The sequence below is a fragment of the Odocoileus virginianus genome, chromosome 11 (genome assembly GCF_023699985.2).
Source record: "Odocoileus virginianus isolate 20LAN1187 ecotype Illinois chromosome 11, Ovbor_1.2, whole genome shotgun sequence".
Taxonomy (NCBI): Eukaryota; Metazoa; Chordata; class Mammalia; order Artiodactyla; family Cervidae; genus Odocoileus; species Odocoileus virginianus.
In genome coordinates this window covers 56517967-56637666 of record NC_069684.1, presented here as the reverse complement: position 1 = coordinate 56637666, position 119700 = coordinate 56517967, and the positions used below count along the sequence as shown (strand labels likewise).

The window sequence follows — 119700 nt, the reverse complement described above, 5'->3', positions numbered from 1 at the left end:
CAGAAATCAGTCATAAGAATCCTTGAACACATTGGGAAATAAAACCATGTCTGAGATAGGTGGCAAGATGTTTAGAATAATGACTGGTGGTTAATTAAGTCCTCAGAGTTGTAATGAATCTAACCAGAACTCTGTAGATTGAAAAGGTATCTTCCAGCAAGTCTTAAACAATTTTAGGTCCTCTAAAGGATGTTTTCTAGCTTAGAACCACACTTAACTATTCTTCATCTGGTCATCTTCATCTTCATCCTTCCAGGGAGTTATGACTTTGGGCTTTTTATGGAGGTGTGTGATGAGCCTTCTGTACTTAGATGAGGTGTACTAGGAGACAGAGTTACAAAGTATGTTTAGGTAACAATATCTGGCCCAGCATTGCTCACCTCACTTGCACCCGCCAACCCACCATAGCAGGTGTGTGTATGCTGTTTGGTTTTTCACTGAATCGTTGAACAAGGGTATATGCTGGAGAAGTGGGTTTAACTTCTTACAAGTGTAGTCCCTACATCAGTACTGCCCAGTAGCACTTTTTGTGATGATGGGAATGTATCTGCATTGCCCAGTGTGGGAGCCCAAGTGGCTGCCGAGCGCCTCCAATGTGGCCGAGGATACAAAGAAGGTATTTTTCATTTCACATAATTACTTTAAAACTTTTAAAAGCTGCATGTGGCTAGTGGTAGTATGTCTGTCTGTGAAGAGACTAAAGTTACAGAGCATATACTTAGTCTAATGAAACATCAGCCAATTTTGGAATCAGAATAAAGTTACAGAGCATATACTTAGTCTAATAAAACATCAGCCAATTTTGGAATCATCAGTCTACCTTCAATTCTCCCATAAACTGCGATAGATACAATTTATACATACAAATAGTGGTGTAATTTTATTGACTAAATTATGGTTGATGTTTTTTCACTACTTGTATTTTTTAAAGAGATGTTAAGTTGCTTTATAATTACTTCCTGAGGTGTAACTGTTATCCTTACCTGTTAGGCCACTGTGCGTAACGAATAGTACTTGAGTCTTTCGTACTATCACCTGCGGTTTTCAGAATGCACACACTGCACTCTAAGTCTCGTTGCTGTGTGCTGAAAGAATAGGTGTGAGGTGTGTGATGCCCAGAAAAGGACATACGGAGGACTGCAGGAGCAGTGGAGAGCAGGTACCATCTAAGCCAGTGCATCCCAGTGCTGGGGAGTTTGGTCAGGAGCCTCCTTATTCTGGGGGTTTCCGGAGGAAGTGCCTTTGGTGGCAGGGCTCCCGAGGTGTCCGGCAGCTCTGATCTGTCCCAGCGCACACTGGACATCCTGCCCGAGCAGATGTAGCTTGCAGATTGGGGCAAAAAAAAAAAAAAAAAACCCCAAAACAACAGAAAACAAACTGCACCATGAGCATTATTAACACAGCCAGCTTAAAATGATGAGGTGTTAACCGCATTTGTATAAATAACAGTTTCTCTAACCCCTGAATCAGTATCCTGCATCTTTAATATAATCGGTTCATAAACATCAAAGCAGGAACACCAGATTTGTATGGGGTCAGGACCAACTGGGGCTCTGAATGGAGAGACAGCTGAGAGCTGTGTCCTTTGCGTGGGTGGCCTTGCAGCTGTTGATTCACCCCGGAGCTACTAGACAGTTGCTTCTGCACACTCACAGAACCAGTCTTCAGTCTGAGGTAAAAATGGATCCCCTCCCCTGGGATGGACATAAACAATGGGTTGACATCAGCTCTCAAAACATCAGCGAGGCAGCCAGACAAAGCAGTTACCCTGAAATACTGAGTAGTACCAAGCATAACATCAGGGCTGTTTCTGCATAATATTTGTCTTTGTATAATAACACTGGGCTCTCTTTAAGTGTATTGTAAATAAGCTCAAGAGTCCAGAAAGTTCAAGGTGACATTGTCCTTCTTTACAAATGGTAGAAATGATAGGAATATCTATTGCACGACAGAACTGCCGTATTTTGTTCTTCATGAGGACTCCCAAGTATGCTTTTTAATGATAAATGAAGCTATATTTACATGGAATATTTTAAAAAATACCAGTATTCATTGTTAAAAATGACAAAAGGCAAAATTTTGGAATCGAAACTAAGTTCAGAATTCAGTTTGGACTGTTATTAAGCCATGTATCCTTGCAAAAATGTGAAAACTTTTTGAGGCTAGTTTGTAGCTCAGACTTCCCTGGTGGATCAGATGGTAAAGAATCCACCTGCAATGCTGGAGACCTGGGTTCAGTCCCTGGATTGGGAAGATCCCCTGGAGGAGGGCATGGCAACCCACTCTAGCATTCTTGCCTGGAGAATCCCCATGGACCGAGGACCCGGGTGGGCTACAGTCCATGGGGTCACAAAGAGACACAACTGAGCGAATAAGCACAGCACACATGTGGCTCAGGCATAGGGATCCATTTGTTTACATTGGAGGGAGTGGAATAATGCATGCACAGCAGCTGTCTAGCACAGTGCCTGCTCTATAGGAGGGAGAGTCTGAAGAAACAGTATTATATAGTTGGAGAACTAGGTGGTGTGCATGTAGATACAGTATTCATTTCTGATCTATGTAATCCTAAGTATTCCTCTTCTCGATAATGAGTTCCCCCCCCAAAAAAGTTTAAAGCCTTGCAGATAGTAGGTACTTGTGAACACCCAGTGATTCTATTTCTAAAAACCCTCCATAGGAAAAGATCTCAATTATAGAAAATACTGAGTGAACAATATAATATTTTTAACAGCAACAAATTATAGACAACAAGTTCAGTGAAAGGAGGACACATACAAATGTCAATCAACTATGGTAACTTCCACGTGTGTGCTACCATTTAGCATGAAGGCTGTGAAGACTGGTGAAATCACATGTCAAGAATGCATGTAGACTGAAACTGTAAGATTAAAAGCATTATGGCTAGCTTAAGTACATTTTTCAAATGCCAGAAATTCACTGGATGAATATAAGAACATAATGCATTCTCTTTTTAAGAAAATAACTTTTGATGGTCTAAAAAGACAAGTCTGAGACTGAGTACCAAGATTCTGACATTTAAATGAGAGCCTAAGACATATTTACTGCCCACTTCAGCTGTTCCAGAACCCAAACTCTAAATACTGTCTTAATACAACATTCTAAGGGTTGACAGTTGTTGTTTTAGTTGCTAAGTTTGCCTCCCCATGGACTGTACTGCGCCAGGCTTCTCTGTCCATGGGATTTCCCAGGCAAGAATATTGAACCGGTTGCCATTTCCTCCTCCACGGTATCTTCCCGATCCAGGGATCAAATCCATGTCTCCTGCTTGGCAGGCGGATTCTTCACCACTGGAGAGATGCAATTGGTGACTGCATGAAGACTGTCCCATCAACCCTTCCAATATGAGTTGGAAGAATAAGTGATAACAGCAAATGTTTATACAGTAATTACCATGTTCCAGATACTATCTAACATTTTATAATACCCTTAACTCACCCAGTCTGTATTCCTATAACCTTGTGAAGGAGGTGCTGTTATTATCCCCAACATACAATTAAGGGAACAGGCAGTAGGTTAAATAACTTGCCTCAGTATACAAAGCCAACTAATACAATCCAAGTTCCAGTCATAGACCCTGTTAAACACAACAATGATTTACTCACATTTTAGATGATATTAATGTCTTAAAGAAAGTGAGATTCTAGAAGTGTGTACTTTGTTCTGGGGGAAAAAGCAGATTATATTTTTTAGTCTCATGTACTCATGACATGAACCTATGGCTAGTGGAAGGTAGGGGTGGACAGCACATATCAAAAGGCATTTTCTTGGACGTTAAACAATTTCAAGATAGGCTTTATTTTGGTCAGTTTATTATGCAACATGCTATTGGAGAATTTATTATAGATCTTGTTTGAGTATGTCTAACTAAAACTTTACTACTATCTGATTATCTGGATGCTGCAGAAATGGAACCACCTTAACTATTGGAGTGGTATCTATTGGAACATGACTGTAGCTCCTTTTATACTAAAATATGATATAACTCTGGTTGTTATACTTCATAACATTAGATGGCTCATGAAAGTGTAAGGGCTGACATTTTTGCTATTAAGAATTTAGATATTCAAACTGCTTTCAGAGTAGATTTTAGTTTAGAATATTATTGGCCAGGGGATAACAGGTAACTAAAACTTTATAAGTTTTCCTCTGGAAAAGAAGTCAATGGAAAATATTCTTGAGTTGAAGCTTAATTGCAGTTTTTCTGTTTAAATTATAGCCCAATGACATCGTATGATTGTTTAATAGGCTGTGATGAAAACATCCAGGGAAATTGAGCATGTCAGTTTTCTCCACGAATAGAAAGTTGTGAGACATACCACTTTTCTCCTCTAGGTGGCATGAGTTAGGCTCTCATGGAATTAGCTGATTTTTTTTTTTCTTTTTTTCCCCCCTCAACAGCAGGAGTGTTGATTCCATTTAATTGTTATAACTGGTCACATAACCAGATTGATCTTATAACAATATGTAGTTTAGTGACTGTAAGTATAATTAACAAGGACTTCTTAAAAAACAAAAACTTGTTATCTCTATTAACTAGGTAACTAAAATCAGTTTTATGTATTGCTGAAGTCTCTCTGCCTCCTAGCATGCACTCTTTTCTGAATTTATTTCTTTGGTCTTTGGTAAACAGCTTTCCATTTGATAGGAACTGCCTTTGTACTTGGAAAGACACATAGATATAGCTGAAACAATCCAAAAAGAAACCAGAAGTATAGGTGGTGCAGTTCTCAGGCATACCTGGTTTTGTTGCAGCCTTTACTGTTTACTAAACTGGAAAGATCAACATGTAAAAAGTCAGTATGACATGACCCGGAAGCAGCAAATGACACAAACATTCTGTTCTTTTTTTCTGTACACTAAAATGGGAAGAGGACACTTTATTTTTACCTTGCAGATTCTTTCTCTGTTGCTCACTTTCCAGAATTTAAAAATGAGGTTGGCTGTACCCAGAATCTTGTTACAAGAAAAACTTGTTAATCCCCAGTCATTTTCATCTTCATCTTCTTCTTCCTGTCCATGTGGCAGATGGGCTTTCATTGAGCTCAGAAGAATCTTGACCAGGTACCTTTCAGGGGCTTCACCTTGGGGGTGATGCATGTTTATATAAAGGCTACAATCACAATTCAGCATTTTCAAATTATAGCTTTGATAGTGATTGCTAGAATCAGTAGCATAGGCAAAGAAAAAAAAAGGCTTTAAAATATGCAAAATACTGATATATCCCTCTTGTAACCGAGAAAAGGTGGAAATTTAACTGATGCATTGTTACAGGTTCCGATTTGAAGGTAGCTTTGTTTTAGGGCGACAGCCTGGGACGGTCCTGGTTTCTTCCTGTTGTCACACGTGTTGATGAAAAGCATCCTCCTCACTCTTGAAGGTATTCAGGTTTGTGTGATGAATTATACTGTTGCCCTCGATGTGAGGACTAACCTTCTTTTCTGAGACTTGAAACAAACATCAGAAGTTTGTGGCCCTTAGTCTCCATTTTTACAAACCATTACTACCGTATGGCTTTGCTTTTTACAATATTTATTAAAATACATTTACACTTTGCTTTTTAAAGGGCGTATTTGCTAGGTCTCCCTTCTAATGTTTAGAAAAACTATATCCAGGTTTTCTGTTCATGTGCAATTGCTGCTGCTTGTTGGTTCTTGTTTTACTTTCATTGTTTTAATTGCAGGATAATTGAAGCAGCAGAAAGGTAAGGTTGTTTGAAACATGGTTGGTACCTTTGCTTATGGAAATTTACACATTCAAATTTTTCCACAATCTGCGAAAGGATGAAACCCTACGAAACCCACTGAAAGGATCACAGATTCCTTTAAAGACTGTCTATGTTAAAAGATAAAAATTCCACTTGATGTTGTCCTACTCATTTTAATTGTGAGACTATCATTCTGTTTTCCTCTTATCCTTTGCCTTTTCTTTTCCTTCCTCATTTTTACATCTTTACTTTGTTCATACTGCTCTGTCACCCTTTTCCCCCAGCAGCCTCATTCCAGTCTTTTGCTTTGTGAAGAGTCTGGGGACTGCTGACCTAGTGCAGTCAGTGAAGTAGGAGCAGAGATTCTGTAAAGGCAAGTGTCAAACCCTGCCCTAAAAACGAAGGAAAACACTGCTGCTGGCTCCCTTTGATCAGCATTAGTGTTTCATCAAGCACATATCCATATTTTACTGTATGACCACTGTCCCCATGACATTCACTTATTTGTATCTATCACTCAATGCTATTCATTGATAGCAGTCACCAAGTGCTATTTCAATGACTGAGTTGCGCCTGGGGCAAGAACCAGAGTAACCAGCGTCTCTGGCTGATTTCTGTAAGCCCTGGCATTGACAGGATACAGGCCTCTGGAGGTTTGTTGGAAATCTGTTATTGGAAATCTCATGGAGCTGAAGAAAATGTACAGGTGGAAGGGCCCCAAAGCCACCAGAAGTAATCCATCAACTAATCACAGTCCCAAGGTGTGAGACCAGTGTCCCACAGTGCATCATCAAAGTGTGAAGAGTTTCTCTCTTTAAAACCTCACAACCTGCTGATATGCTCTGCTTGCCGTGTCCCTGTCCTGAGTTCACCCCTTTATCGTTTACCACCTGTGATCTTCTCTCTCAGCTTTTTTCCTCCCTATCCTTCATCCTATATCACTTCTTAAAATAAACCTGTAGATACAGAATGGAAATGATAATTGGATGATTTTTCTTGGGGAAAACTATATCATTTCATTATTTTGAGAGGAGAAACTTGCATAGACATGTATACAGAACATGAGACAAAACATGTATGGACCAAAAAATTGTTTTTGAATCATGTCACCAAAGATAATGGCAACCCATTCCAATATTCATGCTTGGGAAATCCCCTGGACAGAGGAAGCCTGGGAGGCTACAGTATTTGGGGTCTGTAGAGTCAGATTCTGCAGGGTCGGACACAAGTAAACAAGACAAAACCAAAGATATAAGTTAGAACTTAAAAAGGCTTTGGTATGTCTTCACATTAAAGGGTTACTTTTCATTTATCAAGTGTTAACTATTGAGAGTAAAATATAGTCAATTACATTAGCTCCATAATTTCTTTTCTGTATCTCCTGGTTTTTAAGGCTTGAAACCATTGGGGAAGCTTTCAGAATTGTTACAAATGAAGTTATTCTTCCACCAGACTTAGGAAGGACCTACTAGGTTATAAACTCTTGTTTGTGATCCTTAGGGGTAAAACTCCTCTGTAGGGGTGAGTAATTGTTTTGACATCAAGCATTTGTTTAGGGTCTTGTAGGAACTGCACGTCAGTTAAATGAATAGACCCATTAATGAGCAGAGAAGGGCTAGCGGTTGAAACAGCTGTACCCTCTACTGCTCTGATCTGGGAAACAAAGAATTCTATTTTAGGGTGTTAAATAATAAGAACTTAAACTGGAATTTGGACTTAATTGGATTTTGGTAATCACTTAGTGTTCTATTCACCTAAAGTGTATTTTCTTATCCTTTCCTTCTATAACTAGTAGGGGCAAAATATCATAACGTTTAAAATAACAGTAAGCATGTGCATTATAGGAACTGCATGGAAGCATTACCACGAAGCAAATTTTTATCAGCATCTTCCCTGGCTTTTTCATCCTATTTATATTGGAGAAAGATCTGACAAATTGAAGCCATGAGAGAATACAGAAATGGTCACTAACATTTAATGAACACGTATTAAGTGCCAGGTTGTGTTAGAAGCTCTCTTGGCACCTTGTGTAATTCACAATCATCTTATGTTCTTGGTAACTGTGTGTTATCCCCATTTCATAGATGAAGAAACTAACAGAAGGTGTCTGAGTAACTTGTCCAGGATCATAAAGCCAGAAGTGACAGATATTTGAATCCAAGAAAACTTGAATCTGGAACCTACCTTTTTTTTTTTTTTTTTTTTTTCAACCACAATGCTCACCTGCCTCCTTGAGGGAATCAAGATGGCCTGTGGAGGTTAAATACCCATATGGCTATGGTAAACTGGGGAGACGGCTCTTGAAGTCTTACCTGTTGCATCTTCGAGGGACTGCTCATCTGAGTGATAGAAAGGGCTCCTCCACACTGATCAACCACACTACGCTTACAAACCCCTCTACTGTCCTCCCTTAGGCAGTGTAAGTACTAAAAGTAGCCTCTTATGAATAGGCCAGGAGTCTAAGGATTTCTAAAGTAAGCAATATGTGTTCAACAAACTAAATATTATGGACAAAAGTGTGTGTATTTATATTGGGAAGGGGGTTGTCAGAAGGATTTACGGCTTAGCTTGTTTTCCTAGCAGTGATGGAGATGGACTTTTGCCGCTTTATCCACACTGGAATCTGAATCCACTTAACCTCAGGTGCGTTTACATTTATATCTTGAAGGTAGCCTCCCTAATTTGAGGGGAGGCTGAACTTATGTCCTTGGCAGAGTATGGTGCCTGAGGTAACCAGCGCCTTCCAAAGCCACATCTTCACTCAGTCACTCGTGCTTTATGTTCTGTCATTGCCCCCAGGGTAAGGATATTCAGTTTTCCTCATTTGTGTCTAGCTAGATTAGAGCAGTTCGCAAACTTAACTCAAAGGGATGACAACTTGATGAAACTGCTAGCCCCATGGTAGGGCCTCGTAATTTGCTTTGACTATTGGAATTGTAGCTGGTTGTCTTAACTCCTTTCAAGCTGCCTCAATTTGCAGCTGACTGAAAGGCACACACCTATGTTGATTTATATGTAATTTTCAGAATTATTCAGAGTGGTTTGGAACCATTCCTTTATGTCAGAGTTTTCCAATGTGTTTTAATAGGGAGAAATCCACAGGAGTTCAGAATATGCTGGGTTAAAAGAGTTAAACAGGTTTGTTTTCCATAAGAGTCTCAGCCTTTAACATGGTGGGAAATAGGAACCAGTGAGAGGGCAACAGTACCCAGTATCTCCTAAACTTAACTTCACCACAGAATCCTTGTTTATCAGACATGTTCTGGGACCAGTGCTTCTTAGAAATACATAATGGGTAAGAACATGGAAATGGATTCTGTTCACGAAATCCAGCTCTGCTTCTTACTTGAACAAGGTACATAGCCTTTCTATACCACAGTCTCTTCATCTGCAAAATAGAGATGATAATAAAAATACTTTAGGGTGTCATTGTGAAGATTAAATGAACATATATACATCTAAGGATCTACCAGCTTCCCTAGTAGATCAGACAGTAAAGAATCTGCCTGCAATGCAGGAGACCTGTGTTCAATCCTTGGGTAGGGAAGATCCCCTGGAGGAGGGCATGACAACCCACTCCAGTATTCTTGCCTGGAGAATCCCATGGACAGAGGAGCCTGGAGGGCTGTGGTCCATGGGGTCGCAAAGAGTAGGACACGACTGAGTGACTCAGCACAGCACAGCACATTACTAAGTGTAAAATGTGTCTGCCTCTGTTAACTACAGCTATTTAACTCTCTACTTACTAATATAGACCCCATACACATGGAAAGTTTAAATTCCAAAAGTTAGAGAAAGTTCCTTGTGACTTCTATAATAAAAGGAACATCTAAATACAGAATGATATAGTAGCTTTGAGTCGGGGGGAAACCTCAACAGTTGGCAGTTTAAATCATCTGTCTAGTTGGTATGGCTACAGTCATGATGAAAATGTTTTTTGAGTAAAAGTAAGAGAAAAAGAGAAGTGAACAGGAGCAAGCATTATTTTTATTCATCTCATTTGGACTAGGTTGAAACAGAAAATGTTATGAGTAGTGTGTAACAGCAGACATCAAACACTTAAAATCCCAGCTTCCTGGATATATAGGCTGTGGAAAAAATGAAGTTGGTCACTCAGGTCTAGCTGGGGAAGAAGGTGAAGAGAAAGCCTTTGGCAGCAACTTAAGATCCATTCATTCAAACAGCAAAATAAATGCAATTCATTCTCTGGGTGCACAAGATAAAGTTCTGTTTCAAGTGCAGAACCAGGCTGTGAACAACAAACCATAATAAGCTTTAGGTCAGAGGTGCCAGCACAGGTGCCGTGGAGTCTCAGAAAACGCCCACTAAAAGACCCTGAAGCTGGGAAAGACTGAAGGCAAGAGGAGGATAAGGTGGCAGAGGATGGGGAATTAGATAGCATCACCGACTCAGTGAACATGAATTTGGACAAACTCCGGGAGATAGAGGAGGACAGGGAAGCCTGGCAGCTGCAGTCCATGGGGTCGCAAAGAGTGGAACATGACTTAGTGACTGAACTACAAAGAAGGTGGAGCTTGGATGACCTATCTCAGGGGCTAGCCTGGCCCAGAGTCAACTGTTTGATGCTCATTTGCCTAAGTGTGCGGGTGTGTGTGTGTGTGTGTGTGTGTGTGTGTGTGTGTACAATATAGGAGGGAAGACTTGCTTCTCGAGCAAGTGATCCCATCTGGGAAGCCGTGAGCAAGCCACACGAAGTAAAAATGGGAGGCTTGATCGCCTGTCCTTCACCAGACGGGTCCAAAATGACTATATAAAGTAAATACCATAAATCACTGTTGTCAGGGCGCACACTGCACCTCCTCCCTCCCTGCCCCTCAGCCATCCTCATTTCCACACCCCCTCAACGGTTCAGGGAGAGCTCGTGGTCTAAGTAAACGAGAGGACTCCTGACTGTAATCCTAGCACGTCACTTTGTTGAAGGCAAACACGTGGTTCGGGGAGAACTTATAAATCTCTCCTCCCAGGCAGGATCGTGATGTTATCTGCTGCCAGCAGAAGGTTCGCTCTGAGGGGAGCTCCAGAAGCTCCCGACGAGAGAGAGAGACAGAGACAGGGAGAGAGAGAGAGGTCAGCCAGAGAGATACGGAGGGACCGAGAGAGCGGCAGAAAGGAAGAGGCACAGGGAAGGGCGAGAGCGCAAGTGAAGCAGGCCCGGGGAGAGGGATGGAGAGCTAGGATAACGGTCTAGGGAGCCATTCGGGCGCAAACCGAGGGGGCTGCCCGGCTGCTGGAAGCAAGCAGGAGAGGACCTACTGCGGGCTGCCAAGTGTCTGCTGCCCTAAGCGAGAAAAGCCCACGTGGGAGAGAAATCAGGCGAGGGTGGGACGGGGTGGGAGTCCGAGGGAACCCCTTCGCCACCCCCCTAGGAATAAAACTCCCCCGCCGGCGCGTCGCCCGGCTGCCGCTGCGGTCCGCGGGCGGCGAGAGCCACGGCGGCGGCCGCCGCTCGCCTGTTGCCGGGTTGGCGTTTGGAGCGAGAGCAGAAGGAGGAGCAGAAGGAGGGAGCTGGAGGCCGGACGCGTTCGCCAGCGGCGGCGGCGGCGGCAACGTGGAGTGAGCGGGCGGGTCGGCGCGCCGGCCGGGGTGTCGGCCCCCGCGCGCAGCTCCGGGAGCAGGATCCTCGCCGCCTCCCTGCGCGGCCTCCGCGGCCCGCGCCGGACCCGGCCGAGTCCCGGGCGCCGGGCGAAGCTCTCCCGCCTCCCCGCCGCGGGCCGGGCTCGCCCCCAGCGCGCGCACCCGGGCGCGCGCGCGCCCACACTCACACCACACACACTCACACGCACACTCACTCACACACTCACACACGTGTGCGCTCCTCCGCTCCGGAGCTGCTGCCGCTCCTGCTCTCAGCGCCGCAGTGGAAGGCAGGGCCGCGCCGCGCCGCTCCTTCTTGAAATATATAAATTGGAGCCGGCCGGCCTCGGCCGCCCCCCTGACAGCGCGGCCCGCGCCCCTCCCGCCGGCGCGCCCGCTGCCAGCCCCGGGACCTTTTCATCTCTTCCCTTTTGGCCGGAGGAGCCGAGTTCAGATTCGCCACTCCGCACCCGAAACTGACATACTGAACTCCGTTTCCTCCTGCTAAATTTATTTCTGCCTAATAGCCACTCGTCTCTTTTTTCCGCCCCCCCTCCCCTCCATCTCGTCGCTCCAAGAAAACTTTTGCCGACTCCCTCAAGTGCAGGTTCCCCCTGCCCGTCGTGTATTAATATTTCCACTTGGGGAACGACGTTGCCTTTTCTTTTGAAAGGAATTCAAGCAAGATACCTTTTTCTCTCGGACATTGACTCTCGATTGTTTGCAAAAGTTTCGCATTCAAAAAAAATCTACCTGATCTGTACTTTGAGAGTTGCTAGGTTTTTTTTTTCCTTACTTTTTTACTTAAAAGAAAAAAAAAATTTTTTTCCACCTTTAAAAAAATGCACTACTGTGTGCTGAGCGCGTTTCTGCTCCTGCATCTGGTCACGGTCGCGCTCAGCCTGTCTACCTGCAGCACGCTCGACATGGACCAGTTCATGCGCAAGAGGATCGAGGCGATCCGCGGGCAGATCCTGAGCAAGCTGAAGCTCACCAGCCCCCCAGAAGACTACCCCGAACCCGAGGAGGTCCCCCCGGAGGTGATCTCCATCTACAACAGCACCAGGGACTTGCTCCAGGAGAAGGCGAGCCGGAGGGCGGCCGCCTGCGAGCGCGAGCGGAGCGACGAGGAATACTACGCCAAGGAGGTTTACAAAATAGACATGCCGCCCTTCTTACCCTCGGAAAGTAAGTACCGCTCCTTGCTTTCATTCCCCGGGGCTTAGCGCTGCCCGAGGCTTCAAGAACCGCAGCCACTCCAGGGATCGCCCTGCCCTCTGGGGTCCCCGGCTCACTCCTTCCCCTTCTCTGGTCCTCCGTCCCACCCACCTCCTTGCCAGCTGTGTGCTTGAGAACATTAGGTTTTAAAACGTGGACTTGCGACTTTATTTTCTCCATTTCTCCCCCCCCACCCCCAACGCCCCCGTCCTTTATAAGGCGTTATTCTCTCTCTCTCTCCTTTTTTCTTCTCCCTGGAATTCTCGACTCGGCCACCGGCTAGGAGTCAGCCCTCCTCTGTCAAACTCCAGGCGCTCCCCGGGGCCGAGTTAAACCGGGAAACCTCGGTGGGTTTGTTTTCTTTGCTCCGATTGGCCTGGAGCCCGCCGAACTGGGGCGCGAAGGGTTAAAAAAAAAAAAAAAAAGAGTGGCTCAAAACGAGCCTCACCGGAAGGCGCCCCATTCCTTGCCGACCTATCAGCTGATTCCGCGAGGCTTCCCTATTGTCTGTAACTCCCCGAAAAATGTCAGCATCGCCAAGACGAAACCCGATCTGGCGACCCCTCCAAAAACCGACCTCCAGCCCCTCAATTCGTGAATCTCTGACCTCGACGGGGTGTTTACATCCCCCCGCCCCCGCCAAGGCGAGATCTTGTAACCACGTCCCCTTTTGATTTCACCTGGAATGGTAGAGAGGACAGCTTCGTTTCTGACTACGTTTAAAAGAGTTTTTCCTTCCTTTTTTTTTTTTTCCAGAATCCTCTCAAACCTGCCTTCTTAAAATCGCCGGTGTAGCAAATACTTTTTGTTAGGCGTTTTATCGTTAATCTTTCTCACTCTGGAGCCCGGTGTTCCCTGCCCTTTCATAGGCTTCCTGCAGTCACTTCGTTGCATTCCTGAATCTCAGCGTAGAAGACAGCCGATTTCTTTTTTTTTTTTTTTAAACTGGCTTCTCTGAGGGCAGTGTCCTCAAAACCAGCTGGCATACAGTAGCCGTGGAAGTGAAATGATTTATTGTTGGAGTTTCTTGGGGGGAAGGGAAGAGGGCAGTTAGCTTAGGATGATTTCCAAGTTCTTAAAAAAAGAAAAAGCAAAGAAGAAGCATATATTGATACCTGAGAGGGTTAAATACCAGGAAGAAGAAAAAGAAAGGAGAGAAGAAAAAAAAAAAAAAAAAAGCTCCAACTTTTGCGTATTCCAAGTCCCAAGTCTACACTTTTCATTGGTTGCCCACTTCTCTCCGCCCCTTTTCATGCCCTATATACTCTCTGGCTGCCTTCACAAAGTCTGTGTGTCTTGCCTACAGAGATAATATGGCCATCTTGGTAGTTTTATCCTAGAGGTTCTAATTGCAGGGTGGTGCTTCTCTTTTTGAATATTTATATTTAGTTTGACAAGTCGTAGTTCCGGGACTTGCCATGTCTTGTATCTGATGGTCTCAGAATATCGGCTGACGTATACAACCCCCGTCTTCCTGGCGACCTCTGTTTTGCTGCAGCAGCATCTCTTGTTTAAGAGCAGAGCTGAGATAGGAGATCCTGGCAAGGGGGTCGATTTTATTATTGTAATTATGACACCATTCACCACAGTGGTGATAATATACACTCCATCTTGGTGATGGGGGGTGGAGGGAGGCGGGTAAGGGGGGTGGGAGGAAGGAAAGCTTTCTACCTGGGACGGAGCCCTGGAGATATTAGGAAATAAAGTTCATTGTAATTTAGCGCAAAATCATTGAGACCCAACAGGGAGTTGAGTCAGTTTGCTTTCTCTAGCACGTGTGACGTTCTGTTGGAATTTGGGCAGGCAGGCAGTTATGTAGAATCAGAACAAGCCAACCCTTCAGTGTTTACCTGCAACAGCTTTAATGAACTGCTGGTATTTTTATATCACACAGGAGGTCTGATCTCTTCCTGAGATAGGTGTGGAGAGAGCAAGTTACCCAAGAGGGTGTTCATGCTTTCAAACCCTCTTCAATCTCAAGAATTGAGATGATCCCACTCGGGATCATAATCATCACCAAACTGGGAAAATTCTCAGATTATTAGGATTTCAGAGGTTGGCATTAAAGATGGGTGTGTGGATTCCCTTCTGTTTCCACTCCCAGCTACCAAAGAAATTGAAAACCTCTGATCAGCACAGGATAAAATATACACTATCAGTTTTCCTACAAAGAATGCAGGCTTCTTAAAGCCTGAAAGGAAGTTTAGGAGCAGAAAGTCTTATTAATAGCAGATTTGATACTACTGTGCTAGGACTGTGGATAATTTTATAGAAAGTAGGTTAACTGATTTTCCAGCACTTTCTAGTTATACTGGAATATACAGAACCCTTCCAAAGAAAGGGGGGGGGGGGGAGAAAAGAAAAAAAAATCACTCCACCATATTTTTTAAAGGGCAAATTGAAAGGACAGCATTGGCTTATATACCAAGTCTCCCTCTTTAGGACTGTTCCTCTTAACTTTTAACTCGGTCCTCTCTGAAGCTGCTGTGGGGAGGGAGTGTGCCTGTCATTTCTCAAAGGGAATCCGAGGACGGTCACGAGCCCCAGGGATGGAGGCATGGGAAAGATCACTGGTTCATTTTTTACCACCAACTTATTAGCGTTCAGGGAGTGACTTCAACTCAAATATTACAAATATGCTCTAATTATACTCAATGAGTTATATATCATTACAGATTCTTGATAGTCCTTTGCAGGACATTTTATACAGTTCAGACGAATATTTTTAGCAATGCAGAGTTTTAAAAGTAAAAATATAAGATATTGTATATGTCTTGAAGCATATTTTGTCTTAAATATTATCCTTGGACCAGTGTACTATATAAATACAGTAAATATGAATAGAACTGGCCAGGTGCCAATCTCCTAGGATAAATTTTAGTCAAGAAGGTATTTATGGGTTATAAATAATACTGTGTCAACATTTGAAGAAGGGGTCTGATTAGTTTTGAATTTATTTGTATTGATCTTTTCACGTGCTGTTAGTTTAAGGCTCAAAGTGGAGTTATGCTAAGGTTTATCCACACTTTACCCAGTGGGAATTAGCAGACTTCTCATCCTTTGACAATCCACTGGAATCTCAAGGCACATCTATTCCAAAGACACTGTACTAGGCTTTAGAAATTTAGAAAGAGTGATTCCACTTAATGGAGTAAGAATCCAAATGATTAACAATTGAAATATGTAGACACTTGGACAGTCAAAAAAGGAAAAAGGACGAGACAAAACTTTTTTTTCTTTCTTTCTCCTCTCTCTCCCATGTAACAAATTTCAGGCAGGTGTTTTGGTTCTTATTGTGGTGATGTTACCGCTTTTGCTATCCCCACCCTCAGGGAATGTTTGGCAATGTTTGGAGACATTTTTGGATGTCATGACTGGGGATGGAGAGGCCAGGGATTGCTGTTAACCACTCTAGAATGCACAGGACAGGTCCTCTTCCCACTTCCAACCCCCTTACATCAAAAAATTATGAAATTCCCATGTGGAGAAGCCCGGTGACCCTGGGATTTATTTGGGATTGCTAAATTCTGCAGTAGCACCACCTCCAAAGTAATAACCTAAAAGCAAAACATCTTTAGTTTTCTTAAGTAAGTTGGACTATGAATTTCACTCTTTTGTATGATATATAGTATATTATGATGATCTTAAAGGGCTTCAATGAGAGACATCAAAACTTCCCATTCATTTAGCCTAAGCAGTAGTGTCACTTTACCCGTCTGTAACTTCAGTTAGCAGCAGTATGATATTAGTCAGGACAGAGAAAAAAGAAGTGTGGGATTATCTTGGATTTTCCTTGCAAGGAAAATAAGCAGCTCATGTTCAGGAAGAGTGGAATCTCCAAGCTACGCAATGGAAGAAAGTAAATAATCATGTTGGTTTATTCTGTCATATTGAATTAGATAAACCAAACTGTACAGCAGGAGACATCATGATGAGGTTTCTTTTGTAACTGACTCACATAAATGCTAAACATTTAATACCAGGCAATCTTCTTTTCTATTTCCCCTGTAAATTGCCAAGTGAAATCATGGAACATAGAATGGACACAGTAGTAGCACTGTATGGTTTGGGGCAGGGGTGCAACTTACCATTCTATTCATGAATGTATCTTTTCTATGTACATACTGCTGGTGGTGGTGGTTTAGTCACTAGGTCATATCCGACTCTTGCGACACCATGGACTGTAGTCCGCCAGGCTCCTCTGTCCATGGGATTCTCCAAGCAAGAATACTGGAGTGGGTTACCATTTCCTTCTCCAATACATTGCTGGACTGTCAACCAATTGCCCAATGAAGGAAAATACTAGCAGTTGCTAGAATACAGTAGTATTTTTGCTGGACAGTCAGGGATTATTTTTCTTTTTCTTTTATTGAACTATAGTTGATTTATAATATTGTGTTATTTTCAGGTCTACAGCCAAGTGATAGGGATTTCATTTTTGAAGATTCTCTGTGTATGGATGTGTGAGTAAGAGAGACACAGAGATCAAAGACAGACTTGAACCTCTTCCCTAGACTTCCCCAATGACTGAGTTACTAATACACAGCAGACCAAGTTTTAATTCTCCCACTTGTATTGAATTGCATCATTGCTTGTACTAACTCTAGTGCCTAATTGTGGTCACATTTAACTTAGGCCACATTCTTCTCTTCCAGGGTTTCTTCTTTTCTTTCTTTTACTTTTCAAAGTCTGGAAAAAACCCTAAAAGAAATATAGTGGTTATAACTGAAGCAGTTGGGCGGTCTTTGTTGCCAAGGGAGGCCGCTCTCCTCTTCCGAGGAGTCTCTACAAACCGGATGGAGGCTGGGCTTTGTCAAGCTGGTGGAGTAGGTGGGGACCCGCTGACCTGGCAGAGGCTTCGGGAGCCGGCTGTGTCTCCACAGCGACCCCTGGGGTCGACTCAAGGAACTGCACTTTTTGAATGCTGCCTTCTCCCTAGTGAAAAGTTGATGTAACCCAGGCACAGCCTCTTTCATATAAAAAGATATGAAAGAATGACAGATCCTGTTTCCTAGCGGAAACTGAGATGTGAAAAAAGGGCCAATGACTCACTGTTGATCCCGTATCAAATCTGGGTTAGAATAGAGGAGATCACCGACTGCTAGGCCTTTGCCCAGAGATTACAACACACTTCAGGCTGCATTTTTAGAAGGTTAGGGAGAAGAGTGGAGACTGCCCCTGAGGGAGATGTGCAAACCGATCACCAAGGTGGGACTCTGGGGGTCCTTCTCCCTCCCTGGTCCCACCCACCCCTTTACAAGTTCAGTATTAAGGGGTGTGTGTGTGTGTGTGTGCACGCGCACGCACTCAGTCGTGTCTGACTCTTTGCAACCCCGTGGACTGTAACCCTCCAGGTTCTTCTGTCCATAGGGTTTCCCAGTCAAGAATACTGGAGTGGGTTGCCATTGCCTTCTCCAGGGAAATCTTCCTGACCCAGGAATCGAACCTTCACCTCGTATGTCTCCTGCATTGGCAGGGGATTCTTGGCCACTAGCGCCCCCTGGGAAGCCCAGTATTAAGGTGAGCAGGCCGGGGAAGAGCTCTGGAAGCAGCTCCCTCAGCCTTCCTCATGGACTACTTCCGGTCCTGCTCAGACTTCCTCGTGGAGCATTTCCGGTCCTCCTCAGCCTTCTTCATGGAGCACTTCCGGTCCTGCTCAGCCTTCCTCCTGCAGCACCTCCGGTCCTGAGGGACCCTGCAGAGAGGGTGTGGGTTTCCCAAAAGTGCTCATTCTCCCCGTCTGCCGAAGGGTGGGTCCATGCTGAAGAACTTGATGAAACGTGCCTCTGGCCGAGATAAACACAAGTTTCCATTGTCATTTTGAAACCATATGGTGAGCTTTGTCTTTTAATATTCTTTAAATAAGGATAGTTGTTAACCTAGGAATTCAGTGACCTCCAGGTAGTTTCACTTTAATCACATGCTACAGACTCTTTGATGGGTTTGTTTAGACTGCAAAGCTTGCTTCCATCCTGTGTTTGAGAGAAATTCGAGTTACGCTGCAACCACAAGTCGGTTTCGGTGGTTGTCACTGGTTTCGTTTCTTTTCTAACCTCCAGTAGGTTAGAACGGCTCTGCGCTGTGACCACCACCTTACTGCCAGATGGGCTTGGTGGCCTCAACTATTCATAAACTCTCCCTGTTGACCTCTTCCCCACAGGCTCTAGATTGCCTTCCTGTTCTTCTCTCTTCTGGAATAACCGTGTGTAGGGTGGGGAACATCACTGACCCATGCCTCTTGTTTCTTCACCTGTTAAGATGAAGAAGATGCTGGCTTCCTAGGGTTGCAAAGGACTGACCATGACCTGTGTAAAGAAGTCCCAAACCCTGCCTCTGACACTTGGTGGACCTTCCTTGCAGGGTACCTATTAATCACTGATTCCCAAACACCATTGATTTTTAAGGTGCATCACTGACAATTGACTATAACATGCCACTGGTTATGAGATATTAAAAAGATATTTTAGAGGTACTCCGATGTGGTTGAAAGTAACGCTCTGGGAACCATTCCCACCAGCCCAGATGTCTCAGGACCTCCATCTCATTCATTTCTTTGTAACTTTCCCTCAGAGGATCTGTTTCCGTGGCTCACTCGGATTGGTCCTTAGGTGAATTTTGCCACCCAAGAGGGTGGGAACAGAGACTGGCAGGGCTGGTAATCTAGCAGGCCCATCGCTGTCTAATCCTAACATAGGAAGGCCTTGAGAATTTTGGCTTTGTGGATAAGATCTCAGATATCTTAGATAACATCCAAGACCTTTTAGGGCCTGGTCCCTCCTTGCTTAGCATTCTGCCCCCAACTGAATCCTCTCATGAAAACTACACTCCAACCAGATTCCAAACCACACTCTTTGCCTTTACCCGAAGGGGCCATTTATTTTCCTGCCGTCAGGCCTTTGTTTATGTTGTTTCTTCCACTTAGAGAGCTATCTTTTAATACCTTTAAGGATCCTTCGAGGTTTAGTGAGAGCCATCCCCTTATGAAACCTTCTTTGATGTTCCTTGTCATATTTAATTAGCTCTTCCTCGGCACTCTCACAGTCCTGATACTCATCTCTATCTCAGCCTCTTTTCTTTTACTGTAGGTAAAATCTAGCTGTGTCCTGACCTGTCTTCTTCATCAGCTGGTGACCTACTTCAGAACAAGAACCCACTTGGACTTAGCTATATTCTTACAGCTTATTGTTTTTGCTCAACCAATACTTAATAAATGAATGAGGGTTTCCCTTTAGAGAATAAGACTAAGTCACCAGAAGAAAGATCTATGAATTGAAAGCATTAAGACTAGGAGATGTGGAGAGATGGAAATCTTACCTCCGTTATCAGGGAAACCATGCCTGATGGATCTTGTTCCTATGCTAAAGGCAATACCAGGCCTTTCAGAACCACCCAGTTCCTGTTTCAAGTTTTGCAGATAAGAGTGAAAATGATGGTGATAATGATGATGATGAAAGCTAACCCTCAGCAGGTACACACTATGTGCCAAGCATAGTTTTAAATATTTTACATGTGTGCACGTATTTCCTTCACACAAGTAACCCTGTATAGTTCATACGAGTATTTTCCCTGCAACATCTGAGGACATGGCTATAACTATTTCTATCAGCGATGTCTTATTGAAAGTCAGGCTTTTAGGTATAAGTAATAGAAGCCCTACACAGAGACCATTTAGGAAATGGAGAGCATGACTTTTCCTGCCCTCTTGAAAAGTGACATAGAACATCCCTGAAAGGGTGGTGACTTTCCTTTCTTGGCAGGAATTCTATTCCTAGAAGCTCTGCATTCTTTCCCTCCAGAAGGCACTATATTTATGAATCCTTTTCTACACAACCCTCGGTCTTTTTTCTTGTTTTTAACACATTCTGCTTTTATCTCTGCAGGTAGTTGATACAAATATTGTGATCTCTCAAGTCTCCTGGTCTTCATCTTGAACTGCCATCATTTCTTTGCAAAACTTTTCTAAATTTGATTGATAGGAGATTCATCTTGTCTCTTGAAAATTGATTGGGTAAGGCAGGATGGTGTTGTCTAATGAGCACAGGCTTGAGAGCCAGACAGATCCAATAAGTAAAAGAAAGAGAATAAGTAAAAGGGAATTGCACCAGAACAATCTCAGAGGCTGAAAGGGAAAAGGGAGCTTCAAAGGCAAGAAGGCCTACGCCAGGCCGATGGAAGTTGTTAAAATGTGGTCTTGTCTCAGTGAGCCGCCTGGCTGTCTCAGGGCTCGTTGCTCAAACTGCCTCATGGACATTTCAGCTGCTTCCTGCTGAGGGGCCTCCCAGGTGGCGCTAGTGGTAAAGAACCTGCCTGCAATGCAGGAGACATAGACTCGGGTTTGATCCCTGGGTCAGGAAGATCCCCTGGAGGAGGAAATGGCAACCTACTCCAGCATTCTTGCCTGGAGAATTCCATGGACAGGGGAGCCTGGCAGCCTACAGTCCATGGGGGTGCAAAGAGTCTGATACAACCCACACTGCTGAATTCAGATCTTGGCTCTGCCATCGTGGCTTAGTGGCTGGGCTACAGCCCCAGCACTTAAGCTGATCTGTTTGTTCACTTGTCATGAAGAAGATGAGCCCTGCCCCCTAGGGTCGTGGAGGATGGGTGATGATGTGCAAAGAAATTCCCAGTGTAGCTACTTCTGGCACTTAACAGGCTTGCTTTGCAGGCAGTTATTATGCATTGAATCTCAAGCACCACTGATTTCACAATGCACCGTAATTTCATATGGATCCCTGGGTTGAGAAGATCCCTGGAGTAGGAAATGGCAACCCACTCCAGTATTCTTGAGAATCCCTTGGACAGAGGAGCCTGGCAAGCTACAGTCCTTGGGGTCGCAGAGTCAGACACACCTGAAGCAGCAGTCCGTAATTTCATATGCCACTTAGAGCTCTCACTGCCAATTAATTAACTGTAACATGCCATTGTTTCTAAGAGGGCGTTGGGATTTCAGAGGTATTAGAATATGAAAAATACCTAGCAGCAGGGAAGTCACATTCATGTTTGTGGACTGGAAGAGTAGCGGTCCATGTGTATATAGCAGAGTGTTCTGTCCTAGAAACACATTGAAAATAAAATTAAGAGGGGGCGTGATATCTGCCCTCAGGAAACGTTTCTATTTAGTAAACTTTCAGAGCCTCTGACTGGTAATAGCCACCTCTGGCACCAGAAACAGGAGATCTGCATCCTGGATTCCTCCCAGCTGGAGTGTCTGGCTAGGCATGCTCAGTGCATTAATATCCGGTTTTCTTTTTCATTCTTTTTTTTTTTTTTTTGACATCTCAGGGTGTTGCTAGTTGTTTCAAAGGGCCTGTACATTTATAGGGAAATTTTTTTTTGAAATGATTTTAACTGATCTCTCTGAATATGCATATGAGTTACATAATACTCGCCTCTTTATCTTTCTGGGCCCTAAAGGCTGAAATCCAACAAAGGTTGGGGTGCGGATGGGGGAGGATATTGTTCATAAAAGGCTAACATGCCAAGGGGGCTTCTGGGAAGCTTGTCTCTGGGCCACGCTCGGCCCCTTCTCCCAGGTCCCTTGTCTCATTGCCTCCCCTGTTGAGAGGCTCTATTGAGAAGGTAGCCAGGATGTTTGGACCTCGTCTAACTTTCATGACCAGGAACCAGCCACAGTGGTTTCTTCACTGCCAGGCAATTTATTTATTTATTACTTATTATTTTCTAACATTTTTAAAGACTTTTTTTAAAAATGCAGACCATTTTTAAAGGTTTTATTGAATTGGTTACAGTATTCTTCTTCTTTTTCTTTTTTTCTAATTTCTGGATTTTTGGCCATGAGGCATGTGAGATCTTAGCTCTCTGACCAGGGACCCAACCCACAACCCCTGCATTAGAAGGGGAAGTCTTAACCACTGGACTGCTGGGGAAGTCCCAGGCAATTCATTTAGCAACAGACTTCAGCAACAAAATGCCATTACTGGGTAGAAGTCTCCCAGAGGAGGATGGGTGGGAAGAAGGGGAGAGGGTGGTGGGAAGTTACTGCAAAGGGTTTGAGGAGGAAATGAAAACGGAGGAGGTGTTGTCCGAGAGGACAGGCCGCACTTGGGCAGCAGCAGCTGTCAATAGAGGAAAGTTCTCTCTGTTTGACACAGCATCCTGGCTTTCCTGGAGCCACCGAGTCAAGCCACTTCACTGGCGTGAGAGGGCAGTGCTGTCCAAAGGGAATCGAGTTTACTGGGCTTAGGGTCTGTTAGGGGGCTTCCCTTGTGACTCACTGGTAAAGAATCTGCCAGCGATGCAGGAGACCCTAGGTTGGGAAGATCCCTGGGTTGGGAAGTTCCCCTGGAGGGCGGCATGGCAACCCACTCCAATATTCTTGCCTGGAGGAATCCATGGACAGAGGAGCCTGGTGGGCTGCAGTCCCCAGGGTCACACAGAGGTGGACATGACTGAGTGACTAGGCAGCAGCTGCAGGGGCTGTTGGAAGGAGGGGAATGCCTTCTGGTGCCCACAAAGCTCTTCTCCGTGGACCAGCCCCTTCCCTTCTTTCTCAGAAATGAGCCCTTGGATTTGGTTCTGCCTGATAAGCCAGAAATGTGGGGCTTAGATGTCCCCTTTAATCACAACAACTTGAGGAACTTAAAGCAAATGGAAAATGCTTTCTGGATGTTGCAAAGCCCAGACCTTCTGAAAATAGTTCGGATGCATTTCCAGCCTCCTCGGGCAGCTGTTTGCTCTCACACTGGCATGTGGCACGCATCTCTGTCCACGGAGGGAGCGTGGATCTTCCTTCAGGCCTTCCTCTCGGCCTCCACGTGACCCAGTAGAAAGCAGCATGTTCCTGAGGAAGAGACACGGTGTTTTGGAAAGGAGGGTCACGAGGCAACCATGAGCCCGAGTAACACTCGGGCTGCTTTTTTGGAGATGTTAGTTTCAGGAAGCCCTGTAGCATCTTTCCAGTCTCAAGGAGGAAAAAGAAAAATGTTGTGACTTTGACCTTGGCTCAGTTCATTTGGCTTTCCCTATCTAACCCACACCACACTGACAGATCCCACATCTGTCTTGACAAGCGTGTTCACAAATAACTGCTCATTCATAACTTCAGGCTGTTGTCACAGCCCTTGTCTGTTATTCCAGCATGTTAATGATGAGAAGGCAGAGTTTGGTTTTAAGAGAGACGTTGATCTCAGAGGAAAAACTGTCTACACGAGGAGACAGTAGTTTTTCATGCATTTTAAGGTCACTAAAATATATTATTGCCCATCAATGGGAATTTTCTAAGAACTATAACCTAATTTTTAAGCTTTGGACTCATTTCAGCATTGGGAATTCAGTACTTCTTAGATCAAATTCAACTAAGGTTATCCTCTCTAGATCATATGTAGCAATAACTTTATTATTCCTTCCATTTGTGGGGGGGTTTTCTTCTTATGGAATTATTTATTTCCCTTTCTGGGCTCCCCAGGTGGCTCAGTGGTAAAAAATCTGCTTGGCAGTGCAGGAGACCTAGGTTCAATCCCTGGGTTGGACGATCCCTTGGAGAAGAAAACGGCAGCCCACTCCAGTGTTCTTGCCTGGATAATCCCATGGACAGAGGAGTCTAGCGGGCTACACCCATGGAGTTGCACAGTCAGACACTACTTAGTGGCTGAGCACACAGCACATTTCCCTATCCATTGGCTTCATCTCGTTTTCACTACTGTTTTGACAGCTTATGACTATGCCATTGAAGTTGTTCTTTCCTTCTAATAAACTCCTATCATTAAGTTGCTAGCTGAGAAAGGCCAAAAAAAGAAAGAAAAATAGGTGAGTGACTTAACTCTGATTCAACTTTAGAAGGAGGGGAAAAAAAAAAAAGAAGAAAATCACAGACTGAGGACATGTCTTTACAGAAGATGGATGATCTGGTAAAGGAATTGCCTGCTTGGACGTCTGTCAGGGCTTTCTGGAAGAAGGGTTTCCACATCCAAGCTTGCATCTTAGCATCTGGCTCCGGAAGTTACGGAGAGAGAAACATCTTTTACCCAGAAGTAGCTGGGCAGAACCAAAGGAGAATGATGGCTATCACGTAAGGTTCTCAGGCAGCGGTTCTCACTCAAGCTTTAGGTTGTTAAGTGTGTTAGTGGAGTTTGCTGTTCATATGATGAACTCAGTCCCGAATGGCCACTATTTCACCTACTGTGCATTTCACCTCCGTGGAATGAGGTGGCAGCCGCTGGTTTGTCTTGGAGCAAGATATATTTCAGAGGAATTCTGCTGTCAGAAAGCATCAGCATCAACCATGAAACTGTGTATAGGGTCAGGTCTAGTTTCATTAATTCTTTGGCAGTTGTACCCGGATTCTAGAAAGAGAGTCTTGAGCCAAACTGACCCTGAGTCATTAGATGTTGGGGATCAGCAGTTTGTAAGAAACTTTTGCTGGGAATCCTCTGAGAGGAGTAGAAACTCCCTGTCATCTCGTGCTGGGAGAGATAACGGTGCCCACTTCTGGAACTGTTCTCATCATGAGAGAGATATCTGTGTAGAGAATGTTTGTGTGGAGGCCGGGGAGGGGTTGAGGCAGGGACTAATTTGATGTGGAGTTTACTGCAGCATTTTTGCTGCTCCTGCTAAGTCACTCAGATGTGACTCTTTGTGGCCCTATGGAGCCCGCCAGGCTCCTCTGTCCATGGGATTCTCCAGGCAAGAATACTGGGGTGGGTTGCCATGCCCTCCTCTAGGGGAGCTTCCTGACCCAGGAATGGAACCTGAGTCTCTTGCATCTTCTGCATTGGCAGGCAGGTTCTTAATCACTAGCACCACCTAGGAAGCCCATTTTTAGTGACATTTAATTCTGCTTGAGATGTCATCGCAGCAAGAATGTCTTTCTCTCTGGCTAAGAGACACTTTCATGCTACATAAAAAGACTAATTACCCAGAACAGACAACCCTTAGGAGAGGATCGTTTCTCTGTGATCCATCTGATTGGGTAGTTTTGAGGACAAATGAACTTTTTGTAAAAGGCCTTTCTAACCTCTAGGTCACAAAGGCTATGCTAGTGTTTCTTGAATTCTGCCAAGCAAAGGGATCGCCTGGAGTGCTAGGTGTGGATTCCCGGAACTTTGTCTCCTGCCCTCCATCCAAGTTATTATTCAATAGTTTTAATTTTTGTTTTTTTTTTCTTGGCCATATCTCGTGGTTTGAGGGATTTTAGTTCTCCACCAGGGATCTAACCGGGGTCCTCAGTCGTGAGCTCTCATTGTCCTAATCACTGGACCATCATGGAGTTACCAAGATGATGATTCTTTAATTTCAAGGTGAGCTCCAGGTAACTGCCTCTTGATAAGATAGCCAGGTGATCTTAAAGTAGGTAGCTCAGAAGCACACTTTGGAAACCCTGTGAGTTTAAGTTTGATTGCTTTATTTCTTAGTTGTGTCATCACAGGCAAAAAGGAGTCCTAGCACTTTTATAGTTAGTTTCATTGTCTTTTAGTTATTTTATAAATTACTCACACAAAATTTTAATTCCAAGACTGTTTCTATCTTTTGACTTACCTGAGCCATGCTCCCCCATTATCCATGAGTGAATATACCCAGGGACTTCTTAAAATGATCGTATCTCTTAAGACTATTCATGTCTCAGATTTTCCCTAGGGTTTCACATTTTAAAAAGCATTTCACATGGACCCCAAACCTTATCAATAGAAAAAGTTTACCTGTATTATAGTGTGACTTCAAACACATAGATCTTGAAAATTGATTAAAAAAAAAAAAAACTAACAGTTACTTTCTTTGGTGTAAATCACCCTTATTTGCATCACGTATATCTCCATCCGATTCATGGTCTTAACTTCTGAGGCCCTGGATCAGCACCAGAGCACCCTGTTCTTTATGGTGGTGGTTTAGTTGCTCAGTCGTGTCCGACTCTTTGCAGCCCCATAGTCTGTAGCCTGCCAGGCTCCTCTGTCCATGGGATTTTTTCAGGCAAGAATACTGGAGTGAGTTGCCATTTCCTTTCCCAGGGGGATCTTCCCAACCTAGGGATCGAACCCATGACTCTTGCATCACAGGCAGATTCTGTAACTACTGAGCCACTAGTGAAGCTCACCCTATTCTTTGGCCGTGCTTAAAAACAAAACAAAATAAACAAAACAAAACAAAAAGGGGAGGGAGGAAAGAAAGGATTTTAATGCTGTAGCTTGATAGCAGAGCGAGAGTAAACCAAAGGTGCATACTTGAGGACTGCTTGTTGGAAATGACAGATGACGACAGTTAGCTTGCCTGTTCTCTCATAGACTTCCTTTGACCCGGGTGATCAGGGTTGAGTTCAGGGATCTGGATTCCATTAACAGAATCAGTATCCCTCTGCAGTACCACACAGCCACTGGCCTGAAGAAGGTGCTATTTCCCAGGAAAAGGAGTGAAATCCCCCCAGAAATGCACAGGGCCCTCGTGTGAAGAGAATGTGCTGCTGACCCAGCCACACTCTGCATGCCCTGCCTGTCTCTGGTTCTGTTCTTTGAGATTTTTATCGCAGAGAGCTTTCAGCATCTCTTTTTAGAGGTCAGATCTGAATGAGAAGACATCGTGTGCCTTGCTGATCTTGTGACACAGTTTCTACCCCCGTCTGTAGCTTCCTATCTTTGCTGACGGGCGATGGGAGGGAATTTTCTCTTGGGGAGGCTGTTGAGAGGGCTCTGAAAATAAACACCGTGGTTGCTTGTGGGTGAAAACATGTGTGAGCAGATGTCAGCTGGTAGCAGTGTATGGTGGCGACGTGAGAGCAGCGTGTTTCCGAGGTCTGGGTTTTGGGCCTTCATCTTCTGGGCCATTCAGGCCGGGCACCTCCCACATCTCAATTAAAGAGGGTTTTGACTGGCAGGTGTAATCCCCACAAGTGTGAAAATTGTGTCCCTGGGATCTTGTTAGGGGGCTGAATGTTGGAGGTGGTAAATTATAGGGCATGGAAAAAAATTTTCTTAATCTGCTTTAGAATTGAGAGAGAAACATAAAAATCTGGCCAAAGAAAAGGGGAGGGGAGGGGGAAGTCACAAGATCTGTATGTTTTGTCCAAAGAAATCTTCAAGTCAGTTATGAATAGTGGTCATGCTACTTTTAGACGACACGCCCTAGGTGAATGGAAGGTGGAAATGCTTGTTGGACGGCTTTAAATTAATATAAGGAGCTGGGATAGAAGTCTGTTCATTCAAATCTGGAAGACCGTTGGGAATTCACCTATCAAATATGTTAGATAATTGATATTATGATATCCCAGAGGACTTTTTATTTGTCAGTTTCTTTTAAATATCTCATTTCAATCTTTCACAAACCCTCAGGAATAGCATGATATCAGTTTCATTTTATAGCAACAGTGGCTTAGGTGCATCGAGGCATTTGTTCAAAGATTCCAGGAGACTGATTACAGAGCAGGAGTGTCCATCTACATCATCTCAATCTAAAGTCTGACATTTAGTACGCATACAAGGTCTTTAAAGAAAGCAGAGTTCAGAATTTCAGGATGTCAAAAAGTATCATGGAAGATGCATGTAATCCATTCCAAGGAGGCCTGGATTTTTAAATTGTCACTAAGTAGCCCTAAACCAGTATATACTTGAATTTTTGATCCCTGATGTAGGATTTTCATGTGTGAATTAGAAATGGTAACAGGTGGTTTTAAGAAAACTGACATCAAGGCCAACCGAATGAAAATCAGAGTTTTACTCTTAAGAGGGAGGCTGTCTTTTGTTCAAAAGGTCAGGGCCTTTCCTATTCATCTTTAATGTAAGTCAAGGTATTTATGTGACTGTTTCAGTATATAAATTGTACACTGTTATTTTAACACTAGCATGTGTTAAGGGGAACGCTAAATTCAGGAGCCTGATTGCCAGTTACGCCAAAGTGCCTGGGGTGAGAATTCACAATCCCCCAGAGTGCCTACCCTGTGGTCCCCTGGCCCTGAGCAGCGGGGCCCTTCTGTTTCTGGGGGAATGATAAATACATGCATTGAGTCCCTCTTCTGCATTGAATCTTTGTATAGCTCTGTATAGGCATCTCCTCAGTAAAATAGCTAATGACTGTGCTTTTTAAAACTCCTAGCTGTCTGCCCAGTTGTTACAACACCCTCTGGCTCAGTGGGCAGCTTGTGCTCCAGACAGTCCCAGGTTTTCTGTGGGTACCTTGGTGAGTACACTCATCTGCTTTATATACCTCATTTGACGTAGTGATAGCCGGTCCATCTGTAGTGTTTGTCTCCTGGGTTGGGGGGAACTTGTCAGAGGCAAAAGAGAATTCTGAAGTGCAGCCTCGTAGCTGGACAGTCACACTGGTGCCCCCAATCTTGTAGTCAGAGTGTCTATCAGAAAAATATTCATGAATGCTTTGAAGTACTCTGATGACTTGATTGTAATATGGGGAAGGATGGATTGTGGGTCTATGAGATGTGTGATCCAGGGCTTCCCAAGTGATTTGATGGATTGATCTCTTGACTCCCTGGAAGGATACTCTGTGGGGGGGATTGTATGGCCAGAATGTCAAGGGTTCTTTTCTTTGTTCTCTTATTTGAGCCTGTGTTCTTATTTCTGACACACAGCAGTGGCTCAATGAATGTTTCTGGCACTGAACTGGAAGCAAAGAAGGAGATTTTTCTCTCCTTTGAAGTTCTAGAGGGAGGACAGTGGGAAATGTATTCTGATCTTTGTTTGTGGCCTTCATACGGTCATTAATGGGTTGCATGAGAGAAGGGGCTGATCACGGTCAAGGCTTCAGTTGGCTGAACCTGAGAGCTTGCCACTGCGTCCTGACCCTCAGGGCAAGTGCAGGCCCCTCAGAGCCTAACCCCGTGTGATAGGCTGGGGTGGGGGGGAGGTCACCAAAGCCGGAGGGCCCACCCCTTTCTGATTTGGAACATTAATAAATCAGCCAGCTTTTATTGAGTGCCATCTTTTATCATCTGCTGAGCCATGAGACCAGAGCAAAGAACAGGTCTTATGTGATCATGACACTCAAACACTGTGGCCCAGGTGGTATCCTGATCCATGCTCAGGAAGGCAGGAAGTGGACTTACTGTCCTGGCATTGGTTCCCTCTACACTTTTGAGGCCCCGAGGAAGCATGAATTATATGGATTCTAAATTCAAGTGGAGATCCCAAATAAGGACAGGAGAAATGTTTTTGTTTCCCAAATAGATGTCTGCACTCCCTGGGTTATCCTGATGTGCACTTTACCACGCCTAACCTTGAAAGTGTTAGTCACTCCATCATGCCCAACTCTTTGTAACCCCATGAACTGCAGCCCATCAGGCTCCTCTGTCCATGGGATTTTCCAGGCAAGAGTACTGGAGGGGATTGCCATTTCCTTCTCCAGGGGATCTTCCTGACCCAGGGGAAGATCTGGGTCTCCTGCACTGCAGGCAGATTCTTTACCAACTGAGCTACTAAGCTTGCTCTTTAGGAATCAAGGAATCAAGAAATGAAATAGTTTATTTACAGTGACCTAAGCTGGGCTTTCCTCAAAAACAAAACTAATTCCATTGAGAATGTATATTTATTTGCATACAGAATGCCTCAGAATGGCTAGAAGCTGCCATGTGAATAGAAAGAGTGAATGGCTTCACACATGCTTAAGTTCCCATTTGTAAGGCAGATTGTATTTGGTTTTCCATCTCTAAATTTGTATTTTATTGTACTGTCTAAACCAAGGAGTTAATTGTCTGATTTTTGTTTGTTTGTTTGTTTTGTCAGCTTGTTGGAAAAGACGAGGGAAAGGGATGAGAGAAGGAAAACATGTGTTGAATTCCAGTCTCCCCACCCCGCCCCCACGTCCCTGGTACTGAAGGCATGTCATCCTTATCCTCCCCACGTTGGTTGGGTGGCGAGGGTGGGATGAAGTCCCCATTTTTCAGGGAACTCTGGCTTGGAGAGGTGAATACCTTGTCCTCAGTCATCAAACTAGCAAAGGGAGGAGAGGCAAATTCTGAATTCAGGTCTGGCCCGCGTGCCCTCCACCACCCCACAGAGACCCCAAACTTCTTCTTTTTTTTTTTGCCTTCCTTTTGTTTCCCTTGGGAATCCCATCCCATTATTATTTTATAATTTCCTTACCTACCACTGTGGATTCATTTCCTTTTCATCTTTTCCTCATAGTCAACAAGTGGAGAGGTCTACCCTTCCACTTGGCCTCGGACACGCCTTCTCACTTGGGGTTATTTTCGGTCATTTAATGGGTGCAAGCTTCCCCCTTTCTTTGGTGGAAAAACATTGGAAACCCACCCTGCCCCTCCTGAGTCTGGGAAAATCAGGAGTGTCTCAGAGGGTGTGGCCGGGGAAAGAGATCCCTGTTCAGTGGGAGGCCCTCCTGCCCCACCCAGCTTCCCGCCTGGGAGTCAAGCCTGCAGACCCTTCCAGACCTTCCATGCAAGACTGCTGAGCAGTGGGGCTCTGCGATTTTTTTTTTTTTTTTTGGTCTCTGTTCTTAGAAATAGTAATTGAGTAAAAATGTAAGTGAGCCGATGCCAGGGGGCAGGCATCCAGGGTCAGGGTGAATTTCTCCATGCTGACTGTGATTCTGAACACTCGTTAAGTGGAGGCTGGCTAGTGCCAAGCGGCTCGAGGGTCATCCCTGTCACCTTGTGTGAACCGCCTCTCTATTCCAAGGAGATGCTGGGAGTGGCTGCAGGGAGTCGGGGCGGGGGGTGGTGGGGTGCCTCTGACTTTCCTCCCTCCCTCTCTAACCTGGGTGTAGTTATCACAACGTGTCCTGACACCTATGCTTGGACTGGCAGCGCTGATGCCTCCTCAGTTTTACATCAGATCCCCTGGAGGAAGACGTCGTCCTTGCTCCTCGAAGCCTATGTGGCTGCTCCATCATTTCCCGCCCCCCTTTAAGTTCACTCTCCTCCAAAATGTAGGTTGAGATGAGCTTAGCCTGCCTGAAGATTTTTCTGCTAAGATAGATGAGTCCAGGAGATAAACAGTCTAGAGGGTCTCTCCAGGAAGGAATGGGTTAAGAGTCATGAAGGCAAATCCAGCTTTGTTCTTTAAGTATTTGCTGAATGTGATGCCTTTTGTTAGCATGGTTCAGATTTAAAGGTGGGCTTCTCAGAGCGTGGCCTGCATTTTTTTGTACCTTCCGAAGGGTCACCAGAAGCAGATTCCCGGACCTGTCTTGAGTCAGAGTCCCCGGGGCGGGTGGAACCGAGTCTGTACCTTTAAAAGGCAGTGCAGGTGCGCCTGCCCCAACTAGGCTGAGGCAGTGGAGGCTCCTATTCTGCCGGTCTGTTTACTCCGAGTCCTTCAGCCTGAAGGATTCAGATCTAGCAGGGCCTCTGTTTGATCAGCTGGTCCCGCAAGTGTGAGACCCGAATCCATAGCATGATCATGTTTTCACCTTGTGCTCTCCATGTCCCCAAATGCATACAATGATTGAGTTAGGTCCGTGGTTAATCATGCTGGTCACACATCACCCCTGCTTACCACTCATCACAGAGGGGCTGTGAATGTGCAGGCAGATGACCACGTGGCAGCGGGTGGAGGCCTCCTTGGGAGGTTATGCATGTGAGTGAATGCCTCCCTGTGAGGCTGGATTGGGCAGCGCAGTTTCAAAATAAATGTATAATGTGCAAGTGATGTACAATTTATAATGCCGTAGCCAATGTATAATGTTTAATTCGCTGAGGTAGTGTTTGGTCAAAGCACCGCTGACCTCTTCATGGCCTGAAATCTGTTCTGAGACATTCCACGGGGTAAGGATCTCGCCAACAATGGAATGTAAACTCTACTCACTCAGCCCAACTCAGTTCCAAGTAACTGAAGTTTTCTCTTTCCAAATAGTGTTTTGGTCTTGTTTTTTTCAACCAGAGGTATTCGAGCAGGTGAAAATCTGACCCAGATATTAAACAGAAAAAGTTAATAATAAATGACTTGGTATTTTCTTTGTGCAACCTAGATCTCCTGTTATTTTGATGTTGTTTTAGAACCATCCAGTATTTTGAATCCAACCACACAGTATGGCTATTCTATAACTACTGTAGTGTTTTTGACGATCAAGATAGAGAAATAGCCAGTTCTTCTATGTGCTGTGTATCACTAAACAAACAAAAAAGCATTTTTAAAAATAAACATGCCCAGAAATTGTCTTTGTGCCCCAAGTGATTTCTCTGTTATTTCTACCAGTTTGAGAGCTAGGTTGTTTGCTATGTGGTGAAGAGTAAATATAACAGTGAACTAACACCAGAGGAAAAGGCACTAACTACAGTGGTTACTTTATAGCTGCCCTAGGATTATACTGGTCAGGCTTAATAACCACTGGAAAACAGGAAGTTTAAAGTCTTTAATATTATAAGAACGCTCATCACTTTGCAGATTTAAACAATGGGAGTAAGCATTTTTCTATTGAAGCAGGAAAAGAATGACTAGTCGTATTCATTCTACTTCCCAGCCAGCCTTCCACTAGAAAGGTCTCTACATGCACTACAAATATAAATCTAGTTGTAAGATAGATGTCTAATGCGTGCAAAGATCATAGGAAGATGAAGGTAAATACGAGACATTCTTACGATACAGTCATTCACTCCAGTGTTCATTGCCGCAATGTACTAGGCATCCATCTAGGCACTAGTGATGCCATCAATGAATAAAACAGAAAACTTTGCCCTTGGGGAACTTCACATTTTGGAGAAAGAAGATAGACAATTAAAAAGATGAGATGAGAATGGTAGAATGTGGTCAATGGGATAGGGCAGAAAATCAGCAACAGTGGGGAGGAGGCAGTGGGGAGGTGAGTTGCAATTTGATCAGAAGTATGCTAGGAGATGAGATTAGAGAGATAATGACAGATGGGTCAGGTGGGGCCTTGGAGGCCATTGCCAAGTCTGTGGTTTTTCCTCTGAATCAAATGGGGAGAAGGGTGGTTTTAGCCAAGGGGTTCTGTGGCAAAATTGAGGACAGTGACCAAGGCGGGAGCAGGAAGCCCAGTGAGCTGGTCTTGGCAATGCACTGGGAAGGCACTCAGCACAAGGAAGTTCCAACAACTAGGAACTTCAACAAGACCTCCCTTGTGCTGAGTTCATTCTGTAACAGATAATTTGATAGGCAGGTCACAAATGGGTTCTGTATATAGAATATGTTTTGTTTGTTTGTTTGTTTTAAATGGACACTCCTGAATTACTGGCAACCCACCCCCTTCCTTTCTGGAAAGAAGCTACCTTTGCACTTTCTGTGTATGAAAATAACCTCTTGGGTCTCCAGTCTTGTGCTGACAAGTGTGGAATGGCCGCTGCTGGAGGCTTACTTACTGGACTGCTTAGTCATGGCCATCCTTGATTCATGACCAGGAACACAAGACACTACACTCATAGGTGACCACAGCTGGCCTCTGAGAATGACAAGCTGTCTCTTCCTGTAGGAAGTGGAAAGTCAGACTTGGAAGGCTCTTTGGATCTGTCCAGCTGTGCCTTGTATGTTTGCCTAAACTTTGAAATGAGGTCATAAGCCAGGGAATGTGTAAAACTATGTCTCTTATCAGTCAAAAAGCATTTCTGTTGGACCAGAATTTGTGTTCCAAGTTTTAAGTTTTGAGCAGCAAGACTGTACTCTGGGATGTTGGTTCGATCCCTTCATCCGTCTGTATAAGACATGTCAATCGAGTCTACCGCATTCAGGTGCTCTGTGAGCTCTGCTAATGGATGAGTAACAGAGCCCAGATCCTGACTTCAGGAGCCTTTGCCTTAGTGAGAAGCTCAGGCAGACCAAACCAGCCCAACCAAACTGAGAAGCTGACACCATGTGGTTGATTATAAGTAAGGGTCTGAGAGGTCAGAAGAATTGATGGACTTGCTCTAGAGAGGTCAAGGATGCCTTCTCAGGGGGAGCTGGTATTTGCTGCTTGAAAAGATGACCTTTGGGAGGGTAGTTTGGCAGTCAATCAGCAGTACTAGGAAGTTTTCAGTTTTCTTGAAAGGGAAGATTTGCCCTTTCATATTTTCTCCCTCTTTGAGCTTGTATGACTCCTGTCTTGATGAATCATGAAACATCAGAGGCACTTAATGTCTTTGAAAAATTGAATGTATACTTACAGGAGACCCACTAAGAAGTAGTAAAGCTGGAGAACAGGGCAAGATCATTATATCAGGTATTTGTTATTCAGAAGACACAATGGACCCTTGGTGTATAAAATCCATTATACAAGTTCAGAGTCATTAGAACTTCTTTCCCCTTCTTCTTAAGGGCACATCACAAAGGTGGATCCCTCACTTATATTCTATGGATTTGTGGGTTGGCAGTAGCTCTGCTCCATGACATCTTTCGCTGTGGGATCCAGGCTGAGGGAGCAGCGTCTAACCTGGGCATGCTGACCTCCTGGCTGGACCACAGGAGATGTACAGTTATCCACAACTACATTCCAGTGGCCAAGCATGACTTCAGTAGGGCCAGAAGGGCTGCAAGAAAAAGATCTATTTGGCGGTGGGTCTAGATAAGAGGATTTTGACCAAATGGTATAGTCTACCACAGTGTAAGTGGAGGAGTTGGGGAAAAGAGAAGGATTTCACCCATGTTAAAAACTTTCCATGTTGATGGCATGGCATGGATGGATCCACACTTTTGCTTTCTCCATGGAATTATAAGGAGCTTTATGATGGGTATTTGCTGAATACTTAGTCAGTTGGCTTTGTAAGACAGACATCAAATTCCTTCTGCTCCACTTTTATTTTATTATTATTTTTAAAGTCTTTGTTGAATTTGTTACAATATTGCTTCTGCTTTATGTTTTGGTTTTTTGGCTATGGGACATGTGGGATCTTAACTCCCTGACCACGGATTGAACCCACATCCCTGCATTGGAAGGCAGTCTTAACCACTGGACCGCCAGGGAAGTTCCCTTCATTTTTATATACAACTTATTCCTCCAACCAAAACAAGTTTGTTTGGTGTCAGAGGCAGAGTTGGTAGTGCTAGGTTTAGGAAGCAAGTCCTGATATGTTATGTGAAATGTATGTGTGTCAGGGAAACTCAGGCTTACCTCCAAAACATGTTCTCACATCTCTTCGCCTTAGGGTCTCAGGTTGCCAATATGTTCCTGACGTGCCCAGCAGCATCTGGTAAGCATTCTTCGTAATCCAGGTTAAGTTTCTATGCGACTGTAGTCTGAAGATGCTTAGCTATAGCTAGAGGTACCATGACTCTCCTATTTCTTATCTCTTTTGTATGAGTTCCACACCAATTGAATGAATTAAACATTGAGTAGTACCGTGTGGCTCCCTCAAATTCTATGTTACCTGAGCCTTAGTCTCCTGACAGTGACTGATGAGGTCAAAGGGTTAGTATCAGGCTCCTTCCTGCTGTGTCCAGTGAGAATACTGCAGAATGACCCCGCCTGGCACAGGGCATCTCCTGTGCCCCTCTCAACCCAGGGGCAGCAGCCACCCGCTCTGAATGCCCCTGAGCACGCTGGGTAACTCCCTGCTTGCAAGTTCCCCATCATCTCAGCAGCCTATTCTTAGTAGTAGCAGATGCTGAGCATCTCCATCCTGCTTTTGGGGTCAGCAGTGGGAAAGAGCAGAAAAAAATGAAAGCATTGTTTTGCACATGGCTGGACATCTGTATTTCTGAATCGCCCTGTTGTGTGGATGATGCAACTGCTGGAGCTGTTTTGCTGAATGTGAACTTTGTCCACCGACTGGACTCTAAATTGGTTTTGGATCCTTGTGAAATCTAAACGGTCAGACCATATTTTTCTAATCTTCAGTTGGACTGTATCTTTGCTCTGAAGTGGCGCTGATTCGTTTGTGTTCACGTCCACGGCAGGGGTTGCTTCTTTGTTTTTCTGCTCTGAGTTGCTTGTTTTCTCAAGGCTGCTATTTACCTCGTCCATTGTGTGTTTTCAGGAGAGCAGGAGGGCAGCTCCCTGTGGTACCGCGGCCACTGTGGCTTCAGGGATGGTTGACTCGAGTGTTATTGTTAGGGAGAGAGCTGACTGGTTTTCAGAAACTGAACAGGGGAAGCGTCAGGACCAGCTCACCCACAGGTATGCTGGTACTGTGACAAAAGCTTGGACTTCAGATATCAGAGCGCTCGGATCCTCTCCTGCAAGGGCTGACCCTCAGGGCTATGGCCTCTGCTTGGCTGCTCTGCTACTGAGATGCTCAGCTTCACTGCGTACAATATAAAACTCATAAACTCAGACTGGGGTCCACCTCCAGAAATTCTGATTTGGTTGGTCTGGGGTGGGAGCTGGCACCTTTAGTTTTAAACAGCTGCCCAGGGCATTCTGACATGCAGCCAGATTTGAGAACCTCTGTTTTGGGAGTTTATGTAACATTTGCTACTGTGATTTTTGTCTAGCTAACTCATTTTTTTTTAAAATGAGTTTCTGCACGAATTTCTGCATGGAAAAAGGCAAAGATCTAGGTGGGCTGTTGATGAATGAAGAGGCTGGATCCTGGCTTTAGTAATAAGAAAATGAATAGTAATGATATTGATCATTGTTAGTTATTGCATACTTATATAGGCACTGTGCTAATCTTTGTATTAGCCCTATAGGATAAACAGGGCTTCCCTGTTAGATCATCTTGTAAAGAATCCACCTGTAATGCAGGAGACCCCAGTTCGATTCCTGGGTCGGGAAGTTCCCCTGGAGAAGAGATAGGCTGCCCACTCCAGTATTCTTGGGCTTCCCTGGTGGCTCAGATGGTAAAGAATCTGCCTGCAATGCGGGAGACCTGGGTTCGATCCCTGACTTGGGAAGATCCCCTGGAGGAGGGCATGACAACCCACTCCAGTGTTCTTGCCTGGAGAATCCCCATGAACAGAGGAGCCTGGTGGGCTACAGTCATGGGGTCACAAAGTGTGAGACATAACTGAGTGACTTAGCACAGCCCAGCACATCATAGGATAAACACTACTGTTATTTTCAGTTTTATAGATGAGGAAACTGAGGCTTACAGACATCACGTAATTTCCCTACAGTCACGTAGATAACCAGTGGCAGAGCCAGAACTTGAACTTGGTCTTTCTGGCTCCAAAGCTCATCGAACTCAGTCACTCCCCTAAGACGATAAAGTTAAATATGAACAAGAATATTTGGGGTGAAGGGATGTGATGTCAAGAAAGGAGAATTCACTGAGTGAAAATAATATATAACTATATTTAAGGGAGATCGTTCTTTTCTGAAGAAGGAAGAAAAAAAAAGATATATTTGGATGGCTTTCTTATTTTCTTTTGAAGCCATTATTTGTCTCCCCCAAACCTGTGGAAATTCAGAGTGAGCAGCAGAACCCAATGACTTAAATGACAGTGTTGGAATTAGGCAGTGGCTTCTGAGTTTAGCTCGTCTTTACCTCCTGTATTCCCCGTCTGAGGAACGACAATGGTTGCTTCTTATCCAAACTTGTACACTGTATGGTATCCTTAAGTGATTCTCTTATCCACACCAGGTAATTACTGGAGTGTGCAAGGTAAAATCCTGGCATTTTTCATTTTCTTCCTCCCTATATAAGAACAACTTTTTTTTATTTTCAGGCTAGTAAATCTGAGTTCTTAAACTACTCCATTAATCCTTCAATGCCCTTTAAAAGTTCAGAATGGGACCAGACCAAGGCCCTGGAAATTCCATCTCCAGCTCTTGGCCACCCTATGTATACCCATACATGTGAAAGAATGTTGCAGATTGAGGCATCCAGTAAATATTTGTTAAGTGAGGGAGTGAATGAACGTTGCAAATATGGACCATAATAGAAATAGCATATTGCTAAGGATTTCTTGGGAAATGAGCGAGGTCTTAGTCCACTGGTCTGTTCCCAGTTTCTCCATGGGGCCACTTGGTCAGTTAGCCAACTCCTAATTCCTTCCTGGGGTAACTTTTTGTATACTACACACAGCAATATTAGTAGGGTTAAAACAATCTTATTATCACTGACCTCTGTTTGTATCTCTCAGCCTGGATGAAAGGACACTGCCTTTTTCTTCAGTCTCAGCAGCATTTTTCATGTTATAAGTTGGTAAAATTCAGAGTCCCTAGGAGTGGAGAGAGAAAGAGGCAAGTTACTTGTCAGCCCATGGGAAAGCCAAGCCCAACGTTGATGCATTCTTGTCGTGGATGGTCCCATGGGAACACCTAGATTAGCCCCCGCTCCTGCTGTGGGTTCAAACTGCTGTCCCTGGAGTTATAAAGGGGCAGTTGGGTCCTCAGCCAGACAGTACAAGTATTTTTAGGGCTCTTTGCCTCTCAATCTAATTTCTGCTTGAAACTTTAACACATGCAGGCTGCACAGAAATGACTTTTAAACTACTCTCTGGGTCGTGTAGGAGGGCTTGGATTAGTACCACAGCCTTTGAGCAATTTTTTTTTTTTTTATTGCTAACTATCCAACAGGCTGAACAGAGGAAATTCAAGTCTAACCCTGGAGGGACCCCTATTTAGTCATCTGTCTAGACAGACGAGTTCATATAATGGGCCTCTCTGTTTCTTTTGCTTTGTTATAACAGACGGTGGTCCCTTCCTTTCAACTCTATGAGGATGTCAACCTTTAGTTTTTTAATCCCAGCCTACTGTTGATAAGCCAAGAAAGTGACTCACACATGAGCCAAAGATGACTCTCGAGTGTGACACAGTCTGTGATATAATAGAAAGAAAACATAGATTTTGCATAAAGGAGAATTCTGGGTAAAAATCCTGACTGTGAAATATTAGGCGAGTCACTTACCCTCTCTGAACCTCATTTTTCTCTTCTTTAAAATGAGAATTTTTTAAAATACTCTTTTTAATGGTACTTAGATTAAAATTAAAAATGCCTTGCATATGGCAGGGAGTGAATATATTTTTTATTCATTCATTCATTCAAGGTGATCAGTAAAGACTTAACTTTTCCTGCTTTTTGTATTCTGAGAATTCTAAGAAAACCAGAAATTCCAGCCCATATTTTTAATACCAAGTCATACATTGAGCAAAGCAAGTGATAGATATTTTTTAAGCCTAGGAGAAAATTGATAGTACCAATTTCTGTTAGACAAAAGTAATATTGGAGCTATCACTTAAACATTGGTAGAGGTAAATAAGGTAGAATGATATTCTCTGTTGTATCAGAAGGACTCAAAATTCTCAGAACCTGCCTAAAAGAACTCTCTTTGTTAGTAACTATTTCTGCAACTAAGTGGTACATCTCTCTCCCTTGTTATTTCACTTTATTTTTAAGCATTTTGCAGGTTTTCATTATATATGGACAATATTATACATGATATACATGCATACTTATATACATATTAACCTTTGAGATATATTCCAGTTCACTCTTGTTTGCCAAATTAGGCTGCTATGAAATGAACAAAATATTAGAAAATACACCATGTAGGCTCCTGATCATACTTTTGTTTTCAGTTTACATTTTTGTGTGTGTTATTTTACTGTAATCTCTTCCTGGACTGTCCCTGAAAACAGTAATGTGGAAAATATTGTTTGATTCAATTTAATTCAGTAAATATTCACTGAGCATGTATTGCCTCCAGGGCTTGCTGCCTGAATCACAGAGGTGGATAAAAATGGGGAGAGTAGAGGAGGACCCCCCGCCCCTCCCCAGAGGAGGCAGTACAGCTAGCCCAGGGGAAGGCACGGTGATCACAAGACACAGATATGAGTGGAGACATCAGATTTATTTTTATAGAATAATGATTGGGCATGCTCCTTCTTTAAGCCTCAGTTTCTTAGCTCACACCAGAATGCAATAATCATGGTGGGTACATGACAGAGGGTGTGTGCCTCAAAACGTGTGATGTTGCTTTTGTCAATGTTCTTCTTATTCTTTTTATTGTTATTCTTCTATTATACCTGCCCCCAAGTAGCGTATACCCTATTTGTGAAAACAAGTTGATATACCCACCACCCTACACAAAGCAGCAGAACCATTCAAAAGTTGCTGAATGATATCTACAAGCCAAGGCCAGTGATATCAATGGTAACACAAAGGCAAAATGATTGAGGCATAAAAACAGCTTTAAAAAAAAATTTGATGCGTATCGTATGCAGATTGCTACGTGTACCAGAGCGGTGAATAGCCACAACCTCCGTATTGAAAGGGAAATAGGAAAATCGGTGTCTCCTTCAGCTGTTAAAGGACAGAAGCAAATGATGTCTGTGTTGATAGCAAAGCTTTTCACATCTCAGAGTACAGTTCTTGACATTTCCATACATTGAAATTCCATTAGAATCCACTGCTTTACGTGGCTTCAGATACGGTATGTCTGAGTCATGTCTCTTTCAATACAACTGCAATCAATAAAAAGCCCAGTAAAATGTGGTTAACCACAAGGACATCCCTCCCCGCCAGCCCCACCCCCCAATCAGCACTGTGATTCATTCAGTTTAGTGCCTCTCCCTGTCGTAGCCTCTGTATGGAGAAAGGCAGGCTTCTTTGAATACCGAGAACAGCAAGTCCCCCTCTTGGGCTGGTCTGCCCGCTCCTGTGTTGTCTCACATGTCCCATCCTGACCCCTGGGAAGCCCCGTCCTGTTCTGGGGTGTCTGTGGCCTCAGTGTCACAGGGACACAGGATAGATGTGTCCAGAGGATGTGGCCTGAGGTCCCAGCAAACCTCACCGAGTAAACAGTCTTGCCCTCTCTCTGCCGGTACAACTGGCTTCCTGTTGCATCCTCTGTAATGGGAATCTTGAGGTCCCCACTAGCCCTCAGCTTCGTTTTCATTCCTTATGTGTCTTGTACTGCTTTTTCCCTCTTGTTCTTACGCAGCAGGGACCTCAGGCAGCCGTAGGGGTTGTGAATGCATGGGGAGCCCAGAGGGGAGGAGAGGAAGGGAGGGTGGGAGACAGGTGTGCAAAGGACGAGGGCAGCCTTCACCTGCTCGCTGTCTGGACTTGGCCATTCCTCATGGGGCAGCACCTTCCCAGGCCAGTGAAGCCAGAAGGGTGTCTGCCTTGAGCTGTCATCCTGGAAATCCCGGACCTTCCAGAATTACCCACAGGGGATGTCAGGCTTCACAATTACCTTTCGCTGTCAAAGCAGACCGAGAGAAGAGTGTACTCTATTTCCTTTATTCTTAGGACAGCGTGTACCTTTGTTCCCGCCTAATGCTCCAAGTCCGCCTTGATATTTTTTCTCAAGGTTGCCACTTGGGAGGAGGTTTTCTTTAAAAGTGCCGAGGTCAGCTATTCGGAAAGTAAGACGAAGCCGATTGAAAACGGCGTCCTGTTTCTGTACTCTTAACTGAGGGAAGTTCAGTCCTGATCAAATCAGTGAAGCCCAAAGTTTAAGTCACAGCTGTGTTAGAATCTGATTTTACCACTTTTCTCTACTTGCTGCTAGTTAATGGAGAGAAAGGTGGACCTAAAGATGCCTAATTACACTTAACTTCTTTTACTTATGGGGGCAACCAGTCACCCTTTGCTAAGAATCTGTATCTAGTTTTTTTTATTCACAATTAGTATTTGGTCCAAAATAAACAATAACAGCAAAAAGAACAATATTTATAATAATAACATTTATTACTTATATCCATGTAGTGCTTCTACCCTAGGGACCTTCCTAAGCACTTTAGAGATAACTGACTCATTTGATCCTGGCAATACTAGGTAGATATTATTATTTTCTCCATTTCACATGGGAAGAAACCAAGGCACAGAGATAGACGAAATCACTCCCCAGATCCGTAGCTAATGAGGGGAAGAAACAGGACTCCCCCATATCTGCCATTATCATCATCACTCCCATTAATTGACCCTTGAGCTGATCATGTGACACAGAAGTAGCAGCGCTGTGTCATGGTTGAGGGCACAAACTCTGGAATGAAAACTGCTCCAGAAAACTGTTTGGGGAAAGGCAGTGAGGTCTGAAAGCAGAGTCCACCTGGCTTAAAATATAGAAATCACTTATATATATGAGAAACCTATGTGGCGAATATCCACCCACGCAGCACTCCTTTGGGATGAAACTGAAAAGAGCAGTCAACATGCCAAGTTCTCTCCAGATGACTTTTTAAAACTCACCCCTCTGATTAGCAAACAGTACAGATGTTGATAGAGTTGGAAGATTTTTAATATCTTTATTTGATTTACACAAAGCAGCCAAATGTAGTTGGCCCTGGGCTGCAGCCTATATGTGTCTGAATGCCAAGAAGCAACTGTGCTCCGCTGGGATGCCGAGCATTCCAGACCTGTTACCTTGTAAGTGTAATATTTACCAGATTTTTGCTTCATCTGGAGATGAAGAGCAGAGCTGCCCAGAGTCGGGGCGGGCCTGGCTGCTGGGAAGGGAGCTCCGTGTGCAGAGGCATCCCCGAACGAGCAGGGAGCTGGGGAGGTGAGCACAGATCTGCCAGAAACAAGCCTTTTTCCTGGCAGCCGGGAATCTAGGAAAAAATAACAGACCTTACATGGTTGGGGTGCCCAGCAAACTCATAGGGCAGAGTGCTTTTGCTTTCACAATCCTATTTTATCCTCACGTCTCTAGGTGATAGATGCTGTCTTGTCCCCATTTTATAGATGGGGGTGATGCAGCTCAGGGCTTCCCTGATGCTCAGTTGGTAAAGAATCTGCCTGCAATGCAGGAGACCCCAGTTCGATTCCTGGATCAGGGAGATCCCCTGGAGAAGGGATGGGCTACCCACTCCAGTATTCTTGGGCTTCCCTTGTGGCTCAGCTGGTAGAGAATCCGCCTGCAATGTGGGAGAGCTGGGTTCAATCCTTGGGTTGGAAAAATCCCTTGGAGAAGGGAAAGGCTACCCACTCCAGTATTCTGGCCTGGAGAATTCCACGGGCTGTATAGTCCACGGGGTCGCACAGAGTTGGACACGACGGAGCGACTTTTACTTTCAGCGTGGTTTAGAGACATAAATAGATTGCCCAAGCTCACATATTTAGTTCTCTTCCAAAGTCTGTCTTTATTTTGACTTTAGTAAAACTGATTTGGAGAAAGGAGGTAAAGATGGCCAAGTGGGGCTGACTCACTCCCTGTAGCCTCTCTTGGGTCTCCCTTCCTCTGACCTTCCCAGCCTCCCTGCCAGGCAGGTGTTCCTCGCTCCCTACAGGTGAGGAAACTGAGACCTAGAAAGCTGAAGAGAGGTGCCCACAGCCAGCTTTTTAAAGTGACAAAGTCAAAGCAGAATCGGGGGCTGCTGAGTCCCAGACCTTAAATCTTGCGTTATAGCACTGTCTTCATCAGCTGGCAGTGCTGAGCTTACAAACAAGCCCATCCTAAAACTCCGGACAAGCACCGCTCTCTGTGGTGTCCCTCGGTTGGGAGAAGGGGCTGGAGGCCATTTCAGACAGCCTATCCTGAACCCTGTGTGTTAATAAACAGAGCTAGTAAATGAGACAGTGTGATTAAGAGTGTGTGTGTGTGTGTATGTGTGTGGTGCACACGTGTGTCCATGCACAAACAGTGAGGCAGTCATAGGCTGGAGGAGACGAGAATGATTTTCAAATCAAAGAGGTCAGCAGTTGCCACAGCAGCACATGTGTAATGAACCATATTTTACTTTCATCATCACTTCATCAGATGAGTAAATAGAGAAAAGATCCCCTAGGTCAGCAAAAGGAGATGGTGAAACCGGTCTCTAGTTCTTTCTGCCCTTCCCGGATGGGGGCTGCCATCAGCACCCTCACCATAGCTGGTATTTTTTTCTATTTTTTTGGCGTAGGAGTGTTTGACTGAAAGTGAAGCCAGAGCATTGGCAGCAGCCCCCTGCCCCCACCCGAAGTGCTCAGGGCCGTCTTCCAGTGAGGCTGGAAATATAAACAGAAGAGCTAGTTTGCCTGGGGGCCCCTTGCAAGAGCCCTTATTCGCTACTGCTCCCTTGGCTTTGGGGGGTGGGGTGGGTGATGCTTTGGTTGAATCTCACCCAAAAAGCTGTATTTTTAGCTGAAGATGGAAAATTATAAAAGCAAAGGTGTGAAATGAAGCTCTTTGGTGAGGGTTGTCAGTGGAAGAAGTCGCCCCCAGCATAGACGAAGTCGCTCCAAGAGTCCCATCCACACTGGAGCAGGGCCCCTGACGCCCCGCAGCAGCGGCTCTGGCGAGACTGATAAAGGGACTAGTCTTAAGCACTTGGTTTCACTTCCACACTGAAGTCGGTAGACAGGTTTCTTTCTCTGTGGAAATTCAGAATTTTTCTTTACTACCTTCACAGTGCCGCTGTGTCCTGAACTGGACGTTTGTCACAGGAACTGAATCCAAAGGATGATGTTTCATCATTTCAAAGTGTGGTGGTGGTGGAGGGGGTCATAAATATGACAGACCTTGGTTATGCTACTATTTTGCAGAATGGATTTTGTTTCATGAGTGGATTTGGTCTCTTCATCTCCTTTTCTGATTCTGTTTTGGCATCAAGTGTATACTGCCTGCCTGAGTGAATTGGGATATTTCCCCAGTACTTTCTCTGGGATAGTCTGCATGGTTTAGAATGATGTATTTCCTAAAAGTCTAGTGAAGTTCTTCTGTACAACTTCCTGGGACTAGTATTTCTTTTGTAGGAAATTTCTTAGAGATATTATTTTTAAATTATTTATATGCATTGTTATCCTTCTAGTTTCTTTTTTCCCCATTCTTTTTTTCTTATTGTTTTTTTTTTTAATTGAAGTATGGTTGATTTGCAATACTGTGTTAGTCTCTGGTATACAGCAAAGTGATTCAGTTTTATATATGTATATATATTCTTTTTAATATTCTTTTCCATATAGTTGATTACAGGATATTGAATATAGTTCCCTGTGCTATACAGTAGGATCTTGTTATTTATCCAGTCTACATATAATAGTTTGCATCTGCTAATCCCAAACTCCCAACTCAATGCCCCCCCAACCCCAAATATGGAATGCTTTGTGAATTTGCATTCACAAAGAGACCATGCAAATCTTCTCTGTGTTGTTCCCACTTTAGTATATGTGCTGCCAAAGTGAGCACTCCCCATTCTTAATGGAAGCACCATTTGCATATAGTGAAATGCACAGGTTTTACGTGTGCAGAAAGGGATGCCTTCAACAAAATCTTGAAGCAGAGGAGAGAGGAGTAACTTGCCTTTGGTGAAACAGCTAGTGTTTAGGGAAAGGAGTCAGGGTTAGGAAGAGGAGGATGAAAGTCACTGACTCCTGCTCCCAACATAATGCTAAGATCATCATCAAATACTGTCTCTAGTTTTCTTAGGAGCGCAGGTCTTTAATGGGCTTTCAAGTTCTGGTGGTATATGGAGCTATGATGTGCTCTTTCTCTTTTGATACCTCATCTCAATTATTAAAAAATATTTATTTTTATTGATTTACTTGGCTGCATCAGGCCTTTGATGTGGCACGTGGGATCTAAGTCCCTAACCAGAGATAGAACCTGGACCCCTTGCACTGGAAACAAAGTGTCTTAGCCACTGGGCCACCAGGGAAATCCCCTTCATCTCAGTTTTTGAAAATTAGTATCTATGGAGGCTAGGAGGTTGTCACATGAGACAAGTCTACTGTACATTATTTTCACAGTCCTCTTGGAAATAACTGGGGTTTTGAATTAAGCACTGGATGGTTAGGAAAGGTTTCAGGGAAGAATAGAAAGCAAAAGGAAAGACAGTTCCCAGCCAGGAGGAAAGGAAGCCATGTGACAGAGCCTGGGAGTTGTGGATGCTGCCCTGGGATGTTAGAGAAGAGCTGTGCAGCTGGACTTATGATCTAAACAGAGGTTCAGTGGGAAGCCTAGAAGCACAGATGCACTCCCATTTAGACAGGATAGCCCACTGCTGTTTTGTTAATTAGAATCCTCCTGGGATTTGTAAGCGATGTTTTAGGAAGGTCAGAGCTGCAAGAGAGCATGTGTGCCTTTAAAGAAAATGTATCATCTGTTGTAAATATGAATCTACATTGAGTAAAGCACAGGAACATTTGGAAATGCAGTGATAAGGTTGCTTGTGTACCCTTCAGAGGTCCCTTTTATGTTTGATGGCGAAGCAGGTGACATGGGAGGGGGAGTCACAGGCCTTCATTGTTACGAAGGCTCCTCTTGGGCGCAGAGGCAGTAAGAAGCGGCACCCCTTACATAAACTGTTTATCCCTTAACCATGATTTCTGGAAGTTTTTTGCTGAAGAATTTTAACACAGCTACATGCCAGATTTGGTGATACGTTCTATGAGTCAGGTTTCAAGGAGTTAGAAGCTGCAACAAAATTAACCACAAGCTTCTGAAGAACTTTCCATGAAACACATTTTCAAGGAAAAACTGTTGCCTTTGGATTTCCCCACCTTGAAAGGTAGAGTGTAAACACACACTGACCGGAGAGTACCACATTCTGGAGCCTCACAGAAATTGTGAAATAATACAAGAATGCCTCCCCTCCACCCTTTGTTTCTGCCTCACAGAGTTCATCATGCGTGGCAATTTTATGGTGGTGTGACAGTTCTGTAGAAATGAGATAAAGGGAAAATTTATTTAAGATTCATTTAAATAGTATAAAGTAATTCATGGGGTGCCCCATGCCTCAACCAAAACATCTTGATTCATTTTTTTAAAAATGAAAAAAGGAATTTTGTAGCAGACATGTTTTGAGTGCACTGGGTATGTGTCTTATTTTTTGATGACCATGGATTGTCATTTATTATTTTGTAGGGTTAGAAGTTATAACCTTTTTCATGTAGACAATTAAAATTGTTATGTATGTTGGAATAGAATCATAATAACTTGAGGTGGAGAAAGCATTAATGGGTATGTGGTCTGTTTGCCAAGCTGAGAAAAGCAGGTGTGTTAAATACTCCGTGTGTTATAAACAAGACTGTGTGTAAATGGATTTCTCTTACCTTATGAAATGAAGTGCTAAAAGTTGTACCACTTATTGGCTATATTGTTGTTCAGTCACTAAGTCATGTGTTAACTGCAGCATGACAAGCTTCCCTGTCCTTCACTATCTCCCTCAGTTCCCTCAAACTCATGTCTATGGAGTCAGTGATGTAATCAAACCATCTCATCTCCTGTCACCTTTTTCTCTTCCTTCTCTCAATCTTTCTGAGCATGAGGGTCTTTTCCAATGAGGCAGTTCTTCGCATCAGGTGGCCAAAGTATTGGAGCTTCAGTGTCATCATCAGCCCTACCCTAGATAAATGATGGAATCCTCCTAAACCTTAGTGTCCTCATCTGCAAAATGGGAACAAAGAGTGTCTACCTTGTGGAGTTTTTGTGAAGTTTGAAGGAGAGAATGCAGGTAGGAATCTGACCCGCTGCTTTTATTATTGGTAACTTACACATTAAAAGCGGACCTTGAGGCAGCGTACCTACTGTGCATGTGCTCCGCCTCACTCATCCTTAAGCTCAGGGGCTGTGACAGTCCTTCACATCCCTCGGGTCTGGCCAAAAAGGGACAGAAGGCAAAACTCAAATCTGTTGGCTAAAAGGCAACTTGGGGGATGACCTGAGGGGCTTCAGGGAAGGTTGGCTACAGGTGCTTCGGGGCCGCGGGCAGGTATCATTCTTAGGACTGATGATGCTGTGGTCTCACAGACCCGGGAGAGGGCTTGGGTTTTGTGCATTGTAACCTGCAGGATCCTTCTCTGTGGTGAGGTGGGAGTCAGGCTTTGGGTTTGATAACCCACTTACCAGTGCTTTCTGGTTCCAGCTCTGAGCCTCGGTTTCCTTATCTGAAGAGTGGGATATGTACCTCAAAAGTTGTTTCTGGGGGGACAGATCAGCTTGTGTAAGCAATTGCTTGTTATCTCTGAGTGACCTCTGAGGAGGTGTGGCGGGTACATTCTTCTTCAGTGACAGTCACCAAACAAAGAATAAATAATGAGCGTTGGGGAGGATGTGGAGGAAAGGGAACTCTTGTGCGCTGAGGGAATGTGCTGCAGCTCCTGCAGAAAACAGTATGGAGGTTCCTACAAAATTTCAAAATAGATCCAGCAATTTCACTTCTGGGTACTCATCTAAAGAAAACGAAAATACTCATTTGAAAAGATACATGTACGCTGCATGTTCTTAGCTACCTTATTTACAATAGCTAAGACAAGGAAGCTACCTAAGTGTCCATGGATAGATGAATAAAGAAGATGTAGTATGTGTGTATATACACACACACACACACACACACACATATGCATGCAATGGAATATTACTCGGCCATAAAAAGAATAAAATCTTGCCATTTGTGACAACATGAATGGACCTAGAGGGTATTATGCTAAGTGAAATAAGTCAGACAGAGGAAGAAAAAAATACCATATGGTTTCACTTATACATGATATCTAAAGCACAAAACAAGTGACCAAACAACAAAGCAGAAACTGACTCATAGATTCAGAGAACAGACAGGTGGTTGCCAGAGGAGAGGGAGTGGAAAGATAAGTAAAATAGGTGAGGGAGACCAAGAGGTACAGACTACAAGTTATTATTAAATAAATAAATCTTGGGATATAATTCACAGCATCGGGAAGAGTCAATTATACTATAATAATGTTGTGTGGTGACAGGTGATAGTGGGACTTATCATGGTGATCATTTTTCAATGTTTAAAAATACTGAATCACCATTGTACACCTGAAACTAATATTGTAAGTCAATTATACTTCAATGTAAAAAAGATATTAACAAAGAATAAGCATAAATACAGTCATGCCACCTTGCACTTATGGATTACTTTGCATTTAACAAAACCCTTTCACATACATCATCATATTTGAGACTGACCAGAGCCCTGTAAAGTGGTCACGAGCTCTAAAGGCACAGAGAGATCTAAAACAACACAGTTTCAGAGGCAAATGGGAATTCTTACTAAGAAGTTGTAGTCCTGTGTATGGACTTCCAATGGCTCAGATGATAAAGAATCCACCTGCCAATGCAGGAGACCTGGATCCAATCCCTGGGTTGGAAAGATCCCCTGAGGAGGGAATGACAACCCACTACAATATGCTTCCCTGGAGAATGGACAGAGAAGCCAGGCAGGCTACAGTCCATGGGGTCACAAAGAATCACACACAACTGAGTGACTCACACTTTCATGCTCACATAAACCCTTCCTCCCTTTAACCAGGTTTGAGAGTTTCCTACTGAAGGTTTTTAACACAACCACAGGCAAGATGAAGACCAGTCTCCTCACTCAGTGGCAGCAACCTAGTTGCAACAGACAGCATTGAATCAGGAGCTAGAAACTCACACACACACATCATGTGCTTGGCTGGTAAGGAGCCACGGTGAAGGAGCAATAAGAGAGACATATCACACCTTCAAAACCTAAAGGAGGCTTTTCAGAAGCTCAGCCTCTGAACCCTCAGTGTTGTCTGTCTCCTTCCCCATATTTGCTCTTTGAGGAAAACAGAAGATTAAAGAGGCTGAAAACCAGACTTGTCTAATGAGCTTGAGCACAGTGTCATAAGTTGTCAGGATGGTCACATTTCAAAGGGCATCTGGTTCTGTCATCTCTCCTTGTCCTGAGACTCTGGCTGTTCCCAGTCAGAGGTTTCTGACTCCTTCTGTGGATGGTTCTGACACTTAGAGATGGCTCATCATTTACTGAGCTTTGGCTGTTCTTCTGGAACTTACCACCTTGAAGAACTTCAGCATGAGCCCGTATTGGGAAGAAAGGGCCATGGAGCAGTAGAAAGAGTGTGGAGTTGGGGCTGGATAGACTCGGTTTGCGATTTTCAGCCACTGCTCTAACTGCGTGCATGAGTGACTTGCCTGCTCTAAACCTATCTCTTCATTTGTACAATGAGAGGCGGGTGCTGGCTCATAGCAGGCACTGTTCTTGTATGAGAGCATCTAAATGAGATGTCACTGAAGTAAAAAATGAGATCATATCCAAGAAAGCATGTTGTAAACTGCACGTTAGTGACTTTTAATAGTAAAATCACCGGAAATCTCCTTTTACACTCGGTTTTATGTGAGTTATCCAACAGGTCAGGAAATCTAATAAGTCCATTGGATTGGGCTAATAGGGTCCTGATACTAACAGTTATCCACTGAATAGGAGAGATAGGGCCAAGGACTGTGCTGGTTTGTTTGACTCCAAAGGCAAGAGAAACTACCTCCCATCCACAGGGTTTCAGATTCTCCTGTGGTTTTGACCTCTGTGACTTCTTTAGGAGAGTCTTCCTGGCATCAGACTCTGAGACTGGATGCTGCCTTTCCCCCTCTGCTCTCAGTGGTTTGTTGATAATATAAACTTACATTTCTTGAGCACTGGCTGTGTTCATAGTCATTACCTTAGTTAACCCTTAGAGCGATTCTTACAAGCAAGAGTGAGTATTATTACCCAGAAATGAATCTGAGTCCTCGCGCTCATCTATCAGGTAAAGTCTAAAGAGAGAACCGTCATACACAAGAGTGTTGTCGCGCCCAAAGAAGGGAGAGATTGCTTCTGCTCCGGAAGAGCTGGAAATTCTTCTGAAAAGAGGACAAACTGGGCCAGACCTTCAAGAATGAGTAGAATTTGCCAAATGTAAAGGGTTTCTAGGTGAAGGATTCATGTGGCATGGGCGTGGCGGTGTGTCAGCATTTGGCATGTTTGGAGATCAGAAGTCAGATGGTGCATTTAGCGCTTGGGGCCGAGTCAGCTGTGGTGAGGAAGGGTGGGCAGGGGACGGGGCAGCAGAGATGATGGTGTGCCCACAAAGCTAGGAACGCAGGTTGGGGTCCCAGGGGACAAAGTAAGGCGTGCCTTGGAGTTGTCTCTTCGTTTGAAAATTGTCAGGACTTTTCACTGGGTAGGGGTTAAGAGAGAGACAAGGATGGCTGCGAAGAAAAGTGGGTTTTCCTTGTACCACGGTATCTTGACAAGCTGGAAAAGGCCATCCCAACCACTGTGACCTTACGTGTAGGGAGTGACTCTGCCAGCCTTGGAGTCTAGTCCCGCCCAGGGAACTGAGCCCGGAAGAGGTTTTTGATGCCCCATAGCGATCTTCCTAGAGGGCACACCGCCGCGTCCTCTTCTGGCTGACGTCTGCAGAGCCCCGCCCACACTGCGTGTAAATCCCTCCGCGTGCCGAATGGCCACTGTCCCAGACCTGCGCCGCTTGCGCATTGCACTTCTCCTCACTCACGCTTGACTTGGGAGGAAAGCTGGTCCGATGGAAGTCTGGGCAAATAGGACTGAGTCCATGCTGACTGTCTCTCCATATGTCAGACTCATAAGGTGCTTTTGGGATTCTAGGATTCTTCTCAGGGATAGTTTACGTTGCTAAACATGCCTTGAAGTTCATGTGTCTGTCTGTGCACCCCTTGTGCGTACCCCAACATTCCTCCCATCAGGGTTATCCTTTAAAGCCCAGAAGGCCAACCAAGAGCAAGATGTGTCTGTCCTATGTGAGATTAGAAGCTCTGGTTAGACTCATGAGCCTGGGCTTATTAGACACGTGCAGTTATTGTAGAGCTATACTCACCCAGTTGTGTTGCCATTCCATGGACTGTAGCCTGCCAGGCCCATTCATCCATGGAATTCTCTAGGCAAGAATACTGTGGGTATCCTGCCTCCAGGGGATCTTCCCAACTCAGGGATCGAACCTGTGCCTCTTGCATCTCCTGCATTGGCAGACGGGTTCTTTACCACTAGTGCCACCTGGTAAACCCCTAGTAGAGCTACAGAGAAGGCATATTTGCCTCTGAGAGCTCCCTAGCTTCCTTCTTACAATGAACAAGGAATAATTAATATATGATAAATTGATTTCAAAAAAGCAACTAGCTGGTCTTTGTAAAAGTCTATCTGAGTTTGGACTGCCCTGATTGCCTGTTCAAGGCAGAATGACTTCTGTGAGGCCATCCTGAGGGAAGAGAGGTCACAGCTGATCCCCTACATTCAGAGAAAAAATTTCAGAGTAGTTGTGAAATTACTTTATACACCAAAAAGTGATTTTGTCATAGTGGCTGATGGTCAAAAAGCATCACTGAGCCTTTCATTCATTTTTTAATATTGCTTTTTTAATTTTTATTTTTTATTTTTTTGCTGCACCATATGGCTTATGGGACCTTAGTTCCCTGACTAGGGATCAAAACCATGCCCCCTCCTGCAGTGGAAACACAGAATCCCAATCATTGGACCTACGGGAAGTCCCTCTGAATCTTAGGCCCGCTGCCTCACGTGACGCTAGTGGTAAAGAACCCAGCTGCCCATGCAAGAGACATAGAAGATGCAAGTTTGATCCCTGGGTCAGGAAGATCCCCTGGAGGAGGAAATGGCAACCCACTCCAGTATTCTTGCCTGGAGAATCCCATGGACAGAGGAGTCTGGCAGGCTACAGTCCATGGGGTTGCGCAGAGTCTGACAGGACTGAGCGACTCAGCACACATGTACACATGCAGTTGCCTGTGGCCCAGTCTCTCCCTCATCCACTGTGGAAGATAGAGATGTCCTAAAGACATTTTAATCCCCCCACTGAAACGTGGGGGTAACTGCTCCCTTCTTCCCTCTGGAATTTCTTTGTCATTCCCAAAGTACTAGTTCCAGGGAAGGTCATTCACTGTATGTCATGATCCCCAAGGTAGCTGCCTGAGCATAAGTCACGTTCTCCATCTTGGTCCCTTCTAAGCACTGTCCCTCTCAGAGGCTCTCAGAGGCTGCTGGGCATGTATTGCCCTTGGCACTGGAATAGCCTTTCATAATAACAATGAAAACTGTTTTCACCAGAGAGCATCAGGGCTGGTGGAAAAGATGGTGTGTTTATTTTAATGTTTCCATGTCTCTTCAAGTTGGAATACCATGAAGGCCTCAGAACTGGTCTCCCCAGCCTTCACTCAAGAAGGCATTGTCTAAGAGGTTGTACGGCTCCATCAGTGGATTTATATCTTACAGGACGGGGCGGGTCCTGAGCCTGGTGTCAGAGGTTAGCACCAAGGGTCGCCAGACTCATTTAAATAGAACTGTCTGGCCTCTGAACTATGGCTTCCTCAACAGTAGGATGAAGATAACACTACCTAGTTAATGGAGCTATCAGGCTCACAATGTATGTGAAAGAACATTGTAGGGCATAAAATCATAGGAAAATGTTAGAGCTTGTGAGTTACGCTAGTCATCATCATTGAGAAAAGGATTTATCTCCATGGTGATAGTTACTGAGCACTTATTATGTACCAGAAGGCATTGGGGAGGGAGAAGTTTCAGTCTCTCTACTCATGAGACTTACGAAGGCTCGTCCCTCCAATACAGAGGCAACGTTCCGAGGGCCCGACCTCCCAGTGTCAGTCCAAGGGGCAGCTCATCACAAAGGTCTAAAAAGGAGCTCTCCTATAGGTGAAATAGATGTGTACAGACCGCTTCCTGACCCTCGGGGGTCTCCAGTTGAGTGCTATAGCCAAGCAGCAACATGACTTGCTTTCCCTGAGGAGAATTCTAGGGGTGTCTAAGAGTCCTTGAATTGAGAAGTGTTACCGAGTTTCCACGTCAAGCCTCCTCTGGCAGCAGCTGCCCTCAGGACAGTGTCACATGCTCCGTCGTGCATTGTGTACATTCTTTATTGGTGATCTTCCTGTCCGTGTACACACAAAAGCTCAATTAATTTATTCCAGTGAGGTTATGAAACTGGCTATTTTCTCAGTTTTCTGACATGCGGAAATCTTTCTGACATGTTGTCTAGGCTTTAAGAATAGTCAGATGAAACCAATGTAATATGACAAGAAATGGAATATGGTCAGGGACATAATAGACACACCCCAACCTGGTAGAAGTTATTCCCTTGATTTTAGGGCATCCTTGAGTACATGCAGGTAAACCCCATGCTGGTGTTGTAGAAAGGTTCCGTCTCTCTCCCTGCGTTTGCTGCTTATTTTATTCTGGTTATGCTTGTGTGTATGCATCACTATGGTGCCCTGGGAGTTCTATTTGCTTCCACGCTAACACATTTAAGAAAGTGAAGTCACTCAGTCGTGTCCGACTCTCTGCGGCCCCATAAACACCAGGCTCCTCCGTCCATGGGATTTTCTAGGCAAGAGTATACTAGAGTGGGTTGCCATGTCCTTCTCCAGGGAATCTTCCTGACCCAGGGATCAAACCCAGGTCTCCCACACTGTAGACAGACGCCTTACCATCTGAGCCACCAGGGGAGTCCAACACATTTAAGAAGCGCTGGCTTATTCAGAGGGGCTTCCCTGGTGGCTCAGGCGGTAAAGAGTCTGCCTGCAATGCCAGAGACCCAGGTTCAATCCCTGGGTCAGGAAGATCCCCTGGGGAAGGGAATGGCAACCCACTCCAGTATTCTTGCCTGGAGAATTCCATGGAGCCTGGCGGGCTGCTGTCCATGGAGTCACAAATAGCTGGACACGACGGAGTGACTTTCAAAAAGCTTTTGAAACTTATTCAAGCAGCTCTTCTTCAAAGGATACTTAGTAAATGCTTTTTAAAGAAGTGTAGGCCAGCCCTTGGCTTAGAACTAAATAAAGGTGTTGGTCTGCGCCATCTACACATCCACCTCTGAGAAAAGAGAGTGAGGAAAGCTTCAGAGAGTGCCTGAGTTTTGACCCTGCCACCAAGACTTTGTCTTTCCTTTTTATAATTTTTTTAAAATATTATTTATTTGCTTCTGGCTGCACTGCGTCTTTGTTGCTATGTGTGGACTTTCTCTAGGTGCAGCAAGCAGGGGCTACTCTCTAGTTGTGTGCAAGAGCTTCTCTTGTTGTGGAGCGTGGGCTCTAGGGTGAACCAGCTCCAGTAGTTGTGACGCTCCAGCTTAGTTGCCCCGTGACATGTGGAATCTTCCAGGATCAGGAGTCAAACCCGAGTGCCTGCATTGGCAGGTGGATTCTTAGCCACTGGACCATCAAGAAGTCCACCACTAAGGCTTCTGAAGGCTTAGAAAGATAATAGAGCTGTAAGACAGAGCCAAAGCTTCTCCAAAGAGAAGAAACTTTTTTTTTCCTTAAGAATTCTTCCATTCTCAAAATGACAGTGCCCTTTTCCTCTGCTGGGGTGTAAAGTAACTTGGGACCAATTGGATTCACTCTGTGGAGGAACTGCCTACTACTATTTAATCAGTTTTCTTTCCCAGTGTCCCTATGAGCAGATGAAAATGTGTATATGTTATACCTCCATACATCAACGTCATGAGATTGAAGCCAGATGGTAGGGCTTGCCGTCAGATAATTAAATACAAATAAAACACTCAAACATTTCAAGGTACTTAGCTGTGGTCTAGCTCTGCCTTGGAGATTCTCACTTTAAAAGCTGTGCTTTCTCCTCTTGCAAATGGTGGCTTGATCTTGAACAGAAAGCTGCCTAGCGCCCAGATGCATAAGAATTCTTAAAACAAGCATAACACCTGCGGCTCCATTCCAGAACTCGGTCATGCCACAGTTCATCTGGATTCCTATAATTCCTGTATGTTCCCATATCTTAATTGCCCATAGCTGTGCTGCCAGTGCAAACAGGATGGGGGAAGAGTCCACGCCCTTAGGGAACACATCTACCAACCCTAAGAAAGCTCCATCTTTTGAAACTCTGGTATTCTTTGTAAGGTACTGAATGACCGTCTACTGAAATGCTAATAAAGATATCTGATAACTAAAAATTCCTTTCAAGCAATTCTTACTTCCTACCATCCTTCTAGTCAAGACTCAAGACTGGCATTTAGCAGAATAGTTCTGATTTTGACTCTGCCCTCTGCAAAATGAATACACAGCTTCACCAAATCAGATTTCACATCCATCTGAGCATATTTGAAATGAGTAGTCAAATCAAATAAATACATGTTGAATAGGGGCACACTGTAAAATTTGCACACAAAAAGGCCTCAGGGTATGAAACATAAGATAATGACATCTGTAAAATATAGGTTGTGTGGAAAAGACTGAAAACTTCTAATTTATTATGCACCCAAAACACATAGAAAAAATTATGAGTAGAAAGGTTAAAAGAGAGAGAGAATGAGAGTAATTCACTGTTGGGATGCATTCATAAAAGTGTAAGTTCTACCATAAGGAAGGTGATAATTCTACTCTATTCTGACTTGAGAATTATGTTCCAATTTAAGGGTCCAGTTTTAAAATTGGAGCAGAGAAGAGACCATCCATGGAGGTAAAAGGCTGTCATAATAAAAAGAAATAGGAACGTTTGCTTAGAAAAGAATGGGGTCAAGGAGACATGAAATCTGGCCTCACAGTTTCTGAGTAGGGTCATGTGGAAAAGGGCGTGAATCATCTTGTGTGGCAGCCCCAGCCCCAGCCCCAGTAGACCTTGGAGGTGAGCAGATCTCAGTCCAACATAGGGAAGAACTCGGTACAGCTGGAGCCATCACAGACTGCAGCAGGTCATCTGCGTGAGTTTTGAGGTCTCTGTCACTGAAGGCGTTCTAGAAGATACTCTTGTCTTGAGACAAGAGAACACTGCAGCAGGAGGGAATTAGATCCCAGGAACATGGAGAGAGCCATAATAGATGCCAGGCAAGCCCTTTATGTGTTCTCATTTCTAAGTGCAATGAAGTTTCAGGGAGAATCAACGTTAGCTGTATTTACTTTCCTTTTCAAACGAGATAATCCAGACCATCTCTTCCTCTTCACATGTCCTCACTCCCAAGTCATGAATTTAATACATCAGCAATAATAGCCTGTCCCACTTGGTGAAGTTGGTAAATAGCTTGCAATCCTAGCAGGATGTGCCCGTTGCTTATTAGCTTAGCTCCAGGGCAGAGCAGCAAACCAGCACAGTGCCTCCAAGTAATTAGGTGATTGCCTGACAAAGAAGTCAGGCCACAAGCGAGAGGCTTACAGACAGCACAGAGGAAAGAGCTCCCAGTACAAGACACGCAATGGCCATTATATGCATCACTGCTATAATTTTAGGAAGATTAGAGAAAGATTTGCAAGCTAATTAGAGCCACTACACCCATTAAGCATGTCAAACAGTCCACACCAATCATCACAGAGCTCCAGGGAAAGTGCAGAGTTTCTGGAAAGGGGAATGTCTGTTTGTTCTGGGTTAGGAAAGCTCTCTACAGGGATGAGCCAGAATGTCCAACAGGGTACATTTTCATCTTTATTTTGCCAATGCTTTGTGTAATTCAGGCAAAAGATTTTACTCGTTTCTCAATCTGCAGAAGAAGATTTAAAAATAAAAGGTGCCTCTCATCCATGAAGAGATTAAGCGTGAGAGCCTACATTTCCAAGTTTACTTTGTTAGTGGAATCAATGCTTATTTTTTTACAAAATTAAAAAAAAATATTTGTTTATTTGGCTGTGCCAGGCCTTAGTTGTGTCACGTGTGACCTTTGATTTTCTTTGAGGCATGCAGGATCTTTAGTTGCGGCACGTGGCATCTAGTTCCCTGACCAGGGATTGGACCTGGGTCCCCTGCATTTGGGAGTGCAGAGGGTCTTAGCCACTGGCTGCCATTTGCCTTCTTTTTGTTGACTGTGTTGTGGCCATTGCTGAGATCTAGAATGGCTGTATGGTTAACTATGTCGAGGTCACTGGCCTCTTTAAAGGCCATTCGGTTCAGTTCAGTTGCTCAATCGTGTCCAACTCTTTGCGACCCCATGGACTGCAGCATGCCAGGCTTCCCTGTCCATCACCAACTCCCAAACCTTGCTGCTGGAACTCATGTCCATTGAGTCATGACTGCTTTGCCCCCCATTTTTTACAAGAAGAAAAAAAAGCACCGATTGAAGAGAAATAAGGAAAGAGAGAGAAAGTGGAGCAATGGAAGGAGAGAAGACAAGGAGGGAGAAAGAATAAAAAGAGTTTTATGTGTTTAAAGATGAGACAATGGCAGAGAAGAGTGACTTTGATCACTTAGGTCCAGCCAGGAGGAGAGCCTCCCGCCGTGACATCATTTGTAAGGCATGTGTCCCATTTGTGGCCCACCTGCCTGTACAAGTCGATCCAGGCGCCCCCTCCATACACAATTCTGGGCACGATGAGAAAAGTAGAGAAATTGAAATGGAATAGGTGTCTCCATGTCAGTGGAGTTTTATGAAGGTGATGGAAACTTTGGAGTTGAAGCTAGGAACCCTGTGTCTGTCATAGTTCAATAAAACCAACCACCCTGGGCTGGCATCACTGTGATTTTTACTTTCTTTCTTTTTTTGGCCCCATGTAAGAAGGGGCCCAAACAGTTCTGCTGACAGCGTGCACAGTCTCAAATAGTAGCTAGATGAGGGCCAAGTCACATACGCTGATGCTGACACAATCAGACTCTGGACTGCCAGCAGCATGACAGGTCTGACACCATCTGCCTCTCCGAGACACCCAGTTTCCATCAAAAGTGCTCCAGGCCTGAGTTACACTTAATAGGAGGGATGGCTGGGGAGAAAATCAGCAACCGCTAGTGATGCGCTGTTTATTCTTCAGTCATTTTGTATTAAATTGCTGTGACTTGAGTGTCAGCAGTGCTTGGGCTGTGGGAGTGAAATCAAATCTATCTCCCGTGTGCCAAGACAAATTGGGGAAAACCCCCGAACACAATCGTCTTGGTTTCTTGGTGGCCGTGCCTGTGTGCACACAAATAGCAGCTTATTCTTGCCCTCTGGCCCTGCGGTGGGTTGCTTGTCTTGCTGCACCCCAGAGGATGTCTAATGAACCCCAGACTATTTCCCTGGGGACATCAGGAACGAGGAGTTCTCATTAAGCGCTGTTGAAAGTCCACATGGATCATTGCGGAGCTTCAGGGAACGTATAGTCATTTCTGGAAAGAGGGATGAGAAGTTTGTTCTGTTTATTTGAGGAACCTGGGGATGAGAACCAGTGAATGCTTCCCAGGCTCGAGGCATCATGCATATCTTTGTGGGGGTTCAAGAGATCGTGAGCCATCTTGACCTTAGCACTGTGTCTCTTATGGGGGAAGTTTTGCACTGAGCAACCACAGATCGCCATATCGGAGCCATTCTTTTAAGGACCACCAATGAAAATACTAGGCTTTGCATTCAAGTTTCTGGAGCTTTTAATAGGTTAAACAGTTGTACAGGAGTTGCTTCCTTGTGCCCGTTTTTGCACAAGTGTTGGAAAACACTTGTGTTGGTATTTCTGCCTGGGGTTGGATTCATGTCTTTGACTCATGGGACTCCTTTGTGCAGAAGGCAGGATATTATGGTGAAAAGCCAGAGCTTTTGATTGACAGGCCAGTCTTACCTTGACCTTAGCCAGAAGTTATTTCACTCTCCTTGCTCTTGATTTCTTTATCTGTGAAATGGGGATAGAAACACCTTAGCAGAAATGAAACATGTAAAGGAGGTGTTTCCTTAGCATTCCTTAGCAGAAATGAAACAAATTCTCCAATTTATCTAGAAAATGGGAGAGGATTGTGAAATAAAATTCTGAGGCTGAGTTGAGACTGTTCTTTTCAGGGTGGAGATGGGGGAAATGGATGTATTTTATTCATCCCTAACTAGTTCATGAGATTGAAGGGAGGGGAAGCCTAGCCAAGTTCATTATAGTCTATAGTGAACTTTGAAACTGTAGTCTAGGGCATTCATGCATGCATCTGTGCTCAGTCACTAAGCTGTATCTGACTCTTTACAACCCACGGACTGTAGCCTGCCGGGCTCCTCTGTCCATGGAATTTCCCAGGCAAGAATACTAGAGCGGGTTGTCATTTCCACATCCAGGGGATCTTCCTGACCCAGGGATCAAACCTGAGTCTCTTATACCATCTTCTGCAGTGGCAGATGAGTTCTTTACCATTAGCACCAACTGGGAAGCCCATGGTTTCTCTCAGTGGTCCTCACACTTTAGGGTACATAAGAATTGCACAGGAGTTTGTTAAAATGCAGAGCATTGAGCATTACCCCATGCCCACTCATGAGAAACCCTGCTATAGAATCGGATCTATACATCCACACTAAACAACAGGGCCCTGGGATGCTCTGTAAGCCTCTTACTTCTTCCCTACAGAGGAATCTAGCTTGTATTTAAAATTCAGTAATATACACATTTGATACCATTTATTAAATAGATAACTAATAGGAACCTACTGTATTGCACAGGAAACTCTACTTAAATGATCTGGGGTGACCGAAAAGGGAAGGAAATCCAAAAAAGAGGAGATACATGTACGTGCCCACCTGGTTCACTTGGCAGTACAGTGGAAACTAACAGCGTTGTAAAACAATTATATTCCAATAAAAATTAATAAAACATAAAATGAAATTCAGATAACTAGTGAGTGCTTCAGGGAGTAAGACAAACAGAACCTCTGGGCCTCTAACAATCCTTCATCCCCATGCTGTTGTTCAGCTGCTAAATTGTGTCTGTCTGGCTCTTTGTGACCCCATGGATTGCAGCATGCCAGGCTCCTCTGTCCTCCACTGTCTCTTGGAGTTTGCTCAAGTTCATGTCCACTGAGTCAGTGATGCCATCCAACCGTCTCATCCTGTCTGCCTCTTCTCCTTTTGCCTTCAGTCTTTCCCAGCATCAGGGTCTTTCCCAGTGAGTTGGCTCTTCTCGTCAGGTGGCCAAATTATTGGAGCTTCAGCTTCAGTATCAGCCCTTCCAATGAATTTTCAGGGTTGATTTCCTTTACCTGGGGTAGAGTCCCCAGTCTAAGCCTTTTCTAACACCATAGTTTGAAAGCATCAGTTCTTTGGCTCTCAGCCTTCTTTATGGTCCAGCTCTCACATCCATACATGACTGCTAAAAAACCATAGCTTTGACTATAGGGACTTTTGTCAGTAAACTGATGTCTCTGTTTTTAAACATGCTGTCTAGGTTTGTCATAACTTTTCTTCCAAAGAGCAAGTGTCTTTTAATTTCATGGGTGGCACTAGTGGTAAAGAACCTGCCTGCCAATGCAGGAGACATAGAAGACGTGAGTTTGATCCCTGTGTCAGGAAGATCCCCTGGAGAAGGAAATGGCAATCCACTCCAGTATTCTTGCCTGGAAAATCCCATGGACAGAGGAGCCTGGCAGGCTATACAGTCCATGGGGTCACAAAGAGTCAGACATGACTGAAGTGACTGAGTATGATGCATATCTTTTACCTTTCACTTTGAACTACTGCCCTCTGACTTATCCTAGAAATTCCCCCAGGACATTGAGACCAGTGAGGTTTCCCTTGGGAGTTCTGTGAGTGCCATCTTCAAGAAAGCAGTTGTTAGAAATTAAGGTCTCTTTCTTCTTCTTGGCCTCTGCTAATCTGCTTGCTTTGTGAAGTAGCAATGGCCTCTCCAGTTAGCAGCCAACTGGTACCTTTTAGCACAGTGGTTCTTAAACTTTGATGGTGCGTCAGGCTTCCTTGGATAATTTGCACTTATCCCAGGTTCCCAGGTGAGGCAGATGCTGTGGTCTAAGCTTTACTAAATGCAACAAATACTCAGGGATACTTGACCCACAGTTCCAATGTCTGTCACACACTTTTTCCCCACCAGTTTTATGGTGTAAGCAGCCCAATAGGGAATAGACAACAGATAGAGATGATTGAAGCATTGCCCCCCTAAAGGCTGAACTTTGGATGTCCTTGGGTATTTCTTTCAGGCTCCAAATCTCCTCTTTCAGCAGAGCTCCTCACATATTGGTGACGTTGTAAGACCTTTCTTTGGTTTGTGTTTTTCACTAACTTCTTTGTTAAACAGTTCTAATCCGAGCATTGTCATGGGAGGAGGAGTTGTTTGATGCAGAGGGTGTTTGGTGGGAGGATAGAATTCTCTTGTCATCCTTTCTGATGGTCAGAGTTGAGTGCAATAGGTAAATATTAAAGTCTGGTGGTGGGGAGTCTGTGAGTACAGTGGTAACTGTCCTTCCTCTCTGCAGCGGGCAGGAATCGAACACCCAGAGTCCTTGATAAACTGCCCCAGGACACTCTTCTCCTTCCCCTCTAATTCAGTTAGGTGGTGTGAGGGTTGTCTCTCTGTGGGACATTCAAGGAAGGCCCAAGGGTCACTTATCCCCTTTGTTGCAGGATGGAAAAGGGGATAGGAAGGGACCTTTTTTGAGAGGAAATTTGTTCTAGACTCAGTTCTCAACTGTTCCGTCTGCTCATTTGTGTGATCCTGACAACCTGAGTCAGTACATATGAAGTAGGGGATTATTTACCTTGTTATATAGATGAAGAAACAGGCTCTGAAAAGCTAAATGCTGTCTCTGTTGCCACATAGATAAGACTTTTTTGATTTGGGGTTAAAATTCATGTGGCCTTAAAGGAGCCCCTGCATGCAGATCCTATAATTATATGGGACTGTGGCAAGGCTTGGTCCCTGCTCCCACTGAGTTGTGTCTGGTTGTTCTGTTGCATTGCCAGCCTTGGGTGAAACAGCTGCCCCCGTGCCCTGTCTGAGATGCTTTGGGTATGGGTGCCTGGCACCAGCTTTCTGGGGGGGGCAGGGGGCCCAGCGCCAATTCTGGGGAGGCCAGGAGTATGGAAGCGTGGCAGAGTGCATGAGTGAGGCTCCATGCCCCCACTCCATCCCCGTTGTCCCAGGAGATGTCACATTTGAAGCCTAAATTCGAAGGTGAAATGATCAAGGGGTTGAAGATGGCAACCACAGAATATGAGATTCCAGTGTGAGCCTTTTCTGAGCTTGGGAACTGGTACAACTGCCATGACCACATGCCCATGAAGCCATCCCTGGGCCATGGGGAACCGAAGGACTCTTAAGTGAAGTTTGCTGACCACGAGGTGCTAACATGGGGAGGAGACAGTTTACAATGAGTCGATAAGTTATTTGGAACAGATGACAAGTCGACCTAGAATGCTTATGAAAGTAGCTTGTGATCAGACGCTATCACTGGGGCATTCTGTACACCAGTGGTCCCCAACCTTTTTGGCACCAAGGACTGGTTTTGTGGAAGACAATTCTTCCAAGGGCTGGAGAGTGGGGAGAGCAGGGGTGGTTTGGAGTTTATTCAAACTCATTACATTTATTGTGTACTTTATTTCTAAGGTACTAGACTTTAGAAATCAGTAGACTTCCTCCTTTTTTCCCCGCTCTGTCTATTCTCCTATGTGGGATTTAGCAGGGATTTGAGGTGAGGGGAACACTGCTCATTGGGTGACATTCTGGAATCTCCTAGGTGCAAGCCTTTTTGAGACAGGAAAGCATATGGGACAGTGGGAGGTGGGGGGGGGGAGGGAGAGGTAGGGTAGGGGAGCAGAACCAGTTTGGTGGTCTGAAATCCACAGAGCTGGTGGAAGGTGCATTTGATGGAACCAAAGAAAAAGTGGGTCAGACATTGAAAGGAGAGTGCCAACTAGGATAAATGAGGGCAAGTTGGCAAAGGTCAAACCCGAGTCCTTGAATGCCTTGCAATGGGGTAGAAGCTGAGTTGAAGCATCAGAGGCCTTTAGAGAGAGCTCCCATTCCAAAGGGGGACACAGTCCTTGCAGAAGGTGGAGAAAAAATCTGCATCCCTCCCAGGCCAGGTGGTTGGATCAAGCCACTAAACACGAGCACGGGAAAGGAGCCTCAGCACCAGGCTGGTATAGAAGGGCCGTGTTCAGCTCTTTGCACCTTGCCTCTGAGAGCTTCTATGAGGTAAGGGCAGGATCATGAGCTGGGTCTGAGCAATTTGCTGTGACTTTTATTTTTTCCTCCAGTGCAGAAGTATTTGGGAAGTTGCTCAAGTACCTTAGCCAGGCTGGGGGCCGGTCACCCATAGCAGAAGACAGCTGGGGACAGCTGGGACTGACCCTTAGAAGTGGTAGTCGGTTCTTGAGTTACCAGTCTTTATCCAATGAGCTCCTGCTCTTGGGTGCTGGAGCAGGGGTTTGGGAAAGGCTGCTGTGTCCTGCTGGCCGGGTCCCTTCGTGGCGTCATGAGTGCAAAGCCCAGGCACTGGCGGGGAGGGAAGGGATGTCTAACTGTCATTTCTCCTCCTCCGTGAACAGCTTTGACTTATAAAATGAGCACCAGATATGTGGATTTATATTATCAGGCAGTCAAAACAGCCAACACGGATATCATGGCCAGAGGGAGGAGGGCTGATTGCCAGCTTATAGGGAGCAGAAGAGAACAACGTACTTAACTAGCCAGTGACGCCCGTAAATATTTGCAAACACCCCTTCAAAGTTCGAACGCCTAGGACTGGATCATTGGATGATTTGCTTAGAAGAAGGAGAAACAAAATTGACCTCCTGGTCTGAAGCAGCCATAAAAAGCAAGTGTGTGTACGGGCAGATGACCAGAAAGGGAAAAAAATTGTTCAAAGTTTAATAAACACAAAAGAGAATAAAAATAAATCTCAAGAGCGCTTATTTACAAACTTGATGGAAGGATAAGATTGGGGTGGCCGGGTGTGAACGCTGCATGTCTGTGGAAGTAGTGTAGGCCCCCAGGGTAGGGGGGGGTGGTTTTTCACTGAAAGGAAAGGGGAAACCGACAAGATTGTTTACTCTTTCTAATGACAGGAAACCCACTGAAGCAGGCTTGCCCTTTCAGGATGCTCTTTCCAAGCATATTTGAAGCTTCTGCTCTCTAATGGGGAGGCTATGAGAAGATAAATGCAGAAACTAGGGCTGTGGAAGGTTCTGGCCAACCTGGAGAGTGTGTGAAGCCCTCCTCCCAGGCCTCTCTGCCTGGATTCCCAGCCTATTTTCAGCTGAGCTCTCAGGATGGGACCAGCCTGTTCTGGGCCGGTCCCATTTCAGCTGAGCTGTCAGGATGGGACCAGCCTGTTCTGGGCCGGTCCCATCCTGGGCTGGTCATGTTCCGGCAGAAAGGTTGATTTCTTCTTTTTTCTTTACACAGGTGGTTGGATTTTTAATGGTACTATCTGCCGCATTTTACATTTCAATCTTAAAACAACCAAAAATGTCAGTAGGCATTGCTTTTTTGCCAAAGGCAGATGCTACAGCAATGTAAATCCAAACTATAACAAATTTGGATTTGGGGGCTGTGGCCAACATCACTGCAGATTCTAGGAAGGATCCCTCACTGGTAACTGAATGACATTTTGGTTCATCTCAGTATCTCATTCACAAATGATCTTACACGGGGCAAGGACAAGTAATGTTGGTGCAGCTACCTTTTCAAACTGCTGTGCTGGCGGCTCCCATGACCCTTCTGCCTGGGTGAATGTTTGCCCTCCTGAAACTGTCCAGGAAATGTTTCACATTAATGATGCAGTGCGTCAGCCCTGTGTCTGCGCAGTTGGGTTCTTTTCTCTGAAACTTGGATGCTTTATATTTGGGGAGGTTTGTTTGTTTGATTGTTTCTGAGACTTTGGATCTACAAAGTTTCAGTTCACACAGTCGTTTGTGAAGCAGTCATCAAGCAGAGCATGGTTTGAAATGCATCACTTCCCCATGAAATGCTTTCTGAGAGTCATGGGACATGGGGAAAGGATGGGGAAAAGCCTCTGTGAGGGGAAAAAGTGCAGAGCTCTTAAGATGATGAAATGCTGGTGTGTTCGTAGCATCTGATTTTTCAGTGTAATCATCCCAGAGCAAGGATTTCCCAGGAAATCATGAAAGGTATTTATTTCTATTTTAAGATCAGTGAGATGGTACATTTATTTAATAAGAAGCTAGTCTTGCCAATAACCAGATGCTTAAGTCTTTCAAAACTCCTGTTGATGACCAACTAAACAAACAGTGGATACTGGGTGAACTTCATATGTGCAGACTCCTGTTCTAGTAGGTGCAGAAAAATATATGGAAAATACTGTCAGTCCTCAGGATTCTTAAAATTTTCACTGGGGAAAACAAAATAAGCAAGCATAATAGCAAAATAGTAAGAACATTTGTAAGTGGACTGTAGCCCTCCAGACTCCTCTATCCATGGATTTCTTCTCCAGGCAAGAATACTGGAGTGGGTAGCCATTTCCTTCAGGGGATCTTCCCAATCCAGGGGTTGAACTTGGGTCTCCCCCATTGCAGGCAGATTCTTTACCATCTGAGCCACCAGGGAATCCCCCCCTTCCACCCCCCCCCCCCCCAAGAAAAGAAAACATTTGTAAGGGGCCATAAAAACTGAGAATGATTATGTTGTAATGAAGTGACATAACTGAGGAGGGGGTAGAACATCATTGAACCACCAGAGTTGGTTGGTACATTCCAGAATAATGAAAGTAAGTTTGCAGGAGATTTTCAAAGAGTATTGTAGGAATATACCTATTCTACCTATACTATAGAAACATACCTGTAACAGCTAGCCTGCCCAGTATAGGTACTTAATAAATTGGTGTTATATAGGAAGTATGGGGGTAGAATTCAAACTTGCTTTGGTTTTGTTTTAACCTCAAGTTATATATCCAAAGGCAAAGACAGGTTACCTCAAAATAACAGCAACATTCTAGCAGCCCATGAACTTGAAATTGTCGTGGGCTGTCTGCAAATCTGTGTTTTTCATGGCTCAGAGCAGAAGGCCTTGGGGTTGATTCTTTCTCTTCATTCACTAGGATTCCCTCCCACCCGTGAACATTTATGCCGAATAAAGAATTTTAAGACTGGACCTGGTATCACTACTATGTGTGTATTTTCATTCAACTGTCCTCACCCTAGCTTCACTAGAGGGTGTATTTGGTCCTGTGTGTGTCAAAGACCAAATTATAGAAGCCAAAAAAATGCAGTCCATGAACCTGGAGAGAGTAGAGTGTTTGGGTGCCAAAATTTCAAGGGAAAAAATACATGGGCAAACTGCTTGCCATTAGGAACTATTTTCTTGGCACATTTGATTAAAGTGTATGCAAGCCTGACAGCTTTCTCCAGGCATCAACTGTCATGAACTTGTTCCAGTTCATAACCATTTAGGATTTTCCACCATTCTGTCAACTTTCAAAGGAGAGGGTTAACTTCATGCCCTCAAATAGAATTGGAAGTGGTTTGTTAATCCCTTTTAATTGGCTACTCCTGTAACCAAATGCACATGTTTATTTTTTTTCCTAGTTCAATTGTTAATGATATTAAATTGGCCATTGGAAACGAAATCATTCTATAGATATTTCCCGTATGGTTTCTTAAGGCTGTCTAATGCTGCAGGGTCTTTTGTGAGAGAACAATGGATTTTTATCATTTTCAATGATTGCTCTAACTTTTTACAGATGCCATCCCGCCCACTTTCTACAGACCGTACTTTAGAATTGTCCGATTTGATGTCTCTGCGATGGAGAAGAATGCTTCCAATTTGGTGAAGGCCGAGTTCAGAGTCTTTCGTTTACAGAACCCAAAAGCCAGAGTGCCTGAACAACGGATCGAGCTGTATCAGGTAATTTTGTTTGGGTTGTTTGAATGGACAATGAATTTTAAGTCTTAGGGTAAAGGACTTAACTACAGACTGAGATTTTTCTGAACTGATATGACATTTTATATACTCACAATCATGGGACAGGCCATCATTTGTTATTCCTCTCACAGTGACAGCTCATTCCTGAGTTGCTGAGGAAGGCAGAACCTTTAATGTGAAGGAGGGAAAGCTCTGAGCGTAAATGGCTGGAATGATCATCCTCTGGAAGGCTCCAGTCCTGAAATTCACCCCCTACTCTGGAAAGTCAGATGGTGCAAGACCAATCCCTCCCCAAGGAGAGAAGTCAGCTACCTTTCTTTTCTCATCTGATGGCCATCTCTTTCTCCTTTTCTTCCCTTCCTGTTGTCTCCTCTCCATCCTTTTTACTCTCTTTTTTTCCTGTCTTTGCTACCTCTTGTCTCTTCACTAACTTCATCCAGCCTCCTCTTCCTCTCTGATTCTACTCAGGCTTTCCAGTCCATCCCCCACCAAATGCACATCCTCTGTTCACCTCTGCCCTCCATTATTTCAGGCAGCCCTGGCATCTCATCTCCTTAAGTACAGCTGTGTCAAAAGATGATGATGGTGATGATGGTGGTGGTAATGATGGTGATGAATGATGGTGATGATGGTGATGATGATGGTGATGGTGATGATAGTGATGAATGATGGTGATGGTGATGATGGTGGTGATGATGGTGGTGATGGTGGTGATGATGGTGATGATGTGATGATGATGATGGTGATGATGATGGTGGTGATACCAAGTTACCAAGAGGTGAGAGATGTTCTTAATAGCTTATTACTCATGTGGCATCAGCATGACCCAAGATCTTTAGGGGATTCTGATGCACATGAAAGCATTGCTCTAAAAGCCCTGAGTCTAGTAGGGGAGGCAGACATGGTCATAATGAATATGTCATAGTGCCATATAAACACGGTATGTAGGGGGCAGAGTTGGAAAGATTTCACTATGGACTTGATGTTTGGGTGGGGCCTCAAGAAGCGTCTGTTAAAGCAGGATGAGGGATGGTCATTCTTGACAGAAGGAGTCACCTGTGCAAAAACAGGGTCTCCCTTGAAGGGGCCTGTAGAAGATACTATAGAGATGGTGCTCAGTGCTAGAGGGTGAGGAAAGACTCAGGAAGAGGGTTGCCCTCCAGGGAAGGTATGTAAATGGAGACAAAACAAGGTCAAGGACTGACCCAAGAAACCCAGTGTTACGGAGGAAACATGTGAGACAATAAGACTGAGAAGTGGGCATATCTGAGGGAATAGAGGAACTGACATCTCTAGGTGGAAACCTCTAATTGTCCTGGATTGTAAATGTTTGGAAATTGGGTGAAGACTTCTCTTTGCATTTATTAGGAAATTGGAAAAATTATCATACAAATAAATGTTGGTTATGAAATCTCGAGAATGAAGTTAAAGCTGTTAAGAGTTTTCAAATACTAGTTACATATGTGTTCATGAAAAGTGATTCTTACTATAATGGATCCTCAGGTAACTTCCTTGGAGACCTTCGAATTTTAAGGCATGTTCTAAAAGCATCAGACAGAGTCACCTTTCTGTGTACCAGACCCTCTGCTAAGCCCTTTATTAATGTTATCTCTGTTCTCACAGCTCTGCTATGAAGTTTGCATGATGAGGCATCTTTTTTCCCCCATTTATTGATATATAATAGCCACATAACATTGTATTAGTTCAAGGTGTACAATATAAGGATTTAATATGTGTATATATTGCAAAATGATCACCACAATAAGTTCAGTTAACACCCTTTGCTTCACATACTCACACGTCTGTTTTTCTTTGTGGTGAGAACTGCTAAGATTTACTCTAGTAGCAACTTTCAAATATTCCATATAGTATTGCTAACTATGGTCCCTGTGTTGTACATTACATCCCTAGAACTTACTCATCTTACAGCTGTAGGAAGCTTGTGCCTTTGGACCACCTTCACCCAGTTAAAATATTCTTTCTACTCCTGTATTCTTTCTTCTTTTTACAGAAGAAGGTGCTGAGTCACAGAGAAATTAAGTCACTTGGCCAGAGTCACAGAGCTAGGAGGGGGCAGGGCTGGGATACAAGTCCAACTCTGACTCCCCAGCGTTCACTCCTTACCACATGTGCTGTTTGTAGCAAATCCTTTCCTACCTCTTTGCCTCAAAATCAGCCAGAGTAGAAGAAAAATAAGAGAAACTAGGCCGGCCAGAGGGTGGAGTGATATTTGGAGGGAAAGCAAAGACTGAGTTCTCTGAAAAAGCAGCTTGATCAAAGTTAGTCAGAGATATTATAAGATGATTTGAAAATTAAAAACATGATTCCCGGTCCTCCTTTTTCTTCTTTTTTCAATTAAGACGCTCTTACATGCCTCCCTGTACAGATGGATTGTGCTCTCTGGCCCTGTTTTAATTATGTGACATGTGACTTCAGGTTAATTGAAGGCAAGGTTTGTTAAGTTTTGTTGCCTGTAATGTAAGCTGCTAAATCACTATTATTCTTTGGCTCCTGACTTTTTTCCCTGAGGTGTGACCTCTGATAGTGGAATACTGATGGTTTATCTTCCTCCCAGAGGCCGTCTCATCTCCAGGAGGGGATCTGTACTTGGAGGCTGGAATTTAGAGGACCTTAATGAGTCCTCAAAGGATGTGTACGTTCCCAGAGATTACTGCAGCACTGGCCGCCCCATGACATGAGCAGCAAGCTCTGTTCCAATTAAAGTCCCCAAATTGGAAAAGATGGAGCTTCCCTGATGGCTCAGCAGTAAAGAATCTGCCTGCCAAGCAGGAGACACAGGTTCGATCCCTGAGTCGGGAAGATCCCCTGGAGAAGGAAATAGCAACCCACTCCAGTATTCTTGCCTGGACAGAGGAACCTGGTAGGCTATAGTCCATGAGGTCTCAAAGAGACGACTTAGAGACTGAATGACAACAATTGGAAAAGATACAGCTCAAGATGGAAGCCCATTGAATGGAGACTGTGACCTTGGGTTTGTTCAATGTCACTGAACACAGGAATCTGGGAAGGAGGTAGTTTTAAGGAAAATAAGGAAGACTAACATCTCCTTATCTATCTGGAGCTCAGCTATGCTGCAGTCTAACCTCCTGAAACACAGCCAAGGTCCAGAAGTAAGTCAGAGAGATCCCTGAACGCCTCACAGAAGACACAGCAGACATGCAACTGAATCACTGGAAAGGCAGCCTTTGGTCCTCTCTGGGACCAAGAAATTTGAAGCACTGATAGGAAGGAGTGCTGGAGGAAGACACTCTGATAGGAGGAGGTGAACCTTTAGACTTGCAGTGTTTGCCAGTGCACCTGAGTGATGCCCGTTCAGAAGATCAAGTCGCAGAATGCAATGTCTCTTACGGACAATTTTCCTAAATCTTATCCTGTTTGTAGTTAACCCAATCTCTGTCTCTGTGGCACCCTACCTGTCTTCTGATACCTGCTGTGGCCTCATTGGAAATCCAATTTTGGCTTGTTTTTCTCCAACTTTCCACTTGCCTTCTGCGCATTTGGAAGTCTTTGCAGCCTTCAGTGGTAAAACTCCCTGGTATAAAACTCCCTTCTGTCAGGGGGCAGAAATGGATGCTTATGATAACAGCCTTGAATTACGTAGGTGAGGCTAAATTATATTTGGGTAATAACTTGAACACATGCCATAAAATGCTAGAGAGTTTTATATCCAAAATTGCTTAAAGGTTATTTTGAAAAATAAAAGACTTAAATGGACAGATCTTTAGCTATTTGGAGAGCTCAACTATTCAGAAGGACAAAACCTCTGAAATTTCTACATGCCCTTTGATTACTATATTACTTAACACATAGCTGACAGTCTACTTCCTAGAGGAAGAAAGATAGGATCACTAGAAGAGGTTTTCAGGGTGTTTAGATGGTTATATGGATGATTTATCAGGATTATTCAGGACACTGATTTTATGCAGGGGAAGAGTATGTGGGTGTGTACTCATGTGCACTGCCATGTGGGTGTAGGAGATGCTTCCCTTCCTATAGAAGCCGTGGGGGAGCTTCTACAAGGCCTGCCCCATGGCCTCTTTCCTGGAGATTCTGATTGTCCCTGGAGAGGAAAAGATTTCCCTGTGGGCAGATGTGGTTTCTAAGAGTTCTCCTTGTGATTCAGATGCAGTCATTCGCCATGGGCATCACAGATTTGAAACATATCCCAAGGTTGGGGGTCATTCTGTCCCTTACTTATAGATGGTTACTCTTTCTAGAGTCAGAATCCCAGGCGGGAAAGACCTAAGATAGCATTTCTGGGAGCAAGCTCAGAGTTAGTTTCATCTGGGGTTCTGCATCTGTTGATTTCTCCCTGCCCGGGAGAGTCAAGACACCCGAGCTTCTGTGGAAATCATGTTTAGTTTGGCAAGGCGGCTCTCTCCTTCCCCTCTCTACAGAATAGTCTGTCAGAGCCGTGATGAATGGTGGTAACATAAAACCGTCCTGTCCTCCTCCTACCCCTGACTTCTCTTATGTTCACAGACTCCAAAGAGCATATACTGGTGTGATCATGATATGACTTCAGATGGACAGCAATATCACACGGAATAGGAAAGGGATAAAGCCTTCTGATATGAAGGGAAGGAGGAGGGGGAAAAAGAGGAAAACTGAATTTTTTTTCCAAATAGCAGTGACCCTTACTGTATTTTTAGAGATCTATGCCAAAGGCAGCCTTTATTGAAATGTGCTCCGATAAAGCTCCAGTGCTGTGGGAAATGTTTTTGAACCTATTAATATTTAGTAGAGCTCTTAGCCTTTTTGGAAAATTGAATACATCTTTATTTGATTAAGTCATGCTTGTATTTATGATTAAAATCATGCCCAGAGTTATGAGAAGGAGAAAAAATAGGAAAGAGGAATCTTCCTCAGTTTGGATATTGCCAGCATGAGCAAGTGAATCTGCCACCTTGGAGGAAGCTAAGTCCTCAAATTTACAAGAGAAGAAATGAGTCACCAAGAAATTAATAAGTTATTTAAGGGTGTCTCTGACCTTGTGGCCACATGGGACCACCAAGGAATACTTGTGTTTAGGGATGCTGACCTCCAAAGACCTTGGACCTTCCAGCTATTTATAGCTTCCTCTCACCAACTTATACCCTTTTCACACGTACTGCCCCCCACCTTTTTTAAATTGAAGTCAAGTTGATTTACAATGTTGTGTTAGTTTCAGGTGTATAGCAAAGTGATTCAGTTATATATATACATATATATATATATATATATATATTCTTTGTCAAGTTCTCTTCCCTTATAGATTATTACAAAATATTGAGTATACGTCCCTGTGGTGTACAGCAGATCCTCAAGCTCTTTGTTTTTTGATCCTCAAGCTCTTAATTCACGCCTACCCACCTCCGTCTTCCCTTTGGTGATGATGTTTGTTTTTTGTGTCTGTGGCTCTGTTTACTGCATTTCAAACTTTATCACCTCTAGGATAATAAGATTTGTACCTTTATCACTTTTTCGAATAGTCACTGTTTAACCAACTACCCCACATTTTATGGCCTTCAATACCAATTTTGTGTCGATTTTTAGGAGTCAGAAACTTGGGCAGGGCTTGACTGGGCTGTTGTCCTGCTCCATGTGGCTTTGACCTGGGTCACTTGATGGTGCTCAGGTGGCAGCTGGGCTGAACTGGGTGATCTATGATGAATTTGCTTCTAAGCTTGGAGCTGGGATGGGATGACTGAGCCCTCCTTTGCCCTAAGTAGTTTCAGGATGTACCCGTGTGGTCTTCCCAGAAGAGAAGTCAGGCTTTTTTACCTGAGGCTCAGGGGCCCAAGTGTCCAAGGCAGAAGCTGTCAGTCCACTGAAAGACAAGGGCCAAACCTAGCAGAGCTTCCCTTTCACCTTATTCCATTGACCAAATGTGCTACCACCCAGGCGAAATTCAAAGGGAAAGGAAATAGACCCCTTCTCTTGATAGAAAGAGTGTCAAAGAAGTTGCACCCATCTTTAATCTGCCACACCAACACACTGTACAGGGTCATAGACAGAAAACTCTGAGTGAGCACCTCCTAGCATTGGTACCAGAATTACTGCCAGTCATCTAGCGATATGGAAGAAAAGCTATGACAAACCTAGACAGCATATTAAGCAGCAGAGACATCACTTTGCTGACAAAGGTCCAGACAGTCAAAGCTATGGTTTTTCCAGTAGTCATGTATGGATGTGAGAGTTAGATCATAGAGAAGGCTGAACACCAAAGAATTGTACTTTTGAACTGTGGTGCTGGAGAAGGCTCTTGAGAATCCCTTGGGCTGCAGGTAGATCAAACCAGTCCATCCTAAAGGAAATCAACCCTGAATATTCATTGGAAGGACTGATGCTGAAGCTGAAGCTCCAATACTCTGGCCACCTGATGTCAAAGAGCCGACTCATTGGAAAAGACCCTGATGCTGGGAGAGACTAAGAGCAGGAGAAGGGGATGACAGAGGGTGTATGGGCATGAGTTTGAGCAAATTCCGGAGGTAGTGAAGGATAGGGAAGCCCAGTGTGCTGCAATCCACACTCTGCAGAGAGTCAGAGTTCAAACTTAATGACTGAACAACATAAATAATCTAGCAATATATATCAGACTCAGCTTGTGCCTTGCAGTTTCTCAGAGTCTGGTGGAGGAACAGATGTGTAAATGGTGTTTCAACAGTACCATCTTTCTACTAATTGAAATATACCCAAGAGACTTCTAGTGTAAAATCTGGAGAATCCAGAGGAATGCCTCAGAACTCATTTCTTCCAGAAGGGAATTGTGAGGATTTGGCAACATCCTACCATCTTGGTTTGATTCCTTGGGTGGACAGGCAGATAATTCCAAGATAATACACCATCTGCCTGAATCAGGATATTTCTTTGAGCCCAGCAGTACTTATAGCAGAAATATCTGAATGCATCAGCTTGAGATAGGAGTAGGTTTAGTGAATTACTCTGCACAGTATTTTCTTTTATTCACTAGTTCACTAGTCACCCTTAATGAGACAGCATGGTGTAGTGTTCATTGGTGTGACTATTGTGATCTAAATTTTCTTAATAATTCCAGTTCAGTTGTTGTTTACTGTTAAGGGTGAAATAAAACCATGTGTATACCTGCTGGATGGAGAGTGGGCAGTCGATCTATGTTAGTTCCCTTCCTTCCTTGTTATCTCTTAGATTTTGACTTCTAAGTGTTTACTTCCTCCAAGAGGAAGAGCCTTTTACAAAATTACCTATCAAAGTCAGTTGCCAGATTATTTTTAGGTTAATTTATTAGCTTGAGGCCACTAAAAGAAAAACAGAAGAACTCCTTGATAGGCAATGTGATATACTGGGTTGATACATCATGAAACATCAGGAGAGAAATGTCATCTTCTCACATGGGGCTGTTGTGAGACCACAGAGGTTGCTGTCAGATAGCTTGCTAGAATACAGTCTGCTAGTGGTTCTCTGTTAATCAGTAGAAGATAAATGTGTTGGGGTGAAATGAGCTCAGTGGATTTCCAAGGAAACAGATTTCCTGACCTTGGCCATAAGAAGGGCAGTAGTGGTGTTTATTTTTGTAGAGATGGAGCATTCAGCTTCAGTTGAAGTTACCTTTGCCTTAACAAGGGATTCCCACCCCACCTCTACTGGATACTCTATCAGAATTTTGATGAACAAAAGTAAAATACAATCTGTCCTTCTGCTTTTCCTCATCCTTTTCTTTAATCCTTTGGATTTTATTTATTTTTTTGGACCATGCTGTATGGGTGGGATCTTAATTCCCCAACCAGGGATTGAGCCCATGCCCCCTCAAGTGGAAGCACAGAGTCCTAAGCACTGGACCTCCAGGGAATTCCCAGTCCTTGGATTTTAATGCCTAGTTGGATTTGCGTTTAGACAGGCTTGTCGAATGTGATGATTTCTTATCTTTAGAGATCTCTTGCAAGGCTATACAAAAACAGTGGCTAAATCTAAGTCACATCCATTTATCTCTGGCTTTAAACTGTACAGTACACATGAAATGACTTTTCAGAGTTGCAAGTGAAAGCGTGACCTGATGGTTATGGAGCAAAATAAATAAACGAAGATTTTAGTGGGAAGGAGTGAATCACCCACCACTTTAAATAAACATTGTATCTCATCTCTGAGAAAGATTTTAAACTATGCACACCCCTAAGGCTTTACCGTGAAAATTCAAAGTAGATGGCCTTAACTTGCGTTTTAAGGGACTCTAAAACTGCAATTCAACCCTGAATATTCACTCGCAGGACTGATACTAAACTGAAGCTACAATACTTTGGCCACCTGATGTGAAGAGTTGACTGATTGGGAAAGACCCTGATGCTGGGAAAGACTGAAGGCAAGAGAAGAGGGCAGCAGAGGATGAGATGGTTAGATGGTATCACCAACTAATTGGACGTGAACTTGAGCAAACTCGGGGAGATAGTGGAGAACAGGGAAGCCTGGCGTACTACAATCCATGGAGTCACAACGAGTCAGACACGACTTGAGTGACTGAACAACAACAACAAAACTGCAGAATGAAGGATGAGGTTCTTGTCATTGCAAGGACCAGAGTACTCAGTGGGGTTAATGAAAACTGCACCCTTTTCCTGATCCCAAACCCATGCATGTGCACATGCGCATATGTGCCATCATGCCTTGCACACACACACGCACACACACACAGACACACACACACACACGCACGCACACACACACACACACACACACAGAGTTCAGCTTTCAGTTCTCATGTTGCCCAAGGGTTTATAAAATATAAAGAGGTCAGCCAGGAAAACTGACTGTCTGTTAAATTAGACTTGCAAAAAATGCCACTGAAAAAAAACGTTATACTGTGCTCCTGTTGTCTAGAATTTTACAGCATACAATCCCCTTAATACTGATCCTAACTCTGGCGCCACATTGGAGACACACGCGGTATAGTAACCCACTTAAAAAAAAAGCCATGAGGTATAATAAACACTTTGTTTGCACAAGGCTATTAATATCTCAGGTTTTTGCAAACTGATCGAATGACATGCTCGCCTCGTAAGGAAATTGGATCGTTATCATTTGCATTCAGTTATGACGTTACCCAGAGTCTAGGAACCCTGTGAGCAGACTGGACCCCAAAAATGGTGCAAACAGTCACCCTTCCCCACTGTATTTAAAAAAAATGTTAATAATCATGCAATTGTAACTAATAATTCTCTGTTCTTTTGCATAATGTGGCTCAGTAACCATGTTGATAATTATCACTGACATATGCATTACTAACCATGTGCAGGGCATTATTTTAAGTGCTTTATAATGATTGGTTCATTTAATCACTATAATAATCCTATTGTTATCTTAATTTTACAAATGAGGAAACGGAGGCCCAGAGAAGTTGAGCAACTTGTCCAGGCCCCATAACTTGGAAGAGACAGAGCCAGGATTTGAACCTAGGTGGCCTAGCCCCAGAAGCTGTGCTGGTGCTTACTTTATCCTACTGGTAGGAGGGTCCCAGGCTTCGGAGTTGGGCCAGTGTGGGTTCCAAGTGTGACATTGGGGAATCTGAGAAAGGCACAGCACCAAAATGATTTCTCTATCTGTTAAAAGTAAATAAAAACACCTAGTTGGCCAGGATTTTGTAAGGCATGAGCGAATGCATGGAAATTCCTAGCACAATGAGTCTACTCAGTGATTAGTAGTAGTAGTATTCCCAAAGCACTGATTTTGAACTTTTATCAGAAACCATCTCTTACATTTGCAATCTTTTCAAAATCTCTTAGAAATGAGAATTCTCACCTTAGGCCCTAGCTCTCCGGGTCCTGGGTGTGCAGTGACTGTCCCACGAGTTTACTTCAGGACTTCCTTAAATAATATGTTCAACTCACTCTGCAGGTGGTGGTCTCATTCAATTGCTGGTGAGTAGCTCTGGGTAGGAAAGTAAAGGAACATTGCAGCCAGTCAGCCCTGGGTTCACCTTTTGCCTTTTTTTGTTTATTAATATTAGTTTTCTGCTCTTACAAATCACTCATCTCTCTGAGCCTCAGTTTTTCATCATCCGATGGAGACAACAGTTCTTGTCTAATGAGTTGCTGTGAAGAGAGCACCGCTGCAGAGTGTCTGGCACATTGGCTGTGTCAGGAGTGGATTATTTTCAGCAGGGTTTTGCTTGTCATCTAGAGCTTGTTTACATTTCCCCTAGAGTGAGTTTGTGATCGTAAAACTACTCCTCGATGATGTCAGTCATATCTGGTTGGATGATGTCATTCATCTCTGGTTAGATGAGGTCTCCTCTGACCCATTTCCGAGGATCAGCAGAGCAGAGCAAGATTATGGGAATGGTCGAGGTTTTAGTGCTCTGGATGTTTGCTTTATCAGAACTCTGACACAGCTCTGATGAGTTGACTCTGTGATGTGTCTGGCTTTTCTTTTTGAAGAAACCTTTACAGAATGACCGACCCCAGTGAGGATGTCTTTGTAGCTCTCTCTGCCTCACCGCCACACAAATAGGCTTGATACATGCTTCCTGTGTTGACTTCAGTAGTTTTATTTGCATCTTATAATTGTATGCCAATTTTTCTATAACTCCACCAGGGCAAAAATTGTTCCAAAGAAGGATACATGTTTATTTCCTGGTAGCAACAGTAATCAGAATATTTGGGGGAACTTTTGTTTTAGAACTGTGTTTAGAACCTGCAAATACTGAACTGTGAATTCCTTCAATGGGGACAAATCTATATTTTTGAAAGATCCTGTTGATTCTTGAAAATGGCCAAGGTTGTTTTTTGTTTTTGTTTTTGTTTTTTTTTTAGGGATTTGTTTTATTTCAGTATTTCCACACTTTCTGGTTTTGGCTGTGCTGGGTCTTGGCTGTGCTGGGTCTTGCCTGTGACATCCAGGCTTCTCTAGTTGCACTGCGTGGGGTCTAGAGCACATGGGGTCAGTAGTTGCGGCCCATAGACTCTATGGTTGTAGCACATGGACTTAGTTTCTCTGCAGCATGTGGACTCTTAGTTCACTGGCCAGGGATCGAACCTGCATCCCCTGCACTGGAAGACAGATTCTTTTTTTTTTTTTTTTTTTTTTTACCACTGGACCACCAGGGAAGTCCCAGCCAACAAAGTTTTAATGAAAGTCGAAAATAAAAATAGCTAAGTTGTTTTTCCTTTGTGATTTAAAGTGTTTAAAGGATGGATGCAAAATCCAACCACTTCTTACTTCCCTGCCTCTACTACACTGGTCCCAGGACTTGGGCTTTTGCAATGGCCTCATCTCGCTGTTTGCACCCTGGCCCCATTCTAGGCCATTTGCAACACAGCAGTGGGGTTGATTTCTCCCAAGAGGTTGCTTAGATCCAGACCTCCTGTCCAGAGCCCTGTCGCGGCTTCTTACCTCACTCTTGTGCCTCGTGAGGCCATCCCTGACCCACTGCTCACTCGTCCCCCAGCCATGACTGCCGCCACTCGGGGGGTTCTTCATCCTTCCCTCTCTGCTGCTCCTCAGACACCCCGGGCTCACCTCCTGCTCACGTCTGCAGCTGCTGTTCCTTCCACCCACAGTGCTCGTTTCTGCTTCCCAGAAGCCTCTCTCTCTTCACTCCTTCAGATCTTTCTTCAAATGTCACTCACTTAGAGACCTCCCTGGCCACCCTGTGTGACATCTCAAGGTTGCTCTTCCTGACATGTACCATCCCCGTTCTTCACTGTTTGTTTCTGCTCCATACTCATGTCCTGTGGTACGCTTGATCTTTTCTATCTTCATCTTATTTATGATCTTGTCTGTACCTCTGGGGATAAACTCCCAGAACAGCACCGAGTGCATAGATGATGCTCGACAAACGTCTTTGAATACCCTGAAGGAACATTTCAAAATGAGGTTTAAGTCCAGGGAACACTGTGGAAATAAGAGCATAACATCATCAGGAGACTCTTGAGAAACATCATTTATTTGGATTTGGAAATTCTGCTAGATTTGTTCTAACCATAGCTATTTACGAAGAAAGAAACATGGATAGCTATGCATTTTCTGTTACTTATACAGAGCTACTTCTGGTTAAGTGAATAATAACCATGTAGATAAAACACATGCATATGTATATAATAAATTAGTGAAATTGATACTCTTGGGTAACCCATCAACACGGTAGAAAAGACAGGCTCTCTGTTTTTTTAGACTCATTACTTTAGAGTCACACCCCCTAAATTAAAGGGCTCAGCTGAATGTGAGCTGGGACTTGAATTATAGTACAGGTCACATGGGTTGTTGGGAGCCAGGAAGAAGGAGAATGGGGTTGGATGTGTGTTCCCTAAGTATGTGTGTGTTCGTGTCAAGTTGCAGCAGAATTGGAAGGGGAGATTGAATGAGGAAATGAAGATATGGCCTCAGAGAGCTTGAAGTTTTGTTGGCGGGATTCATTCACCCCATGGTAGGATACAACCAGGTCGCTATCAGCATCCTTGGTACTGAGCCGTGTGGCTTGGCCCCAAGGACCGACTAGAACTATGGTCTTGACTTTTTCCCTTCAGATTCCATCACTGATGGTTGGAAGGCAGGTGCCTCTTGCCTTGCCTGTGAGGATGTGACTTGTGACTGTTTGAATCATTTTCTCTGTTGTGTGATTTACATCCAATGGTCTTGTGAATGCTGTTGAGCTGCGGAGCATCAGAGACTTTCCATTTACACAAAGGACTCCTTCATCCCCCAGACCTGTAGAGATGCATTTGCTTGTTTATACAGATGTGCAGTCAGCACAAAGGCCTGTGTATGGAGACTGAAAAAAAGTGAAGGAAACAATAGGGAATTATGAGGTGTTTCCATCAGAGAGGAGAGGCTTTCCTGTGTGTGTGTGTGTGTGTGTATGTATGTGTGTGTATATGTGTATGTATGGGCTTCCCTGGTAGCTCAGCTGGTAAAGAATCTGCCTGCAATGCAGGAGACCCTAGTTCAATTCCTGGGTCTGGAAGATTCCCTGGAGAAGGGATAGGCTACCCACTCCAGTAATCTTGGGCTTCCCTGGTGGCTCAGATGGTAAAGAATCCGCCTGCAGTGCGGGAGACCTGGGCTCAGTCCCTGGGTTGGGAAGATCCCCTGGAGAAGGGCATGGCAACCCACTCCAGTATTCTTGCCTGGAGAATCCCCATGGACAGAGGATTCTGGCGAGCTACAGTCCATGGGGTTGCAAAGAGTCGCACACAAATAAACGACTAAGTACATGTCTGTGTATATATTAATATATTGTGTATGTGTGTGTATATATGTGTGGATGTACATTTGTGTGGGTTGTGTGTATATGTGTAGCTTGCAAGTATCATTCCCATAACGGTCATTAAAGCCCTCTGTCTGCCATACTTTATTAATTGCACTTGGATCTGTGTAACATAGGAGCATAGCAATGTGCATTACTTTGGTCAGTAAAGAGAAAGAGTTAATATCAGACATAATAATGTAGATTTCTCAGCTCCAAAGAGACTGTGTTGTCAGGTGAGTCTTCCTTTCAAAGTTGATGTGCATTCTTTAGGCTTCTACTATACAGGATCTCATGAAGCTCTTATGAAGTATGTATTCCTTACCACCTCCTAGAGGGATGCGGTCACAGGAGAGCCATGGCAATTACAGGACGCGGCAACGGGACGAGGAGGCTAAGCGCTGGGTCTGTTAGGCCACTTTTCGAAGGATTCATGCAGTATGTGAGCTTGTTAGACACCTGCAAGGTGACCCAGCATTGCTCAAGGAGGCTGCAGTTAAACAGGGCTGGGGGACTATGTTTATGCCTCATGGAGGAGAAGTCTTTATACCCAATTCTGCTCTAAGACCCCACTTTCTATTATTTGGAAATTCACCTCTCTTGCTTTTTTTTCATCATTTTCATTCCCACAGTGAAATATATTAAGTAAGGTAAAATGCAGTATAAAATCATTTACATTGTCTGGTGATTCTTTGTCATCAGATAGAGATAAAGATCTATAGATACAGATGTCTATCTATGAAGTCTCTGTGAAGTGTGTGTCATATGTATGTATGAAATTCTGAGTAGTTTCTACCACTTCTAAAAGATGGATTGTTCAGGGGCTTATATGTCACTTGATCACATATGTCTTTCTAATGAAGTCTGTTAGTAAGAATTTACCAAAGTTAGACCATGTAAACTGCAGTGGAAAATACTCTTTGGAAGAATAAGAAAGTACTTTTTGCTTTGAAGAACTTCCTAGTCAGATTGAACATCTAAAAATACCCAACCCTGTGTAATGTATGAGCATCTACTGTTATAAGTTGAATTATATCCCTTCAAAATAGATATGTAGGCGTCCTGACCCTCAGCACTTCAGAACATGACCTTATTTAGAAATAGGTGCATTGCAGATATAATTAGTTAAGTGAGGTTATACCGAAATAGGGTAGGCTTCTAATTTTATATGGGCAGTGTCCTTCTAAGAGGACAGCCATGTGCACATGAAAAGATGTTCAACATCTCCAATTATTATTAATAGAGAAATGCAAATCAGAACTACAGTGAGGTATCACCTGATACTGATGACCATCAGAATGGCCATCATAAAAAAATTTATAAATAACAAATGCTGGACAGAGTGTGGAGAAAAAGGAATCTTCCTACACTGTTGGGAATGTAAATTGGCACAGCAGCTATAGAGAACAGTTTGGAGGCTCCTTAAAAAACTAAAAACAGAGCTATCATAGGATCCTACAATCCCACTCCTGGGTACATATACAGAGAATATTCTAATTGGAAAAGATATGTGCATCTCAATGTTGATAGTGGCACTATTTACAATAGCTAACACATGGAAGAACCTAAGTTAACATTGATACATGAATGGATAAAGAAGATGTAGTACAATGATATATACAATGGAATATTACTCAGCCATGAAAGAATGAAATAGTGCCATTTGCAGCAACGTGAGTGGCCCTAGAGTTTATCATACTCACGAAGTGATGGTTTCTGTTTGTCTGACTTCAAAGCCTAGTGTAGGAACTTTTCCCTTACCCTAATGATTTCCAAAGGCATTTGGCAAACTCCATGGGTTTTTCAAAGAAACCTAAGGAATATAGAGGGTATGGAATGTCTTCATCAACCCGATGAAGATGCTGGATGCATAGTGACTGGTACTATGACAAGGATAGTTGAAATGCTGAATAGCAAAGTTAAGGTTCAGAGAGATTCTAAAGTGCTAAAAACCCAGGTCAAATAAGAACTTCAAAGTTAATGGAGACATATGTTTAATTTGCATTTAGATTCAAAGTTGAACTGTGTCAGTATATACTAGAACAGTAGTTCTCTGAGTGTTCCCGAGACCAGCAGCTGATGCGTCATCAAGGAAGATGTTAGAAATACAAGTTCCTGTGCCCCTCTTATCCCTATTATATCAGAAGCTCTCGAGATGTTTTAATAAGCCCTCTAGTTGTGTCAATGCAGGCTGAAGTTGGGAACCACTGGCTAGAAAAACCAGCCTTCCTTCTCTGCCTTCCTTCATTTCTTTGTCTTTATTCAATGTCATTCCAGAAAGGACTTAGGGTGGAAAATCTGACTTAACGGTTTGTGTAAGAACAAAGGTTTTATTTTACGAAAAGTTTAGAACTTTTCGGCTGATGTGGCTGCTGCCAAAAATAAAGAGTTGGCACTGAAAATAGTGAGCAGAAGGGAAGCAAGAGGCAGCCCCCTCCCCATTTGGCATGTTCTCTGTATTTGCCATATTGCACTAGACTGTACCTGGAGTTTGTTGAGGAACTGATTTTCAGAGGGATATTGAAAAGGGGTTTGATAAGGGTGGCAGAGCTCCACAAACCTTGTCCTGAAGGAAGAAGTTGAGGAAAGCCCCCGCCTATGATGGGGGGCTGACATAGAGAAGAAAGAGAACTTGGCATCTTGTTCCAGAGGGCAGAAAACATACAGTGTTGGAAAGCCCCCTCCACTGGTATGAACAGGGAAAGATGTCTCCAGGCTTTTTCTGCAAGCTGTTGGCAATCCAGGTAAGTCCCTCAGGCTTTTTCTCCTCCAGCTGTAGTATTTAGATGATAAGGGCTAGAATGTCCACTTCACAGGTGTCTGTGAAGACTGAGAAATGTGACAATGTTTCAGTATTTGAAAAACTAGCATAATTGTGTGATGATGAACCAATGGTAATGTTATTAACTAAGACGAGTTGATGGAAATTTTAAGTTCAAGATGAAGAAACATTTCAACCTACCAGTTGGCCCAAAGAGGGATGATCTTCCTCAACAAGTAGCAAGCTCACTGTCATGAGAGGTCTTCAGATCAAGACAGATGTTAGAGGATGAATTGTTTTGGTTTGGAGAGATGGCCCCTAAGTGTCTCTCTGGCGCTTGTATTTCATGACACAGAGATCAGTGACTCGAGGTGAGGTAGATCTAAGAGACTGGTGCTTGGAGCTAGCAGAATGAAGGTTTAATTTGGCATTGCCTCGTCACCCTCTGCATGCCAATGCGTGCCACAGCGAACGTTTTAAACACTGAAATGCATTTAAACCTTAAGTACATTTAAGCATTAAGTACATTAAAAATTGGGCTTCCCAGGTGGTGCTAGTGGTAAAGAACCTGCCCACCAATGCAGGAGACATGAAAGATGCAGGTTTGACCCCTGAGTTGGGAAGACCCCCTGGAGGAGGGCATGGCAACCCACTCCAGTATTCTTGCCTGGAGAATCCCATGGACAGGGGAGCCTGGTGGGCTACAATCCGTAGGGTCACAGAGTCGGACAAGACTAAAGCAACTTAGCACAGATGCACATTAAAAAGATTTAAAAAGTCCATCCGTGTCTCTACAGATGGACCAATTTTGTTCCTTTTTATGGCTGAGTAATATTTCTTTGTATGTATATACCATATCTTCTTTATCCATTCCTCTGTCAATGGACATGTAGGATGTTTCCATGGCCTGGCTATTGTAAATAGTGCTGCAGTAAATATTGTGGTGCATGTGGATTTTTAAATTATGTTTTTCTCTGGATATATGCCCAGTAGTGGGATTGCTGGGTCATATGGTAGTTCTATTTTTTAAGGAACCTTTATACTGTTCCTCATACTAAGGAGGGAAGGAGAGTGGAATGGATTGGGAAATTGGGATTGGCATATATACACTACTGTGTTTAAAATAGATAAACAATGAGAACCTACTGTACAGCTTACAGAAACCTACTCAGTACTCTGTGGTGACCAGAATGGAAAGGAAATCCAAAAAATAACCACACACACATATAGCGGATTCATTTTGCTATATGGTAGAAACTAACACAACATTGTAAAGCAACTATACTCCAATAAAAATGAATTTAAAAAGAGAAAGAAACATTAAAAAAATTAAAAAGGAACAAGATGGGCCCACACTAGATAACCTCATTTTAATTTTTCTCTCTGGCCCTGTGATTAAATCTCTCCATTAAAATTCTGGTTTGAATGGACCCCTAGGTTTTTCTATAAATCTATTGATATCTGAATATGGAAAATAAATTAGAATTCCCAGTGCTTTCTTATAACTCTTTGCAATGTTTCATAGGAATGGAAGAGGTGTCTTCTTCGGGTTCTAAGCCAAATTCTGAATTGATTTACATCATTTTTCCTTTAAGACTAAGATGTCCTCTGGCTATATTTCTGCGTCTAGAGTTCTATTTCTTCTTTTTTTTCTTGTTCCTAAACTATTGGGTAACATTGGTGACTTTTGCCTCTCTCCACTCCCTGATTGGCTGGTTTCCAGTGTCAGAGAGATGAATGGATCCTTTTATGCAAGGAGTTTTGTAATTTAGGGAAGAACTGAGAGCTTTGCCAAAGATAGTATGTGGGCATTTTACACATATTACAGATAATGTGTACATATCAATAACATAATGAAGGTACCATTCAGGCATCACTGTGGGTGGTAGCTAAGTAAGAGACAGCTATATCTCATTTTTAATATGTTAGAGACTCTCTTTTAATTTAGTCAACAACAGTTGTTCGTCTGTTATTTAAAGTAAGTTAAAGCAGGAGATTATAAAAACAAAGTTGGGGGGAAGGCAGGAGATAAACTTTCAATTTTAACTTAAAACATATATATGTGTGTGTATATATATGTTTAACAGACACATCCAAACATTTTAAATGCTGAGTTTTTTTAATAAAAGACCAAGGACTCTTCTTTGACTATGGCTCTGTCTGTTGCCAATCCGGGGCTTCCCAGGTGGCTTAGTATTAAAGAATCTGCCTGCCAGTGTAGGAGACATAGAGACATAAGATCCTTGGGTCAGGAATATCCCCTGGAGAAGGAAATGGCAATATTCCAATATTCCTCCCTGGAGAACCCCATGAACGAGGAGCCTGGTGGGCTACAGTCCATAGGGTCACAAAGAGTTGGACATGATTTAGCAACTGAACAATGACAACAACAAATTGCCAATCCGTGTCTTATGTTTTCCCTAAGCCACATCCGTAGTGCGTTGTCAATGATTTCTAGTTTTTAGTTTCTTTGAGGGAGAGAGTCATTTCAGGACATCTGCTAAGTGAACGGAGTGCAGGATCCTTCTAGATTTTTAACATATTGTGTTGTTTTTTTTTTTAATTTGATAGCTGTCTCTCCCACATCTAAAATTAGAAAAAAATTATCATGGTAAAATACACATAACATAGAATTTAACTTTTAACCATTTTTTAGAATATACAATTCAGTAGCATCAAATTAATTCACAATGTTGTCCAACCATCACCGCTATCCATTTATAGAAAAATTTTCATCATCCTAAATGGAAACTGTGCCCATAAAAAATAACTCCACATTCCTGCTACCCCCAGCCCCTGGTCACCTTTGTCTTACTTTATATCATCATAAATTTGCCTATTCTAGGTATCTCGTGTAAGCGAAATTGTACAATATTTGTCCTTTTGTGTCTGGCTTATTTGACTTAGCATAATGTTTTCAAGATTTATCCATGTGTTAATATGTCAACACTTCATTACTTTTCATGGCTGAGTAATATTCTATTGTATGTATAGACTGCATTTTCTTTATCTGTGTATCTGTTGATGGACACTTGGGTTGTTTTTATGATTTAGCTATTGTGAATAATGATGCTATGAACATTGGTATACAAGCATTTATTTGATTCCTTATTTTGAATTCTTTTGGGTATGTATCTAGGAGTAGAATTGCTAGATTATATGATAATTCCATGTTTATGTTTTTGAGGACTCACCAAACTATTTTCCAAAAAAAAATCTTTTTTTAAAGAAACTTGTTTTATGAAGACTTTCTAAGGCATTCAGCTTGGTTCTCACAGAAGCAACAGCTTTCTTTACTTTTGGTCATGTATTTTATCAGTTTCTAGACCATCTAAAGAACTTGGAAAATTACAATATCAAGTTCAACTTGATATTGAACAGGCTTAGAAACATACAATTGATACTTGCTAAGCATGCAACTCAACTGGTAAGACCAGAAGTCCTTGGAACATACTAGAGAGTACCTTTCCAGTAATGAGTCCCAGTGTGCTGTGGGCAACAGCCAACACCTATTACAGAAAACAATGGAGAGTACTGGTTAATCTGGACAGTAAAACGGTGGCCAGTTAAGAGAGTTTTTACCATTCAACTAAATTATCTTTGTCATGATAAAACATATAAAGGAATTTAGAAATGATTGTGATTCTAGGGAAAGAAAACCATCTAAGACTGTTAACATCAATATACTAGTTGGGACTCTAGCAGAAGAAAGGCTGACAGAAAAGGCTAAATAGAATGGGAAGTTGAGCAAGGTCGTCATTTTTGTGTCAACTCTTGAATTTAAGAAAATTCTACTCGATAAATGCAGTGGGTTGATTTTCTTTCCTTACAACTTAATTTAGCGTGGGTGATAAGTGGAGGATAAACAGGGAATACGGAGAGTGTGCCTATTCTTAGAAAATACCTTTCAAGTTAAGATTCGAGACTTTGGGATGTGATTAGAAGGTTTTCTAGCCAGTTCTGAAATTAAATCACCGAGCTGTAGGAGGAGTGCTTTTATGCAGCATCATCCATGCTTATTGGTGACCCAAGTGATTAAAGGTTTGGGAAATTGGCCCTCTAAATATGGGCTAAAGGAATTGGGTTTATTTAGCTTAGAGAGGGAGACTGAGCATGCTGAGGGGGACTTAATAATAGTCTCCAAGAATATGAGGAATATTCTATGAGTGATGGAAAGCAGCTGTTTCCTGTTTCCACTAAGGACTGGATAAGAAAGAATGGAGTTAAATTGCAACAAGTGGGTTTAAGAACTCCTTGGCCATAAAGTTCAAGACAACAAACCCACAAGACCAAAGTCATTTCTCTGTTTCAGAATTTGGTAGCTCACTGACTGTCTTTCTTGGTGGTTTCAATTGGCCTGTTCTTGAACTAGTAAAAAGATATGGAGGACCTTTCACCCGTGTGAGAGTATGAGGTTGTGGATGTTGGAACCTACCAGTGTTCTGTGGCTGAGGAAGCACTTATCTTCTAGTAAGATTTAAAAAGAAAAAAAAAAATCAGAATCTCTTTGCTCCTCTTTGATTTGATTTTAAAGTCAGATAATCTAGATCTACCTTCTCTATAAAGATGCATTTAATTAGATTTGCTAGTGTGCATTTTTTCTGCCCATGTTGTCAATGTGGTCATGAATTTTTTTAAAAATTCCGTATTTTTAGTGAGATTCTGTCTATTTGTATATATACACATATGTGAAAAGTGAAAGTGTTAGTTGCTCAGTCCTGTCCAAATGTTTGTGACCCATGGACTGTAGCCTGCTAGGCTCCTCTGTCCATGGAATTCTCCAGGCAAGAATACTGGAGTGGATAGCCATTCCCTTCTCTGTGGGATCTTCCCAACCCAGGGATCCAACTCAGGTCTCTTGCATTGCAGGTGGATTCTTTACCATCTGAGCCACCAGGGGAGGCCCACATACAAATACACACACACATATAGATGTATGCATACATATAGATGTATACAGACATATATGATATCTTAAGTTATGAGATATATACATATATCTCACAGATACATATTGAAGATATTGATATATAATAGATATATACTTATCAGATGTAATTAATTCAACAATGAAAGCAATGTTTTGTTCTAGACAGTGCATCTAAGTATTAGGTATATGAAGATGAGTAAGATATACACTATGATAATTAGAGCTTCCCATGTGGCACTGGGAAAAGCTGGCTTAACACTCAACATTCAAAAAGCTAAGATCATGGCATCCAGTCCCATCACTTCATAGCAAATAGGCGGGGAAACAGTGGAAACAGTGACAGGCTTTATTTTCTTGGGCTCCAAAATTACTGCAGATGGTAACTGCAGCCATGAAATTAAAAGATGCTTGCCCCTTGGAAGAAAAGCTGTGACAAACCTAGGCAGTGTATCAAAAAGCAGAGACATTACTTTGGTGACAAAGATCCATCATGTCAAAGCTTTGGTTTTTCCAGTAGTCATGTATGGGTGTGAGAGTTGGACCATAAAGAAGGCTGAGAGTCAAAGAACTGATGCTTTTGAACTGTGGTGTTTGAGAAGACTTTTGAGAATCCTTTGGTCTGCAAGGAAATCAAGCCAGTCCATCCTGAAGGAAATCAGTCCTGAATATTCATTAGAAGGACTGCTACTGATGTTGAAGCTCCAGTACTTTGGCCACCAGATGCGAAGAGCTGACTCATTAGAAAAAACCCTGATTCTGGGAAAGATTGAAGACAGGAGGAGACAAGATGGTTGGATGGCATCACTGACTCAATAGACATGAGTTTGAGCAAGTTCCAGGAGATGGTGAAAGACAGGGAAGCCTGGAGTGCTGCAGTCCATGGGGTCGCAAAGAGTCGGACACAACTGAGTGACTGAACAACAAGTGACACTAGTGGTAAAGAATCTGCCTGCAGTGCAGGAGACATGAGAGACGTGGGTTCAGTCCCTGGGTCAGAAAGATCCCCTGGAAGAGAGCATGGCAACCCACTCCAGTATTCTTGCCTGGAAAACTCCATGGACAGAGGAGCCTGGTGGGCTACAGTCCATAGGGTCACAAAGAGTCAGACATGATTGAACTGACTTAGCATGCACATGTTAATTAGGAACAAAGCAAGTACACAAAACATTATGAAATAATACATCATGAAAGAAAGTCAGCTAAAGGAAGAAATTTACAGATGGAAAGGTGAGCTTTGGGAATGTTACAGTTTTCAGTCAGTGAGACAGATGGAAATGCCTGAAAATGTCTTCTCAACTATTGTTTCACCCTTGTTATTCTATGTTGGGTGAATTGTACTGTTTTTCCTGAATTGGATGCATAGTATCTTATTTCCACAACTGGGAGTATTCCCAAGGCAGGAAATCAAATCAAGGTTTGATTTCCAGAGGATATAACTGTTAAGTTGCATCTTGAAAGTTATAGGTATGTCAGCATTAACTACATATATGTCCCACGTGGTATATTTTCATCTTCTCCCAACATTTACTATAATTTTGTTAGAAATATTTGCCTCTGTCAGTGACTGTTTTCTGTCATCTGGAAAGAGGTAAGGGTGAATCGTGATCCAAGGGGACTCTCACAACTCTTTTGGCCTTCAAGAATCCAGCATCAGAGTTGAAAAAATAACTTGGAATTGCTTTGAATCATTTGTTCACTGTGAGGCTTTGGGCAAGTTATTCAACCTCTCTGAGTTTCGGTTTCCTTCATCTACCTGACAGGATTAAATTAAATGAAATAATGTGTGCCAAACTCAGGGCCCGTGTACTCAGCCCTTAAGTCATGTTTCTTTTCTTCCTTTAGTTCACAAAGGGCATCTCTTGTATATGGTAGATCATGATTACCTCTAGATTTTCTGCACATAGTGGGGTTTGTTGCACTTGAGAGGTAGGCTTGTAGAGTAAGGTTAGTCTAAAGATTCATGAGGGTGTCTGAGGTCCAGTTTTATGATTTTTTGCCCTATTTTGTACTTACTTAATCCGGAAGAAGCTCTGATACTTTGGCCACCTGATATGAAGAGCCAACTCATTGGAAAAGACCCTGATGCTGGGAAAGGTTAAAGGCGAAAGGAGAAGGGGGCAACAGAAGATGAGATGGTTATATAGCAACACTGACTCAATGTACATGAACTTGAGCAAACTCTGGGACATAGTGAAGGACAGGGAAGCCTGACATGCTGCAGTCCTAGGCACTGCAAGGAGTTGGACACAACTTAGCGACTGAACAACAATCCAGAAAAAAAAAGTCTACTATAATGCCAAATTTCCTAGGAAGTGTCTGCTGTTGGGCTGCTTGAAACCAATGATGTGCACACATGGGAGGAAAATGCATTGTAAAATCTGAAGGAACACTATGCATTTTTGTTTTACAAGGTTTAAAGGAGCATAAATCAATTTTCTAGATATGCAGGCAATCCTATTAATAGACATTGATTAAGTCAAGTGCTGTGCTTTGAAATGATATCAAATTGAAGATCCCAGCCCTGGCAAGGTTTATGAACTTGTTGGAGAGACCAAACACATAAACATGAAGCAACCACATCACGGTTAGACTCAATCTCAGGAAGTAAATATAAAGCAACAGGGCTTGAGCCCGTAAGTACTGAGGAAAGGCAGGATACAGGTTTGGGTAGGGATTTAATATAGTTCTTGGAGACTTAGACTCGTGGTTTGACTGGTTCATAAAACACTATCATTTAAAGACAGACAGAAAGTTTTTTTAAAAAGCAACTTAAAATGTTCACTTCCTATAGAAACCTAAGAACAGCCTGCAGTTGCTCTTAACTTATTTGAAATAAATGCATCTTTCTAAATTGTTAGCGTTCAGGCTGATTTCCTTTCAGACTCTCCCTCCACACCATGCCAGACTGCTCCTGCCCAAATTCGTTCTTTGTCTGCGGGATGTGGAATATCCTTATAAATCATAACAAGTCACAGGGAGAGTAAAAATCCCAGCTAGAGACTTACCTCCAAAGTTGAGGCATGTCCCATATTTTATTAAAATGGCGGTGGATTTAGGAACCAAGATTAAGGCCTTTGTCTCTTTATTTGAAGAAGATTTATATTCAGAGCCTTCCGAGGGTGAGCCCGGATCCTCTGACCTGGACTGGTCCTCTGGTCCCTCCCCACATCCCAGCTCCCCATATGAAATACGGTCGGGAAGCAGAACAACAAAACCATTAACTTAATAGCATAGAATTTATGGCTGAAATCTTGCAAAGCTTGTGTCAGCAGAAGAAAATAATTACTGTCACTTTCTTTGAGACACTTGGCTTTATGGTTCCTGTCACCTTTATCAAAACACATGGCTGATTTAGTAGCTCTATTTTTCATGGCAAATGGCCTGGTGTTACTTTTTTATGCATGTGGCCGTGCCCATGAGATGACAATACTTGGGTAGACTGGAGTGGGACTCAACTTAGATAGTGAATTGGGATACTGTTAATAGTGTGGGTTTAGTCCTGCTGTCAGTATGCCAGTTGAGCTTTTTCTCTTGCCCTTTCCTCCTCTAGATTCTCAAATCCAAAGATTTAACATCTCCAACCCAGCGCTACATCGATAGCAAAGTCGTGAAAACCAGAGCAGAGGGCGAATGGCTCTCCTTCGATGTCACCGATGCTGTTCACGAATGGCTCCACCATAAAGGTGACCACTGCTCTCTGTTTTCCTCCTTTGATGTTCAGTGATCCTAAATTATTTACAAAGCACTGGCAGGTGGAGGGGTATTAGATGCCCAGAAAAATGACCTCCTCGACTTCATGTTTTCCAGACAGGAACCTGGGATTTAAAATAAGTTTACACTGTCCCTGCTGCACCTTTGTGCCATCGAATAATTACATCATCCCCAATAAAAGTGAAGAACTAGAAGCACGATTTGCAGGTAAATGAAACTTGGGCAAAGGAGGTGGGGGAGGGAAGGCCTCTGTCGATAATCTTCTGGGGGAATGAGGTCAGTTTGCGTGTGAAAATGAGATTGCAGTTGTTTGGTCATTTGGTCAAAGCTATCGTTGGGGTAAGATCCATGAGGGCAGAAAGGGATTGGTTTCCAGTTTACATTGCTCAAAGCATAGTGATGACTTGGCAATACTAATTGACAGACTTACCAGCCTTCCAGACTCTTAAAGAACCTGTTAAGCCCTTCATTCTTCATTTAAGCAAACCAGCATTCCCTCAGTGCTAATGTTATAGAAGAAAAAGATAGCATGCATTCAAGTACATCCATTGATAATGCTCCCAAACCCAACATCAGGAATCCACCACTGGATTTCTCAGAAGGACGTCGCCTCCTGCCACAGCCTCTGTAACTAACCTGATCTGTGTCAGAACACACCCCCTTTGCTGGCTGATGCCCAGTATTCCAAGTGGCTTCCTTATCAGGCTTTCATAATACGTTTGTAAACACAGAACAGAGTTTTAGTTGCCCCCCCCCCCCAGTCTTGCTCACCTTTTAGTGAATTAGCCAAAAGTCAAAGGGGATGAGGAGATACCAAGGGTTCAAGTCATGTCTTCCACTAGATTACAAGTCATTGGATGATGAGAGGAGCAGAGGGTCTGGACCAATTGCGGGTGCAGCCCTTGCTCCATACCACCAGGTTAGGGAGCTGATCGCCCTTCCCTAACTAACCCCACCGGGGACCTCCATCCCTTGGCCAAAGGCTCCAATGGCCCTTGCTCATGGAAAAATTCTCCCAGAAGTCTAGAGATTTATTTCAGTCTCTAACCTAGTCATGATTCTTGAGAAGTACAGAGATTAAATGCTTAAGCTGGCAGTCTCTTGAGCATGCTCTGGGAAGCTCGGGTTTCTCCATCTCAGATGGAATCAGGAAAGTGTTGAGGATGCCATAAAAATCAATGAAAAAGCCCTTTCTTCACAGCTTCCCCAAACAGCATTAGGTAAGGGTGACTTCTGTTTCACTTGAACCTCATTCACTGCAGTTTAGTGTGAGGCTCCGTTTAGGTTCATGAGGAAAGTCTTTGAGTTGACCAGTCCTGGGAAGAGAGGCACCCAGCGGGTGACAAGGCATGTTCTATAGCCGTGTCATCAGTCGTCGAAGGCTTGGGCACAGCCTCCGCTGAGGACTGACTGAACTACTGAGAAAGAGTGCCCTTGGACTAGAGGTCAAAGACTCCTTCTGTAGTGACTTTCATAACCAACTCGCCCTGCCTTGGACACTGAGCTGCCTTCTGACAAGAGCCCCATTTAGCCGTGTTCCTTGTCACCGGTACTCGTCCCATCCGTTGCTGTGGGGAGTGAGCCCACTGCTGCTGCTGCTGTGTGGTCATCACTGCTGTTTGTGGCAATAGACAAAGGGGGGAAAAAAAAGGTATGGCTGATTCTACTTGATGAAGGTAAAGCTAAATGTTTATTACCCGAATGCATTTTTTCAAGGTATTGATGGCACCTCTACCTATACCAGTGGTGATCAGAAAACAATAAAGTCCACTAGGAAAAAAACCAGTGGGAAGAGCCCACATCTCCTGCTAATGTTGTTGCCCTCCTACAGACTTGAGTCCCAACAGTCCAACCGGCGGAAGAAGCGTGCCCTGGATGCAGCCTATTGCTTTAGGTAAAGGAAATAAAAAGAAAACAAAAAAGGAATTGTGTTTCTGTTTAACTCCTATCCTGCCTTCGCCTTTTGTTTTACTGAAAATGGACTTGAACTGTAACTCGTTGCTTAAAGCCAGGGATAGAAAAATAGAGCCATCGTATTTTGAAACACCAGAGGTTTGAGCAGTTATTTCTATGCTGTCTTCATCAGTTCTTTAACAACAAACCCACTATAAAGGGAGAAAACTAGCCCCTTGAGTTTCACCCCCACCCCAAGTCTCTCTGAAGCACTTTGAGGCTGAAGGAGAAAAGGAACTCTCGACTCCCAAAGCAAAGATAGGTTTATTTGAGGAGCGTGATGGTGGCTCCCTAACTGGGGAGACTCGCCATCTGAAGGAGCCTTTCCTCTCCCTGCAGGGTGTGCATGCATGCGTGTGTGCTAAATTGCCTCAGTCCTGCCTCAGTTCTGTGTGATCCTATGGACTGTAAGCCCGCCAGGTTCCTCTGTTCATGGGATTCTTCAGGCAAGAATACTGGAGTGGGCCACCATGCCTTCCTCCAGGGGGTCTTCCCGACCTAGGGATTGAACCTGCATCTCTTACATCTTCTGCATTGGCAGGCAGGTTCTTTGTCATCCATGCCACCTGGCAGGGTACCCATGGTCAGATCTCCTTCACAGACAGTAACAGTGATGAGAGAGATAGAATAAAAGTGCTATTTTTTGTGTCTTTGGCTACAGAATACGAGAGAAGGGGGAGTAACATAAATTTATCTCCTATTCCCACATGAGTTCATGGAGGGAAAGTGTGAATGTCCTTCTGTGGTTTCTTAGTGAGCCTGGTAAGAGAAAGGCTCTTTCTTTATGTCATGAGCTATGGGGTGGTGAGAGGTCCTCACTGATAAAGTGCAAGAAAAAGAGTGTTTTTTGTTTGCTAGAGCCAGTGGTTGCACTAATAAGCAAGACTCTGTGTTTCTTGATCTCTGGTTTATCCCTAGATCCAGGGCCAGGAAATGAAATAAAGGATTTTTTCTCAAAGGAAAATGCCTGAGATGGTTCTCTGTAAATAGCTGTTGTACTTCATTTTGCATTTGAAAAGGCAATAGAGGCTGGATGGTAAAACGGTGCTTTGTAGGTTGGAAGGGGCTTGGTCTCCGTCTGCCACCTTTCTGCTTATGTCTCATCCTTCAAGGGAAGGGTTTGGTTTTTGAGGACACAGGTAAGAGGGTCAGAGTATAGAACTCCCAAGGGAAAGCAGTCCAGCAAAGCACCATCACACTCCATTATGAAAGTCTCTGAGATTGCTGTACAACCATTAAAACCTTGTCTGTGATATATGCTCATATATGTATGTATGAAAGTCACTCAGTTGTGTCCGACTCTGTGACTCCATGGACTGTAGCCTGCCAGGCTCCTCTGTTCATGGAATTCTCCAGGCCAGAATACTAGAGTGGTAGTTGTTCCCTTCTCCAGGGGATCTTCTCAACCCAGGAATCAAACCCAGGTCTCTTGCATTGCTGGTGGATTCTTTACCAGCTGAGCCACCAGGGAACCCCAATGCTCATATTTATTTGTTGAATAAACAAATGAGTCATTTCTCTGGTTTGGAATAAGGGACCTGGAGTGGGACGAAAATCAGCTTTAAAATCTCCGTTGCTCTTTCTTTTATCAGAAATGTGCAGGATAATTGTTGCCTACGCCCACTTTACATTGATTTCAAGAGGGATCTTGGGTGGAAATGGATTCATGAGCCTAAAGGGTACAATGCCAACTTCTGTGCTGGAGCGTGCCCATATCTGTGGAGCTCAGACACTCAGCACAGTAGGGTAAGTATAGGCTTTACTTGTCTCTTCATTCTTGGGCTGCTGATTGTAACTGCTGATAGTTTTACTGAATAGCCTGGTGCCCTTTTGTCATCACACATAAATGGATGCTGGAGAAACCCTTTTGAATGATGAGAAAAAATTCGGGCTGTAGGTGAACTCAGAAAGCAATACTTATGAGTTTAGACAGTAGGTCTGGCCTTTCCAATTAGCCTGTAAGCAACCTGAGGACAATTTTAATTTTCTCTTTGTTTTAAGTTCTTAACAGCTGTAAGCATAAATAGGTGGAATCAATATCTTACTAAGTGTCAGATACTGTTAAAATGTGCAGGGACCCAGTTCTCTAGCTGAAAAAAGGATGTGTTATCACCCCAGTCGGGGCTATCATGCTAGAAAGAACACTGATGACTTCAATAGATGCTTTGGTGGACTGATTCAATGTTGTTGTTGTTGTTCAATCAGTAAGTCATGTCTGACTCTTTGCGACCGCATGGACTGTAGCCAGTCAGGCTGTCTGTCCATGGGATTTCCCAGGCAAGAATACTGGAGTGGGGTGCCATTCCCTTCCCAAGGGATCTTCCTGGATCAGGGATCGAACCCACATCTCCTGCATTGGCAGGCGGGTTCTTTGTCACTGAGCCCCCAGGGAAGCCTGAGTGATTCACTTGCTTGCTTGTTAAGTCGCTTCAGTCGTGTCCGACTCTGTGCGACCCCGTGGACTGTAATCCTCCAAGCTCCTCTGTCCATGGGATTCTCCAGGCAAGAATACTGGAGTGGGTTGCCATGCCTTCCTCCAGGGCATCTTCCAGACCCACAGATCAAACCCGTGGTTCTTAAGTCTCATCTCCTGCATTGGCAGGCGGGTTCTTTACCACTAGTGCCACCTGATTCACTAGTGTATGACAATTATGAAATTATTTAATTTCTTTGAACCTCAGTTTCTTATCAGTAAAAAGAATAAAAATTATTTTTTTGAAATAATAATGTCCAACTCTAGATGTGAAAAACATAAGATGATATATGTGACAATGATTTCAAAAATCAGTATCCCTAAGTCTTTTTGAATATAACCTAGAATAAATGAGAATCTGAAAATTTTATTAAGTTACTTTGATGAGGAATGAAGTCTCATTCAGAAGTCAGGTCCCAGAGTAGATGCCATGAGTTTCCAGCCCAGATTAACCAAGACTTTTTCTGTGTAATGATGATATTTTTCCAAATGCTTCTTTCCTGGTGCCTCGTCGTGTAGAATTTTAGAGGTGGAAAGGACTTGATAAGTTATTTTGTCCCACCCTGTGGTACTATCCATAAAACAGATAAATAACAAAGACCTACCATACAGCACAGAGAACTGTGCTCAGTATTCTCAGTATTTTATAATGACATATAAGGGAAAAGAATTGGAAAAAGAATATATATACACACACACACACACACACACACACACACACATATATATATAAGGTTGACCAAAAAGTTCATTCAGATCTTTCCATAACATCTTAACCCCAGTGATTTTTTTTGGCCAGCTCAATACATATATATGTATAACTGAATTACTTTTCTGTCCATCTGAAACTAACATAGCATTTTAAATCAACTGTATTCAAGAAAAAACAAAATAATCATAAGATAAAATACAAAAAATGGGTTATATTGTCCAAACCATTCATTTTTCTAAAAAAATCAGAGTCTATATCATGTAGATGACTTACCCAGGATCAAACCAAAGCTTAGGACGCAAGACTCCTGGTTTTATAACCAGGCCTGCATCTGCTCTGTCTGGGCTACACACTGGGGTTATGCCTCTGTAAATCTTCTTATTAAAGGAGCATTAGAAAAATTGCCTTTCACTGCAGGGTAGGAAAATGAATCCGCTGCCAAAAAGAGATCGCATAATGCGTTCAGCTGAATTCGAGAGTTTGGGGAATATCCATTATTTTGGACAATCTGTCTTAGAAAATTCCTCTTGTATTCAGTGGAAGAATCACGTGTTGGTGGAGGATAAAGTCTATTTATTGATAAATGCTTACGTCCACAAAACTTTCAGTTGACAAACACGGCCCCCCTTCCTTCAGATGTTTTGCCGACTACCCTGGAGATTTTTGGCTCTCGGGACTGACCACGTGGTTGGCCATGTGAGGGAAGCTTGCTCCTGCCTGTCCCTTTGTCTGAGCTCTCAGGCCAGGCTGTTTCAGCTGGGCTGTGGCAGCAGTAGCCGTAATGTGGGAAGGCCCAGTTGCCAAGTAGAAACATAATTCTCCTTCTTGATACACAGAGGGAGTGTGTGAAGGCTGAGACCATGCTTGTTTTTCAAGGAGAGAGGAAGAATCACTGTCATGATCACAAATATGTGGTTTGGACAGTTACCCAAAAAGCCAGAGGTAGCTTAATAAAGTAGTCAGTGTTGGTGTGCTGAACAGATTTTCTGTCTTAGGCTGAAAATGTTGCTGTGGATCTCGAGGAAAAGGTCACTTGCTGTTTGACTAACACATTAATGGCATCCTTGGAAAGGTCTCTTTATCATCACTGAGGATGCGCCATACTTCTGTTGGTAGAAGTCATGTGCTCTTTTGATAGAGGACAGGGTTAAAGGTACAGCACAAACTGTAGAACTTCCTTTTCATTCTGTTTTCAGACTGGCTATCCACCCCTCCAACTTACCAATTACCATTTACCACATGAAAAGTTAAATGGAGGGTTGATTATCATTATTATGTTTTTATTATTAACATCATTGTTATAAGCAAAATGTAACCAACTGGATAATTAAGAACATAGATTGTTTCTGAGGGTATTTTTTCACATGCTTGTATTTATGAAGCAATGACAAATGAAAAAAATTTGAACTTTTTTTTCTTTTAAATGAAAATTTTAGGTGACATTAAATTGGCCTGAGAAGACACTTAGTGTAGAAATATTTCACACTGCAGACAGGTGTCTTTTGCTCTACCTAAGGATAGATTAGCATTCTGCTAAGAATTTTAATAAAGAAAAATTTATTCTCTTACTTATTTGTGTATTTGTTTCTTCACCTAGCACATGAGTCTTATTTTGTCCAGAGAAGACTTACTAGGGCTATAAGGTTTAAAAAAAAAAAAAAATGAGGTGTGTAGAGTACCTGACTCAAGGGAACTCTTCATCGGGTGGGAATTGAAAATATCTACTCATGAAACAACTTCAGTTATGAAGCAGTGTAGTGCTGGCTTGTGCTTAGTCACTCAGTCGTGTCCGTCTCTTTGTGACCCCATGGACTGTTGCTCACTAGGCTCCTCTGTCCATGGGGATTCTCCAGGCAAGAATACTGGAGTGGGATGCCATTCTCTCCTCCAGGAGATCTTCCCAACTCAGGGATTTTCCAGGTCTCCCGGAATTGCAGATGGATTCTGTAGCTCAGTTGGTAAAGAATCCACCTGCAATGCAGGAGACCCCAGTTCGATTCCTGGGTTGGGAAGATCTCCTGGAGAAGGGAAAGGCTACCCACTCCAGATTCTGGCCTGGAGAATTCCATGAACTGTATAGAGTTGCAAAGAGTCAGACATGACTGAGCTACTTTCACTTCACTTCACTTCACTTCTTTACCATCTGATCCACAAGGGAATCCCAAGAATACCGGAGTGGGTAGCCTATCCCTTCTCCAGGGGAACTTCCCAATCCAGGAGTCAAACTGCATTGCAGGCAAATTTACAAGACCAAATGCCAAGTTTGGTATTTGGACCTAGTTTTCTGAGGGCCTGGGAAGTGCAGATAGCAAAGCTATGCTCAAAGTAAAGACTCATTGGAAAAACTGGAAAATCTGTTGAATGAGCAATTTTGTCCAATGTATGAAAAAAGGATTCTGTGAAAATGATAAATTCAGGGATTCTTGGGGACGCCTCCCCATTTGACTATAATTGGAGAAAAAGTAAAGTGTAAGCCCCAAATCATTTAAATTGCCTACTCAGTACTGGAACTGATGACATTGTGCAGTGGTTCTATTTAAAAATATCTGCCTTAGTTTTTTAAGGAATCTCCACACTGTTCTCCATAGTGGTCAGGATGGAGGGGACACATGTATGCCTATGGCCAATTCATATTGATAATTCATATTCATATTGTATGCAAAAACCATCACAATAATGTAAAGTATTCTCCAATTAAATAAATAAATTTAAAAAATAACTACCCTTATTTTTGTTTGGGCCTTTCCTATGTTTTCTTTCTTCTCCTGCGTTCTTTCAGGTTCTCAGCTTATATAATACCATAAATCCAGAAGCGTCTGCTTCCCCTTGCTGCGTGTCCCAAGATTTAGAGCCGCTCACCATTCTCTACTACATTGGCAAAACACCCAAGATCGAACAGCTTTCTAATATGATTGTCAAGTCTTGCAAATGCAGCTAAGATTCTCAGAAAAGTGACAAGACGATAATCGCACGATGATGATGGTGATGATGGTGACAAAGGCAATGTTTGTAACAAGAAAACACAAGAGAGCCTTGCTTCATCAGTGTTAAAAAAAAATTGAAAAAGCGGTACTAGTTCAAACACTTTGGAAGTTTGTGTTCTGTTTGTTAAAACTGGCATCTGAAATGAAAAAAAAGTTGAAGGCTTTACTCTATATTTTACCTACTCTGTAAGTGAGAGAGACAAGAAGCAAAACCTTTTTTTTCTTAAGAAAAAAATAAACACTGGAAGTATTTGTTAGTGTTAATTATGTGAAAGAAAAAAAACAAACAAACAGGAAAATCCCGTTCAGTGGAGTTGCTGTACATATGTTCTTATCCCATGCCTCACTTGATTTTTCTGTATTGCTATGCAATAGGTATCTTTCCCATTCTTACTCTTAGAGTTAACAGTGAGTTATTTATTGTGTTACTATATAATGAACATTTCATTGCCCTTGGAAAATAAAACAGGTGTAAAAAAAGTGGAGACCAAATACTTTGCCAGAAACCCGTGGATGACTTAAGGAACTTGAACTTAAACGGGCCAGCAAAAAGGTCATATTAACAAGATGAAAGATGCGAGTGAGATCTATTATATGACCGAGCGAGTCTGCATAAAGAGAAAGACCCTGCAAATACATGCTCTGTACCAACTGCCCGAGGAAGCTTCTTGTAAGGTTCAAAACTGAAAAGCCTGTTAATAAAGGAAACTTTCAGTCAGATTAAGTCTGTAAGATTTTTTTGTTCTCTTTAATTGTAAATGGTTCTTTGTCAGTTTAGTCAACCAGTGAGACGTTGAGATGTTTAGATACGTACTGGTCAAACTTCAGACCTTAAAGTATTGCTGTGTAGCTGCGCTCTAGATTTTTCTTTCGTTTCGGTGTATGTAACCATACCTATATTATTACAATAGATGGGTATAGAAGCCAGTATAATTGGAAACACAACTGCAGATCTCTTTTGCAAATGATGAAATCAAAACATTAACTACTTTATGTGTAATGTGTAAATTTTTACCATATTTTTTTAATGTTCCATAGTAACACCAACTCTGATTTAGATTGGACTTAAATTTGGGCTCTTTCTCATGATTGTTGGGAATTGTGTGTTTCCTTTAGCTGGCCAGAACTTTTGAATAAAGCCCCAGTATTTCGACTTGCACTACAAATACATGTTTGATAGTATTTGTTCCACTTGTGCTTGTTCATTGTCCATTATTAGACATAAACTACCTGAGTCCACTTGTCCTTTTTTTTTTCTTTTATAAAAAGACATAGTTTTCCTTCATTTTCTAAGCATCATTACTAATCAGTTCAGACATTAACAAGCTTCTATTTTAGGAAAATTGGGGATTATAGATACATAGATAATTGAAGTGAAATGTTTTAGTTTTAGCAAGGGCTTAAGGATCTGACTGGAACTCAGAGTCTTAGTGACTGGTTTAAGAAAGGTGTCTCTAACTTGGTTTAATCAGTATTTTCACAGAATTCTGCTGTTTAAAAAAAAGCAGACAGATCACAGGAAACAGCTTTTCCTTTAATCTAGTTTTTAGTGTTCAGGGAAAAATGGAAAGATTAACATTTTAGTTGATGGTTTTAAGGAAGAAAAAATAAACCCATGTCAGCATAAGTCATTTAGTGTATTTCACTGAAATTAAGGTTTTTATAGATGTTCTTTGAAGGTTGAAAAGGCACAGGGCAAATTCTCCCATGATCAAAAAGTCCTTTCTTTCCTCTGAATGTGACTTACCAAATCAGAGGCTAGAATTTACCTTGCTGAAATACATGATTTGCTACATTTTTGCAGAGGAGGTAACCTTGGGTTTGTAGGATATGTCAGTTTGTCAGTTGTCACTTATTTAGCTTTAGAATAATCATTAATAGTAAGACAATGGAATATTTGCAGTTTTACCTAAAGAGCAGCACAGTGAGGTGTGAATCCAGAGTGAAGTTGTTTGATATAGAATTTTTCTTGGAATTTCCTGGCCATTATTAAAATGACAAATTGGATTTGTTTGAAAACTGGAAAAGCAAGAGATAGGATGCCACAATACCAAACAACCTTTGGATTGGGTGAAACCCAATCCCAGATTGGAGTGTGTTGATTTTTTTTTTTCTCTTCCACTTTTCTATTCATTCTATGTAAATCACTTTTATTTCTGCAGGTATTTTCTTTTCAGATAGAATGACATTTTGTTTTGTATTATTTTGTCTTTCCTCATGAATGCACTGATAATATTTTAAATGCTCTATTTTAAGATATCTTGAATCTTTTTTTTTTTTTTTTAGTTTGGGGGGTTCTATAAGGCCTTTATTTCCCATAAGTAAATATTGCCATGAGACGGGAGGGAGGTGGGAGGGAATGGGGAAAATGTTAGTATGTGGGTGGGATGGGGCTACAGTTTTTCTGTGTTAAACAGCAATGCAGTTTTATGGTTGGCATGATTTTTTTTTTTTAAATGGAACATAAGAATAGCTGTTTTGTATTTTGATGACTGATTACGCTGTATTTTAACACAATGTATGTCTGTTTTTGTGGTGCTCTAGTGGTAAATAAATTATTTCAATGATATGTCGATGTGTTTTTCCTGTCCATTGTGGAGATCAGAGAACGCTTCTAATGCAGAGAGCGTAAACTCAAGCTAGAAAAGTCATACCAGCTTTAAGATCGTGCTTTTTTTTTTTCTCTCAAAGAGGTTCAGTCCAGAGATGTCATACTTTATAGTTCAAGAGCCAGGATGTATCTATCAAAGCCTGAAGAAAGCCCTGTGCAGTCTTTTTATTCCCTTGTTTATTGCTATTTGGTAATTGTTGGAGATTTAGTTTCCATCCAGCTTGACTGTCTACCAGAAAAAAATGCAGAGAGATGTTTGGACCATGCCTTGGCTTTCTGATCCTATGTTCTGCCAACCCCAGGGCCAAAAGAACTGGTCTAGACAGTATCCCCTGCAGCCCCATAACTTGGATAGTTGCTGAGCCAGCCAGATATAACAAGAGCCATGTGCTCTTCGGGATTGATCGTTGAGAGCAGCTACTCCTCTCTCTATTTCTCCCCTACCGCTGTACCAAAAACCCCTTATTCCCGCAAGCTTCCTTGGCTGTTCCCTACAAGACCAGACTTTGCAAGCAAGTTGCCAGTCTCTTAATAAATAGAACTAATTAAAAAAAAAAGTCATTGTGGCTCTATCTGATTGCCCGCTTTATCTCATGAGAGAACTAGTTTGTGCCTGTTGTCTAAAAACATCACCTAGAAACAAACCATCCATTCAGGTGAATAGGTAGAACAGAAGATGGTTCCTTTCCTGCCATTTGTGTTTCATCTTTTATATTCAACTCATAGAGGAAGTGTTTCACTTTGAAATAATTCGTGTGTGCTCTGCAGGGGGCTAGTACCAGGCCAGTACCACCCCACATCACCTTTATCTGACACGTGAGAATAAGAAAGTATCATAGGGTTCTGAAAAGAGTCACCTAAGAGCTATATCAACTTGGACAAATTTGTCAGCCACTCTGAGCCTCTGTTTCCTTATCTTTAAAATGAGGATGAGATGACCTGCTTTACAGGGCTTTGCATGTTTGTTTCTGTGCCCTTCCTATTTTTAAGTAAATGGACGTCCAAAAAGTACTTTGGTGTTTGGCCTGTAGTTGATGGTCAGTAAATCATAGTCTTAACAACATTTCCCAAACCGAGCTGGTTTGGGCTCTGCAATCCTGTTGTAATGAACTTTTTAACGTCTGTTCAGACTTTAAGTTGGGGCCATATTTCTTCCTCTTGTTACTAACTGTGTAACCTCTAGACCCTAATCTCCTCAATGAATCAGGCCATCAGTCAATTCAGAGAATATTCTGTCACTCTGTTTCTTAACTGTTTGGTCACATGACTGACTAGAAATTGTTTCAGCTGGTGGGGAAATGTTCAGGTAAGACTCTGCTTCCAATCCACCAACTGAATTCAAAATAAGAAAGTCAAGGTGGTTAGTTGAAGGGCCCGTTTTCTAAGATGATGGTTGTGAGAACTCCAGTTTGTTGAGCACCCACCAGCTATGTTCTCTGTTATCTTACTTAATCTCACATATCACCCTAGGATGTAGGGTTTTTTGATAGAATTCCATTTTACAGAGAGGTAAGCAGACTCAGAATGGTTAAATGACATGTCCAAGGTCACCCAGTTTGTAAGAGGAAGGTTGAGAACTTCATTGTTCGATACACTAGCTACTAGCCATGTGTAACTTTCAAGCAATTGAAATGTGGTGAATCTGAACTGAGTTATTCCAAGGTATAATATACAAATCATTCTTTGAAGACTTAGGACAAAAAAGAAAGAATGTAAAATGTCTCATTACTTTTTTATATTGATTACATGCCTGAATAATACTATTTTGAATATATGGGATTAAATAAAGTATATTATTGAAATTATTTCACCTGTTTCTTTTTATTTTTTTAATACAATTATTAGAAAATTTAAACTTACACATGGGACTTGTACCCTATGTTCTATCTCTCCAGAATTTCTTTTTGATTCTTAGAACTTCCCCATCTCTCTGCTTACTCTGCCCATCTCTTCTTGCATGCCATCTACTTTATCCATTAGAGCCCTTTGCATATTGTTGTTGTTCAGTCACTAAGTTTTGTCTGACTCTTTTCACCCTCATGGACGGCAACACGCCAGCCTTCCCTGGCATATTAATCCTGGTTGTTTTAAATTATAGATCTGGTAATTCCAACATCCCTGCCATGTCTGCAACCATCTGTTTCTTCATCCTTGGAGGGAGGTGGTTTGCCTGGTTTCCTCTTCTCTTTTTTGGATCCAAGAAGATTTGCTGATTTTTTTCAGTCTTTTCAGCTTTTTATTAGTTGTTAGGACAGAGTGGTGACTCCTAAGCTCCTTACACGTGGAGCCAGAAGTTCTTTCTACCTCTGTTAGACAGCTCTCTATTAGAGTAGAGAATAGAATGGTGTAGAGTTCAATAACAGCTCTGTTCAAAGACTAAGCTATTCCCATAAACTGTATGACCAGCTTTTGTTTTTGTAATTAACCTATGATTAAACAATACTGAGTCAAACACTATAAGACTGTTTTTGTAGGTTGTGATTTGTTGAATGTTGCCAATTGTTTAGGGTTCAACCTATAAAACCTAGGTTCAACCTAATAGTTGGAACTGATTGACAGATGTATTAATGAAGATACAAATATCGTAGAAACTCTGCTGGCAAAGCTCTAGATAAAATTAATGGTTACATATCAGCAAAGCACTACTAAGACAGTACAGCCTGTTTCTAGGGTAAAGAGACTATTGTGGCAAATATTTTCAGTTCATAGAAATCTTCATTAACATACCTGTAATGATGTTTTCTACTGTGTTGAAGTGGGCTGGGAAAGCCAAATACTCACTGTGCTCCTTCAGGTCACTGAGAAGACATTGCTTTCCTATCCGTGAATAAGCTGTACCACCTTTACTAACAGGTCTTGGAAGGGTGGATCCAGACTTTGTATTCTGGAAGCTTATATAAGGGAGGATTTTGTTTTACAAAAAATTAAAATTGCAAATACAAAAATAGAGTCAGAGCCTTCAAAAAGGTCCATAAAAGTGAGAAGCTAGAACATTTTGAGCTGTAAGAGCTTCACTGAAACTGGCCTTGGGGCTTCGAGCTAGCACATGCCTTTGTTCCTATCAGATGGCCACCTTGTAATTCTAGCAAAAATGAAATCCCATCTCTTTCAGTCCTCTGTTAAATCACATCTTGTTGCTGATCAAAGGAGAAAAAGACCGTGGTTTTTCTAACATTCTGGATCAGAGGAATAGAAGTGATGTTATTTTTATACCTCTTTTGAAACACCCTATTAGATTGGAGATACAGTTCATATAAATATCAGGTAGTTGTATCAGGGGATACGAATAACTTCTGAAATTGCAAATTTAAATTAACTTTGTTTGAAAGGAAAGAATTGCTCTGATCTCTTCCCCTCCCCCATTGGGATGATTGTGCCTGTGTCCTTATTTCCCTGAAACACTATGTAGTTGGTTTCTCTATTTCAGCAAATAATGGTTGTTTGGAGAAGAGATGAGTGTGTTCCTGTAATTGGGCAGAGACCTAGTAAAAGGAACAGAATGTCCTGAGGGAGACTGTGTGATCAAAACTAGGAAAATCATTCAGGCCAAGAGAAGAGACATAATTAAACAGCAAAGCAGAACATTAGTGGGCAAGAAAAAGGCCCAATACCATTTCTGAGGCTTTTCCCCCAAAGTGGGATTTTTGTCTCCCATAGATGCCAACCCAACTAGAAGGACACAGATGGGTGACTCAGGTGACATTGTAAAGTCTTGGCCAGCCCTAGAGATGGAAACCCTCTCCTCAGGCCCAAATCTCCATTCTGATTCATATAGAAAGTCCTGAATCTCAGGATGTTAGGAGCAAACAAGTTAAGATATTACATAATCCCATTCAGCTCTGAAGTTGATGTGAAGTCATGTAGTTTGGCTTGTCCTCAAGCATGGGTGTAACACTAATTTCTTCATTTGAAGCAAAATTAAGTGAAAGTACAGAAAATGGAGGAGCACTTTCAATCAAGCAGTGGTTGTCCATTTCATGAAGTAATAAATTTTACATCACCAAGTGTGTACATCTTCTACTTGCTCACACCCTGGTGTCCTCCAAAGCCACTGGCTACATTCAGATTCCTACAAAGGTAAAATACAGAGAGAAGGTGGCATAGCAGATCTGAAGAAGACCCAGGGAGGTCTGGCAAACCCTTGACAGCAGGCTCTTACAGTCAACCATGAGGAATTATTCCTATAGAATTTTCCCCAAGGAGATTAGCTAGGTAGGTAGGTAGGTAGATAGATTTTTTTTTTTTAACATTTATTTTAATTTTAGAATCCTTATGGGTGTAGTGCAGGAAATAATTCCAACCAAAGGTGCTAGTGAAACGGGGGGGAGGAGGGCAGGGCACAATCTTTAAAAGAATGACAAAGCCCAAGGACACAACGCAAACTAATTAGAAGCAAATAGGTCAAGATGGTGGATGAGTCAACTTCCACTAGATCTTGAGCCTGAGTGTATGCTCATTGTAATACATTAGCATGCTAAATGATACACCCATCAGGCCATGACAGTTCCAAGGCTAATCTTAAAAGAGTGAGTGATGTCCCAATTCCTAGAAATCTCTGCCTCCTCCCCCAAATAATTGGAATAATCTTCCCACTCATTAGTCTATGAAATTACCCAGCCCATAAAAACTAGCCATGTCATATTTCTAAACACTCTCACTCTCTCCCTTCTTCTGAGATGGCCCGTATTCTGTCTGTGGCGTGTGTTTCTCCTTAAATATATCTGCTTCTTACCTATCACTTCATTTCCAAATTCTTTTGTGACTAAGCAAGAACTTTTAATTTACTGGGAATACTAGGATCGATTCTGATTTATTTCCACTTGATCTGAGATCTGGAATAGTGACACCAGTGAACACTCAGGGCACAGTGAAAGGGGGAGCAGTGAGGAGGGACAAGGAGGTGGACAGGAAAGGGAGGGGGTTACATGGTCACCAGACTTTATGTGCATCACACATTAAGTCAAGAGATTGGTGTCTGTATATAACACCAAAGTAGCTAAACAAATGTGGTGAGAAATACAGAACAAGTTAGTCAACTGGGCTTAAGCTCAAGCAAAAGATTCAAAGGGGAAGTTCTAATGTGCCATTGTTTTTTCAATAGGTGTCTTAAGAAGTAAAGAAGCTAGTTGCATGTGTGATGTGACTGGAAGAAGTAATTCTTTTTGCTCAGTCTCTGCCCTGCTGTGCCGGGTGTTAGGAATGGTCACATCTCACGCCCAGGAGTCTCCCTCAGAATGCTGAGCCATCCCAATCCTAAATGTCCTATTCTGGATTCATCCTCATTTATCTTAATCCTCAGCACCTACTATACAACTTGTGGCTGTGGCTTAGTCGTTAAGTCATGTCTGAAGCTTTTGTGACCCCATGGACTGTAACCTGCCAGGCCCCTCTGTCCATGGGATTCTCCAGGCAAGAATACTGATGTGGTTTGCCACTTTCTTCTCAGGGGATCGTCCTGACCCAGGGATTGAAATTGTATCTCTTACAATGCATGCAGATTCTTTACCAACTGACCCAGCAGGGAAGCCCACTGTACAACTTAGTTCATGACAAAAATCAAAGAAAAGCACGAGATGGGATTATACCCTCAACCCAACCACTGACACACTATCTGGGATGCAGAGATATCACTTTCAGTGTCTTTTTCAATTAAAAAAAAAGAGAGATTAGATGATCTACAAAGTCCTTTGTCAATTCCTTTTCTTCTTTTTCCTGGTTGGTAGGATGCTCTGTGTGTTTTTCTATGATTGCACCAGTGAACGTGAAACAACGCTTCACTACAACTCATTCAACAAATAATTACAGAGCATATCATATACACTAGATATTTTTTCTAGGTTTTAGGTTCTAGGTTCACACAAGTGAACAAAACAGGCCCTTCAGTCTGAGCTTTCAGTAGGTGATGCTCTGGGTAGAGAGGGTTGAATTTCACTTCAGTGAAACCCTAAAGAAAGTGCTGTAATCTACCCTCCTGCTGTATTTTCCTTGCTGCAGGCGCTGAGGCTTGGTTGACTATCTCTGGCGGAAGTGGAATCAGCAGCCATTTCTTTGGCTGATTTTAGAAGAAATGGAGAAGGAAGAAGCCCTTCTTCCCCAATACTTTCTCCAGTGGAGCCAAGCCTCTCGTTTGCTGATCCAAGATGCAGCTGGGCTATAGCCCAGCACGAAGGAGTTGATAAACCGCTCTTCGTGAGGAAGAAAGACTGGAAGCATTTTGCTGCTACAAGTGGAGACTCAGCAAAGAGGGCTTCAGATGCTTCTTCCACCACAGTGAACAGTAATTAGTTCTGCACCCCAGGAGCTCACAATTTGGAGTGAAAGAAACAATGAGTCCAATTATACTTACCATTGATTTTGTTGCCAGCAGTATCATCATCAACAAAATCATCACTGCAACTTACTAAGTGTGTGTATCTTGATTTATCTCCCATGGCTAACTTGTTCCATCTAAACCAATGATTCTGAACCGGGAGCTGTTTTCCCTCCTCCCCTTCCCCCCATGGGACATCTGACAAAGTCTGGAGACATTTCTGATTGTCACAACTCAGAAAGTGCTATCGGCATTGAGGAGATAGAGGCCAAGGCGTGCAGCTAAGCATCCCTCAATGCACAGTTCAGTCTCCTTCGATAAAGAATTTTCTAGCCAAAAAAATGTCAGTATTGCAGAGACTGAAAAACTCTGATCTAGATCAAAACTTCAGCAACATTTGGTAGTTATCAAGTATTTCACAAGACAGTAAATGTTGATGAACATATTTGCAGAAATGTAGTGTGAGTAACTATAATGAGTCTAGTTACACAGTAACAGAAATGTGAGTGTCTCTGAAAGCTTTCACCTCAACCCAAGAGTCTTTTAAAGCAAGTTACTCATTAATCTGTGTCTATTACAGAGCTCCAGTTATGCTGCATGTACTGGAATGTCATTTCAACCCCAGTGTGTTCAGAAGTATTAAGAAGTCTCTCAGGAGAGAGCAAGCATCAGGAAACATCTTTATTCATAGTGAAGTGGAGTAGGACCCTTTGGGACCCTCCTGGGTACCAGTCCTTTCTGTGTCCCCCACTTGTTTATAGGAAATAAGCTTCCTTGACCTTCCCTGAGCTCCAAAAGGCAGATTTGAGGAGTTGCTGATCAGAGAAAGGAAGGAATGTAGAAACTAAGGTGGAACAGTTAAGAAACAGTAATGCATCAATAAAGCAGGATAATGCATCAATAAAGCAGGATCCGGCTTCCTCCTCCGCAGATATATGTAACAGGACCCTAGTTCTTCTGCAGGAACAAAGGCCCCTACCTGGGGGGAGGATGGTAGCTTTAAGTTGAGCACGTGATTCCTGGAGCAGGGCCCTGTTGCCTCATTACCACCCAGTCTGGAGGAAGTCTGCACACGGTGGAAGAAAACAAAGACTCTGACCCCCTCCCCAAATGATTCGCCCTTTAAAAACGTTCATGGCTGTGCATAATCTTCAGAGTCCGATTTTGGACACGAGTCTGCCCTCTCCCCAGGTTGCCAGCCTCCTGAATAAAACATCCTTTCCTTTCCAGTTAACACTTTCAAGTGAATAGCAGCCAAACTCGAGTTTGGTAACAATAGAAAATTCTATTGGGGGTGTACAAAGTTGTCTACAAAAGGCAATAATCAAAATAATTGTTGCTATTTTAAGCCACCAATTTGGGGTGGTTGGTTATACAGTGATGATAACTGAAACAGTGACTATTTTTTGCTTTTGTAATTAAGTTAGATGCATGACTTTTATCACTTAAACTAAGAGCCTGTGTAAAACAGGAACTTTAATTGGATGATCTGCATGGACTCTTTTCTCTCAAAAAATAACTTTTTGAATTCAGTCTCTCAGCAGCTTTTTAAAAATACATATTTATTTGGCTGCACAGGGTCTTAGTTGTGGCACTTGTGAACTTCAATCTTTGTTGTGGCGTGCAGGATCTTAAGTTGCAGCATGTGAATTCTTAGTTGTGCTGTCTGGGATCTATTTCAGTGACCAGGTATTGAACTTGGCTTCCCTCATTAGGAGTGTGCAGTCTTAGCCCCTCAACTACCAGGGAAGTCCCAGAAACTTTTAATATTAGCAGGATCTGTATAAACTGCTGGAGATTCAGAGATAAAAAGAAGTCCACAATTTCTGGCCACAAAGTTTTTAGTCTTCTGAAAGAACTAGGTATACAAATATTAATATATAAAGTACAATCTGGAAGTCAAAAGCAGTTAATTTATCCAATATTTATTGAGCACCTGTGATGTAGTATGCACTCTGTGGGTACTGGGAATATAGTGATTTTGAGATGACAGACACATGGAAATGATATTAGTGGATTATAATAATACATCGTGAAATGCATTAGAAATGTATTAAGGTTCTTAGTAACAAACAACAGAAAATAAGTCTAGTAAAATTATTAGATCAGACCATATGAAATTGGTTTATTGTAGGTCCCATGTAGCGCTAGCAGTAAAGAATCTGCCTGCCAATGCAGGAGACATAAGAGATGAGGGCTTGATCCCTGAGTGGGGAAGATCCCCAGGAGTAGGAAATGGCAACCCATTCCAGCATTCTTGCCTTGGAAATCTCACGGACAGAAGAGCCTGGTGGGCTACAGTCCATGAGGTCACAAAGAGTAGGTAGGACATGATTGAAGGGACTGAGCGCACACACACACACACACACACACACACACACACACACATCTGCTAATGGCCAGACATTTGTGCCAATAATAGAGAATAATTTGGGCCAATTAGGCCAAACTCTGTTACCCCGTTTCCTTCATAAGACATTTTGAAAAGTAGTGGGGTGGAAAAATGTCATGATTCCTTAGGATGGGTACTCTGTCTTGCTCAGTGGTCCTACACCAGGGTAAAAAACAGAGTCACATGGAGGAATGTAGAAACCAGAGATTCCTATGTCCATCCTAGCCTACTAAATCAGGTTATTTTTGAGGTAGAGAGGGAATTATACAGTAAAAAAAAGAAAATCTTTCAAGGAAATCTTATGTGGTCTCATGCTGGCATTTATCAATCACAGTTGAGCGTTGAACAACAGGATTTATACATGAAATTTTTTTCACTATTAAATACTACTGTATTATTCAGTCTGCAGTTGGCTGAATTCTTGGATGTGAGAGATGAAAAGTCTTGTTTGTTTGTTTTATTGAAGTATAGTTGATTTACAATGTTGCGTTAGTTTCAAGTGTATAGCAAAGTGATTCAGATATACACATACATACACATGTATACAAATATATATATATTCGTTTTCAGATTCTTTTCATTTATATGCTAAATACTAAACATAGTTCCCTGTGCTACACAGTATGTCCTTTTTGGTTATTAATTTATTAATATATATCAACTGTATATATTATACATGGATTTTCGGCTTGGGGAGTATTGACACCCCTAACTCCTACATGGTTCACTGATCCACTGTATTGTCTAAACAAATGGGTATAAATTTATGAGAAAATGGGACCATTTCAATGAGAGAGCTTCCAGACACTGTAAATATTTGAAAAGCTGTCAGTCAGAAGATGAGTATTGATAATGTTGTGTGCTCATAGACTCCCACTCACATCTCCTGGGATCTGATTGTCACAGCTCTATTCTCTGCTAAGACGTGTTTGTGGTTATGTCTCGCTCTCCAAAAGCAGTATTGCCTGTCTCTAAAAAAAGAAGCATCTTTATCTCCAGCCCATTGCGTGGTGAGGTTGGGTCTCATGGGAAAATGTCAAATATCAAACATGAAATATTTAGAAGACCAGTTTGTCATTTCCCGAAAAAGATGTATCCCAGGACGAAAAGGAGAATTGTTTCTTCACGTGATGGTGTCTGCAGGAGCTTGAAATGGAAGTTTGGCAAATGGGGTGGTCTGTGATCCATCATCTCAACTAGACATTTCCTGTGGGCCTGAGTTTTTCTATGGGAACTTTCTTGAGAGTTTCTCTGGTAGAGAGTTCTTCTCTGATGGCAGGCCTTGATTGCGTGTCCTCAAATGGTGCCGAATTCTGTTTTGCTGTTGGTCTACAATCAACTCAATCTCTCATGATAAAGAGAGCAATTCAAAATTTGTTCATTTTCCCAAAATTCAAATCAGTCTACTAATTGCTTCATCATATGTACCCAATGTAACTAGTTTTTTGATTAGTTTTCCAGCAGGGGGTTGGTGTCTGCCTATGTGCCTTTATTTGATTTTTGCCCATGCTGGATTTTCATTGCTTCTCTTGTTGCAGGGCACGGGCTCCAGGCGTGGTGGCTTCAGTAGCTGCAGCACTGGGTCAGTAGATGTGGCGCAAGGGCCACAGTTCAGGAGCAAGTGGAATCTTCCCTGACCAGGGATTGAACCTGTGTCTGCCACACTGGCAGGCAGATTCTTATCCACTTCTCCATCAGGGAAGTCCCTGCCTATGTGGCTTTAGGGAGGATTGTTGTCAGGACTGCATTGTTATCTGAGGCAAGAGGAATATTATCTGGACTTGTGGCATATGCAATGAATGTTTTCCCAACTGTAGAGTATTTGGTTCAAGCATCAGTTTTCCTTCCCTAGCACCTGTCTGCCAGGTGCAGAGGAAAACAGAGTGAATAAGCAAAGAACTGGTTTGTCTGTGTGGCCCAACATTTACTACTCAGTTGGCTCATAGGAACCAGGTTGCCGCAATTTATTTCTAAAGAAAACAGACCCTTCAGGAGGATGTGAGTGCTTGATTGACCTTTGGAGTCCCATGACAAAAATGATAAAAATGCCAACTCACAGGACCTGGCACATATAGGTGCTCAAGATTTCCGTGTCTTTTCTTTGTCTCTGTAATTGCATTATGTCCTTAACTCATGGCATCTTTCTTGGTAGCAAACTTCCCCTGTGAATATAGTGTCCTTACTTTCCTCAAACCTGTTGTAGCAAGGCTGTATTGATAGCTATTACCACAACAGGCAACGCTTGTGTAAAGATTCACTCCCAAAGTGAGCCCAGGTCTGTGGATCCCTCATCTGTCTTCACAGCTCTCCAATTACCCATTTCTCTTGGAAACCTACCCTGACACCAGTGCCAGGTTACCTCCAGAGTGCAGTCGGCCATTGTCTGTCTCCTTGGCAGGAAGATGAAATCTGATTTTTAGGGGCCAGGGGAGGTAGCAGTGTCCTGACACGTGTTGAACCGCTTCGGTATCCTGGGAATTGGCTCAGCTGGTTCTCTGAAAGTCGTCCGCCCCCTCGCCATAGCAGAACACAATTGCTTTTAAGGAATGTTTGGATAAAACATTTTCCAGGCCACATTTATCCCTTTGGAGGACTATGTTATATGTGACAACATTCCAATTTTGAGGCATGACTTGTGCCAACCCACACAGGCAATTAGAGCTGACACATTCCATGGGCTATTGGTCAAGCCCTCAGTAGACCAGAAAGAAAACCCACAAAGAAAAACTTTACCAATAAAGGGAACCAATTGGAGTCAGCCATCGAGCCTCAGAGCAGAAATTTCTTCCTCAATTTGTATGCTGGACATTTCTTCTATTTCACCATTTCTCCTGCCTAAATATCCCCAAGGTTAGGTGTGTTGGATGCTAATGTGGTAGGCGATACTTGGGCATTTCCCATCTGAGACACACAAAGCTCGGTGACTGTTTCAGAAGAGTAGAGTTGTTTAAAACTTTGTCACCTTCAATTTCATCAGTCATCCTGAAAGTGGCAATCGCCCCCACAGAAGTACACTGCAGGTGGTATAAAAAGAATCTCCCTACGCCCCTCTCCAGGACAACTGACCAGCATCAGCAAAACTGGAATGTACACAAATGATGAAGCAAACCAATGTCACCCTTGGTAAAGTTGTGATGTCATTTCCCAAATATGAATCTTGTCAACGCTTACTTAACTCTTTCTTTCACATGAATAAAATGCTATCTTGAGGTTTCTGTGATCTTTTGCAAAATAAACTAGCCATTCAAAAAAGGAAGCCTGTTCCATGGATGCTTTTGGAGATATTCACAGCTCTAGAGCACTGGTTCTGATCACTGACTTATTTTTATCATTTGTCTTTAATTATAGGAATGTATTAATTATCAAAAATGTGTGCTGTGTGCTTAGTCACTCAGTCGTGTCTGACTCTTTGCAGCCTCATGGACAGTAGCCTGCCAGACTCCTCTGTCCACAGGGATTCTCCAGGCAAGAATACTGGAGTGGGCTGCCATGTCCTTCTCCAGGGGATCTTCGTGGGATCGAACCCATGTGTCCCGCATTACAGGTGGATTTTTTTACCCCTGAGCCACAGGGAAAGGTCAATTAGCATAATATATTGGCACTAATTTTTAATTCATATTTTCTTCTAAAGGGGAATGAATTCATGTATTATCTCTGTTGGGCTCAAAATGGAATCTCTCCTGCGGCAAACCAGAAGTTAACTAAGCTTCTATACTCGGCTCTCCCAGTAAAGGGAAGTGTAAGTTATCATTGTTTGCTTTCTTAGCACATGTTACCTGACGAGGCACCAAGATTTCCCTTTATTCAGTATGCGGAAAGGAACCTTGCAATAGCCAATCTGCTTTTTCCCAAAATAACTTCCTTGTTTCTGCTCACTTTGGTTATGAAACCCTCTCAAATTGTACTACTCTTTGCAGCTTCTATCTGTTGCCCAACTGACTGCTGCCTGATTTATGAATCACTGACTAAGGCCAATTAAGATTTTTGACATCTACTCGACTGAATTTTGTTCTTTCACATCTGTATCAAAAAAGAGTATAAGTAGGAATTATCCATAGCTCTAAAATGAAATGCCACATTAAACCACACAAAGTTAAGATAAACCAAATAGAAGCTACTAAATCAAGAGCAATCTGTTGTATGCGGGGTGATTTATGTTTGTTTTTTCAAATATTATCCAGTTTTAAAAGAAAATGATTACACACATGGAGAGCCTCCAGAGAAGATGAGAGGCAGTTACCTGGGGAATATCTATGTGTTGGGTAAATATTTAAAATCCAGCCCCTAATATGTTCTTTATGGTCCCATATAGAAAAGACCATACAATAGTTCCTCTTGGAGTCAGCTGTTACTAGAATATGAAGCTTTCTTTAATGAGATTGTGAGAAAATACAGTGCATCAATTATTTCTTTTTTATTTCGGCTGCCAGTGAACTCAGAGCTAAATTTTATAGTCAAGCATAGGAGTTTCCTTAGCTTAAACAGTAGGTAGAATCTGCCCCCTCCTTCTGCTCCTCTGGGCTCTACTGCTGAGCTCCTCTCTGTTATTTTTCTTTTGGCTGTGACACATCCTTTCTGGAGATTAGTTTGTACAATGATCTTGGAGGTCAGTTTTATTATAGTCCCCCATTTTTCAGATAAAGAGAGTTGGTTGATGTGAGGTTGAGTAGACTGGCCAAAGTCACATAGGTTGATATATGACCCAGCACTTCCAATCCTGGGTATATATTTGAAAAAAACAAAAATGCTAATTCAAGATACATGCATCCCAATGTTCACAGCAGTATTATTTGTAATTGCCAGTATATGGAAGCAACCTTAGTGTCCATCCACAGATAAATGATAAAGAAGGTGTGATATGTGTATACAGTGGAATACTTGTGCTGAGTGATTTCGACTGTGTCCGACTCTTTGTGACCCTATGGACTGTATTGCCTGCCAGGCTCCTCTGTCCATGGGATTCTCCAGGCAAGAGTACTGGAGTGAGTTGCCATGCCCTTCTCTAGGGACAATGGAATACTACTCAGCCATAAAAATGAACAAAATTTTGCCATTTGCAGAAATATGGATGGACTTGGAGAGCATTATTCTAAGTGAACTAAGTCAGACAGAGAAAGACTTTGTCTTTCTGTTCAATATACTGTTCAATATCACTTATATGTGGGATCTTAAAGAATACAAAAACTAGTGAATATAACAAATAAGGCAGACTTACAGATACAGAAAACAGGCTACTGGTTACCAGTGGGGAGATGCAAAGGGAGTGGGACAATATAGGGGTAGGGATTAATAGGTACAAATTTTTATGTACAAAATAAGCTACAGGGATATATTTTACAACAAGGGGAATATAGTCAATATTTTATAACTATAAATAGAGTATAACCTTTAAAAATTGTGGCTCACTATATTTTATATCAGTAATTATATAATATTGTATAACAACTAAACTTCAATAAAAAACAAAAGAAGTCACACAGGTCTCAAGTAGAGGAGCTAATATAAAAGCAGTCAGCTGTCTCCATCTATTCCCTTAGGCAGTTCAGTCACTTAGTTGTGTCTGACTCTTTGTGACCCCATGGAATGCAGCGCCCCAGGCTTCCCTGTCCATCATCAACTCCTGGAGCTTGCTCAAACTCCTGTCCACTGAGTCGGTGATGCCATCCAACCATCTCATCCTCTGTTGTCCCCTTCTCCTCCTGCCTTCAGTCTTTCCCAGCATCAGGGTCTTTTCCAATGAGTCAGTTCTTTGCATCAGGTGGCCAAAGTATTGGAACTTCAGCATCAATCCTTCCAATGAATACTCAAGAGTGAATTCTTTTGGATTGATTGGTTGGATCTCCTTGCAGTCCAAGGGACTCTCAAGTGTCTTCTCCAACACCACAGTTCAAAAGCATCAATTCTTTAGCACTCAGATTTCTTTAATGGTCCAACTTGAATATCCATACGCGACTACTGGAAAAACCATAGCTCTGACTCTATGAACCTTTGTTGGTAAAATAATGTCTCTGCAATATGCTGTCTAGGTTTGTCATAGCTTTTCTTCCAAGGAGCAAGCGTCTTTTAATTTCATGGCTGCAGTCATCATCTGCAGTGATTTTGGAGCCCAAGAAAACAAAGTTTGTCACTATTTCCATTGTTTCCCCATCTATTTTCCATGATGTGATGGGACTGGATGCAAAGATCTTAGTTTTTTGAATGTGGAGTTTTAAGCCCACTTTTCCACTCTCCTCTTTCACTTTCATCAAGAGGCTCTTCATTTCCTCTTCCTTTTCTGCCATAAGGGTGGTATTCTCTGCATATCTGAGGTTATTGATATTTCTCCCAGAAATCTTGATTCTAGCTTGTATTTCATCCAGTCTGGCATTTTACATGTTGTACTCTGCATAGAAGTTAAATAAGCAGGGTGACAACATACAGCCTTGATGTAATCCTTTCCCAATTTGGAACTAGTTTGTTGTTCCATGTCTGGTTCTAACTGTTGCTTCTTGACCTACATACAGATTTCTCAGGAGACAGGTAAGGTGGATTGGTATTTCCATCTCTTGAAGAATTTTCCACAATTTGTTGTGGTCCACACAGTCAAAGGTTTTAGTGTAGTCAATGAAGCAGAAGTAGATATTTTTCTTGAATTCTTTTGCTTTTTCTATGATCCAGTGGATGTTGGCAATTTGATCTCTGGTTCCTCTGCCTTTTCTAAATCCAGCTTGAACATCTGGAAGTTCTCAGTTCACGTACTGTTGAAGCCTAGCTTGGAGAATTTTGAGCATTACTTTGCTAGCATTTGAGATGAGTGCAATTGTGTCATAGTTTGAACATTCTTTGCCATTGCCTTTCTTTGGGATTGGGATGAAAACTGACATTTTCCAGTCCTGTGGCCACTGCTGAGGTTTTCAAATTTGCTGGCATGTTGAGTGCAGCACTTTCACAGCATCATCTTTTAGGATTTGAAATAGCTCAACTGGATTTCCATCAACTCCACTAGCTTTGTTCGTAGTGATGCTTCCTAAGGCCCACTTGACTTCACACTCCAGATGTCTGGCTCTAGGTGAGTGATCACACCATCATGTTTATCGGGGTCATTAGATCTTTTTTTGTATAGTTCTTCTGTGTGTTGTTGACACCTCTTCTTAACATCTGCTTCTGTTGGGTCCATACCATTTCTGTCCTTTATTGTGTCCATCTTTGCATGAAATGTTCCCTTGGTATCTCTAATTTTCTTAAAGAGATCTCTAGTCTCTCCCATTCTATTGTTTGGCTCTATTTCTTTGCATTGATCACTGAGGAAAGCTTTGTTTTCTCTCCTTGCTATTCTCTGGAGCTCTGCATTCAGATGGATATATCTTTCCTTTTTCTCTTTTGTCTTTCACTTCTCTTCTTTTCTCAACTATTTGTAAGGCCTCCTCAGACAACCATTTTGCCTTTTTGCATTTCTTCTTCTTGGGGATGGTTTTGATCACTGCCTCCTGTAGTGTCAGGAACCTCTGTCAGTAGTTTTTCTGTCTACCTCTGTCTATTTGTTATTTCCACTGTATAATCGTAAGGGATTTTATTTAGGTCATACCTAAATGGTCTATTTGTTTTCCCTACTTTTTTCAGTTCAACTCTGAATTTTGCAATAAGGAGTTCATGATCTGAGCCACAGTCAATTTCTGGTCTTGTTTTTCCTCACTGTATAGAGCTTCTCCATCTTTGGCTGCAAAGAATAAAATTAGTCTGATTTTCAGTGTTGACCATCTGGTGATGTCTATGTGTAGAGTCTTCTCTTGTGTTGTTGGAAGAGAGTGTTTGCTATGACCAGTACATTCTCTTGGCAAAACTCTGTTAGCCTTTTCCCTGCTTCATTTTGTACTCCAAGGCCACACTTGCCTGTTATTCCAGGTATCTCTTGACTTTTCCAGGTATCTCTACTTTTGCATTCCAGTTCCCTATGATGAAAAGCATATCTATTCCCTTAAGTTCCAAGCAATTCAGCAGAGAAATATATTCAAATGCTAACAGTTCTTATGTCCAAGGGGTGGATCCCAGTTCTTATTTCTCTGGTTTATTATTTTGCCTTATAATCTTCAGGTAGTAAACATACAGTACTATCATACACATAATTTTTACTCAAAAGGCAAAATCATTAAATAATATTAATAAGC

At 42.8% G+C, this 119700-nt stretch overlaps 1 protein-coding gene and 1 pseudogene across 3 annotated transcripts; one reads left to right on the top strand and one right to left on the bottom strand.

Annotated features, from left to right (window-relative positions):
• The first annotated feature begins 10718 nt into the window (after nt 1-10718).
• Nucleotides 10719-102812, top strand: TGFB2 (transforming growth factor beta 2). Of its 3 annotated transcripts, none has more exons than XM_070474505.1 (8): nt 10719-12511; nt 28580-28663; nt 67325-67488; nt 91961-92093; nt 92218-92328; nt 93953-94015; nt 95667-95820; nt 100039-100152. In XM_070474505.1, the coding sequence occupies exons 1-8, from the start codon at nt 12166-12168 to the stop codon at nt 100061-100063; spliced, it is 1080 nt and encodes a 359-aa protein (XP_070330606.1). In that variant the 5' UTR covers nt 10719-12165; the 3' UTR covers nt 100064-100152. The 3 variants fall into 3 exon arrangements, with proteins under 3 accessions (XP_070330606.1, XP_070330604.1, XP_070330605.1); XM_070474503.1 differs by having other exon boundaries at nt 10720-12511; nt 93838-94015; nt 100039-102812; XM_070474504.1 differs by lacking the exon at nt 28580-28663 and having other exon boundaries at nt 10721-12511; nt 93838-94015; nt 100039-102812.
• On the bottom strand, nt 45282-45381 carry LOC139037575 (U6 spliceosomal RNA; annotated as a pseudogene).
• Nucleotides 102813-119700: the final 16888 nt, after the last annotated feature.

What these genes read in the sequence shown, in the direction of transcription:
- TGFB2 (XM_070474503.1), top strand. Translation starts at nt 12,166, where the DNA reads ATGCACTACTGTGTGCTGAGCGCGTTTCTGCTCCTGCATCTGGTCACG. An exon ending in GCCCTTCTTACCCTCGGAAA is followed by an intron (nt 12,512 to 28,579) that starts GTAAGTACCGCT and finishes TAAAACTCCTAG; the next exon opens with CTGTCTGCCCAGTTGTTACA. An exon ending in ACTAGAAGCACGATTTGCAG is followed by an intron (nt 92,329 to 93,837) that starts GTAAATGAAACT and finishes CATTTTTTCAAG; the next exon opens with GTATTGATGGCACCTCTACC.